General features: G+C 41.2%; 1 protein-coding gene and 1 long non-coding RNA gene across 2 annotated transcripts; one reads left to right on the forward strand and one right to left on the reverse strand.

Moving 5' to 3' along the window:
* Positions 1-43,073: 43,073 nt before the first annotated feature.
* Positions 43,074-65,355, reverse strand: LOC139076614 (uncharacterized). The gene is made up of 4 exons (XR_011528368.1): positions 65,205-65,355; positions 62,712-62,783; positions 62,046-62,119; positions 43,074-59,167 (listed from the first exon to the last, which is right to left on the reverse strand). It is a non-coding gene; the product is annotated as an uncharacterized lncRNA (long non-coding RNA).
* Positions 65,356-71,713: 6,358 nt separating this feature from the next.
* On the forward strand, positions 71,714-98,850 carry UPP2 (uridine phosphorylase 2). Its single transcript, XM_008522285.2, is given in 11 exon segments — positions 71,714-71,918; positions 73,087-73,098; positions 78,153-78,203; positions 78,206-78,285; positions 80,979-81,087; positions 81,302-81,311; positions 84,296-84,422; positions 84,425-84,503; positions 86,942-86,986; positions 86,989-87,087; positions 98,657-98,850. Coding segments are annotated over 11 exon segments (1,011 nt in total).
* Positions 98,851-117,007: the final 18,157 nt, after the last annotated feature.

Consider the following 117,007-nt stretch of genomic DNA (forward strand, 5'->3'; position numbering starts at 1 on the left):
AGAGGGTAAACCAAGAATCCTGTTTTTTCTCTACTTGACTCAGTAAATACCTTCTTTATCCTTTGCGTATTTTCTTCTCCTCAGTTCTGGCTTTGGTGTCATGCCCACTTTCCTGGCCACCGCCGTATTCCTTGCTGCATAGAAAGAATAATAAAAAATAACATACATGAGGAAGTTTCAAAGGTTCAATAATGTTACTGAATTGTTTCCCTTTCAAGAAATTTGAGAGATGCACACAATCAAAAGGAACTTTTTCCCCATGCCATTATTTTGATTTTATTTAAATACTGAAGCAACATAGGTTGCTAATATAATTTAAGTCCACTTTTGCTTTTCTCTGTAACATTTCACTTTGAGCATTTTGTTTTCTTAGATTTTGAAAATATGATCTTGAGTCTTCATGATATTTCATTGCATTTTTCCATATCTAGGTAACTATTACCCTGTTCTTAGAATTTTAATTTATATTTTTTCTTTAAAATTTATGTTTTTGTTTATATTTAGAATAACATTGTGATGAATTCCCTTGTGATCTCTAACCACATCTTTGACTTTCCTTAAAAGAGATTCTTGAAAATAGGACTATCATATTAAAGCATATGAATATTTTTTATCATAAATTTATTCCATTTTCCCTTATTGCAACATTTTTTAAAATACTAAAAATACACAGAAGAAAAGAAATCTAATTCATGATAAGCTCACTATAGGAAGATAGTAACTATTATAATTTTGTTGGGTATTTTTCTTTTTATATATACATGTACTTTAAACAAAAGAGTAACTACAAGACACTTTAATAATCTTTATTCACTTAACAATAATTCTCATTTTTCTATATTATTAACTATTTTTAATGGCCAATAGTTATTCTATTATATAGATGGATACTATAATTAATGAAAATGACCCATTGTTGAACATTTAGATTGTTTCCAATTTATGCTATTTTAAATAATTCTTAGACATAAATCTTGGTGGATATATCTGATGCAGGCATGAGATGCTCATGTTTAAGGGTACACTATAACTTGTAAATATTTAGACACATGCTATGTGGGCCTTAGGTTGAGTTCTTGCCTAGGCCCCCACAGATGTTATGGGTGAGTCCAGCTGAGAAGGATCAGATATTCAGTCCCAGATGTGGAAAGGCCTGGGGCAGAGGGGATTAGTGAGGTGAGAAGACAGCACACCATTTGTGACTTTCACTCTCTTAGTCTAGTAGAATGAAAACAGAAGCATAACCTCAGATTGGGAACCAGCAGGGTGATTTTGGGCAACTCACTTGGAATAGATGTATTTGGTGAGGAGGAGATGAGATGATGGGTGCAGAGTCCCTGGATGGAACAGGCACTCAATAACATAGCTCTTTTTTCTGGAAGAAGGGTGCTTACCCATCAGTCTTCTAGGCATCTTTATGTGTCTGGACAAAAACACCTTTGCGGAGCGGTGAAACCTACAGGGAGAACAGCAAACTAGCACATGCATGTGAAGAAAGTTTTGTATTGCTTGTTTGTACAAAAGATAAGCCCAGGGGTTTTGTTTTATGTTGTTTACGTAGGAAAATCACAGACAGGGACTTCCCAAGAGACTGTCTTCTGTAGCCACTGTCTGCTCCTAACAGTTCCAAGAGCTGTCTCTGACTCCCACAGCCGGCGGAAGCGTGCTTCTGCAGGGGCCCTGATGGGGAAGAACTGAGCTGTTTAGGAATGAACTGCCCACCTACTGTTAAGTAATGTTCTGTCTCTAACACAGTTTTTCCACGTAGGAAAATGTGCTGTGCACTTGGCTGCAGCCTTTACCACGCGTCTGCTTGACAAGCCTGAACTGCAGCTCTGAGGCCCAGCTCCGAACTGGCAAGTGGTCTCTGAAGACTTTGCCAGCGTTAGGAGCAGACTGCATTTGGGCTGGGGTGGGGGAACAGACTCATCTGCTAGGAGGATCTGGTGGAATCAATTAGGAAAGTTAAGCAGGGAGCCCATCAGTGGATGATTGCCTCTCGTAGAACAGTGCCGTCTAGCAGTGCTCCCCAGAGTCACTCGAGCAGCGGTGGGCTCTGCAGAACGGGCCTTGCTGCAGTATTTAGCTGGAAGGTAGTAAAATTTTGTTATGGGCTTCCCAGAATCCACGCTAAAGCCACTGTTTCCTTAACAGTTTTCTAATAGCACTCCATCTCTTATTAAAAGTACAGTTAATTTGGACTTTTTCCCCCCTTAATATCAGAAAAGAAATGTGTTTCTGATAATAAATGCTTCCTTTGCTGCACAGCTATATTTCATCAGGACTGTGGTTAGCAAATTGCTGCTGCACAGCATAAAACTAAGCAATGAAACAGAAGACATGTGCCTTGTATAATTTGCTACTGATGGATATGGTTATTCACTATTATCAAAAACACAAAAGCAGCCCCCTGAAAAGAGTTGCACCAAATCCCTCTGGATCTCTCACTGCAACCCAACAAAACAGCCAAACCACTGAGTTTCCTGGGGAAATTTGGTTTCCCGGTAACTGTTGGGTCACAAATTCTTTTGAAAATAATGCTTATAGTCCAAAACAATCCTTAGGTTCTATGGTGAAAGAGTATTTCAGAATCCTTAGCCAAGTTGATTTGTAGGAGGCAGAAAACTTGGTGTAGCAACAGTATGGATAATAAAATCACCTGCATTTCTACCCCATAAGAAATCTTCTGAGTGTCATGTAATTCATCTTGATTATGGTCATTAAAAAAAAACAATTTTTTTTTAAATGACAGATCTCTTTTTTTTAATGTCCATTGAGAAAAGATTTTTATCAGCCATTTCTATTAAGACCCTCTTTTAGTGTCCTTGGTATTTATTGAGTACCTTATGGGGATCGAGCTGTCTCTTAAAGGCTTCACCTTGTGCAGAAGTTGATGGGCAATTTAAGTTAGCAAAAACAGTTTTTGTGAACTAGATAGTGCTGTGGAGTTCTACGCTGTTAGTGTGCTTCTGCCATTTTGTTCTTTTAAACTGACTTGGATAAACAAACGCTGTGGGTGTAGGTCTGGATTCCCCAAGCTTACCTCCTCTTCCTGTGGAATTTGAACGTGAGATTAGCTCAGGCAACCTTGATGATTGCTAGCATTCATCTCTAACCCTGAAGGGAGACCAAGAATTTCTCAACAGTGAAGTGATGGGATGGTCCCCTTCTCTCCTCACCTCGCAAGCTGAATCAGATGGTTGATGTTTCAGCCATAAGACCATTCCTCTTCAATTTTTCCCTCTGCACAAAAGGGAAGGCCAAGGAAGAAAGAGTGACTAGACTTTATAACTGCTCATTACAGGGCCATTCATTACACTTTTTAGTATGCAGTATGTTAATAAGCCAAGATATTATGGCAGAGGGTCCATAACTAATCTACTGTAATAAATAAGAGTAATGCAATAGGACCAGTATATTCTATGGGTATAATGTGCTGCTGGCAAAGTGTGACATTTTAAATAAACTTTATTCTTGAGGTATTTAAAAAAGCATAAAGGCAGTAATGAAATATAGAGCACAACGTTAGTTGACACAGCAATTCTTGCCTCCCAAGACCCTGCTAAATAACCAGAGTTTAAATCTTCATCAGGAAATAGACAGCTCTTCTATGATTTTAAGTGAGTTGTAAAACTTTTATGGATCGTGCCCTAACTTTGTTTAAAAAATATTCTCCATTTTTATAGTGAAGGTGACCCAGAAGTACCTTGTGAATAATAGGACAACTTATTTAAGCTATGGAATGCCCCTCTCCAGACAATGCATGAGCCGTCCTGGCACTTACATCCCTCCTGGGTGGAAGCGGCAACAGGGAAGAATCTGGAATTGACCATTTGCCCCAAACATGCTGATTTTAACTGCAGAAGTGACTGAATTGTATTTTAAAGGGGCAAACAAATTTTCTGTCACCAAGTTGGAACAAAGATTCGAAAGCTAAGGCCGCTTATGTTGGAAACTTAGAGAAAGGCAAATATTTGTATATCTGAGTGTTGAAATTGTGAAAAGTTCATACCCGCAGCACCTGGTTTACAGTTGTTGTTTTTGGACGTACAAAAGCTGATTAGTTCTCCAAAAGAGGAGAACTAAATTTAAGTCCAAAAACTAATTAAGATATTAAGATACTCAAATGCTTTCAATTTATTGCCGGTTTCATCACTGAGTTGCAGTTCTCTGATTACGTCAAGCTCCTGTACATTTCTCAGGGAAGCCCAAACAATTCATTTTCTACCTTTCTTTGTTTCTTCTTTTTAAGCTACATTCTTTGAGAAGGTTTGTAGTCTATTAAATATATATACTACATGCATATTTAAACACATACATATAGGTATACACACAGTATGGCCTTCAGCTTAATACAGTATGTGCAGCCCCATTTAGCTATAATGACAATAGTGTCTAAAAAATAAGAATACGACTCATCTATTTATTTCTTCTGTTTCCGACTGTAGTCACATACAATAACTAGACTGTATCACAACCAACGAAAAGCATTTAGTGAACAGTTTCTTTTATGTCGTGCCATATTTAGCATTATCCAAAGGACATTAGTTTTACTGATTGACTGAAAGTTCTATTTTCTGTGAACTCCCATGAAATATCTGCTTCCAAAAATATTTAGTAAGAATGCAATTGTTTACAGAATTCAAGGGTCTTGCTAAGACCATTTGGTGGACACCAACATCCTCTGTTTCAATATTTATAGAGGGCAGGGAACATGGCATGGTGTCATTTTTTCCCAGCAGGAATCCATCGTGTGAGCATTAGCTTCGTTTTTATCTGTCCTCAATTTCTTCTTTCTCTCTTCTCTCTCAACTCCCAGCCTTAGTTTCTTTCTAAGGGAAGAGACTTGGCCAACTGAGTTTAGAAGAGCGGGCTGCAAGGCTGGAAGGCTGGGTGCAGTTGTTTCCCACGTGTCTGGGGGAAGTGTGCTGCTTAGTTCTCTGGCTGGAAAGCAGGTGGGCAGTGCAGACAGATGCCCTTTATTTCAGGGAATGCTGTAATGTTAGGTGAACAGTAAGTCTGTCCAGGGTGAAGTTTTAGGGGGAGGGAAAAAGGAAATCTTTTCTGTTTTGTCAATAGATTTTTCCATTCCTATCTTACTCACCAGAGCAGTAGGAGATGGAAAGATGAGAGAAGAGCGGCAAAAAGAAGGTAAGAAAGAAGCAAGGAGATAGGATATGCAGGAGGGAGGTGTGAGAGGCAGCGGAAGAAGCTAGAGAGAGGCTAGGGTCCAATGCTAGGGAGGGAGTCTGGGAGTGTGGGGGGCTCAGGAGGTGGGGAGGGTGGGACCCCACTGGGTGGTGGCAAGGGGAGAAGGCAGAGAGGCCTTGTTTCTTTAGGCATCTTTCTTTAGGCATCATCCATTGTCCGCAGTACTTCTCTAATGTCTTCTGTCACAATCTGAAAATAATCAAACCATCATTTTGCCTTAAAAAATTACTGAAGAAGATCTTTAACAAGGGCCTGTGTGGGTTATTTCTCAACAATTTTTAAATCCTCCAAAGTGGAAATCAAATCTTCTAAGACACACACACACACACACACACACACTGAAATTCTGTCTTGCAAACAAAAATGCATACTTTATTTTACAAATATTCCCGTAGCTTTCAATTTATGTGTACACCAGGGTAATTATTTTAAAAACTATTTCAAAGGGCTAGCATTAAGGAGCTTTTCTGAGTGATGTATCTGTATCCTAAAGGTGGTTACACAAATCTACACATATGTTAAAATTCATAGAACTATATATCAAACGAAAAAAAGTTAATTTCACTGTATTATAATTTTGAAAAGTGAAATAAAATATGACATTTTACTGCCACAAGGAAAAAAAAAAAGCCCGGCTCCCTCATAAGTTCCAAGTTCTCTGCCTCTCTCTCTCTCTCTCTCCGTAATTAGCACAAAGGCTAAGGTGGCTGCTGCAGAGAGACCAGACTTACTTGAGAGGTCCAGACTTGCTCTATTAAAACGTAACTGCCTCCAATTAAACAACACTTGTTAAGTGCTTGCTGTGGAGTTCCCCAAAAGTCACCTTTCTTGAAGAGTGGGTGTTTTGTTTTTCCCTCAGGGTGTTCGAACAGATTAAAACTCAGGAGGTCTGTACTCTCCTTCTGACCTGGCTTCTCCCTTTCCTTGAACTTCAGGGCTTCTCCTTTGCAAAGTGGGGTTAACGCCTTTCCTTTCCTTGGAAGGGCTGGTATGAGGATCCTCTCAGGTGAGGTCCAAGGGGAGAGCTGTATAAACTGCATCTGGCAATGCAAGTATGGGTATTGTTGGGACCAGCTGTGTGGACCCTCGAGTCCAAAGACTGGACAGCAGGGTCGAAGTGCCATCTCTGCTCCTTTGCTGAAAAGGAGAACTAGAAAAGAAGTTGGTCTTCTCTTAGTTTCCCAGGATACTGTGAGCATTGACACTTCCAAACATGCTCTAAACAGCCCCCTACTCAAAGACTCTGATATCCTGGGAAGAAGGGAGGATGCAGCAGAGAATAATGTGCGGAGAGCTAGAGAAGCCCATTGGAGCAGAGATGAAAAAGACTCCAGGCGCAGGGCTGAAGTTCAGATGGCATGCATCGGAATTGTCTGTTTAAAGTTGGCAACCATTCTGATTGGTTGGTGGCCATGCTCCACCAATGTTCAATGATGTTGAACAGAACCCCTGGGGGCAGACACCTTAAGGCAGTGTAAATAAGTGGGACAGGTTAGGTAAGAATTCCAAGACTCTCTTGATTCATTTCTTTTTTCCCAACGTTTGAAAGACACGTGATTACAGGGAAATATTTCATGACTCTAGGAAAAACGTCACTGCAGTGGAAAATAGAAATGGATGCATAGCCTCAGAGCAATTAAAGAATGATGAGAATTATGGTCAATTATGGGGAAAGGGGAGAGTGCTACTTGGTTATAGACTAGGGTCCTTAATCTCTATTCGCCCATGGGCCCTGCTGCAGTGTGGTGAATCCTCTGGATCCCTTCTCAGGATGAAGTTTTAAATGAAATAAAATACATGGGATTACAAAGGAAACTAATTATGTCAAAGTGCAAGGATCCCAGAGATCCACATTAAGAGCAGGTGTCCCTGTGCAGCAATATGGGCCTTGTCATGCCAAATATCTTGATTTTCTAAGAGAAGCCAAGTTCCAAATTTTTAAATGAAGCTTTCTGATTTTTAAGTGTCAGCATAATGATTTTTTAAACACTGAGCCAGTCTACCTAAGCACATGCCTGGGTTAGGTTTGGCGGCTGGTCACCCCTTTGAAACCTCCATATTAGAGATTATAGGAGATGCTCTGTAAACAAGGAAGAGCGATGGTCCCATATATGTCAACAGACAAGACTGGGGACAGTGTCATGGACAAACTAGAGGAAGCCTAACAAATGGCCATTTGTCCAATAGAAGAGGACAAAACATGGCAGAGAGAATACATTTCTCCTACGTGCTTGGGTTCAAGATCATGACAAGGTCAGTCATTATTTTCCTCCCTTTGTGATTTTAAAGATTTTTTTATTTTTCCTTCTTTTCCCCAAAGCCCCCCAGTACATAGTTGCCTATTTTAGTTATGGGTCCTTCTAGCTGTGGCACATGGGACGATGCCTCAGCATGGCCTGATGAGCAGCACCATGTCTGTGCCCAGGATCCAAACCAGCGAAACCCCGGGCCACTGCAGCGAAGCGTGTGAACTCAACCACTTGGCCATGGGGCCGGCCCCTGTGATTTTAATTTTAGCATCTCAATTTCCGCTGTGATTCCCCAACGAGATGTTCAGATAGCTTTTTTAAAGTTTGGCTTTGGAACTTAAGGTTTCTATTTGCTTTCATCACTTCTTTCTACTAATTCTTAGAAAATAGATTTTTCACCCTGATGGGAAAGTGAGGAGAGCTAGTGTCATGCTAGCATCATAGAAAGGCAATACATGGGTAGAGACCAAAGGAAAAACAGAGGGGAAGTCCCTATTTCAATGAAAATTTCTCACCATAATAATCTCTACAAAAGATTTTTCCTGTTCTGAGCATAACTGAAGTTGAGTAAGATCAGATAGTTATGTCATATAATTAGAAAATATATTGATATCTCAAAAGAGTCATGGTATCCATATACATTTACTTACAAATGGGTCACCACATGTCAATAAATGGAAGCCATACCATAAGGCCAGTAAGTTATTTTTTTCAAACGGAGTCAATGAAGTGCATATGGATGAGATTTCCTAGATCAGTGGCTTCTAAGTTTTTTGACCACTGTGTGTAGAAGAGACAGATATTTTTGCGTCATGATATACATATATACATGACACAATGTACACACATATGTTTATAAAAACAAAAGTTCCATGAAATAGTACTTGGTCTAAGAGACATGTTTTCTAATTTATTCTATTCTGTTCTATTTCATTTTAAAATGTTGGTCTGAACCCACCAAATTGATTTATGGCCCTCTAATGTTCTGTGACTTGCACTTTGACAGGCAGTGTAATGATAAGTCACCATATTTCCCCACGCGGAGTCTGACATTCCCAGCTTCTGCCCAGAACACTCCAGGGCCCATGGAGTCTGGACCTGGTCCTTCTTTCTTCATCCAGCCTTGTGTGAAAAACAGATGTAAAGGTTCTGAATGGTAACCAGTCTCTATCCTCTTAATTCTTTAATTTATTCATTCATTCATTTTTTCATTCATTCAATGAAATATTTATTGAATATTCACTATGTGGTAGACACAGGTCTTACAACTAGGGCTACAGGAACACACATAGATGATTATAATGTCATATGCTAAGAACTGAGCTGGGTATGGCCAGGTAGTGATGGAGTCACAGAAGGGTGGCGCCTGGTGGCAGTGACTTTGAAAGGATAAGAAAGATGGGCCGGGTGAAGTCTCTGACTAGACAGTCTCGTGTAGGCATCTCAGTGCCCTCCAAAATAAGCTCACGGGTAGGAAGTAGGTCCATAGACCAGAGGCCTGGGGGTGGTGGGCAGGGAAGGGAGTCTGTGATGACAGGGCGAGCTGAAGTCTTTGGAGAATACTGGGAGGAGGGGAGAGGCAGCAATGAGGTCATGGGGTTGCGGGGAAATTTTGAGGGCTCTCAGCCCATTGCTCAGTTTTTCTCCCACAGAGAAGTGACATTGCAAAAGTATGTTATTTTCATGTTGACAGAGGATTTTGTCAATCATTTTGACACTTTCTAACAACTAATTCCTGAAAAGACTTAGCCTTGAGCTTGGAACAAATGTAGGACTCCCAAGATCACTCCTCATGAAGAGCATCTTCTTCATGAAAGCTCTCTGAAAGCTCAGAATTACGAAATCACAGAATGTTAATGCTGGGCAGAAATTCAGTACTGGTCATCCAACGGCTTCCATTTCACAGATAAGGACAACTGAAGTGAGCTGCCCAAGTCCCCAGGGCTGGTCAGTGGGAGAGCCAGGCCTGGAAGCTGGTCTCTTGCCTCATGCCTGGGTGCCGCCCCATGACTACAAGAAGAGGAGCTTCTGGAGGGGATAGGCACGGTGAACATGGGTAGCCTCTCCTTTGTCTCATTGTCTTTCACTGCTTCCTATGTAGGCCAGAAGGAGGCGTCCTACACAAGTGGGTTACCCTATTGGTAGATGATGGCTTCTTGTTTAGAGGGTCCAGCTGAAGTCAACAGGTCACTGAGGTCAGTAATGGAGAATATTTTGCTCAAGAAGCAAAACTTCGGGTTGGCAGGAGCTTCTGAATCTTGCCACATTGGTCTCTTGAGCTCTCTCCAGCCCCATCCCCTCCCTCCCAGTGCCTGGGGGAGACTCTTTAGGGTCAAACCCATTTAATTTGTTAGGCTTCTGTCTAATGTCTTCCTTTGGTAGATTAAAATGTGGCATTGTCAGAAATTCAGTGTGCATAAGAATCTCCCAAGGGACTTGTTAAAAATGCAAATCCCAGAACCCATATGTAGACATTCCAATTCGGAGGTCTTGGGGTAGGGGGGGCCCAGAAATCTGCGTTTTTAATATCTTCCTCAAGGATGCTGATACATGTGTCTTCTTGGAGTACATTTTGAAAAAATATAGGAGTAAGAGCATATAGGGTTTGAATAAAATAAAGACCCGGGCTCTGCAGAGGTTGTTTCTTCTCCTGACAAAAACGAACTTTAAGGACTGAAAAGGCTTCCTTCAGTTAAACTGCTAACACCACTTAGAATAGCCTCCTTTCCTCAAACTGCCAGGAAATCTCCACAAGTTGACCTGCGAAGGAGCGGCATTGGGCTGTGAACTGCATGGGAAAAGATCATATTAGAAGTCCTTTCATTTAGTTAGCAATAGGGCCCCAAACCCTGGGAAAAACCAGCAAAAGTCTAAGTGGCAGATTCCACAGTGGCCACAAGGTGGCGATCTTCTGCATCTATTTGAAACGCTCTACGAGCTATCCTGAGGTTTAACATTTTCAATATTAAATACATCATTAGTTTTAAAAGTGTGCATTAATTTTAAAAGGATGCAAAGAGAAATGGTTTAACAGGCGAGGCTTCAAACTCGCATTTCAATGAAATACTGACATGCTGTAGATGGAGGAATTTAGTGAGATTTCCACATCAGATCCCAGAAAAAAGATACAAATCTTTAAGAAAAGGCTGTGGTCTTTGCAAAATGAAAAATGTCACTCAAAGAAAGTGTCTTAAAAGCTTTCTGAGAAGTTGGTTTTCTGGAGAACTAGCAGGTGGAATTTGGTCATTAAAAAATAGAAAATCATCATCCAGTAAAATTTCCTTTTTATTGGTCTATAGTCAGGATCAGAAAATGAAAGAGAGAGAGAGAGGGGAAAAAAGCTCTGGATGAGCATAATAACACCAGGGCAGTTCTGAACTCAAAATGACAGCGGAGCAGCGGCTCTGCTGGTGTGGACCTGAGCCTTTCTCCCCTCGGAGGGGCAGCTGCAGGTGAGGAAGCCAGTGGGCTGAGAGCAGAGAAGGGAGGCCTCGAGGGCTCACAACAGCACAATTTTGAGCCAAGCGGCACAGCCTCAGACCACCGGAAGGCCGAGAATTGGCAAGGTCACTGCGGGGTGTGGGACCTCAGGGACAGAGATGCCAGTGGTTGGGGTTTACAATGAGGCCAAGGCACCATTCCCGAGGGATAGGCTGCAAAAGACAACAAGGGTCTCAGGCCAGCAGAGAGTGTGGGGGACAGCATTGCTGGTCACTTAGTGGGCTTTGGGTCATACGTGTACACATCTGTGCACACTTAGTGCAGGGAGCGGTGCCTGGCCAGGGAGGGCCTCACAGTAAGCACCTCCCTGACACATTTGAATGCAAGAAAAATGTGTCTAGGGAAGTCAGTAGGAGGGGGATGTGGAGGGGTCAAAATCACCTCCTCACTTTCCATGAACACTTGGGAAAGTTGGCCTCACATCCTACCCTCTCATTCCAGCTTCATCTGGAAAAAGAAACCCTGGAAGGCAGGAGGACATCACTCAAGGAGGCACAAAGGGCCTCCAGGATAAAAAAGGTTGTGAGGAAGTAGAACAGGCCTCCACAGCTCTCTTACTTTTCCTTGTTTCTCCCATCATGCTCTTGATCAGGATAGGAAATGGCAGGAGGGAGAAAACTCTTATCAAGAAGAAAGAGCTGAGGGGGCCATTTTCTTAGGAATTTGGAGACAGCAGGAGAGAAGAAATGTTCTCTTCCTTTCTCTTCCCTCTTATCCTCACAGTGTGGGGCCAGGGCAAAGGCCTGGAGGGCCTGGTTGTGTTGAGGGACAGCCATCTTTGTTCAGGCCCACTCGCTGCAGGGAAAATCAGAGGAGAGCTCTGGCAGAGAGGCTAGAAGTTCTCTCCAGAGAGCAAGTGTGTCTCCAGGACTGTATCCCATGAGAACCTTCCCTGTGCTGCAGGGCAGCTGGAGAAGATGCTTATATGGCTGAGGAGAGAGGATACCTAAGAGACATCCCCCTTAGCAAGACCCCTTTTCCGTTGCATTATCCATGGATCCAGGGAGATGGGCTGCCCAAAGCTGAACACACAAAAAGAGCTCAAATCTTGCCAACTCTCATGAGCCTCCTGGGCCATGTTTCACATAAAATACAGTAAGTGCTATAAAGGCAAGCAGTTGATTCAATGACCCTCTAAATAAAACCCATATCCTACACCCAGTGTGATAAATGCCTTCTGTCTGGGGTATATGTCTCACTGACTTGGGCTGATTTACTTAAACACAGGTGTCAACTCTTAGAGGCGGGAGCAGAGAAATGTAAAGGAGGTTAGTTCTAAGAGGCAACTTTTTGAGTTTGTTTGCTGGTTTTCACCTTGCATGGCAGACTTCATGTTTGAAGATGAGGTTTCTGATGCCCAGTGAGGAGAGTTGGTGCTCAGAGTGGTTTTCTGATGAGTGGGAGTGGATTTGCATGGATTTGTCCACATTCTTCTCTTTGGTCTCTGCATAACCGTCAGTACTGTCCAGACAGTCAGGCCGACTCAAAGAAAGCAAAGAAAGCTCGTGGGCTTGCACAGGGGTTGGCATTCTGACGTGGGCCTCATGCACCCTGAGCTCTCAGCAGCTGCTCTGCCTGCTCCCACAGCCCTTGTTACACACAACACACTCACTTGCAAGATAGTCGCTTGGAAGTGAATTTGGCCTTAAATGAAATACTTTTGTAAGTATGAATGGTTAAACCATAAAATAAGAAATAAAGACAATTTCCCCCCAAATATTTAGAAATATTAAACTAAATATTTAGTTTAAACTAATAATGAGCTAAATCCACTGTTCTCAGATCAAAGCTGTCCTTCTTAACTAATTGAGTTTCTTGTAATTAGACTTTTTTTAAAGAATTATTTAAAAAAAAATAATGTTTCCTTTGGAAGCAGATGTTGTGTTGACTGTTAGTGAAATTACCAGGATCTTAGACATTTTAATATCACTTTCGATAATTAGCTGCATTACTTTAATTTCCAACTACTGTGCCTCTGAGTTGCGTCTGGCAGCTGCATAGACATTAGTCTCACAGGAAACTCGCAGAACAGCCAATGTGTTGAATGCCTTGGCAAGGCCACAGAATTACAATATATAGTCTACTCCTTGCTATAAGAACAGTAACTATATAATTTATTGTCCAGACTAGGACCTCCTTACTTATAGGGCAAAGTTTTCTTCTTCAAAGTTATTTCACAGGCAGGAGGGAGATGCAGATATAAATAAAAATATTATTCAAGTTCTCATGAAGTTTCTCACATTCTAGGTCACTTCAAATTCCTCTCTTTTTTTTAGCTACAAAATGCTATTTGGTAAGACATCCTGAAATGGTTCAATCATCGCAAGTTTTGTATTTTTATAGAGGTCGGCTATGGAAATGAGTTCTAAAAAGGAGGCATAGAAATTTCACACAGATTTAGTCATTATTCCTGGGGGTGGTCCCTCAAAATTTTAGTCATTGGATTTTGCAAACACTTAAAAAAGCAGAATGGGAAGTGGTTGTGCTATCAACCTATAGGATGGATGGAAACTCTTTTTGTTATGAAAGCTTATGGCTTGGAAGAAATTTTTCAGCAACATCCTCATATACAGTTTTTCAAAGTGCTATATGTCGAACAGCTGGGGCATGAAGACATGTGCTCTGGACAACTCAGTAGCAGATTAAAAAAAATGGCCATTGTGATGAAAGAGACAATGAAGATGGAAAATATATGTGGAGACTGAATATGAGAGTGGAAAAAATTCTAAATTAAGCATTTTTTAATGTAATACATGATTTTTAATATCAATACATAACTTAATTAACAAATTAAATATTATAAGCAGACACTTGAATATTTCATCCATGTTCCTAAAAGTTTTTATATTCAAATTGGCCAAAAACTTTCCTTTGGACCTTCTTATGGGGAATCACCTCGTGTTTGGGGTCAGCTTATGTCCAGGCATATGTTGTAATCACCATATGGGTTTCTGTTCTCTGTAGGTTTGCAGTGACAGGCTCCTGGGATTAAGGCTGGGAGAATAAGGGGACCCCTTGACTTCTTGTCTGGGCAGAAAATGCATCAGGACTCCAGGTGATAGAGCAAAACATTGCACCTGTGAGTTACATCTTCTTTATCCTAAGCCCAGCTGCTGTCTTCCAAAATGCCACTGTGCATGGGGTAAGAGATCATGAGTAGGAGTAGATCCTAAAGGTTAGTAGATGACTACCAAGGTCTCTGCAACGGGAAGCCTCTCAGGGCTACACTGAATGGCCCAGTGGCAGTTCCTTTCCATCACGTGTTTCTAAGAAGCCTCAATCATAGACCCAAACCCTAACCTAGTTTGGTCTTAAGGTGGCCTGGGGTACATTTATCAAAAGCCAGCCACTGGGTGGATCTGGAAAGAAGGATGTGTCAGCCTGGTCTCTTGGAAGCTTTGTATCTAGTTGGGGTGGATAAGGCATGCTCTTGTACTAACCAGCTCTCCAACTGAGGCAAATCCCTTCAACTTTCTGAGGGAGTTACATGAGTTTGCTTCCAGGGTTGACTATTTCTTTTATCTTATGAAAATAGAAGGACAGTGAAAGAGGAACATAAACGGTACAGAAAATGGACATCTCAGAAGCAAAAGGAGACAAAAGGTCACCGTGGGCTGGAGCGATGAGGGAAATCCTCTGGCTTCTTAGGCTTCCATGACAAAAGGGAACTAGGCTTCCCTGCTACGTTAGCTGTGGACACTTAGTTTCATAGATTTTGGAGTAGGAAGGAAACGGAGGGTCAGGGAGCAGAATTCACTTCCCTAAGGCCATACAGATGCATACAAGGCCCTCAAGAACTAAAGAAAATGATCTGGCCTCCCAAACTCTAAAGTCAGGCGTTACTTGGTATGTTGAGTGGCTTGGGAAAAAAGAAATCCTGTGTTCCCGGGGCCTTCCTCTTACATTTGATGACTCCATTTTCTTGATTTGGTCCTTTAAAGGAACTGTAGAGATTTTGAGGTGCTAGGAGCAGGCTTATGGATGGGTGAGGTGTGCGGCGATGGGGCCTGGGGGAGTAGGAGCACCTCCAGGAGGCCGAGGGCACTTGGCTGACCAGCTGCCTTCTAACAAGGACCCGCAGAGCGAGCCAGGGTCAGCTTGGCAGGCTTAGAGCTTTGGCACCCTTCACACTCCAACTTGCTCTAGCGACCTTTCTGGTTAGTAACACTTACAGCTGGATGACCATTTACCTGAACTTCTTTGTAGAACTCACACAAACCACAACTCTGCCATCAGAAGGCTATGAGATAAATTGGAGAAAATAGATTCCACGTCTGCCACAAGCCAGGTGATTCTAATTTCTACACTTTTGGTTTTCTTTAAAACCAGAAATGCTTGGTTGGGTAAAACATTTGCTCTTTCTTTAAAAAGCGTTCCCTCCTGTTTTAAGTAAAGACTGTTGGAATCCAGTCAGATCACGGTCATCATAATTATCATCAAAAACCCCCTCGTGTGCCTCCTGCCTGGTGCATTGTGCTCATCACTCAGAGTGCACACCTTCAACAGCTGAATGCTGCGTTCACTTCTGGGCAGCACATTTCATGAGGGCTGTTGGAAACCAGAAAGTTCCCAGGAGAGAGTTGCCAGGATGACACTGGATGTGGAAACCATGATAAATGATGAACAGGTGAAAGAACTGAGGATCTCTAGTCTGGAGAAGAGAATGCTAAGCTAAAAATTGAGAGCTTGGGGCCAGGCCCATGGCCGAGTGGTTGGGTTCGCGGGCTCTGCTTCGGTAGCCCAGGGTTTGGCCGGTTCGGATCCTGGGCACAGACATGGCACCGCTTGTCAAGCCATGCTGAGGTGGCATCCCACATGCCACAACTAGAAGGACCCACAACTAAAAATACACAACTATGTGCCAGGGGGCTTTGGGGAGAAAAAGGAAAAATAAAATCTTGAAAAAAACAATTGAGAGCTAGCAGCTGTCCGTAATGCAGAATTGGGACCAGATAGTGCTCATTTTGGCTTTGTTGAAAGAAGAACTTAATAAAACTTAAAGCTATTGTATTGGAATAAAGCTTAAGTATTAGAATGGGCTGGGATGAATTCATGAGCATTTTGTCACCAGAAACGTTCATGGAGAGATGGGATGAGCATCTTTCAGGGATGCCGTATCAGGGCTCCTCCCAGGGTAACTTGCAGTGAAAGAGTTTGAGTGTGAACTGGAGGTACAAATAGATGTATGACAAAGCACATACCTTCGTGAGGTCTACTGTCTTCCAGAAGAAAAGATGCCTAAGTAAACATGTAAGTAACAATGCAGAAAGCACATGGCACAGACTAGGGGCGACATTGAGAGCTGCAGATGGGGAGGGACATGGTGGGTGGGGAAGGCTTCATCAGGAGGTGGGCTGTGGGGTGGGTGCTGAAACAAGACTGGGACTCAGATAAGTCGTGGGGGAGATTCCAGGGGTGTAGCAGGGGCCACAGTGAACATTGTGAACAAAGGATTGTGCTAGAACAATAAGTATGCCTAGGGTAGAGACGAGGGCTTGTGAAGAGTGGGCTCATAGAGAAAATTAGAGATCTCTATAGAGGCCAGATTCTGGAAATCCTTGAATTCTAGGTTGTTGCAGTAAATCTTTCACTTGTCCTTGAAGTGACAAATAGCAATGCCTTTCATATTTGACAAGGCAGTGCTGGCTTCTTTATGTAGTGTCTCAGAGAGGCCAAATGTTAGGGTAGAAGGCAAGGAATGTCATGGCATTTTCCTGACCCCTTTCATCACTGGAGGCTCTAGCCCTAACAGGCTTTTAAGGGAAATAGTACATTCTTTTGGCATTTGCCAGTATCGGCCTACCCACCCCTAAACCCTCAAAGCCCACTGTATAATTACCCCCAGGAGGCCAGAGGTCATTTAGAACAGCAAGTGTAGGCAACACCCAGCTATTAGAACTCAAATTTCAAGAGCTCTCCCTAAATTCTGGCCTGAAGCATTTTGGAGATGGGAGGGGGCCCAAAGGTGGGGGTCCTTTGAGGTTGGCATTTCCTGCCTGAAATGAAGGCGTGTGGTTTCTGAGGTTGGCCTGGGCAGGCTGAGTTCCAGTAGGGAGGGGTGTAGCTCCACTCCCAGGGAGGCCACCCTCTCCTCAGCACCAGCAGCAGGTCTGCTCCTGGCCTCTCCGCCTCCGTGGAGGCACATAGTCGCCTGTTCTCCCTCTTTCTGCGTTTAGCTGGGCTCCTTGGGAGGGAAGCTCAGATGAGACTCAGGGCTGCTCCTGTGACCCGCTACCCTAAGTGGGAGGGAGGGTTCAGACAGGGAGTGCTGAAGGTCAGTCTTTTTAGAAGGGATCTTCCAGCGAGCCTGTGAGCAGCCAGCCCACCAGCCAGCACACACTTCTGTCTCCCGAGAGGAGGGGAGGAAGCTGGGAAGTGGGAAGTCCAGCAGTCAGGGTCTACGCAGGGTGATTCCTTGGCAAGGATGGCAGCAATAACCACCCTGCTCTGTACACGAGCTGCTTGCAGACAGCTGCCCAATGTATTCTAATTTGAGGGACTCTGGAAGCCCCTCAATAGTGTCCACATTAGCCCACTTTAAGGTTAAAAATGCTACCATTATGATGCATTTACTGCATTTTAGCATAATCTCACCCGGTGGTTCTCTGTAAAAATGTAGTTTCACCAGGATGCAATAAATTATTCTATTGGCTCATTCCTCCCTGATAAGAGGAGTGCACTGCCCTGAAAGCATTAGGAGTTGGAGAAGCAGCCAAAGACAACTAAATGTTTTGAATTGAGAGAACAGAGAGCATTTACTTCCTTTAGCATTTACAGGGCCAACACAGACCCAGTCAAGCAGCATCTCCTGGCTCTGGGGACCCAGAGGCCAGGATAAAGCCGATGCCTTGAAATGGGTGTTTTTGATGCCCAGATTTATATTCAGTCTTTCCAGGAGGGAAAAACATAGGAATCCAGAGTGTGACCATGATCACCAATTCTACCCTTTCACCCTTGACCTGTTCTGCCTGGTGTTCTTGCATTCGTTTTTACCATCAGGGTCTTTGTCTTTGAAGTTGGCTGGAGATTCTCAAGTCTGTTCTCTGTGGGGGAGAGGCACGTTTTCACTGAGCAGACACAGCACTCAGCAGGGCATGGAAATTTCTCCATTCCTGTCCCAGTTCTAGAAGCCAACGTCCTAGGACCATCACACAGAGAGCAAAGGCTTCTGCTCAGATGCTTTCTAGAGAGAGAGAAACTGTCCAGCAGGTGTCAGTAAGTTCTAAGATGTGAGGTGAGCCTGGCTTGACAATCAAGTGTGTTCTTTTCCAAAGCAGCTTAGCGTTCAAAGACCTCAGAGGGAAGGTGACTGACGGGAGGACCTTGAGTAGTGGAGCTTCTGAAGAGGAGAGCAGGGAGGGGAAATGGAAGCCCACTTTCTTGCAGAGAAGAGCAGAGATTTGTTGCATGTCTGAGGATTCTGGGAAGTCTGTGCTATAGAGCCCAGACTGAGAAATGCATGATGATTGACAAGGCAGAGATTGCGAGGCACCAGATAGCAATTCATGCTGTCTATTTCACTGCCACAGAGCAAGTTCAGTTCTCGCCTTACCTAGAGGAAGCATGTTAAACCAGTCTTAGGTTTCTCATTCAACCTGAATGAGGCCTTAACTGAGGTAACTGTGAAAGCCCAGGCAGTCCAGCCTAGTGGGCTCCATTCTACACCAAGGTGACCCTCCACCACAAAAAACTGTGCAAATCAGAAGCCTTGGAGCCGTGATACCTTGGATTGGAGTCCTGTTTCTGGCTTGGTATAAGATCAGGTTCTAGAAGAGGTGAGGCAGAGGTATGGAGACGAGCTCTTTACCTCATTACATCCTCTTTGTTTGATCAGAATTTATTGAAAGACTGCTATTTTCAAGTGCAGTGCTGGAAACTGTGGGAGATACATTGAGATATAATTTTGGGTGCCTGAGTTTGAGGGGATCAGGATCTTGAAGTGGCCTTGTATTCACAGTTGTTGATCAGCATACTATCCCATCCCTATTGTGCTGGTTCCATTCAGAGGAACCCCTCCCCCATTTTATAGGATCTTGATGGGGTTATCAGTGGAGCACCACACCCCACTACCACAGGGAGGGGATTGTAACCTAGGCTGGCTAATGAGAGTCTACACTGGCATCAGTATATGGATGTTCTCTGTTTCTTACAGCCAAAGGAGTGAAACTAATCCATAGATTGATGATATTTGATCTGCCAACATACTTAACACTATATAAAAACCAGCATGAAATTCCCCAGGGAAAGGATTGACTGATCCAGAGATGTTCTTATTATACACGGGATGCTGTTGTTCAAAGGCACAGGCATTGAAACTAGTTTTTCTTGATAAGTAGCTATTATCATTACAAGCTACTTAGATAGGGGATGTCTAGAAAGTTGATATTCACATTAAGCCTAGATTAATGAGTTCTGAAGGACAAGGATTGTGTGAAATAGTTGGCCAATAGTTTCCAAGCACTTGGAGATGCTGTAGCTGCTCTGACATGTGAGTTACTTAGGCAGGAGGAGAAGGATCCTGAACATGGACCCTGAAAGAAACCAGGCTCACAAGCTTGGAAAGTAAAAATGATCGTCAAAAAACCAAAATACCAACTTTACTTCTTTAGTCTGAGATATTAGATACATTATCATTAGAGAAAGGTTAGGAAAAGTGCATGCCAAGTTTCTTAAGCCATTCTCCAAGATTCATAGTGTCACATATTCTGTTATTAAAGTTATATTTTGTGTTCTGCAATTTTCTTTTCAGGGTCTAACCTAAGTCTTTCCACTTGAGCTTGAAGAGCAGGGCAGCACTCAGCCCATTCACCACTGCTGTACCTCCATATGCTAAGCATAGACATCACGTGTTCCTGCTGAGTCTGGGGGTGGTCTCATAACCGACCTCAATACAAAGCTCTTGGCCTTGGCATTCATTACCAGTCCATTACTGTTGGCCTACTGTGTGCTATGCAAGATGAAAGCTGTTTTCCAGCATAAACTATTACCATTGGTTCACATTTATGTAAAGACTCTGAGAAGAAATTTTGATAGCTCTTATCTGTTCACAAGCTGGTGTAAGGCTCAGAGAAACACACAACTTCCAAATCAATCAACTATAGATTGTGACACTGATGCTGTGAATATAAATGTTTATGGAAAGGCAAATGAAGATAAGACCAGTTACTTCTAAGTACTCAGCATGTCAGTTTCCTGTCCCTGTGGGCAGAAGATAAATATTCATTGACTGAATCAAAGAATGGTGATCAGTTGAAAGGAGTGCAGTCCAAATTTCACATTTCCAAATGCGTTTTGCTTCACACTGACAGATCCCAGACAGACAGTCAGGAGACCCAAGGGTCATCCGTATGTTCTTTAAAAAAAAGTGACACAAATCTGACAAAATACTGGTTCAGTCCAAAGCCTGTATCGGGCTGGGAAAGTTTCCTATCTTCAAGCTCATTTATTTCCTAGAATTTCAGATTCATTCTTACCTCAGAGGGTCAACCAGGGTCTAATCTGACATAGAGGATGGAAATATAACAATCCTTAGAAGAGGGATATATTAGTATCCTCAAGCTGTTATAATAAAGTACCACAAACTGGGTGACTTAAAGCAATAGAAATTTATTCGCACAGTTCTGAAGGTTATAAGTCCAAAATCAAGGTGTCAGCAGGGTTGGTTCCATCTGAGGGCTCTGAGAGAGAATCCCTCTCTCCTAGCTTCTAGTGACATTCAGGAACTGATGGTCAGCAATCCTGGGCTTTCCTTAACTTGTAGGTACATCACTCCAATCTCTGCCTCCATCTTCACATGGTGTTCTCTGTCTGTGTTTGTCTTCACATGGCCATCTTTTTATAAGGATGCCAGTAATATTGGATTAAGGGCCCATCCTACTCCAGTATGACCTCGTCTTAATTAATTACATCTGCAATGACCCTATTTCCAAATAAGCTCATATTCTGAGGTACTGCGGGTTGGGACTTTGACATTTTTTGTGTGTGATGGGACACAATCCAACCCATAATAGGGAATGAGAAATTATCCGACCCCATCAAATAATGAAGGTTAACAAAGTAAGTAAGCTAACATCTTAGGTTTGATTTGTGGTGGCAGGTTCATGGGGACTTTGAAAGAAACTAAGACATCCAATAATGTATCCACAATGCATAGAAGTGTTTCTGTCCCATTATTTTTCCAACTCATCTCTGATTAGAGTGTCAACAGTCCCCTAAAATACAAAGGCTCAAATATTCCACAGAGGTTAAAAGTGATGTGAGGCTGATTTGTTAAAAGGGTTATGTCTTTAGGATAAGTGGATATTAAAATAGTCGATTTCAAAGAGCTAGATTGATAACCCATTTTGAATTCACCAATAATGAGGACAACCAAAGTGATGATACCTTGTCGCATGCATTTGCTAGTGTGTTTGCAATTTTTCACTGGATTAGATACTGGAATGATATATTTTGTATTATGCAGCAACACTAGACAGACAGCTAATATTTTTTTCCAGTTCAGTTATTCATATCTCAGCACTGCTGTAGAAAGAAGTCATTTCTTTCCTTTTACTGCAGAAAAATGAAAGAGTTTGTGCTACTCTTCACCATTGAGCTGGAACAGCCTATGGCTAATGCCCATTTGCAAAACCACATTGGGAGAGAATTTCTTACTCTCTCTGCTTTCTGACTTCCCCAAAGACATCACTGTCAAGTGTGGGCCTTAAGAACTCTATTGAGAGTTTATAAAGATGGCAGGGAAGAAGAGAGGACTGTATGTGCCCAACATTTGGACTAGATTTAACTTTATCCCTGGGGACCAGGTCACCAAGACTCATATTATGCATAGTCTATAACTTAGTTTCCACTGGGGCATCCGTAATTTTCCCCAGAGGGAAAATACCTTCTCCCTTGAGAGCTGCAGGGTTCCGCATATTGCAATAAGGAGATCTAATCCATTTTGGCGGGTTGCACTGAGATACTCTCTGTTCCCAATTAAATCAATTATCTGGGTAATCTTCATAATTAACAGCAGAAGACTTGAGCTGTCAGGACTGGCTGTAGCAAAAATATTTGGGCGTGTGGGTTAAGCCACAGTCGCTCTGTGGGTGTCTGAGGCTGGGCAGGGAAGGGGGCTGGGCACGCGTCGGGGCCAGCTTTCTCAGTTAGCAGTGGGCTCTAACTAAATGGCAGAAAGGGCTTTTGCCTAGAAGTCAGGAGATAGTGTTCCCGCTGGACCTCTGGCGCTAGCAAGCTGTGTCACACTGAGCAAGATTCTTCATCTCAGAATGACTTATCTTTATATCTGCAAATGAAGGAGTGAAGTCAGATGATTTTAGTTAGATTTACAAAGCAAAGTAACTTGCCCGAGGTCCTGTAGCTAGTAATTTTCAAAGATCAGAGGATCTCTAAGCTCCCTCCCCACCGTAGTTTTAATGGCCATTGCTGAGAGTCAAGTGGAAGACTCTGCCCCAACTAAGTTTAGGATAATCTTGATTCTTACTACTCAAAGTCCATGGACCAACAGCATGGGCATCACCAGCAATCTTTTCGGAAATTCAGAATCTCAGATTTCACTCCAAATTTATTCATGAGAACCCGTATTTTTAACCAGGTACCAAGGTGATTCACGTGCCTATTGAATTTTGAGAGGCACTGATTCAAGGCTGGCCCAAGGCCAGTCAAATTGGAACCACTGCAAGGGATTTCTGTTTCTGTCCCCTCTGATAAGCTCTGAAGGTTCTAGACTGAGGTCCCAGAAGAGGTGCTCTGCCTTCTAAGCCATTTGCCTGCGCAAGGATCTACATTTCATCTTTTAATTTCTTACCCAAGTCATACACTCCTGACTCTGCTCCACTTCCAAAAGGAAGCTTCCACTGACATTCAATAATGTACACCTGAAACTTACACGTTATAAGCCAATATGACCTCAATAAGATAAAAATTTAAAAAGTACCAAATTAACCTGTTGTTCACCTTAAATTTACACAATTATATGTATATGTCAAACTATGTATTATAGTTATATGTCAAATATATTCAATTTTTTTAAAAAAACGATCAAATCCTAAAAAAAGGGAAGTTTCCAGTAGCCGGAAGAGATCTTTGTGGGCTGACTGCATGGGGGTTGGGGGGAGGGGGGATCATGAATGAATTAATGCATGTGCAGGATGAAATTCTCCAATGTCCTTTTGCAGGCAGGAGAAATTCCTGTTCTTTCTCACTGGCTTCCCTCCCTTATTTAACAATGATTCTGCACAAAAGCTTTCTATGGAAAGATAATTGGATTTCTAACTATATTTGTTCAAAACTCACTTAACATTATAATGGCCCTAGTTATATTGTTTGTATCAACTCATCAGTAGAAAGTACCAATTTATGAATAAATATCTAGATTTCTGTACATACATCTAGCATTACCAAAGCAGGAAGGGAGAAAGAAGCCAGAAATAGAAATCCATTAATAAAAACAGATACCACATATGCTTGCCGCACTAGGCTTAATGTGCTGGATAAGTTTAGGTTTTCAACATCTGAGTGCTATTTTTATCTTACCTATGTGTGTATTTGCTTAGTGTTTAATCACTGTGGTACTTTGGGCAAATGGGTCACTGAAGAAGAAGAATATAGCCTGCTGTATTCACGACTGAAGTGCCAATTTAACTCAATCTAAAATGAATTAAACATATACTTTATCCGACAGCGAATATCCCTCCCTCGCAATGGAGGTTGCAACAGAGCCCTGCTTCCTGAATATGCTGGAGATTCCCCTGTGACATTGTTAGTGCAGAAGTTGACACGCTCGTATGTGTGTTTATTTCTAGGGATTTTTGTGCTTCCATTATGTGTGTTGGATAAAAATTTCTTTTTCACCTTTTCAGACGGGATAACAATGGCTTTTTCGTGTTTTTCCCTCTCTGCTCTTTCCCTTGGACAAGGAAGAGACCACTACTCACTATCTGAAACAAAGAAAGGAACGCATTATTTGCTAAGTAAGGGACAACTGTGTTCGTAAGACGATGTTTTTGGAGAACCAGACGGCTGCTCTCCTCTGGGGTGTGGGGGAGCACCGCTCGGAGAGGCGGCCTCTCAGAAGAGGGAGAGCTCAGGGGTTGGCTGACCTGCTGCCATGGAAAGCTGGTACTCGGGCGTGGCTGTTGTTGATTGGCTGGCTTTCGGAAGCGTGGTTACCAATCAGAGTCGTCATTAACTGACTGGGATCAGTTCCTGTGATCAAAAGGCAGTGGTTCTTTCTTGAATTTGGAGTTTTGACGCTTTTTATGTCCTCGTCACGTCCGTCGTGTCGTCCTCCCGCCGTCTCTGGCAGCCTGTGCTCTCACTGTGGTGTGAAATAAGAGGGGATATAATCTTTATGAATTCACTGAATCTTCAAGTGCCCGTTCCCCGGCCCTCTACCCTAGGGTAAGATGGGAAATACGTGGCCCCGTGTGGGCCACTTCTTTGTTCAAAGCTTACAGAGCGCAGGTTAGACTTTAGGCTGCATTCTAGCAACTTCTACCATCAAGGGGGTTTGCCATCTGACATGGTGGAAGCGTATTTGCCCTCCATGTTCTTGAACAACTAACTCAGTACAACTTAACTGTCCTGTGCCTCGTTCTTTCCGGCTTCTCCTTTCCAGTAAACCAGCTGAGGAAGGAGAGTCGTAGGGCAATATTCCCCAGAACATATAATGTATTATACACTAAGGGCATGACTATAACTGTTAAGGGCAAAGATCCTGAGCTTCACTCTGTGGAATAGATGTATTCCTGAGGAGGTACACAGTAATGTGTCAAAGAGTGCAAAGACAGACTTGGATTCTAATTCTAGCTGACATCATTTACCAGCTGTGTAACACTGGGCAATTCACTTAACCTCTCTGTGCCTCAGTTCTCTCATTTATGCATTAGAAATAAAGCACAGTACTTTTCTCAGGATTATTGTAAGAATTAGATGAGATGTATATATAAGACACTTAGGATGGTACCTGGTAGATAGTAAGTGCTCAAAATGCTAGTTATATCATGATTTGCTATTTTTATCTGTAAAGAGATCTGGTGGTACAATAAGATAAGGCCTTATCTGGGAGTCAGAAGGCATGGATTCGAATGTGACTAATATTACTAGCCACGTGGCCAACGGTTAGTCATTAAACCTCTTAGGGACATAATTTTCTTATGTACAAAATAAGAATACTTGCACTGCCTATGTAATTGAAGCTAATATTTACTATACTGTGCTATTCAAATCACCCTCCCAGGGCCTCAATTTTCTTTCCTGTAAAATGGTGCTAATAGCTGCTCAGTCTAACAGATAGGATGGCTCTGAGTATTAAATGAAATATACATGAAATGGTAAAGAACCACAGGCGGTCCTCATTACTTGAGGATATTTGATGTTTAAAAAATTAAAGGAGAAATCGCTTAAAACAACTACCAAAATCTCACCATCAATGGTGTTTTTTAAAGTATTGATTGAATTTTATTGTTAAAAATGAAACATAAAAATAAGTTAGTATTTGACATATTTACTAGAATCTTATCTTATAATTATTTGCTAAGTTTTGGAATCAAAAAAATGAATCAAGTGTTGATTCTTTTAGCTTAACTTGACTGACAAAATTTTAGGACCTTCACATTTGACTTTGGCCACACAATTATTGAATGGGTCTTTTTTTTGCAAAAGTATTAAAGGACTTCACTCACTCTCCCAAGGGCCTTTTTTAATTCTCTGATATTTAAATAACTCTCTTTTGAAGCTCAAATTGTGTCCTCACCCAAGTTGGATGAAAACCTGCATCTTTTGCAGGATATGCAATTTTACTTTGTTGTGATCAATTTGCATTTGATTTGCATTGTATTATTGACCACGTGGGGGTGTCCAACAAAGATCTTGATGCTATGTGTCAGGATAGACACCCAGTAAAACGGGAAGTTATGATTAAATGGGAAATAATTATAAAAGTGGTCAGTTAATTAGTGAATCTTTTTCTGTCTTGAGAATTTTTGCTTTCCCACCCAATCTTGTAACCTCATAGCTGTAGCTAATGAATCCCTCTACTCCCATTAAAACCATACACAATCCAATTCCCAAGAATTTGATTTGGGAAAAAATTGTTAAGAATCAGATCATATTTCAAACACTCTTCAATGGGAGATCCTATTTATTTTTTTAAACTTTTTATTAAGATTATGATAGTTTATAACCTTGGGAAATTTCAGTTGTACATTATTGTTAGTCATGTTGTAGGTGCACCACTTCACCCTTTGTGCCCTACCCCCCCCCCTTTCCCCTGGTAATCACCAATCAGTTCTCTTTGTCTATCTGTTTAACTTCCACCTGTGAGTGGAGTCATACAGAGTTCGTCTTTCTCTATCTGGCTTATTTCACTTAACAAAATACCCTCAAGGTCCATCCATGTTGTTGTGAATGGGACGATTTTATCCTTTTTTATGGCTGAGTAGTATTCTATTGTGTATATATACTGTATTTTCTTTATCCAATCATTAGTTGATGGGCACTTAGGTTGCTTCCACATCTTGGCTATTCTAAGTAATGCTGTGATGAACATAGGGGTGCATGGGACTTTTGGAATTGCTGATTTCAAGTTCTTTGGATAGATACCAAGTAGTGGGATGGCTGGGTCATAAGGTATTTCTATTTTTTATTTTTTGAGAAATCTCCATACTGTTTTCCATATTGGCTGCACCAGTTTGCATTCCCACCAACAGTGTATGAGGGTTCCTTTTTCTCCACAGCCTCTCCAACAATTTGTCACTTTTTGTTTTGGATATTTTTGCTGTTCTAACAGGTGTAAGGTGATATCTTAGTGTAGTTTTGATTTGCATTTCCCTGATGATTAGTGATGATGAGCATCTTTTCATGTGTCTATTGGCCATCCGTATATCTTCTTTGGAGAAATGTCCGTTCATGTTCCCTGCCCATTTTTTGATTGGGTTGTTTAATTTTTTGTTGTTGAGTTGTATGAGTTCTTTATATATTATGGAGATTAACCCTTTGTAGGATAAATAACTTGTAAATATTTTTTCCCAACTAGTGGGTTGTTTTTTTGTTTCAATCCTGTTTTCCCTTGCCTTGAAGAAGCTCTTTAGTCTGATGAAGTCCAATTTGTTTACTCTTTCTATAGTTTCCCTTGTCTGAGGAGTTACGGTGTCTGAAAAGTTTCTTTTGATACTGATGTCAAAGAGTGTACTGCCTATATTCTCTTCTAGAAGACTTATTGTTTCAAGTCTAATCTTTAGGCCTTTGATCCATTTTGAGTTTATTTTTGTGAATGGTGAAAAAGAATGATCAATTTTCATTCTTTTACACAAGGCTGTCCAGTTTTCCCAGCACCATTTGTTGAAGAGACATTCTTTTCTCCATTGTAGGCCCTCAGCTCCTTTGTCGAAGACTAGCTGTCCATAGATGTGTGGTTTTATTTCTGGGCTTTCAATTCTGTTCCATTGATCTGTGCACCTGTTTTTGTACCAGTACCATGCTGTTTTGATACTGTAGCTTTGTAGTATGCTTTGAAGTCAGGGATTGTGATGCCTCGGGAGATCCTATTTTAAGGTATCCTTCGATGTTCCTCAAGTAAAATGAAAAACCTACCTAATCTCTGACTTAACCTCAATTTCATAAATCTGGGTTTCCAGGAGCCACATACCCTTAGAGCAAGATGTGTCCAAGTTTCTTTGATGAGTGGAGGGTCAAGTGATGTTGCCTCACTTTTCCCTCTGCAGGCAAGGAGCCAGGTCCAAGACCATTTTGAAGTAGGCTCCTGTGGGGCAGGCACCGCAATAAGTTCTCCACGTGCAGGGAAAGCGTCAGTCCAGGAAGAGCGCCTCTCCCTCTCCCTGCCCTCGAATATAGGCCTGTGGAGTTCTTTCCTCTCAGGCCTCCGCCCGCAAGAAGAGTTGATGATTAAAGACATAAGCAGGCCAGGAAAGAGCGGCCCCTTCTTTTCCTGAGCACCTCCCAAAACCCATATCACCCCTGACATGTTTGGAAGGGGAAGTGCCTGATGTTTGTCATGATCACAAAAGCCACCCTTCCTCCCTCTTGAAACAAGCTCCACTTTTCCAGCCTGTGGGATTAGCAGTGAATACGGCAAACAGGATTTCATGGTGCTTTTGTTACATTTCCTAAACAGGCAGCTGTGGGCAGAAATTTAGACAAACAATAGGCCTTTTAAGGGGATCCTTAATGATCTGGTCGTGTCGTCGTTGACCAGGTTGCTCCCAGTTTCCACAGTCAGACCTTAGGATGACAGGAGGTTTGTGCTCTGAGAAATTGGGTAGATCTTTTAGAATGTGCTTTGTTCTCTTCTTCCTCCAGAAGAGGACAGTGTGTGGGAAGAGGAAGCAGAGAGAGAAAGAGAGAGAGAGAGAAAAAGAGAGAGTGGCTCTGGAGAGACTGCTATGCTGGCTGGAGAGGAAGGAGGCGCCATACTGTTTTTAGGGAAGATGCTTTTTGAGAAAGTGAGTGATTGCTACCCTGAAGTCCTCTTACAACAAAGTGGCCCCTGCTGAACCTTCTCCTGTCAGGCCCAGACCTGCAAATCTCCTGCATACCGTCCACAAAGACCCACGCCAAACGTTGACAGTCTCAAAGCCTCGTTTCACCACAATTTAAGGCAGTCCTGAATGCTCGTGGCTTCTCATTGAGGAAAGGGAAGAGAAATCCCCTTGGGAAAATCCCCTTTGAAGGTCTAAGCTCTAATGTTCAAAATCTGTTAGCAAACCACATATTTCTCCGCTCTTGCTGGGGCAGCTGGTTTCTCTCCAAATAAATCACAGAGCTGCTGAGTGTTTCAAGGAGAGATCTTTGGGGTCTCCTTTAAACACTATTCAAAAAGCCCAGCCTCAGGGGAGCTGGTCTGAGACGGCCTTCTGCAGGCTACAGTCCTGTTTATCAAATCCTTTGGGGCTGGTGTGCCTGGAAGGTAGGTTTAGGAACATTATGCAGCTCTGGCATTGCAGAGGGCATCAGGTAGTGGCCAGGGTCCTGTGACACTAGAAGTCAAGCCTGGAGGATGGACAGAGAGAGGGAAGTGGAACCTCCAAGAGGTCATCAGATGCCTCCTACCTTTGATAGTTGGTACCTTAGCCATGCAGGGGCTCACAGAGCATTCATGGGAAGAAACAGGAGAAACGCAGCACAGAATCTCAGCAGAGTCTGAGTAAACCTCAAGTGCAATGGGCATCTTGCTCTATATCTGAAAAATGATGGTTCAGTGGGAAAGGCCAGTCAGAGGGAGATAAGAAGTATCATTCAGGGGTCTATTATGTGCTTGCTTAGGAGGACCCAGAAAGCACAGACGTCATGATCCTGCCTGTATAGACTATAGTCTAGTGGAAGAGAAAAGATGAAGACACTTTAAGTTCGAAGGAACGATTCTCTGGAGACAGTATGCCATAAAAACCGAAAGCTTAGCCTCTGGAATCTGATTTCTTGGCACAAATATTGCCTCCATCAATTTACCATCAATAACCTTACGAAAGCTTCTGAACTGCCAGGAGGCTGTTTCCTCATCTTCAAATGTGCCTATTATGGTGCCCACCTCTCTGGGATGGAGTGAAGATCGGATGAGCTATCCCCATGAAGCACTTTAGCCCCTAAAAGGTGCTCAACAGATATTGGCTGTTGATGTCATCTATTATTCAAAGATGGAATATCAATAAGCTCTGAAGTGCTGTGGGATGACCTAGAGTACCAACAGTTTGGAGAAACAGAAAACAAATTGGATTTGAGATGGGCTTGGAAAAATGGGTTGGACTTAAATTAGCAGTGGAGAGGGGCAAAAATCATCTGCAGACATGTAAAAACTGTGAGAGCAGGCACGGTCAGCAGTGTTCCCACTCCCGGGCCAGTCTGGACATCAGCCAGCCGAGAGGAGAGGAATGGTGAGCAGAGAGAGAATTTGGATTAATTTACGAGGGCAGAGCCTGCAGACTGGACTGAGGCAAATCCAACTTGATATGACAGGGAGGTGTCAGTCTCTGAGCGGGAGAGGATGTGGTGAAGGTAGAATTTCAGGGAGACTAACAGGGTGAGAATTGCAAAATAATAGAGAGTAGAGAGTCTGGGGGCAGGCTGGCCCGCTAGTGAGATGGTGGTGATGGGGGGGTGGGGGGTGTTGGCCGCAAGTGGGATCTGGAGTTGAGTGGGGGCATGGATTAGAAAAACATTTACAGGAAACATGAAATAAGACTTGGTGACACTCACGCTCGTAATGTATACATTGTGGAATATCAAAGCCTTAACTGAAAGCTTTTGTTCTTTCGGATATTTTGACTTTAAGAACAGAAATGCACTCAAGTTAAATGGAGTAATTAAAGATTTATACACAAGCATGGGAACTCAGGAAGAGCTAAAGAAACAAACAAAAGGAGGCCTCAGAGAGCTGGTAACTAGAGAGTCTTCCTTAACCCAAAGGGCTCTAGTAAGATGTTTGTGTGTTTCATGTTGGCGCTCCACCAAAACGGGCTCCATTTTGTTCCATGTCTGCATCTCAGTTTTTCTCACTTCTGACCAACTCCCTCACTCTTTACAAATATATTTTCTATTCTCTATAGTATAATGAGGATAATATTTGCAAAATGTTAAACTAATGTATTTTATTTTCCCTCTTAACTTATATTCTTTGTAGTTTTCCACCTCTGAAGCTCAGGCATGAAATCCCTTGTCTTATGAGAAAATAACAGATTTGAAAACCAGGCTTGGATGAGAGAGAGGATTTTCTAAATCCCTGTAGATTTTCAAGAACTAACCTGGATGAGTCAGATCATAGAATTCCTCTCACGGTATGGAGATGATACTTTTTCCATCTAGTATGGCCACGTCCTAAGGCTTGACTAGGAATGGAGGAAGGATGATATGCTGCAGGGGAAGTGATGGAAACCCTGCTGTTTCTAGCCTGAAGGACTGTGGGAAAAAGGAGAGAGGTGGAAGTGAAAGAAAGACACTTATTTTTCTTTTCCTCTTATCTCTTACCACCACCTCAAAGCCAAACTTCAAGGACAGTGGGTAGCTTGAGGAACACCTAGGTAATTTGGGGTACTTCAACAGCATGAGGATCCTGCTCAATTCTACACCGGGGACTCTGCAAGGGAATCGCTTCCCATGTTGCCCTCTGCAGCTCTCTGGGACAGCTTTGTCAAAGTAAACTTGGTGATGTCGTGTGGCAGAAGAGATGAACTTCCTGATGTTTTAGCGTTTCTGGTCTACCTTTGGTGCTCCAGGGATGTGGGTTCAACGTAGAGGAAACTGAGAGTTTGGGGAGCTCTGTTTCTTAGCAAGAATGTTGTAATGCTGCAGCAGATGAATGGGAGTCTTAGGAGGGGTCATTAGCATCCGTGAGAGTAGAGTGAGGCCACGTGAGCCAGGGAGGGCCACCAGCCACTGTCCAAGATGCAAGAGATCAGATCATAAGTGATACCACCTGCCAGTGGCAGCTGTGAGTGACCAGGTGTTGGCTGGGTCAAGGGTCATGTCTGTGGAGACTAGAGGAGATAAAGGATATTGAGTGGCTTTTAGGTCTCTTTCCCTTCAGAGCCACAAAGTCACTCAAGCCCCACTTGTTCCATAGACTCAGACACCATATTGAAATAGAGAGGGGAAACAAATAAAATTCTAAAAACTGAGCAATACCTAAAGGAATGTCAACATTTTTACTTCAAGCTAAGAACTGGACTAAAGTGTTTTATTTTGCTTTGTTCCTTTTGTTACCCGGTGGATGGGGGCTCATGAAGAAGATTAAAGGAGTTAGAAATCAAATGAAGAAGCTGTATTTTCTCTGCACAGTGGAACTGTAGTTTAAATAAATTTATATCCCTACCACAAGAGTGTCTGCTTGCTCATAATTTCCACTCCCTCAAAACCTCACTTGAAAATGGTCCATCATGATTTCCCAGCCAAGTTCCCAATTGCTCTCTAAATCATTACCTACAATTTCATTTCTCACTAAGTGTCTGATTTGCACACAATATGTTAGTTCAAGAACTCCACCAGTCAGAATCTACTTGGCCCAGATCATCTTTTTGAGCCAGGTTGTATGGACTGAGATCTGACCTTTGGCTTAGGACGTAGGAAACAGGGTCTTACTCAGGAGAAGTTCCAGGAAAGCATCTGAGGTTGATAAATTAATAGAATACTCAATTCTTTACTATTTCACCTATGCTTAAAGTCATGACCAAAGGAGAACTTGGAACAGTGCCCTGTAATGATATAAAAATGTTCTATCTTGAGAACATGTTCATTCCTCTGTGTCTCTCCAAAAGACTTACGTAATTGTGGTTGAGTTTCTCCACTACCAGAAATAAAGCTTGGGGAGTTCTATAAATTTCACCTCCTGTTTCCATATGGGAATCAGGGGTCAGTCAATTCTTTCTTATGTAGAATTTGATTTATATATTCTAGTTGCTCAGATATTACGGTTAATAAAATGTGGGCATTATATATTATAAGAGGAATAGGATTTTTCAAAGAATTCAAATATATTGAAACAGACAAACTAAAATCACACTACACAATATTCTTGTTGGAAGATTCAGAAGACAGTTCAGTATTTTGCAGTCTCTCTGGGTTGTAATTATGAAAATCAGTTATCATTGTTCCTTATACTGCATCCGAGAGAGTTTTGGTTAATAGTCTAAGTCAGTTTATAATTCTATCTGATGTCACATTTATTCCAAGTTTCATTCCATCCAAGAGCAACTTTGAGGGGTCCTGTGACATATTTCCTACCTCATAAACATCTTTGTCAGGAACTCCACATGCACACGCAGCAGGTATGCTGAGGGTCATTGAAGGGGAACCAATCATCCAGCCCATTCCAGGCGATCCACACTTTAGCTTGAGCGTGGGGCTGGTGAACCAATGGGAAAACCACATGATGACCTGAGGGTGTTTGGAAATACAGGTGGCTGCTGGTTTACTCATTCATCCAACTTCAGCATAAGTTTAAACCTGCTCTTGTCTTAAGTTTGCATGTCAGTGGCAAGAGGAACATGCTGATGTGAGGATTTGGTAGCGGACGTCAGTTTTAAACCTGGGTGTTATTATCTACTCAGAGGCATCACATGGGCTTGCCCAAGGCCAAATCAAGAGATCAGTGGAAATGTGAAAGCACAGAAAGGCTCTTTTTTCCTAATTCAGTGCCACTCCTTATTGTCATATGTGAAAATAACATTCACTTCAATATCAGCTGTTATTTTTGAAAAATAGATCAAGATAGAGCCAAATTATAAACAAATATACCTTCAATTACACATGCAGGTAGGAGACAGCATATCTTCCTTATCCTATGGCCCTGTGGCTCATCCAGTAAATTTTTTTTTTTTTTTTTTTTTTTGAGGAAGATTAGCCCTGAGCTAACATCTGCTGCCAATCCTCCTCTTTTTGCTGAGGAAGACTGGCCCTGAGCTACATCCTAGCCCATCTTCCTCTACTTTATACGTGGGATGACTGCCACAGCATGGCTTCCCAAGCAGTGCCATGTCCGCACCCGGGATCCGAACAGGTGAACCCCGGGCTGCTGAGAAGCCGAACGTGCGCACTTAACTACTGCACCATCCAGCCGGCCCCTCCAGTAAATTATTTTTATTCAACAAGTATTTAGTGAACATTTACTATGTGCCAGGCTCTTTGTAAATTGCTGAGACACAAATCTTCTTGGCTGGCTTTTCTGCCACCTCAGCCCTGATGTATTAGGGGATTTGCTTGTTTTGTGGGATTTTTACTCCCAGGACAGGTCAAAATCTGAAGAGAGAAGAGGTATGTAGGGTGAACAGTCTTGAGCAGCATTCAGTTGAGGGTAGATGAAAGGGTGGGAGCCTCTCAGAATCCACAGCCAGCTGTTCCACCAGGGACGGGTTAAGGAGTGAGGTTGCTAGACTTCTCCCCCCAGGCTCCTAATCGAGAAGGGGCAGTAAGCGTTACTGGACATGAAATAAGAAAGAACACAGGTTTTGCAAGAACTTTTCTCATAGATTGCGCTCAATGTAGTTGGAAGGAATACTTGGACAAGACGGGTGGGCTGGGGCCGGGGCACTGTGAGACCGCCCATTGGGCAGGCTTTGGTAACAGTGAAGGTTAAAGTGTAGTTTTGTTTGGCTGCTGCTCCACGTGGTGGAAGCCAGAGCTGAGCTGCTCAGGAAAGTAAAAGAAACTGAGGGCTCCCCACGTATCTTCCCTCTCACTTTTCCTTGATGTAGCACATAGTGTCTCCTCTGAGTCAAACAAGTATTTAAAGAATATTGGCTTAAAGAGTTGCAAATTATTAGCTATCCAAAATTCTTGGTTCCATGTTTAACCATATTCTTTTTGTTTCTTTAGGACCTACCATTTGAGTGGCTTAAAAAGGAGGAAATCAGAAAGCCACATGAGACCTGAGGGGTGTTTGGAAATAGAGATGAACCCCCATCCCATTTCTACCCGTCCTCCTCTCCCAGCTAAGCAGAGCAGGCTCTTTAAAGATGCGATGTGAGTGGACGTGTCCTAGGCCATTTCTCCTTTGTCCACTGCAACACCTCCCCTCCTCCAGGCACCAGTGTTGTTGGGGTGAGCCCTGACAATTTAGGTCTTCCTGGTGTGGTTCCAGACTTTCTGCTCGCCCACCCCCATCACAATTTAATTGTTATGTGTTTAATGCACTTAGGGCCTCATTAGGTAACTTTTACTAAGGTACCATTTTTGGAAATAATGGTTGACCATGGATCCATGTCTAAGTTCTTTCCCATAGGAAGACATAGAGATTACAAGCAAAGCACGAGAGATGATAGTTTGTTTCAAAGGCAGGCATCTGTCACAGTAGGCTCTGGGACAGATGGAGAGTGGTTTGGGGGAATTGTGTGTCAGACAATATCACCCCCAAACCCACAGCTCCAGGGGTATAAAAACTTCCCCATCCATGCCGCCACCCTTGTCTCTTTTTTAGCCTCATTAAGTTCCAAGTTGTTTCTGGGTGCAATGCAAACCAGAAGACATTGGGTCTTATGTGCTCTTTCCCCCATTTTCCTTTTCAAATTTCCTCATCTGTTTGTGGCCCAGCATTTCTTAGCAGCAGAAAATGACTTTCATCCTCTTTTTAGTTTAGGTGGTGATACATTAGTGAGTCTTTTTCCTACCGTGAATAACAGGCGCAGGGAAATCGTCATCAGAGAACGGGCTGTGGCAGTCAGACTTTCATCTACTCTGCAGGAAGCAGAAGCACCGGGCACTTCACTGACTCATGCTTTTGGGATCTAAGACCATTTCAAAGATCTTAGTCTGTAGTAGAATTGTCATCCGCTTTCATTTCATCAGATTCTAAAGTGATCTGGAGAATATTACCTGGGGAGAAGAAGTTTGTAAATGTTTTCCATTAATTTCTTATGATCATATATTAGGATTCAAACATATTGTTTTAAGGCTTAAATCCTGTGGACAGTTTTCACTTGGAAGAAACTTGAGCAAAACAGCTGTCATGTGATATTATTTACTTGGACCAAAAAGCCCCATTGCAATGTGAAATAAAAATCCCCTTGGCTCTAGGGTTCTTCATTCACAGTGGTGATTCATTTTTTTATTTCTAATAGTAAATCTTCTTGATTTCCTCAATTTTACTTTCCTTTCATTTTTTTCCGAGTGGAGAAGTGGAAGTGTTAAGAATAACGGGGAACAACAGAGAGTGGAGGGTTTTATGCTTTGTTCCTGACACAGGAATTTAGCAGAGAGTGTTTGACTGAAGAGATTCATGAGAAATAAGTTAATGCCTTTATGGACTGAAGTTTTCCATGATCATATTCCAACATGGGCCATCTCCTGGAGACACGTAACAGAGTGTTTTTTCTATTTTGCATTTTCGAGAAACTGTGAGAGCTGTTAGGAACTATTTGCTGGAAAGCATGGAGGCAAAGACTCTAAGTGAAGACTAAGCAGTAAACAATTTGGCTCCAATTTGTCTACATGGATTACTTGCCTTTGTTTCTTTTCTTCCCTTTTTTTTATGTATTACTTTATCCTGTCTTTGTTCCCTGCTAAGGTAAGAGATGAAAAACTGCATTAACTCCGACTATGAAATTCCAGTCTCTAAACGAGACCTTAGAATAAGAAGGATCTAGCATTTACTGAGTGAACAAAGAGAATGAAAATTCCATTATTTGAGAAATTTTTAGAAATGAGTTTTTATTTGCTGCCATCAAATGTGAATATGGAATTTGAAACAGGGTGGCACTCAGAAGCAGGTAATATAACTGATCATGAGCTATTAAAATTCATTGAAGGAAACGCTAAGGAATATATGCATGGAATATCCTTCATTTTATAGCGACCTAATTTGTTGAATTAAAATTTCTTTCCTACGGAATTTATAAACTAGGGGAGGATATTGTAGACTTCATGATTAAATCAGTTTTAGTGATTGTTGAAATTCCTCAGTCAGATGCTGGGAAAGAAAGGGGTTCGGGGCATGGAATCCAACAGCCCTGTGCTGAGGGCATATTGAGGAACATCTATTTTTCAGAATCAAAACTATCAAAGGGAATAACCAAAATGAATTAACAAATTTTACTTGGAGAGAAGACAACACTTACCCTTTACCAAGCACAGTGCTATTCACACACAGCATTTCATTGAGTCCTCACAAAACCCAGAGAGTAGGGCAGCACCATTCCCATTTCATGGGGGTGAAATATAGCTACCTTGAAATGTGGGTGTGTTGCCCAGCTGTCCCGGCACGCACATCTCCTAACAGCAAATCATGCGCTCTTTTTTCCTCACCCACAAGACCTTCCAGGTAAATGCCCTGCCACTCCTCAGTGGATAATTCATCTTCTAGCTACAAAAATATTGGGATGGGGTTAAAGTTGTCAGATTCGGTAAATAAAAAGGCAAGACACCTTGTATATGTCCAAAACACTCCATGGGACATACTTACACTAGAAAACTATTCATTATTTATGTGAAATTCAAATTTAACTGGTGTCCTGTATTTTATCTGGCAACTCTAGGTGGGGGACTATGGGCACTTGTTGAAAGAGAGGAAGCTAAAGTAAAAAGCAAGTAAAAAATTAGTATCCAACAATGAGTCTAGGGTCCAATGAACAGTGAGGAATCTTCCTAAGGAAAAAAGGATTTACCTAACTTTCTCTATTTTCACATGAAGCTGCAGGAGAAAGTGTGAAGATAGAGATACCAAGATGAGGGTAAACTTGGAAGAAGTACATTTGTGGTAAACGTTCAATAAACAATGACAGCATTAAGAGTTACTATTATCTAGAATGGACTCAGTTATCATTACCTAGAATAAGGTGTACCATGATATCCCTAATGGCTAATGCCCTGGACACCAATAGTAGGCACTCATTAGTTTATAGGTATTGATTAACTGAATTAAGAGCACAAACTTTGGAGTGATGTTAGCTGCCGTGTATTAGCTCTGTCACTTTGATCAGATTACGTAATGTCTCTGGGCTTCAATGCCTTTATTTGTATAATAGAAATCATATTACTCTCTTTAAGAGTTATTTTACTCTTATTTTTTCCCTCCTTGTTCTCATCATCATAATCTAGATTAAGAATTAGTAAGCATTTTCTGTAAATCCCCAGATAGTAAACATTTTAGGTTTGATGGGCCATAATGTCTCCACAGCAACTACTCAACTCTGCCATTGTAGTGAGAAAGCAGCCACAAGCAACATACAGGAATGGCTGTGGGTGTGTTCCAATAAAACTTTATTTATAAAAACAAGTGTTGGGTCAGATTTGGACTAAGGGCTGTAGTATGCCAATCCCTGATTTAAAACAGGGCTCCCCAATCTCTTCCCAAGTCTCATCATCATGGGGAAAGGATGGGGAAAGAAGGAAGGAAATACTTCTGCAGCCAGAGGATAAGCAGAAATTTCTCTCTGACAAGGTGTCAACCATATGTGATGAATGGCAATAGCTTTTTTTTTTTAAGACTTTTTATTTTTTTAGGGCAGTTTTGGGTTCACAGCAAAATTGAGAGGAAGGTGCAGAGATTTCCCATATACGTCCTGCACCCACATATGCATAGCTTTGTCCAGTATCAACATCTCCCACCAAAATGGCACATGTGTTACAACTGATGAAACTTCATTGACGTATCATAATAGCAGAGTCACCCAAAGTCTATAGTTTACATTACAGTTCACTCTTGGTGTTATACATTCTGTGGGTTTGGACAAAAGCATAATGACATATATCCATCATTATAATATCATACAGAGTATTTTACTGTCCTAAAAATCCTCTGTTCTCTGCCTATTCATATTATTCCCCATGTCCACTGTCAATCACTGATGTTTTTACTGTCTCCATAGTTTTGCCTTTTCCAGAATGTCATATAGTTGGAATCAGACAGTATATTGCTTTTTCAGATTGGCTCCTTTCACTTAGTAACATGCCTTTAAGTTTCCTCCGTGTCTTTTCATGGCTTGATAGCTCATTTCTTGTTAGTGCTGAAGAACATTCCGCTGTCTAGATCTACCACAGTTCACTTATCCATTCACCTACAGAAGGAAAATTAGTTGCTTCCAAATTTCGGCAATTATGGATAAAGCTGCTATAAGCATCTGTGCACAGATTTTTGTGTGGATATAAGTTTTCAACACCTTTGTGTAAATACCAAGGAGCACGATTACTGGATTGTATGATAAGAGTATGTTTAGCTTCGTAAGAAACTGCCAAACTGTTTTCCAAAGTGGCCACACCATTTTGCATTCTAACTGGCAATAAATGAGTGTGCCTCTTGCTCCACATCCTCACCAGCATTTGGTGCTGTCATTGCTCTGGATTTTTGCCATTCTAATAGTTACATACTGGTGTCTTGTTGGTGTTTTAATTTGCATTTCCCTGACGTGGAACATCTTTTCTTACACTTACTTGCCATCTGTATATCTTCTTTGATGAGGTGTCTGTTGAGGTCTTTGGTCCATTTCTTAATCGGGTTGTTTGTCTTCTTCTTGTTGAGTTTTAAGAGTTCTTTGTATATTTTGGATAACAGTCCTTTATCAGATGTGCCTTTTGCAAATATTTTCTCCCAGTGCACCTGCCTTTTGAGACGCCCTGACCTAGAAGAATATGTAAGAAAGATGTAGACTCTATATCAAAACCCTGAAGGCAAGGGCTGGATTTTATGTATGTTTATAATAATGTCTAACATACGCTGGGTGCTTATTTTGTGCTGGCCACCATGAGAAGCATTTTATATACCTTATCTCATTTAGTACAGCTCGAACTCTCAAAGAACAGGTACTATACTATCCCCACTTGGCAGAGAGGAAACTGAGATTTGGAACAACTCACATGATCTCACGGTTACCCAGAGTTCAAATTCAAGCAGACTGACTGCAGCGTGTCCATGCTTGACTCCTGTACCATATCGCCTGCGCTGCGAACAGGGCCTGTTTCGGTGTCAGTCTATAACCATTTGTACAATGAACAAACACATGAATGAATAATTTTTTTAGATAAATTGTTATCCATACAGCAGATATTGAAACTTCAGGAGAATTGTTTGTATTATTAATGGGCAATCCTAAGAAGCTATAGATCACGGTTTTTTCCGGGGAATTTGAAGCCCTTTACCCACAGTTTGTTGAACGCATTACCATAACTTAGCTGAAGGCTGAGGGGTTTATCTTCTGTACTTTAAATGTGGAGAGTTGGGCAAAGACAGATTACAGGTCTTCTTAACCAGAGGTGGAGATAGGTAGTGAAGAACATAATGGAGCATTATTCCAAAGAAGGTGTTCTGTTTATCAGGTTTGATGGGACAGTGCATCTGTCGCAGGCATTCGCACAACTTCACTCTGCCTTACAGCAGAATAGTAGTAGCTGTGTTGAGTAAAGATCTGTATATGTGGGAATGTAAAAGGGGAAAATGCAGATTTGTAAATGATTGATGAAGTCCCGGTATACTTTTTCATGGTTTTGTTTATTTGTTTTGTTTTCTTGAGGAAGGAAATCCTTCCACTGTGTGGGGGAAAAATAGTGTGAAAGAAACTCAATATTCTACTTCTCTGTGTGCTTTGGAGAATCATGGCCTTTTCATATTGAAGGTTGTGTCCTTCTGATAATAAGAGATTGTGCTGAAATCGCTGTAGTGGAACACGGAGAAGAATGAGGCAGATGGAAAGTATGAAAACCACCCCAAACCCAGTGACTTGTGGGAGTCTAGTGTATGCTAGAGGCTCTTTGGGGGACGGGTTTGCAGCTTTATCACGGCCTTCTCCAGAAACATCTGCCACTAGTATTTTAATGGATTGCTTTCATCCCCATAAGCAGTCAATGAATTTTACATTACTTTGGGGTAATCATTTTTTTGTATTAAAAATTATTTTAACTATGGTAAAAAAAAATGTAACATAAAACTTACCATCTTAATAGTTTTCAAGTGTACAGTTCAGTGGCTATTAAGTACATTCACAGTGTTATGCAACCATCACCACCATCCATCTCCAGAAATTTTTTCCTCTTGCAAAATTGAATCTTGGTACCCACTAGACAGTAACTCTCCATTCCCACCTCCCTCCACTTCTGGCAACCACCATTCCACTTTCTGTCTCTATGAGTCTGACTACTCCAAGTATCTCACATAAGTAGAATCATACTGTATTTGTCCTTTTGTGTCTGGCTTATTTTACTTGGCCTAATGTCCTCAAGGTTCATCCATGTTGTAGCATATGTCAGAATTTCATTCTTTTTTTAAGGCTGAATAATATTCCATTGTATGTATAAACCACATTTTGTTTATCATTCATCCCTCAAAGTACATTTGAGTAGCTTCTATTTTTTGACTATTGTGAATAATGCTGCTATGAATATGAGTTGAGCTAATGAATTTTACATGGCACTCTGCTAAGCTGAGCACAGAGGAAACACAGAGGCAGCTCTCTAGGAGTTTCTATTTTAAAGTAACATCACATCTAGCCAGCAAATATGGCACAACAGCCAACACCTAATTCACTCATTTATTTGACATTTATTGAAAGCCTGCTATGTACTTCACAATGTGTAGAAAAGAATTTGGCCTTATCCAGAGAAGTTCTGGACTTTACCTTTGACTTCTGGGAGGTCATCTCTGGGACTCTGTTAAGTTATGCCTGATAGGAGTGTCTTTGTTTGCTTGGGGGCTTTGAGTCATACAGGATGGTCTAACAATGTGATTTATGGTGCAGGCTGGCCATATTCCTGTAGTCCTAGGGTGGCAGATGGCCACACACATATAAATCTTAGAATAGAGCTGGCCAGTCCAGAAAGATAAACAATGTGTCTTAGGGTCAGGAGATATCAGTTGACCTAGAGACTGAGATTAATCATGTGGACAATCAATCAATCAAATCTTTTTGGTGGAGCCCCAATAAAAACTCTGAACACCAAGGCTTGGGAAAGTTTCCCTGGTTGGCAATACACAATACATATTGTGCTGAGAGAGTAACATGTCCTGACTCCACTGGGAGAGAACAGAAGCTCTGCATTTGGTACTTCTGCTGAACTCTGCCCTATAAGCTTCTTCCCTTGTCTGATTTTAATCTGTATCATTTCCTTATAATAAACTATAAGAGCTTTCACTGAGTTCAATGCTTTCTTCTTGAGAATTTTCAAAACTGGGGGTGGTTTTGAGAACCCTCTGAAATTTCAGTTGGTGTCAGAAGTGAGGGCAATCTTGGGACTGTATCTTCTAAATTTTTAGTCATCATAGCTTCTCGCACCTAGGTATTGTGTTGGGCAGTGAGCATATGCTATTAAATACAACACAGCTCCCTAAAAGCAAGGAAATGGAGAAGTCAGATTTCCAAGTGCTAAGGACAGAATGTTGGAAGGCACTGGGGCATGAAATAGCACAGTGCATTTCTGAAATGGTAAGGAGTTTGGCATAGCTGGTTTTATTCTAGGCTTCTCATGTTTCTCTATCTCATTGAATGACATTTGCATCCATCTAGTTGGTCAAGCCAGCAATCTAGAAGTCATTCTTGACTTTTTTCTTTTCCTTAGCTTCTTTACCTATCCATCATCAAATCCCATTAATTTTACCTTCCCTATCTTTCAAGTCTATCTATGCCTCCCCATCTCCTCCACCACTGGCACCACCCTGGTCCGGGGTACCATCAGTCTCCACCTGCATCACAGCGATAGCTGTGTAACTAGTACACCAGGTTCACCCCATCCCTGTCAATCCACTCTCCACCCTGCAGCCAGAGTGATCTATCAAAAATACAAATCTGATGATGATGTCACTTCTTCCTCCCCACAAACCCTTCCCATTGCCATTAGAGAAAAGCAAAATCCTTGGCCTGGCTTCAAAGTCCTATGGGGTCTTGTCCCCGCTGTTTCCCTCTGCCCACACCATACTCACCTCCCTCACTCTGTTCCAGTCACACTAATGGTTCAGTCTCTTGTACTCCACATGTTCCTTCCCACCATTAAGCCTTGGCACCTACTCTTCCCTCTACTCAGGATCCCATCTCCCTCATTCTTTGCCAGTTAACACACATTCTTCATATCTCAGCTCAGGTTTTAAGCCCTTGGAGCTGTCTTCCTTGACTAAGTGATGTCCCTCTAAAAGTGCTCTAACGGCATGATGAACTTCTCTTTTCAGAGCTAGTAAGTGAAAGAGAGCAGCAAGTTCAGGCATAACCAACTCCAGAGGCTCTAGCAATGTCCCAGGACCTCTCTCTCCGCTGTCCCTTATGTTAGCTTCTTTCTCAGCTAAGCTCTCTGCTCATGGCAAAGATTACGTTGTCCTCACAGCCAGTGATCCCAGTTTAAAAGCTCACAGGGCAATTTGACATTTATTTGTGTGATTATGTTTCTAACGTCTGTCTCTTTCCTGGATGGCAGGGGCACTTTGTACCCTGTGTACCTGGTGCATGTCCTGGCACAGAATGAACGAATGGATAGATGACGAGACCTCAAAGATGAGGGGGCAGGGTGGCAGAAGAGAGGAGAGGAAGGAGACAAGACCAAATGGGGAGCAATGATGCCTTTGGGACAACTTTCTGTGGATCCATCTCTGATTCTTTAAAATTAAGATGCAGTTAATATAAACAACATAGAAGCAGATGTCTCAAAATCAAAGTTTGGAGGAATTAAGAGGCCTTATTTCAACAATTACTATAATATGAAAACGTTTTTAAAAAACATGCTTTATTTTTTAGGACAGTTTTACATTGTTACAAAACAACTGTTAAAAATTGAGATGATAGGTCAGAGTGCCCATATATCCACACCCAGTATTTCCCGTTAGTAACTTCATACATTAGTTTGGTACATTTGTTACAATTAATGAACCGATATTGATACATTATTATTAGCTATAATTCACAGTTTACTCAGATTTCCTTAGTTTTTTCCTACTGTCTTTTTTTCTGTTACAAGATCTTATATTAGCTTTCTATGGCTGCCATAAAAAATTTCAAACTGGGTGGCTTAAAACATTAGAAATTTACTGTCTCACGGTTCTGGAGGCTAGAAGCCTGAAATGAAGGTGTTGGTAGAGCTGTGCTCCCACTAAAACCCATAAGGGAATCCTTTCTTGCTTCTTCCTAGCTTCTGGCAGTTTGCCGGCCTCTTTGGTATTCCTAGGCTTGCAGCTGCACAACTCCAATCCTTGCCTTTGTCATCAAATGGCATTCTCCATGTGTCTCTGTCTTCACATGGCCATCTTCTTATAACGACACCAGCAGTATTGGATTCGGACCTACCCTACTCCAGTATGGTCTCATCTTAACTAATTACATTGCAATTACCCTATTTCCAAATACAGTCCCATTCTAAGCTACTGGGGATTAAGACTCCAACATATCTTTTTTTGGGGACACACAATTCAATCCATAGCAGATCTCACCCAAGATCTCACATTACATTTAGTTGTCATGTCTCCTTAGGCTCCTCTTGGCTGTGACAGTTCCTCAGACTTTATTTTTTTTTCCAGTAATTTTATTGAGATCATAATGGTTTATAACTTTGTGTAAGACTTTCCTTATTTGGGATGACCTTGACAGTTTTGAGGAATATTTGTCAGATATCTTGTCAGATGTCCCACTGTTGGAATTTATCTGATGTTTTTTGCATGATAAGACCAGGGCTATGTGTTACTGGGAGAGGACCACAGAGATAAAGTGATATCATCATCACGTTATATCAAGGCTGCATACTATCAACATGACTTATCGCTGTTGGTGTTGACCTTGATCACCTGGCTGAGGCAGTGTTTGTCAGGGTCTCCACTGTAAAGTAGCTCTTTTCCCCTCTTTCCACACTGTCCATTTGGGAAGGAAGCCACTATGCACAGCCCACACCTGAAGAGTGGGGAGTGACGATGCTCCTGCACCTTTAGTGTGGCATATCTACAGACATTATTTGTGAAATTTATCTGCATGGAAATTTGTCCCGTTTATTAATTTATTCAATCACTTATTTATATCAGCACTGACTCATGGATATTTATTTATACTTCAGGTTATAATCCAATACTACTTTATTTATTTTCTTGCTCAAATTGTTCCAGCTTGGCCAGTGGGAGCTCTTTCACTTGGCTCCTGTGTCCCTTTGACGTAATCCTAATCAAATTCTTTTGAGCACTTCCTTATTTTCTGGCTAAAATGTGCTCCAGGCTCATCTTGTAGATTTTCTTCTCCAGTATCAGCCATTTCTCCAAGGAGCCCTGGTTTCTTTTATTGGAGAATGATACTGGAAACCAAGATCTGGGCAATGAAAAGTGTTTTGGATAAAGTGAGTGAATGGCTCAGGAAGCTGAGAGGAAGAAGACAGTTATAGGCATACTACTCATGAAAAAGGGAGGAAGGGACTTGCTCAGGCCAAGCAAAGATTTCTTGATTAGAGGTCAGAGAGGTTAAATAGGAGAGAGAGGAGTGAAGGAATGTACATGAAGAGGACAGGTACAGAGGGGCCCAGAGTCAACCAGTCAGAGGTATCAAAGCAAATGGCTCTGTTATCAGCTGAGCCTGTTACTGCTGAGGAGGTCTCAATAATTGGTTAAAGATATCAACATTCCATTCCCTGCCCTGCCCCCCAAAACAACTCTCTAGTTGGTTGTAACACTTCAGGGTCTTGTGAGATCACAGATCCTTTCAAAAAGTCTAAGCAAGATGGGAAAACACGTGGTAGGGAATCTCTGCACTTACAGACTTTGTAGCCTAGTTCTAGCCGTTTAGTGAACTGACCATCAGGTAACCAAGCTGGTGCTCTCAGCCAGCTTTGTATTGGACATGAATGTCTATCAGCATTTCAATTATGAGGCTATTTGAATTGATGGTAAGGATGACTGGTCGTTCATCCATTCTGTCATTGAACTGAACGGTTGAACTCGTTGAGCTTCTCCTGACTGTCAGCCCATGTAAAGTCATATTTTAACATGTGCCGTATTCGTATCTTGATGGCAAGTTATGACCAACCTTGAGCACCTGCCTGGCACAAAGATAGGTTTTCATGGCAGACTTTGGCTCTGTTGGGCAAAGGCAAATAAACCTGTCCTAGGGGGGCTGTATAGAGAGCAGACTTTTTTAGTTCAAATGTTGGCTATCTGCGAGGTACATAACTTTAGTTATGTTTTTAATATCTCTAGGATTCAATAGCTGAAGAATGGGAATAATAAAACCTACTTCAAAAGATTATTCTGTGGGGAAAGAGATAATACGTTTGTAATGTCCTCAGTGCAGTGTCTGGCACACAGAGCTCTGGAGAGGCACACCTTGTTTCCTGGACTCCTCTCCCAAGTATGGCTTCCTTTTTATCCCCCACCTTTTTCCTCCTCTCAAGCACTTAAGCCTTTGTCTCCTACCCTAGTTGTTCGTGGCTCCTAAATTCAGCCTTCTATTCAGGCCTCTCGTCCCTCAAATGGCGCGATCCAAAATGGCTTCTAGCTCTTCACCACTCACCAAAACTCCCATTTCCTGAAATTCTGATCTCAGCCAGATGTTAAGAGAGAGCACTTTGCTTAGTTGGCTAAGGAATTCCATCATAAAGCGTAAAAAGCTTACAGGAGTTAATATATTAATTAATACATTTTATTGATACATTAACACATATTATTTTGTTCAAGCTCATCTTGTGTGTGTGTGAGTGCACGTGTGTTCAGGGACTCTCCCCATGACTTGTGTCCAACCTGAGAGGCTGTAGAGCATGGTGATCAGGAATGCAGACTCTGGAATTAGTCTGCTGGTGTTCATATCCAGATCCAGTCCCATGTTAGCTCTGTGGCCTTATGCAGGTTATCTGGGCTTTCCCACTATGAGTGTCCTCTTCTCTACAATAAGTCTAATAATGTTGTTATAGGGTGAAATGAGATAATTCATGTACAGCATTTCAAAGAGTGCCTGGCACATGGTAAGTTGCCCAGTAAATGTTAGCTATCATCATAGTTGATAATCAATGTAGTCATTCCCCATCCTACCTCTGCTTTGAATCTCAGAAAAGGTGGGGCACAATTTCATACTTCTTCCTCAAAAGTTTCCTACTGATGAGAAAAGCATCTCCTCTTGTTTTGTCCATGACCAACGAATAAAAGTCCAAGAACTCAGCATCTAAGCAGAAAGTAATTTGAAGGTTCGTGCTAGGGACTGAATTGTGTCCCCTCCCCCACCTCCAGATTGATATGTTGAAGCCCTCACCTTCCATGGGATGGTATTTGGACCTGGGGCCCTTGGGAGGTAAGCACGTTTAGGTGGGGTTATGAGAGTGGGATCTCATAATGTCAGTGCCCTTATAGGAAGAGATATCGGAGAGTTCACTCTCTCTCTCTCTGCCATGTGATGGCACAGCAAGAAGGGAGCCGTCTGCAACCAGGAAGAGGGTCCTCATCAGAAACTGACCATGCGGGCACCCTGATCTCAGACTCCTGGCTTCCAGAACTGTGAGAAAATAAATATCTGCTTGTTAAGCCCCCCAGTCTATGGCGCTTTGTTATGGAAGCCCAAGGAGACTGATACAGTTTTAGTGATAAGATGACGTTACAACCATTTAAGTATCAAATGTCTTTTCAGTGAACCAGTAAATCTTACAAATAAACTTTATTCATTGACATGTGATCTGGTTCACTTTGTCAATTATAGTCACAGGCTACAAGCCCAGTCAGATGTCTTTTAGATGAATCACAACATTGTTCTCTGAGCTCAATAAGAGCGTGGGAGTCCTTTGAATCACCTTCCCTAGCCTAGAGTGGTTAAGAGGTTTAGCAGAAGCCGCATAGCTGGAGGCCAGGTTCTCCCCTCCAAGGCCAGTGTTCTCTCTTCTCTCAGGTCTCAGTGCGTATCATCAGTCTCAAGGAGGCCCTGGTGGGCCCGTGGGGATGACTTAACTCAAACCAGAGCTCCTAGGAAGAGTACAAAGATTTCCTTTCCTAAGCTATCTTTATGTGCATGTGAGAAAACATCACAGCATTGACCTTTAATTTGCACTCTAACTCAGAGATGTAAAGAAATTGTGGCTTATTTGTCTTCCATAATGGATCTAAACTTCCTCCTGAGTTCCACTCCACCTCCAGTGTGGGGAGTGGGGGTCCAGGGAGTGGGAAGCTAGGACAATGGGTGGTGACACCTACATTTGCCAGTGAACAGGATCAGTGTCTCTTCCATTTAAACAGTCGAGAATATTTACTATCTGGCTCTTCAGAGAAAGTTTGCTGACTACTGCTCTAGACCAGTGCTGTCCAATAGATCTTCCTGCAATGAGAGAAATATTTCATATCTTCACTTTCAGTACAGTAGCCATTAGCCACATATAGTTATTGAGCACTTGAAATATGGCTAGTGGGACTAAGGAACCAAATTTTCAATTTTATTTAATTTAGATAACTTTACATTTTAATTTAAATAGTCTTATGTATCTAATGGCTACTGTATTGGACACTGCAGCTGTAGACACCCTGAACAGACCTTGGGGAGCCAGGAGTTCTGCCTCAAGATCTTCTCTGGCCACTTCCCTTGGCTTCTGCATTATCGCTCCTGGGACGTGTCACCAAGGTTTGTAACCAGGGGTGTGGTTTTTAACCAGGAGTTTGCAGCTTTCCTCAGGCAGTGAAGAGGAAGATGCTATTAATTCCTGATGTTCCAGATGCTTCCATAGCTATCGGATGTTTACTATCCAGTACCACCCATCCAGGCCCCAGGTTTTGACTCAGGGATAGGCTGCAAAGAGGAAACTATGTAACTTTCTTCTTCCACAGTCCAGCTGGGTCTGGGAGGGTGGGTGTGCCTTCCTTTCTCATGTGGCTGGGACCTCCCACAAGAAGCTACATCCTCCTCCTTCCTGAGATCACATGCATTCTTTTCCCTTCCCAGAACCACCAGATGGATGAGCTGCAGAGACAGAAACTGGCTTAACTCTAAGGGAGATTCATCATACGGACATTCTAAAATACCGTGCTTGATAGGGCTGCTACCCTAACTTGATTTATATGAGGTTAGAAGCTTGACGATGCTCATATGCAACACACATTTGCTCAGTACCGAATGTTTCAAGGCTTCAATCCATTGCTAGAAAGTTCCCAATCTGCTTCTCTCTTTTTCCTCTCTCCCACACCCAAGCTGACAAACACAGTTTCACAGTCATCCCTTTGAATCTGCTTCCGCAGTTTTAGAGAGAGTACCTACAATATAACCATAGCCTTTTCTTGAATAATTTACATTTTTCTCAACTGTTACCTTTTCTGGAGGGCCTTTCCTGATCCCCTCACTTAGAAACATATCACTGGCCTGCCTGTGGCTGCACCTCCAGGCTCCTTCCTTGCTTGTTATTCTCTGTAGCACTTATCACCTGTCAAACTCTGATTACCTGATTCACTAATTCCCCGTCTCCCGCTTTAGAATATAGGCTGCATGAGAGCAGAATTCTCTGGTTCACTGCTGTATTCCCAGGGCACAGATTACTGCCCGACAGAAGATAACTACTCAAATGTTTTTGAATAAATAAAAACCTCAAGATTATACCTCACAGTATAACTTTCATGTTTAAAAACAAACAAAACTCCTTCTCTGCCAGGGGTGATGATGGAGAAGCCAAAGGAGAGAAAGGCTATAGAGAAACCCTCTTCCTGCCTCTGTGGGGCTAGAGAGGGGCAGAAGCTGTAAAGGAACATGGAGTCCCACCTGCATCATGGATTAAGAAACCAAAACTTTGAGAAGTGAAATGATGACACATTACTGGCAAGAAGATATACAAACCCACATGCCCTGTTTCCCAAATTCCAAGTTTTCACCATACCCATTCTTTACTTGATTATAAATACTGCAACCCACATTAATTTCTGAAACTCATTTATTTGCCTAAAATTTCAACAGTTATCAACTTTTGAAGGTGTCTTTTATTTTTTAATAAAGTAACTAGGTTGGGGGATTATTTAAGTTTCTGTTTCAAATTAACTGGAATGTTTTCTTTTCTTTTTTTTCTTGAGGAAGATTAGCCCTGAGCTAACATCTGCCGCCAATCCTCATCTTCTTGCTGAGGAAGACTGGCCCTGAGCTAACATCTGTGCCCATCTTCCTCTACTTTATCTATGGGATGCCTGCCACAGCATGGCTTGCCAAGTGGTGCCATGTCTGCACCCGGGATCCGAACCATCGACCCCCAGGCCACCAAGAAGCAGAACGTGTGCACTTAACCACTGTGCCATCAGGTGGCCCCTTGGAATGTTTTCTTAATTATATTTTACCTTAGCATCTTTAAGCTGCAATGTATCTTTAAATTAGGCTTTTTTCTTAGGAAATAAAAGGGTTCTGGCAAACAAAATTTCAGAAGATTTATTTCAAATGAAATAATGTATAGAAAAGCATATCTTAAACCATGAAGTATTCTGCATTAGGAAGACATTTGGCAGCAGCAGCAGTTTTAAGAAAACTTTGAAATAAAGTTTTTTTTTCCTCACCATGCAGAGTATGAAATGATTTAAGACTTGGAAATTGCCTAACATTTAGTTACTTAATAAAAGTAGCATAGATTTCCCCTTCTGGTCAAGTGACGGGAATCTCTACAACTTCATCAGAGGGAAAGCAATGGCTGTGAAAATATAGGAGAAGGGATAAAATGGGAATCAATGGAATTGTTTTTGAGGAAGTAATTATAGATCGTGAAGTGCTGATTTGGTTTTAAGAGATTTTGAATGGGATTTTGCATGATGGTACACTTAATTGTCAGGGTAGTTGACCCAAGGAAGGACAAATCTTGATGACCTCCTGGCTATTTTCTTGCCACAGAGAATTATCCTAACACATTTCTCCCAAGTCTTCTGATTTTATGTCAATGAGCAAAGTGTATGCAATACAAACAGCCCAACTTCAGTGCAAATATTTGAGACAAATCAGCATTAAAGATAGGTTTATTTATTACCTCCAGTCTGTATCTTGTTTGAATATGACAGAGATGGGCGTAGGGGCAGAAGTAGCTCGTTTAAGCATACCCTTTCATTTCTCTGAGCCTCAGTTTCCTCATCTGTAAAATGAGGCAGACAGATGGTGAAGGATCACAAACTCAAATGATCACAGGGCCGTGATGGAGGAGTATGCCATCAGTGATTTGAAGTCTGTTTGATGTAAACAAATGGAGCTGGTTGTAATTATTGGCATATATTTGTGTGAAGCCTGCTGCTGGGCTTAAGATTATATTATTATTGGGGGCCGGCCTGGTGGTGTAGTGGTTAAGTTCACATGCTCTGCTTTGGCAGCCCAGAGTTTGCAGGTTTGGATACTGGGTGTGGACCTATGCAATGTTCATCAAGCCATGTTGTGGTGGCATACTACATACAAAGTGAAGGAAGATTGGCACAGATGTTAGCTCAGGGCCACTCTTCCTCAGGCAAAAAGAGGAAGATTGGCTACAGATGTTGGCTCAGGGCCAATCTTCCTCACCACCCCCACCCCCCCCCGCCAAAAAAGATTATATTATTATTATGATGGAGTTACTAAGGACTGTGGTAAACCAGAACATGTATGGCTTTTCTTAAAGCACTCACGTACAAAATTGTAAAACTCTTTGCTGTCCGTAGGGCCTGGGTTTGATCGGAGGGCCTCCAGCTGGCTGCATCTGCGGCAAATGTTTGCTAAGGTACAAGAAATCACAATAAATGAAGCCATATCTTTTCTTTTAGGAAATTGCTTTTGACACCCATCTGTGCAAGTTATTATTGCTTCTCAGCTCCAACTTTGTCCTTTTTGCTTGTTGTGTGAAGACTGAGCTGAGCCCTTTAAGCAGCTTTCCTATACCGGCTGCACAAGGTTAAGCTATGTCAGTATGTGGTGCTGGAGAGACATTGCAGGAGAAGGAGGTTTACTTCCTGATATCAATGAGCTCTCTTGGGGGGGCTTCTGCAGTGGGGGCAGCTTCCCCCATGCCCAGCTCGTGCAGGCGCACGGCTTCTCCAGCACCTGTCTCCTGTAGTGCCAGTGACTTGTCAAGCATTTGGCTCCTGCACTGCATACAGCTTCTCCAGTGTCCGCTACTGCAGAGCAGCAACTCCTTTAGTGCCCAGTCTGCACTGTGGGTGATTTCTCAAGCACCTGGCTCCTGCAGCCCGGCAGCTTCTCCAGTGTCCAGTTCCTGCAGAGTGTGAAGCTTCTCCAGCACCCGGCTGCTACACAGTGGGTGATTTCTTAAGCCTCTCTCTACTGCAGTGCACACAGCTTCTCTAGTGCCTGGCTTCTGCAGTGCACTGTGGCCTGCAGCTTCCCCGGGAGGCATTTGGGCACTTTTGTAGCAGGCAGGATACCTCTGACAAGATACTTCCCTTTGGACAGCTTTCTCTGACATCCTAGAGGGAGGGTTTCCAGCAAGTTCCACTGGTGTGGCATCAGAGTGACTTCTTTGGCATTCTGTGAGCCACAGCCATGCCCTCCAGCGAGGTCAGGACCTCAGTCTTGGGTGGAGCGGCTCTTTCCTGGGTGCTCTATCTTAGCCCTAAGGGTAGTGGCTTATTTTTACAACTGCTATTTCTATATTCTTTAGAGTTCTCTTCACTTCTTCCTAGCTAATCCTTTGGTACTCTAATCTCTTCTCATAGTTAACAGTTCTTTATATTGAACTGTCCCTTGTTCAAATTACTGTGTGGTTTCTGTCACATGATTGGACCCAAATTGAACTACCCTGGGTCTCTCAGAAGCTCTTCTATTTAGGTTGGTGTCCTATAGATAGGCTGTCCCTACCCATTCCAGATAAGACACCTCTACCTATCCCCTCCTGGAAATCAGACGTGCCTTACAATATATGCTCGTCTCTTGACTTGAGAGAAGAATTCTACCCCATTTTATAGATGAGATGCCTGAGAACAAGAAAAGTTATATGATTTTCTTATGATCACACAGCCAGTTAATTATGGAACTGGGAATAGAACCCTAGTATCCTGACTCCCAATCTGGTGCTCTTTCCTCTCTGCCACATGGACATTATTCACCAAAAATATTAATTAAGCAGCTATTTGCAGGTGGCCCTATAAAATACTCAAATTACAAAAATTTGATCTTAGATGTGCTTCTCAGGTGGAGTGAGTAGGAGTTGGGGAAAAAGTGTGGAATTTAGGATCTGAGAGACATGGACTATTTTACCACCTGAGGGTCCTGGGGCAAAAGGACTAAGATTGTTGTAAAATAGAAATATCCACATTATGAAGTTGTTCTGAAGAGGAGACAAGATCACACACGTGGAGCACCTATATTAGACACATTTAGGGGAACCAGACAAATAAAAAGGCGATTAAATCATGCAGAATTCATTCCATTTCACTTAATTATTTTCCCCACTTGCATATCTTTCCCAAGTGTATTTTATTTTATTTTTTAAAAATTATGAAAAGTCATGATTTTATTTACACTGACACAGTTATATGATTTTACACTAAGACAAAATGAGAGATAATACACACGTCCTCAAGAAAGAGGGCACTTGTTGGTACAGGTTTATAAGACTGCATTCTTTCTTCCCCTCTAGCTTTATTGAGGTGTAATTGACAAATGAAAACTGCCTGTATTTAATGTGTATAACCTGATGTTTTAATATACATATACATTGTGGAATAATCATCATAATCAAGCTAATTAACATATTCATCACCTCATATAATTACCATTTTCTTTCTTTCTTTCTTTTTTTTTCTTCCTTCCTTCTTTCCCACCTTCCTTCCTTCCTTCCTGTGGTGAGAACACAAGATTTACCCTCTCAGCAAATTTCAAGTGTACAATTCAGTATTGTTAACTATAGTCACATCGCTGTACACTTGATCTCCAGAGCTTATTCATCTTGTATAACTGAAACTTTGTAACCCTTGACCAGCATGTCCCCATTTTGAACCCTCTCTTCCCCTCCCTTGGCAACCACCATTCAACTCTGCTTTGATGAGCTTGATTATTTTATATTCCACATGTGAATGAGATCTGTTGGCATTTGTCTTTCTGTGCCTGGCTTCTTTCACTTAGCTTAATGTCCTTAAGTTTCATCTATGTTGTTGCAAATGACAGAATTTTCTTCTTTTTTAAGGCTGAATAATATTCCATTGCATGTATATACCACATGTTCTTTATCCATTCATCTTTCACCAGACATGTACGTTGTTTTCATATCCTGGCTGTTGTGAATAATGCTGCAACGAACATAGGAGTACGGATATCTCTTCCAGATCCTGATTTTATTTCCCTTGGATGTATATCCAGAATTCCACATTTATTTTAAGAAAAAAAGAGTTTAAAAAAAGGTTGTCTTTGCTCTCCAATAGCGAGTGTGCATGTAGTAGAGAAAGGCCAAATGAGTCAGTCACTGCGAAAGGGTGAGCTCCATGCTGCCTGATTCATTGTTCCTTCACATAATCAGTGTGGATAAATGGAAAGCTAACTGCATTCAGTGAAACATTTCAGGGGAATCACTTTCCTGTATGTCAGGCGCTATTTGCACAGAGACATCCAGGCTGTTTAGTGTAATCACCTTCTGTGTTTGAAGTCTGACTCTCTGAGGCAGGGCCTTGCTTAGATGCAATACAGCCAGGTAAAGATGCTTGGCCCTAGCTCCGCAGCTCTCCTGGACTCTCCCCTTCAAAGCCTTCTTATTTGACTAAGAGATTCGATTTCATTTCATATTTCTTTATTTGCATGTTCCATAATTTTTTTTAAAAAGAGTGTGTTAATAAGATGATAAATGGTATTAGGATAATAATTGCCATCCTTTACTATGTGCTTATAAACCAAGTATTTAATATATATTTTCTCACTTTATCTTCCCAACACTCCTATGTGGTAATTACTATTATTTCCACTTTACAAGGAAAAAAAACCCCAAAAACTAAAGTTTGGAAAGAATGTGAGCTTGCCCAATGATAAATGGATCCATTTGGCTTAAAAAAAATTATCTTTTCAGTACACCATATTGCTTCTGTGGGTACAGTTTGTTAGTCTACCATTTTGAAACAGAACAGCATCCATACTCTGTGATAGAAATGTGCTTACTGTTTCCAGAGTCAAGAGTACGGCTTTTCTCTGAATACAATGACTCGACATTTGTCCACACACTGATTATACTCGAGGACAATGCATCATTTGGTATATCGTTGGTCTATTTTGATAAATCTCGATGCTCTACTCTCTTCAAGCTTTAGTAAAGCCACAGTGCTCTTTCCTGTCGAGCTCAACTCAAATCAAAATTTACCAAACTTCGCAAATGATTTTTTTTTCTACTTTGAAACAGAATCGTGACACTTTTCTCAAAATCCCAGCCTCTGCATTTTGTTCACCAGACTATGCTTTCTTTGATGTGGGAATGAAGATGCGATTAAGGCAAAGAAGTAGAGGATTGGAGTTTAGAGGGAACATCTCTGCTCCCTGTTTTCCTGACCCTTCCCTCACTTCCACAAAGGAGGAAGAGTCAGGCTCTGATGAGAGGAGAAGGAAGACTTCCAGTGTCCTGGGTTATTTGTTAGAAAGCCACATATTGCAACACTTTAAAAGTATTCATTTAAAGTCATTTACTTTAAAATATTTTCAAACAAAATTTAGTGTTAAAAATGTAGTGTGCTATGCCTGTGTCCTATTCTAAAGTTGATTTGCAGTGTTGCTACACTTCGAATGTGTTAGAGACATAAAAATCAAGCATTACCAGGAAAATAAAAGAATACATACGTTCTCATAAAGTAAATTACAGAAAATACCAGAATTGTGTGAAATGCCGATATTGGAAAAACATGATCATAAGTCCAAAAACTGCTTTTGCCAATTCTTTAGTGCTCAACAGAGAGAGATGCTATTTTTAGTGCCTAACAAAAATCAAGTCTATTTTAAAGAAAAACTTATGTCCTAAACCATATTCTTTGTATTGGACTATGTTTTTCTTTTGCCTGAGGACCAAGTTAGTTAAAAAATCCTTCCTAATTTTTACAGTGTTGTCTTTGCTTATTAAACAGAGCATGTGCAAGCAACAGGGAGTACCGAGCTACATGGACATCTTCTAAAATGAAACAAAAAGAGTATTGTGTAACAGTTAACATGGGTGAGCTTTAAGGAATGAAAGAACTAACCCTAAGTTTCAGAAATGAAGAATGTCAGCTCACAAGCTGCTGCCTTCGTGGCCCAGCGAGGATCACCCCTGGAACAGACCCTCATGGCGAGGTGCTGGTGTTTGGAGGACGCAGACTCATGGTCCTGGCCTGCAAGAGGTGGGAGTTGGGCCTGAAACCCTGCATTAAGCTGGCACCTTGCAAATTCTGTACCTTCAGTAAAGGAGAATTAAACATGCCAATGACGTGTCTTGAAATGCAAAGGGAGTTTGTCTCTGTCAGGAAATGTGGACAGAAAAACTGTTTCTAGTGAGAAACGGAAACAAAGTATGGCGTGGGATTGTAGAACAATTTTTGCTAGCTACATGGTGCAGAAATCCTCAGGAGAAGACGCTAATGTAAATCTGGTCCTAGACTGGGAATGCCCTTGGAGCTCCTGGCAGAAGCAAATACAAAACCACTCCCTAGGGAAACTTTCATAAACCAATGTGCCAGACATGCACAGAAAAAACAAATATGGGCCCCAAAATAAAAATTATAGATAACATGAGGAAACAATTCCTTATGAGAGAAATCAGCAGACACACCAACAGGAAGATGAGCACTGTAAGAACTTGAGATAATTAAACAATCTGAAAGAAGTTACAAAATAGCTATGTTTAAATGACTAAGTAGACAAAAGATGGAATAGAAATAATAGGACACAATTTAAAAAGAATAGGCAAATTTGAAAAATTAACAATTAGAATATCTACAAATAGAAAAACACTCATTGAGAAAAAAAATCTCAGTGGATGGTGTATCAGTTCTCTGTTGTCGCAATAATGCTATTGCCTAGGACCTGAGACCATACAACAAGTGCTTATTGCTCACGTGCCTGGGGTCAGCTGGGGCTGGCAAGGTGGCTCTGCTGTCCTTGGCTGGGCTTGCTCACTTATGGCTGGGTCAGGTGGCTGTTGGCTGAGCTAGGATGGCCTCAGTGGGGGTGACCCGGCTCTGTTCTTTGTGCTCCTCACCCTCCAGCAACTAGCCTGCGTATGTTCTTATGACAATGATAGGAGTGCAAGGGCATGAACAACTGGCACACGGTCACTTCTGCCCTATTTTCACGATCAAAATAGTGACATGGCCAAGTCCAGAGTCAAGAGGTAGGGCAGGTCACCCTATTTATGGTGAGAGGGCATTGCACTGCACAGTCGTATGGAATAAGTTGTGGATACAGGGAGAAATGAAGAATTGAGGATGTTACCGCAATAGATTGCTGATAGGAGAAACAGCTGGCTAAACACACCCAAGCAGAGAATGAGTAAAGAAGAAAGACCTGAGAAAATCCCTCCATCTACAGCAGAGAAGTAGAGAGGGAGAACCTATGAAACAGTTAGATGTTAGGACAGACTGAGATGGCCTAACGTACATCTAACAGAAGTGCCAGAGGAGACTTATATTCAAGAGAGAAATTGTGAGAATTTTCCAGAGTTTTTAACAGGCATGCTTTCTTATCATTTGGAAGCACAATAAGCCCTGAGAAGAACTTATTTTTTAAAAAGTCACACCTAAACACACTTTAGTAAAACTTCAAAATATAAAGAGAAAATCTAAAAGCCACCAGGAAGAATAGACGGGTTACTTATGAAGAGACAACAAATAAATGAACGCAAACTTTTCATCAGCAACAATAGGTACCAGAAGACAATGAGCTAATATTCTATGAGTGCTGAGGGCAAATAACCACCTATCCAGAATTCTATAACATACTAAATAATTAGTGAAAACTGAGGGCAAAATGAAGACATTTTTCAGACAAAAGCCCATGCTGAAGAACTGTTACCTAACATGCTTTAGAAAGAAAGATCTGAGAAGCAACGGTAATCAAAGACATTGGTAGAAGTGGATAATTTAAGTTATTATTAACTGGAAATAAAACAGTAACCATAATAAGGACTAATGCGGAGGAGGCATGAAAACAGAGTAGATTAAGTTACTTCACATGGAAAATGAGAAGTTGCAACTAAAGTTAATGTTCCAAGTTCTTCGTGTTATTCAGGAGAAGAATAGAAATACTAGTAAACCATAAACTTTAAGTCAAGTGTGCTTGTTAAGATGTAAGAGTAACTATTGAAAGAACAGGAATAGAATATATATATTTAATGTATATTTATATCTATAATTCGAAGCACACAATGAGATAGAAGAAATGAATAAAAATATATCAGTAATCGTAATATTTGTAAATGTATTAAACCAGATAAAAAATGCTTAACCTCGCTAATAATCAGGGAAATGTAAGATGAAGCAAAGAGATAGCATTTTCTAACCATTGCATTGGCAAAAGAATTATATGGCTAATAACACCAGATTTATTGCCAAAGATAGGGGAAAATGGGACACATTATACACAGGAGGCATAAGTTTAACTTGGTATAACTACTTTGTAGGGCAGTGTACTACTACGTAGTAAAATTGAATACATGCAAACATATGACCAGATCTTAGAGAAACTGTCATGTGCATACTCAAGTGATATACCTAAGGAGGTTCACAGGGGAAAATTGGAAGCAACCTAAAAAATATGTTATAAAGCAACCTAAAAACAGTAAGTTGTAAAAAATATATAGTACACACTCTCTCTCTCTTTATATATATATATATATATATATATATATATATAAATACACACACATACACACGCACACACGAGCAGGTTTAAAGTTGTATATATATAACCTGCTTATGTAGTTATAAGTACATACTCACAAGTAAAAGTTTCAAAATGTGCCCCAAAGGATCCACTAACTTTAGGGCAGTGGTTACCTCTGGGAAGAAAGCAAAAGGAATCTAAAGTTAACAAAGGTGAAGAAGGCTTCAATGGATTCTTTTTTTAAAAAAAAAAAAATCTATGTTATATATGGCAAGATGTTAGCAATTGTTAAATTTGTGTGGCAACTACACAGCCATCTGTTACAGCTGCACATTTCTATATGTTTGAAATACTTCATAAGTAAAAATTTAAAGAACACTGACTAACGTAAAATAGTCAGAGAAACACCAGCAGTCATCAGAACAGAAGATGAAATGCAAAGCCACGGTGAAGTGTTCAAAAGACTCACACTTTCGAAAAGTCATGACATTCCCAAGGTGAGGCATTAACAGAAATGTGAACGTGACCATGATTGTGTACTGGAGATTTTCTACTTCTTTAGAAAAAAATTAATGTTTAACTCAATGTATTGCACTCAGCAGTGTTAGGAGAGTCCCATAAAACATGCTGTTCTCTGTCACTCAGCAAAACCCAAATTAGAATCAGTCAGCTTTGAAATTTCATGACTTTCTGGGCCCGGAGTTCACCACCTCCACCATGTATTAGCATTATTTTCCCATCTAAGTCTTCTTGGGCAGCAGCAGTAATAACCTTGGATTTTTGTTAGGACTGGTTAGGTCAGGACTGAACCTTCCTTGGGTTTCAAGGAAAATAGTACCCACTCTCACTTCTGGGTGGGGTTTGTCAGACTCACAGAGCTCCTGTCCAGCTGCAAGTCTGATTTTCCAGTGTGGTTCGCTTCCCAGTTGGAGCACATTCGTCTGATGCTGAACATAAACACAGGCTTTAATCTTCCAGTCACTGGAATGGGCGAGCCACAGGCAATCAGGAGACCCTCAGCCTCGGGTCTTTTAATTCCCTTTTCAGGGACTGCTCACAAGCAGACAGCACTTGCTTCAGATAGTGTTGAATTGGATCCAGCTTTTGGGGTAAAATCATAAGGAAAGAGTAAGCCTGAGGTAAACTGTAAATTAGTGTGTGTGAGGCACATTTTAAAGATCAATTTAAATTTTGGCAATGAGATGATTTTAAAATCAGCATTAGGACTGGACTATCATTTTAATGGGGCATCCACATAACAGCCCCCTCCCACTATGGCTTAGCTATGCACCAATTTCCCGTAAGTGAGGGAAATCAACAACCATTATGACCAGCAGGGTAAGATGTTGCAGAGAGATGCTCCTCACAATCCTACTTCACCTTTAAGACCCAGACCAAATTCCCTTCTCTTTTTTTAAAAAAAATATATTTATTGACTTAGCAGATTTCTTTCTTTCTTTCTTTCTTTGTGAGGAAGATTGGCCATGAGCTGTGCCACATAACATCTGTGCCAATCTTCCTCTATTTTGTATACAGGATGCCGCCACAGCATGGTTTGATGAGTGGCATGTAGATCTGTGCCCAGGATCCAAACCTGTGAACCCCAGGCCGCCAAAGCGGAGTGTGAAAACTTAACCACTATGCCACTGGGCCGGCCCCCAAATTCCCCTCTCTTGTTGATGTCACTCTCCTTGGACTCTCGTCTGCCTTAAAAGACTCCAACATTTAGAAACAGTGGTGAAATAGAAAGAGTTCCCTTGGCTTTGTAGCCGGGTAGACGTAGGTCTGAATTCCAGTCTCAGTTTACTCACTGTACGATCTCAGTCACCTCGTTTAACCTCTCTGGACTCCATTTCCTCATCTGAAAATTGGGGAAATAATAATACTCATCTCGAGATGTTGTTGGGAGGGTAAAGGAGATAGTTCACAGCCTGGCCAGGGGGAATGTTGAATTAATCACTGTTGTTACAAACATTCTTCATCTTATTGTTCTTTCAATTATTTTTCCTTATCCTTCAGATTTCCATTCCAAGTCCCATTTTGAACTTAGAGAAAAGCTTTGTAATTTTATTTCTGACTGCTATTGATTTGAAATATCATGCTTCATTTCCAATAAATTAGCTTTTCTTGAACTTTTGTTTGATATCCTGTGCCTCACGTTTCCTTTTCTCAAACATGATTAAGAACAGAAACATTCTAAAAATTGAAGTCAATCATATGCAGAAGTCAAGTGTTTTCAGTCTTAAGTGCCTCTGTTGACCAAGCCACTTGAGGTGCTACTGACCTTCACTGGCTTCTTAGAGTGGTCTGTTGGTTCATTGGTCAACAGTGACCTGGCCACTTGAGGCACTGGTGTTGGTTAAGGTCAGCCATTGGGGAACAGAAAATTTCAGCTTTGGTCGCATTGTGGAAGTCATATTCCCAGTAAGAAAGGCCACCAAAGCAGCCAGGGTAGTTGTAAGTTAAATCATTTTCATTTGGAGATTGCCAGAAGAATGAGCCTGAGAACAAGGATCATTCTTTTATATCATTATGCAACTTCAAGCATGATCAAACTTCAGCATATAGCACATGCTTAATAGTCACTTACTGTGTGGTAAGTATGACCCCTCCCATGTGGAGTCTTCATTGACTCTGAAACAGAATATTATGAACTAAATGTGTCCCCCCGAAATTCATATGCTGAAATCCTAACCCAAGGTGATGGTATTATAAGGCGGGGCCTTTGGGAGGTGATTAGGTCATGAGGGTGGAGTCCTCATGGATGGGCTTAGTGCTCTTATGAAAGGGACCCCAGAGAACTCTCTTGTCCTTTTTCTGCCATGTGAGGACACAGGGAGAAGGCAGCAGTCTGTGAACCAGGAAGCATCTCTCACCAGACACTGAATCTGCTGGCACCTTGATCTTGGACTTCCCAGCCTCCAGAACTGTGAGAAATAAATGTTATTTAAGCTGCCCAGTCTGTAGTATTTAGTTGTTGCAGCTCAAATAGACTAAGAAACAGACTCTATCTCGAATGGTTGACAGTAGTCAAGTCCTCCCCTTGTCCCACAAAAGCCCTGTAAGCAAACGTCTTTATGACCTGAAACTTGTTCTTTTATTTATTATTTTTAATCTTATCCAAAGAGAAGCACCTGGTTATACATACTTTAAATATTAGGAAATGTAATTCTGGAAGGAAAACCAAATCAATGAAGTTTTGTATATCAAGAGGAGTTATTTTCCTAAAGCAAATTTCAACTTTGTAAAGATTTCAGATGTTAGTGCTCTGTGGGTTCAGGAAAATGTGTCATTGTCTTGTATTTTTAATTTTGTACACAATTACTGAACTTTTAAAACATAACCACAGGGACTCCAGCATCCCCTGGGACTGCAAACGGGAGGCTTCAGTGCTATGCACAGTCTGGGGAGGCTGTCATCCTCCCCAGGGTCTCAGAATGGGTCCCCTTCCAACTAGTGGACGCTTCAAGGGACCCTGCTCATGACAAAGTCTCTTTCTGCCCACCCTCTGCATGGCCCTGCCTAGAAGAGTGTCATATATACCGAGTACCGCATTTTAACAGAATCAAGAGCTCTAAAGAAGAACAATAGAAATACTGTGGTGCTCCTGGCATTTCTCCTAGGGAGTCAATTCTTATTGCTTATAATTGTAATGGAGCTAGCACTTTTGAAACACATTGCTAAGCTCTCTTTTCCTTTCTGTGTACATGACCATTTTCATAGTCCACACCCCCCTATCTGCTGGAGGATGGGAGCTAGAGGAGGCAATTGGGATTCTTTGAATAGGAATTTTGAGTCCTTAGTGAGGCAGTATGAGGAAAAATAAGGATTTTAAAAATGCTTATGTTTCCATTAACATATCAAAAGCTAGGCCTGGTGTACTTGAACATGGAGAGTGCTAGAAGCCAGGGAGAATTCACAATATGATATAAGAGTATTTCACATCAGACAGATAGGAAAGGTAGAAAGAGGTCCTCACCTTCTAGTTATGAGTGAGAGGGCAGGAGAAGTAGAGCAAGAAGGTCAGAGAAAGGTCCTTGGTCACCATTCATCCTGGCAGATGAAATTCAAGGAAGAGAGTATTATATAAATATCCAACTAGGCATAGGTCAGCCTGCGAACACTGGAGCCAGTGGAAGCTCCATATTCGGCTCGGGGCCACATGCAACATGGTGTGAGGGAATTAGTGCAGCTACGGTGGAGAGAGAAATCGGCACAGACAGCCAGAGACACCACCAGAGGCTCCCCAAAGCCTAAGTTTGGCCTGCAGTGGCCTGAAAGTTTCCAAGTGCTGTCATGAGAGAAGCAGAGGTTCTTGGATGTCAGAGGCCAGGGGACTAAACAAAGGGGCCACAGGGAAGGGAACTTTGAGGCTGGAGACACACAATAGAGGCCACAGATTTCAGAGACGGGTGCCAGCCTGATGTTCTATTAGCGCTAGATGGGATCAGCTGCATCTCAGTGGCCCCATTAAGGGACTCAGACCAACCCAAGTAGCCATGGATTCCTCACAAGGGCACAGTGGACAACACCTGACCTGCCACCTCACAGTGGAGCAAAAGGACAGTGAGAGGAACTGAGCACGTGGATCTGGGAGCCTCCTCTCCTCGCTGCCAAGAAATCAAGTAAGCCCCTTCTCACGTACGCAATCGGGTAGATGTCCTCTCAAAGAGGAGCAGTGAGCAGAGACGGGAAATGGAGGAGACATGGCGTGTATCTGAAAGAGAACAAGTCATCTAAGTAAGACTATTTAAACCAAAGGCATGAAGATGCTATTGACTGGCAAATTTCAAATCACTACCCTCCACCCCACCTTCAGGACACTGGGCAGAGTGTGAAAGACTGGATGCCTAGTAGGAAAGAAGGTATATTTTCTTTGCACCTATGCGCAAAAATGGTAAGATGCACCAAAAAGAAAACAGTTGTGTATCTTTTAATAGCCTCTTCTTCATAAAAGGATTTGAGGCAACTACGATCTATGTAGTATTGGAAAATAAACACTTAAGGAAAGGATCCAAAGATTCAGTAAGTTTTAGTTATTGGGCATGAAGAATAAATGAGGACAATACACTTAATACAGGCGTTTCAACATATAGAATGTTAGTAGGAGAGATGTGGTAACTTGTGTCTTCTCTGTTCAACATTTTTGTGGAAGAAATCAGAGAAGCAAGAAATGTCTTAGTCATACCTGTGTCGCTGGCACTTTCTAGACTTCCTGGAGCATAGTGTATGCTCAGCAAATATTTGTTCATGAATAAATGAAAAAATAAACTGCTTAGCACCAGAATGGATAACTTAAGACATTTTTGAGCTCTTCCAAGCCCTTGATAGTGCTATGGGCTAAATAGTGGAGTGGGGGGATCTTGTGTGGCACAAGGTAGGGGCTCTTTGGTACCTCATCCCCACTCCGAGAGACCTGCCACAGAAAGAGGGAAAAAGGAAGGAGTGGATACGAAGACTTTGCTGTGTATCCCACCCCTATCTCCCACAGGCTGTGAGGCTGGTTTTAGGGAGGGGTGTGTGTGTATCTGTATGTGTGTGATTATTTCCTGGGTAGGGGTGATCACGGCTGCATCCTTAGGTGAACTGATATGACCTTCGGCGGGTACCTCATGGAGAGGCATTCTAGAGCAGAGACTCTGGGTCCAGAGCAGAAGGGCTCGGTCTGGGAGGAAGGAAGGGAGCACCCAGGCATGACCTCAGGGAGGCAGGCCCAGCCGAGTGGGCCCAGGGGACCATTTTGTCTAAAATTAGACTTTATATACATATCTACATAAACTCACGGAATGTACTGAAAGGAGAAGAACATAATATACCTTTAAACTTGTGTTCCATTAAACTAACAATGTGTGATGGATTGACATATTTTTTAATAAGCCCTGTAATGTCTTTGTGAACAGCACCAAGAGAGTTAAGATGCCAATTCATTAAATGTAAACATTTGAAGTATATTATTACTAGTATAATCCTGTTTTGGCCTTTATTTTTTAAAACACCAGCAATCTCAAAAACTAAAACCACCAAGGCCCCATTTGAGACATTCTGGTGCAAATATGAGGAAGTAACACCACATAGTGCTACTGGTAGTTCTCTAAATGTGATGCTTTTTCTGTCCCTTCTGTGCATTTTACACACTGTTCCCTGGACTGGGAGCACAGACTTCTCGTGTTCACCCAGCCTCATCCTCAGCAATATGTTGGGGGCTACATCTTTCCTCAAGACTCAACCCAGGTATCACGTCCCCCCAGAAGCCCCCTGGACCCCCTAGTCTGAGTTTGAGACCTTTCCTCTGAGATTTATAGCACCTGTCCTGTTCTTTGCCACTCATCTCTCTTCCCCATGGAGTGTAGATCCCTTTAGGGCAGACACCATGCATCTCATCCTCTTTGTGCTCTCAGAATTTAGCACAGTGTCTGGCATGAGGCAGATGCCCAGCTCTTACAGCAAGATTCTGGGAGCCTCACATTCCTGGCTACGCCCCTCCCCAGAGTGACAAGAGCACTGTTTTAGTGGGAGGGTATGGTTCTAAGTCAACATGTGTGAATCTCACCCATTCAGCAGAAAGCGTGCCAAGTGGAGAGAGACCCAAATGCCACCCAGTTGTGCATCAGGACTCTACTTTCTTTTGTCCACCATTAGAGGTTCAGGGGCAAAATTATCCAGAGAGAAAATTGTCATGGGAGAGAGAATATGAAAATGCTAGCATGGTACAGGAAGACAGTGGGAAGTGAAATGTTCTGTCTGAGGCAGACACTGTGGAGCATGGACTTGGCGGAGCTGAGGCAGCCCCTACTGATGGCAAGGCTGTGCTGAGCCATGGGGCTCTGCCTGGCACATGGCCTTCGTTCCCCTAACGCCCAGTGATGGCCTGAGTTTGCTTTCTGTAGTCCCACACGCAGGCTTTCTGAATACAAAAAACTTTTTCCATTCCCATTCAGGTGACTTGCCTTTTGCAATATAGTCAACAATAGCAGCAAAATCATTGAGGAACAACTTACCATAAGAGTAGGATCGAGTCTTGAAAAGATTGAAAACAAGGGGAAATAATTTAGGACTACCCAGAAGATATTAATTATTACTCTACTTTCATGGAGTCTTCAAGACTACTCTACACTTCACCCAAGTGATGACCACTTGCCTTAATGTCCTGGGGAGTTGTTAGATGGAGGCCATAAATATTTCTGGCATTTCCTGGCACTGTTCATGATCAAGATCCTTGGCTGACAGAATGTGCACTGGAAACAGACATATTAATTAGTCTAACTAATTCATTGGAGTAATTAATTATCTAACACTTACCTAATTAGCTCACACTTCCACCTGTCAGAGCCAGAGGTAAACGCCAGACTGGAATTCGGTGGTCCTCCTCATTATACCCTAAAAATAAATTGAGGGAGACAGCACGGAACGCCAAATAAAAGTGTGAAGTCCCTAAAAGTGGTAAGTGGGCATGCTGAGTCTCAAAACTGCCATTGGTTGTTGGGAAAGAGCAGCAGGTAGAACCAATTTGAGGTGAGTTATGAGATAAGAGACTTAGGTATTACTATAGACTACCAACACTAACTTCTGTCCCCAGTTACAAAAGCAGCACACATGTTCAGGCTTATTTTTCCTCAAAGTTGTCATTATCTTCACCAAGATCAGTTTTTTCAGGGATTTTTGGATACCTTGGGCAAAATGACAAATGTCTATTGGGTGGTAGCAGTGGCAAGATTTAGGCTGCTACGTTGGTTCCCTATCTCCTTTCCTTTTCATTCTGTAATCTTTGCTAGCTGGCTGAGATGGACTGAAGGAGGCCAGCATGGAATTCAAGCAGTTTGTCCAGGGTGACTGTCACCAGGAAGAAGAGTGTCTTCCAACATGGAGATCCCAGTTGAGATATGGGCATTTGATTCTTCACTGCTATGCACCTTCTTAAAGAGAAATCCATGCACGTTATGAAATGCCTTGTATCTGCTGCTGTTTGGGCATTTATCAGTATTTTAGGCTCTGATTTGCTTGAAAGTCATGAGACTATTGTTCTGGAAACTCTCACCAGCATAGAACTTCAGCTGATTGCTGTGGAAGCTTAGGTCAAAAAGGAACAGGATGAAGTTTCTCTAAAATCTTAGATTTTCCATCCCCAAAGCGTTATGTGAGAAGCAGCCGCAAAAGTAGTGAATTCATGGGTTTCTTAACAGAGACACTGTGTTTTCTGAAAATCTTAAGCTGTATTTTCTTCTTCTACCTGGTTTGACCTCCCACATCTGGTTCATTGGATTTTATAGGCAGCCTGGGGTTTAGCTTAGTGAAGCCCTGGGAAATAGGTTTTGTTTAATTGTCAGACCTTCTTTGCGAATTTGAATGGGCAAAGTTCAGATGACAGGGCATTCTGAGGTCCTGCCTTTGATGTTTTTCTCATTTGTGATCACAAAGAATGAAAACAAGTTGGTGAGGGGTAGGAAGGGGTGGAAAAATGAAATGTTTGGTCACCGAAAGTTCTCATGTGTACTGGACACATTTTTGAGACAACCTGGTGGAGTTGTTATGGAAACCAGTTGAGGGCTTGCATCTATATACAGCTGTCCGAAAGTAGACAAGTCTGTGTGCTACCCTAGACCCATGCTGGGACCAAGGCCAGATGTAAGGCACAGGCACGCTGGTCAACAGTTAACAAGCTAACCAACCTAGTCAAGGAGATAGGATGCCACACCTTCAAAGGCAGCCTATCTTCTTGGGGAAGTGTTGGTCTGAGAGCTGGGCTGTAGTATAACATGTCATGTCAGGAAGGATATTTTTGAATTGATAAGGAAGTTTAGAATGCTAAAGGAAAATTCCCATTAGCAATTTTAAAAAAAACAAGTTTTAAGGAAGGGTGTCATTCTAACTGGAAGCTGAACTATTATGATTCGTTCTATAATTTAATAGCAAATCACAGTTTTTTTCTTTCCTGACATCAACTTAAGAGTGACTATCCACATGGTATAAAAGATGGTTTCGATTTTACTGCTTCCAATAAAGCCATGATCTGACAGTAATACATACATTGAGGGAGTAATTTTGATTTTTCGTTTGTTTTGATCAGATGGATATTCTTTGGGTTTTGTATTAAATGTTCAGAAGACGGACCTCTATAGTTACGTAAATTTCTTAAGTTTAGAGATGATATAGTTGGAACGCAGCTCACAATACAAAACAAAATAAAAATAATACAAATTTTCTTTCCAATGGTATTTTCATTCCTTGGTTCTTGGGGACAGGGGTTGGCTCAACTAACAAAGTGGGGCAATATGTCAATTACATCGCAACAACAAAAACAGAAAATGGGGTAAAGGAAGTCACAAGAAATATGCAAAAGTCTAACTAACCTGCATGAGCGAACAAATTCAAAGTCCAGCCTGGAATTCAGCTTGGAGTTCAGCCTTTAATTCCAGGACCGTGGCCTGTGTCTGAGAAATAATTAAAGGGGCCTCCCAGTGCCTAAGGGAGATTTCACTGTGTTGCAGCATATTATGAAGTGATCTCATATGCTTTGTGATGGACTTTTCATAGAATTCACTTTTAGAATACCGTGTATGTTATTCGTCTCAGGGGTAGACATAAATCTGCCAAAGCTGTCTGCAAATTTAGCTCCAATTCTTGCCCCAGGTTCACAGAACATAATAGAGCATTAATCTTCATGAGGCTTAAGGAATTTTTGTGAATTCCTTCTGATTCACTGAGAGTTGTATGAAATGTCTGGCTTAGAGCCTCCATTATGTCAGCGTTTCAGAAAATGCTCCACTTACCCATCCTAAGCAGAAGTAGCCTCCTACCAGGATCATTTCTTCAGGGAAGCTAAGGAGAGAGAAAAAGAAAAATTATGAAGATGAAGGTAATGGTAAAATGGAAATCCTTCCTCTCAACCAGCACTTTTCTTTGGTTACCAATATTTAACACTGGCTATGCTGTGTAACTTGTCATGGTTTGCTAAAAGACTTTATTCCCAACCCCACCTTTGACGCATGTTTTAGGAAAAGAAAAGAAAATGCAAAACAAGGCTGAGGAGGAAAGAATACACGCAAGTCTATTTAGTAAAAATTATATATTTTGGAAAGGTTGAAGTATTGCAATTGCCAGATTCATGCTGGGTTGAATTTGGCCTGATACCTCAAATTAGTCTTTCCTTTGGCCATTGATACAGTGATCATCTTAGAAGTGCTTCTTGATGAGTCTAATAGGATAAAAATCTTTGACAGACATGCCCCCCAATTTTTTGACCAAGGAATCATGAGACGTTGGGACAGACATCAAGAAAAACTAAAGAATATCTGCTAATGAATTAACAGGAGTACCATAATTGATAGAAGAGAATATAGTTAATGGTTATACTGGTTTGAAAATTTCTTCTTGGAGATAGGAAAAGTGGAGTAGATCAGTGACTTTAAAAATGTCAAGGTCCAGATCTCATTGACAAATTGAATCAGAATTTCTAGGGCTGGGGTCCAGGTATGAGCACTTTTTAGAGTGCTGCAGGTGATTCTGGTAAGTAGTTAGAGTTTAGCATCACTGCAGTCAATGAATGACACTCTTTCGTAGAGAAATGATTCATGGATTCAGTTGAGAATCCAAAGGAAAATCTCCAGATAGTGAGAGATTGACAGTTTTGGCAGAGTACAACAGAAAGCATGAGAGAAGTTGGAAGAAAAAGTGGATGGCAGCATTTCTCCAACTTTAATGTGCACAGGAACCACATAAGAGTTAGTTAAAATGCAAATTTTGATTCAGTAGGTCCAGAGTAGAGCCTGAGACTTTGCATTTCTAACAAGCTTCCCAGATGATACTGCCAATACTTCTGGTTCCTTGACGACACTTTGTCTAACACAGGACCATGGATAAACGTCCTCTTACCTCTCCCAAGAGAAGGGAGATGTCCTTTTGCTCTGAGGCTTAAAGTCTTATTCTGAAGTGGTAGAGTGTACTAATATCATGAAATGTTTTATTTTTGAATACAGCGTGATCCACTAACTAATTAAAAATCTCTTACTCTAAATGTTTTTGAGGAGAAAATTAATAGTATTTCTGTTCCACTTCCTGAACAGTTAAATTTAATTCAACAAATAGAATTTCTTGAGACTTAGGGATTAAAAAAAGATATATGAGACAGCTTGCATGAGGGAATTCACAATCTTTCTGGAAAGACAGAAAATTAACATGTGAAATGCTATCTATCAGCTTAGTGTGAAAAAAATGCTTTAGGAGCACAGTGCTGGGCAGGAATTCATAGTGACTAAGGAGGAAAGATGCTTGGAAAAGCCTTTGTGGAAGAAGTGAGATTTGAATTTGACCTTGAAGAATGAGCAGGATTTTGAAACATAAAAATAGAGGGGAATGAGAAGGATGTTTCAGGAACAAAGGCCTAAAGAGGGTCCTCAGCTTTGCTCATCAATCATATGGGAAGATTTTAAAAATACTTTCAGAGTCTAAATTCGTTGGGGCCTGGGCGCCCGTGCTTTTTAAAAAGCTTTCTGATGATTTTAACAGTCAAGGATCACTAGATTTATATGAAGATACAAGGTTTTTGTTGAGATATTTAGAAGCAGTTAGCGGGAAATGGGAAGAATGTTGTGCAAAGAAGTCTCAGATGTTTCTTGGCAAAGGTGGCTTGACCTGTTGTGGCATGGGGTGGATAATTTATCACTCATAATAAAGCAATATATAATTGTTATTGAAATAACCAAAGGCTGTGGGTGATGTGTTTCATAAATATGAATGAGATTGAATTAAGGTCATTCCTACAGCAGCAGTCAGCTCACTGTCTTGCATTCCATGACTTGCATTACTTTACCGAGAGTGAGGAAGGATTGGTGGCCCAGCCATCATTGCTGTGATGGGGGCCTGGGTTTGGACAGTGGCCACTGGGGTGGAAAGGAGATGGTATATTCAGCACAGTTGCTGGAGTCCTTAATGGAGGTGTTACTCAAAGTGTGGTCTTCGGACCAGCAACATCAGCACCAATGAGGAGCTTGTTAGAAATGCAAATTCTGACACACACATACCCAACCTGCTGAATCAGAATTTCTGGAAGAGGAGTCCATGAAGTGTCCAGTGATTCTTATGCATGCGAAACTTTGAGAAGCACTGGTCTATGGAGCTAAAAGAGACTATAGGACCCATAGATTACATACATACATGCAGTCAGACACAGACATACACAAAACCTCCTGGAAAGCCGAGAAGGAGGCAAAGACATGTGCAGAGAAATAGAGATAGCAGTGAAAACGGCAGGAAGGGCATGTGGAAGGATCCCCATGGGACCATAAGGCTGTCTGTAAGTCTTTACTAAAATTAGGTCTTTCACTTTATCCCTCCCCCCTTCTGCAAGCTCTTTAGCCTTACTTTTTTTCCTTCATGCCTTTTCTTGAGCGTTCCTTTTCTTGATAAGCTCTCAATCCTGTTTCTCCAAAACTATGTCCCCATTCGTTCATTCTTTGCTCCTATTCTACCCAAATTGAGACTCTCCAGGTTCCTACTCAGCTCTCTGCTTCCACTCCATCATCCTGCTTCATTTGTTTCTCATTTAAATCTTCGAATGGGAGAAAGATCCTTTCCAAGTACTTTGACCAAACTAAGAACCTCTCATGATCATGTAGGCTACTCCTGTTTAAAATATCAGTGCCTTCTTGCTCAATCCAAAACAGGTCGTTAGCATAAAGAAGCGAGTATATGCCACACAGCCATTCAGGGATCCAGAACTTTCTACCTAGTGGCTCCACCATCTCCTGCATTTGGCCAAAAGACAAGGAGAGAGAGCGTGGGAGAAAGAATCAGATTTGAGTGAGTTACTGTTTTTTAGGAGCCAGGCCTAGAAGCAGATGTGTCACTCCCATCCACATTCCATTGGCCAGAAGTCGATCAGACGACCTCACCTTACTGCAAAGAAAGCTGAGAATATAGTTTAGCAATGTGCCCAGGAGAAAAAAGAAAAGGGATTTGGTGAATACACGGTATTCTTTGCCACACTCTACTTTTTCTTGTCAGTCTCACTAAAGCTAGTACATTTCAGGTTCTCAATGTTGGGAGGCGTAATAGTGAGAGCTGGTTATTCTGTGTTTACTGCATATCAGAGGTGTTACAAATATTATCTCATTTAGGCCTTAGGGCAATCTTACAAAGTAGTTATTATCTTCACCATTCCCATTTTATAGATGGAAAATAAAGAACAAAGATAAAATAACTTACCCAAGGTTGCACAATTAATATATATATGGTTGAACTGGTAGTGGAACCCGGGCAATCTGACTGTAGTAGTCCAGTAGTGTACATTACACAGCTTCCCACGCAAAGAAAGAAGATGACCGTTAGGGCCAGATAGAACTGGATAGAAATGACTGTTCTGTAATTTACTGGTGGTACAATCTTGCAACGAGTTTCTCAATTTCTGTATGCCTCAGTTTCTTTGTTTGTAAATTGGATTATTAATATTACATACCTAATAGAAGGGTTATTGGATTAAATGAGGTAATGTATTTATTATATGTAGTTTTCATGCCATTGTGCAATTTTCATACTTAGTGCTATGCCTGGCACATGGTAAGTACACAGCAAATATTAGCTATTATTGTTATCATTATTATACCATATTGCTTCCTGACAAGTCCTTTCATCTTAACTGAAGGTTTGTATCCAATGTTTGGGCTAGCAGTAATCATAGGTGTATCCTTCCTCGTTTGTGTGCTTTCTCTCCAAATTCCTTTACGTGTTTTTCATATTACTTTTTTCCGGAAAAAGATTTTTCATGTTAAAAATCCTTATGTGTATTCTATGGATGAAGACATTCTCTATCATACGGATTTAGGAACAAAAACACAATCTACTAGCAAAGTTTGGGGATGTAATGGTAAAAGTATTTCTAACTTTAGGAAAAATGATTGAATTTCGTTTGCTAATATTTCTTCTTACTTTCCCAACATAAACTTTATACATTTGGCTAGAGAAATGTTAGAGGGCCCAAAAGGAAGCGAAACCACACTCATTTTCTGAAACAGTTTAGAATGTGTACATCATGAAGAATTATTTCCACCCCAACAAGACACAAACGTTCCCAAACTAAATCTAATACAAACATGATTATTTGGCTGCTCTGGGCCCTGGAGATAAATATAATTTTATTGACAATACTGCTGAGTGTTCAGAATTCATTATGATTCAGGTCACTGTTTACCATCTACATTTATAGCTGTACCTCACTAATTCTCATTGTATTAAATCATAAAGTGACAACACTATATTATTCCACTTCTTGAGAATAACCATCATCCAATATTTTGCATTATTAAGATTTTTGTTTTTTCATAAGAAGTATTTCATGAGAAAATTGTTTATAAAATACTGCTAGGATCGTTGTACTTTTGAATTATGTATTTTATCTTAAATATATTTTAATTATGAAAGTGGTTTGTGTTCATTATTTAAAACTAAGAAAATATAAGAAAGAACAATGATTTTTTAAAACAGACCTAAAAAAACCTATTTCTTTTCTTCCAAACCTTTTTAATGAGTAGACTTAAAAATAGTTGGAATTACGTAACTTTGCATCTTACATTTTTCACTTCACTGTACATCATTAACATGTTTCCACATTATTACATTTTCTTTGAAAAACATTGTTTATGGATGTCAAGTGGCTGTGCCATATTTATATAGTTTATCATTGACTTTTATATTACAGTATTTTTCATTAACAAATTGAACTCAAATCGATATTCTTGTCCCTAAAGAAGTTTCACATTTAAGTCTATTTGCTTAGGATGATTCACAGAAATAATCAAAGGGGATAAACTTTTAAAAGAATTTTTGTTTTCCAGAAGACCTACACCTATTCACAGTCCCACCAGTAGAGAATTGGGCAGTTTTCATTTGACTTTTATTCACTTTGCAATTACAAGAACAGAAATAAAAGCTCTCACCTCCACTATTTTGATAAATCTTTCACCTTAGCTCTTTTACGTGGGTTTAGCAGAATTCATTTCCTCCATAAAATGAGGAAATTGAGTGCACAGCAGTTAAAGGAGGTTAAAGTTACATCAAACACTGACAAAGCTAAGACTTGGACCAAGGACTTGGTTCTTCCAAGTCCAGTTTCCAGGGTTCTTGCCCGCTGCACTGGGTGGACTCTTTGAGTCATAGTAACTGAGAATAGTCCATTAATTGGGAAGGGGAGTTAAAGAAAAGGGAGGAAGAAGATGAAGAGGTTAGCAAGAAGAAGAAGAAAAAGAAAGGGAGGGAGGCAATAAGGAGGGAGGAATGAGCGGGACGGAAGGAGGGAGGGAGGAAGGGAAGAAGGGAGAAAGAAAATAAGTAGATCTAGGATGTTCATTAACACTGGGTGCTACATTGCTTCCTGCCCCTCCCATCTCGTCTAGGGTACCACGATGTGTGAGCGTGTGGGATGATTTCCTGGCAGCAACATGACCCGCCCCTTTCCCCTCTCCTTTCCAGTCTGCTGCTATTTGCCTTTCAGTGGCCTCCCTCTATCTTTTGCTTCATCTTCTCAATGTAATCTCTCTCCCTGCTTCTGTTTCTGATGTTTATGTTCCAAAGAGTCATTGAGCAAGGCTGCCTTTGATAGTCACTGACCAGACTTTACCTGGATTCAAGTGTTAGTTTTGAAGTTCATGCTTCACAATGATTTTCCCTGGACCCTTATCTGGGGATAACTCTGATTAATTAAAAGACTTGTCATAATTAGTAAAGTAAGGTGTACATCTAATTAGCAAACTCAAAAGCCTTAGAATATGTTTTTGAGACAGAAAGTGATCTATTGTCTACATATCTGGGTCTCTGTCTTTCTCTACCATTGGTGGAGTGCTTTCCATGTATCAGACTCAGTATTAGGGATATGCATATGCTATATCATCCAATCCTCATGACAATAAGGCAGTTAGTTATTATCCCCATTTGACACATGAGAGGCTGAGGCTCAAACACGTATGTAGTGTTATAATATAAATGTATGTACATATGTATGTACACATGTATATATATGTTATAACAAATATATCTGTATATATGTCTAAACATATATCTATAACACTACACCAATAGGTATCTATACATATATCTCCACAGATGTATGTCTGTGAGAGGTATAACACAGCTGGTAAGTGAAACACCTGGGATTAAACCTTAGGTTTCTCTCATGAAGAAAGTAAAATGGCTTTTTCTCTATTTGAAAGAAAAAAGAACTACATTTTGGTACTTTAAGTGCTAGTTTCTGGGAAATCATTGGGAGGGACAGCTTTGTTTTAGACATGAAAATAAGGGGACTCACATACACACAATCACACACACAGAGTTGTTTCATCTCTGTTACAATCCTAGGCGTCAGGCCTTTACCTCTCTGCTTGACTAGATTTCATCAGTACTTATTCTCACGCTCAGTCTGTCATAACTCATAACCACTATCCAACCTTATAAGATCACCATCCACCTGGTTGTGGATCCCTTCAACAGATGCTTTTTTGGATAGAAAGACATGCTCTGGTTTAGAGTTTTGTCCCACTCTATTCACAGAATAGAGAACAATTCTATTCACAGGGCCATTTTGATGGCTAGGAGGCTGTGTGTGTGTGTGTGTGTGTGTGTGTGTGTGTGTTTGTGTGTGTGTGTTGGGGAGCAGGTAATATCATTCCAAATGATTGGAACTGGCTGTTCAACCTATACCAGGATTCTTCAGAGGCAGCAGGTAAAGTCTAATTGATATTTATGGATGCTTTTCTCAGAAACTTGCCTTCTTCCAGCCATATTTTTATCTTTGAATGGGAAGGTTCAATTTCTTGACTCCCTTAAATCCTAAGGCAGCAACCCTAGCCAAGAAGAGAGGACATAATCCATCAGTACCGGAAAACTCAGCCTTGTCTTCACAGAGGTGATAATCATTGTTAATAGCATTATCTTCAGAGGAAAGGAGAACTCTGGGTGTGTAAAATTTAAACCTTAAAGATTCTAACAATCACTCCTATTTCCTTCATTTCCTTACTTACTATATTTTAAAAGGTATTGTCAGCTGCTATTGCAAAATATCAGTGGCTTAAAGCAAGGTAAGTTTATTTCTCACTCACATTGAGTACAAAGTGGGTGTTCCTGGCTGATGAGAGGCTTTCCTTCAGCTGGTGATCCAGGGACCCAGGCTCCTTCCATCTTGTTGCTCTGTCATCTTTAAGGACTGGCTTTCAAAGTTTCCCTGGGTGTCAAAATCCATCCAGCAGATGGAAGAAGACAATTGTACGATCACCAGTGGGAGATTCCTATAGGCTAGGATTGGAAGTTGCATCCATTACTTCTGCCCACATTCTAGTGGCTGGAACTCAGGAATATGGTCTCATCTAACTGGAGATGAGGTTGGGAAGTTGAGTTTAGTTGTGCATCCAGAAACAAGGGGAAACAGCTTTGGTGGACAGCTAATCAGTCCCTGCTATACCAACTGGAATGACCAAACAATTGAAAAATATAGTAGAGGATTTTTAGAGGTTAATTCAAACTAAGCATCCAAATACGTCTTTTATAATGTCTTTTATAAAATCATTAGCTGGTACTCTCCAATCTCTCTTTAGAAATTTCAAGTAACATGGAAAAGCATTACCTTGTAACACTCTGTCGTATGCATTTTAAAAGTATTTATATTTCTTTGCTAACATACAAAATACATAAACCGCAGTAGGACCTGATTAATACAACATGGCAAAGTTAAGTCTTTTAAGACACTAGACATATTTGAAAGTGAGTTCATTCTGGCAGTCATTAGGCAAACTCCTTATCATATTCTCATAATACTTCAGTCTCTTTCCTAGTACATTCCTATCTTTGATAAAAACAGAACAAATGATAATCTTGTTTGGGATGTAAATCACAGAAAGTGTCACTTAAGGTCAATGTTGGTTGGTGGTCTCCAGTCATATTTCACTTCTCATTAAAACAGCCAGACTGAAAATTGTGTCTAGAGGTGATGTTTAGTAAGTCTGACTTAGGAGGAAGGATTCAAGAATGAAAATGCTTCTGTCTATGCATATCATCTTTATGTCTCCAGAAACATTCAGAAATTCCTGTTGATTACAGCAATATCTACAGTTCAAAGAAGAATTCAAACCGCAAGCTATTCTAACATCTGTTTCGGTTTTATGGTCAATCTGAATAGTTGTAATTTACATTCACTGGCACCACACAATGAGGTTATTTTCAAACTACTGTGTTTTGTAAAAAGAAAACAAAAAACAAAAAAAAGACCTCCTTGTACTAAGATCTTGAGCCAAGTCTTAACTAGCCCTGTGAACAGAGGGAAAAATTGTACGAGTAATCAATAATAATTTAAGAACTAATCTTAGACCGTGGTCTTACCCTCTTTGCTGCTCAGCCTTATGGCTAACTCAGCCTTATAGCCTCAATGCAGTTCACTATCAACTTTAGGCCCCATCAGAGAAACTCATAAGAAGATACAGAAAAGACAATAATGAGGGTAGAAGAGAAGCAGAGGGCCTGGATAAAAGGATAATTACATCCCATAATTGAGAATGAGTGTGGCACAAGAATTATCGCTAAATGGAAACAGAATGCATCATGTAATCAGACCACCCAATAGGCATGGTAGATCATTTGTGAATGGAGGCGCCTGCTCTACAGCCCCAGTTAGGTATTTCCTTAGACAGATCTTCTTTAACCCTGTGAGGGACCTCACCAGCAAGCCTCTGATCCTCTGCCTAATGCTGCCCACATCAGTCAGGCACCACCGACTGCCTTTCCTTACTGGATTTGAACCAGCTTCATTTATACTAAGTTCTACAAATACGGAAACAATAAGCAACCTTAAAAGCAGGGCCAGGAAATTGCTACGTGATATGAAAAAGAGTAGTTGATCACTCAGAAGGTGCCTGGCTTTGTGCAATGTCCTCGACCATATTCAGTCCCATTTTATCCTCACAAAACCCTCTGAAGAGTATTGTGTTTTCCCATTTTGGAGATGACAATCTGAGGTACATAGAGATTATATGCATAACAGTGAGCAAGTTACTTAATCAGTGACAGGTTTGGGATGCAAAGCCAGATTTATCTCACTTTAAACAGCAAGTGTTTAACCACTGTTGAGTTATCTTTCTGATTCAGAGCTTCTTCAGACTGTGTGCACCTCACTGCTTAGCGGAGATTCTCGAATGGCTTTGAGCCTGGCACCCTTCTGTCGACTGTACTGCCTCTGGTCTCTGACATCTGCTGTTGATCCTCCTCCTCCACTACTGACCTCTGGTACTCACCCGGCTGGCTGCTTATCTACCTGCTGTCAGGCCACTCCAGTCCTCTCTCTGGCATCCTCCTTTCCCATCCCTGGGGTGATGTACACGGAACAGGCTATCACACAAGCAACCAGCAGACAATTGTATTACCACATTTTATTAGATTTGACACCCTTGACTTGCAGCACTTATTGTAATTTCAGAGATGTTAAAGGTGAATAAAACAAAACCAAAACCAAATCATTGGAATTGGTGAAATACTGAATGAGATTTGCAGTCTACAATGATAAGGCTTCTTCCATGAGAATTTCTTCTAAATGAGAAGTTGGAAAGTCTCGAGGTGATTTCTTTAAAGCCCTAAGTTAACATAATACATTTCATAATAAAAATTTATGATAGGGGATGTGGAATCAGACAACATACCTAGAACTTGTGGTTTTCCTTTTGTTCTCTTGTTACTTCATTCCACGTCCTTGGCACTCACACACCAAGCACACAGCCTGCTAAAGCCCCACAGCAGGATGTCTCTTATCAACATAAGATGCTGGTTGAAGTTCACTGTAAACAAAAACACCAGGAAACCCTTACTTGAACAAAATCAACACCTACTTTGATTTTGTGATTATCTTTTTCTTTACTAATTAAGTATATCAAACTTTGTGTCTGGTTGCCTTATTTACAGGTTAGTGATGCAAAATTAGTTAACTCGTGAACACAACCCACGACATCTACACATACTCTTAAGTAAATTACTGAAAAATAAAATAAAAAGATTAGAGTGAAAAGCTGACCCTTGGTTCTTATCCCAGTTACCAAGGCAGGTAATTGTTTATTTTTATTAACAGTTTGTTGGAGCCCCAAGAGCATGGAAGCGTTTGCCCTGTTTCTGCACAAGGAGCAGCAGAGGAAAGTGTAGAGGATATAAAGTGCTGAGACAGGGATTGTAGGTACAAAACTGGTCCTGTGCTCTCCATCAGTGTAAGTACTCAGGGGTTGCGCTTCAGGTAGTCCTCACAAGCTGGAGAGAAAAAGTGGGGACTTCCGAACGTAGCAGTTCTTTCCCCCCACTGCTTTGCATTCTCAACAATTAAATTAAGTGTCCAGGTGTGACATTCATTATTGGAAAAAGTCCTAGGGGCAGAACACAGCATTCAGTGTCACCTTAGTTTAGTTTATTAGTCACTACTTAGCTATTTGAGTTAGGGAAAAAACTCTCAAAGCACACCTCTTCTCTCTTTAGTTTACAACTGATTAAGCCAAGAGCAATTTTCTCCCTTCTATTCCTTATCCAGCTTTGGGAATGTTGAGCTTTTAGTACACCGGGGCCAATTTTCAGAATTGCAAAAGCGGTGCCATTTAACACTATAATAAGCCCACTGAAAAGCTGCGAATGCATTTCCACAGAGCTCTTATGAATTACTCCCGTGTATTTAGAATACGTTAACAGCTCTGGACCCACACCGTGTTCTAACACAAAATAAAAGTGAAATGATTTGCAATATTAGGGAACTCATAGACCATATGCCCCTTGGACTCAGGGTTGCATACAGTTATGAGAGTGTGTATGTGTGGGCACTCAGCTTGCCTAAGTTTGTCTCTCCACACAGGGTTGTATTCTGAAATGATAGCTCTGAATTTGTCACATATCTGGATACTGCAGCCCTCATAAGAGGCACAGCCAGGCATGCCAGGGGACAGGGAAGGGCCTATCGCAGAGAGGCGACATTTGCAAGGAGCTGAATTATAAGTGGTTCCTGCACCAGGGAATAGCCACCATCCATCGATCCCTCTATAGTCCCTGGTGATGGAAGGATGGATGATCGTAGCCAGAAGGCTGGAGTAAAGAAGGGAGAATTATGTGGTGTCAGTGGGTAAGCTAAGTTGATCTCCCCTCTGGGCCAAGAGTGCCTGAAATCTTCTTTGGGCTCAAATGGGAGAATCCATTCGTTTATTCACCTGTTCATTCAACAAACATGTAGAATATCTACGCTAGAAGGAAATTGAATATCCTCTGATCTTGGCAAATTTTGTCTTACTAAATTTTGCTTGACTTTTAGTCTTTTTTTGCACATAAGTGGGTAAGGACAAAAAAGCACCATTTATAAAAATGTGAAACTATCATAAATAAGCATTAAAACTTCAGAGTAAGATACAAAAACAGCAGTAGACTGATCCTGCTGTCCTGTCAGTGAAAAAGAGCTGAAATGTGTATCACGACCAGAGGTCAGCCAATTAGAAATGGGCCTCACTAGGCAGAGGATTTCCAACTGGGACCCCTTCTTTGAAAATTCCTCCTTTCCAGCAGCTGCTGAGATGTATGTGTGTGTATGTGTGTGTGACAGAGAGAGACTTTAGCAGAAACACACAAGCACATTTGTCATTTGATCACCATGTCGCATAAGAAGTGATAATCATAAACCTGTCAAATATCTGATTTAAAAGGAACATAATACATCAAATAATGGTTCTTTCTCCTAATTTACAATTGAGGAAAATGAGATTTAGAGAGTTTACTCATTAGTGGCAGAGTCAATGCCAAAGCCCAGACTTGTTCATCTTGGACACGCAAATTAATATCGGTTTGATTCATGTCTCCAGAGACTTAAAATGCATTTGGAGGTCAGGGCATGTTCAATGGGAACAAAAAATGGGGAACCCAGAGGTGCAAAGTTTCCACAGTTCAATATTCTTGGTGGGAGAGGGAGGGAACTCAGGAGAAAGCCTCATGGTCATGGCTGTAATGGTTTTCCAGATTTGTTAATGACAGAACTAGTGACAGACATCACCTAATTGCCAAGATGCCCCTGGTGTTTTCTTGCACACAGAGTCTTTGTGCCCAAGAGCAGAATACATTTAGGAGCACACTGGACTCTCTGATGTTATGTTAGGAGTGAAGTCACCATTGATTCTAAACTCAGCTCCAGCTACTACAAATTCCAGCATGGAGGATCTTTCTGGAGCGTTATTAGAACACACTGTAACCACCAGGAGTCCCTAAATCCTGTAATCTGTATTGACCTCTATTATGGTGACATTGATTCTACTGTTCCAAATGCTGAAGAATACTGGGGTTATGGTCATGATCTACAGCAACTTAACCTCCCCTACACATTCAGCATATGCTCCAAATTGTTAGTTATGGATGTAACCTACATCTCTACCCTCGTACTTTTCAGAGCTCACACAGAATTAACACCAAATGAATGAGGCCATAGGAAAGCAATGAAATGGATTTATTATTCATTTAGTCTGGTGGAAAAGGACTAATTACCTGGTAGTCAAATTTATATTTCCTTGAAATCAAGTCAATCTTGCAAAAAGCTCTTTTTCAAAGGCTCACTATAAAAAGCCCAGTGGGGAGATGAGAAATGACACTGCCCAGACACACCAGGACACCATGCCTCCCCACCTTCTGCTCTTGATGATGGGGGCCGAACTCAGTTTAACTGGCAGGGAGGTGCCTCTCTCTGATCCTCACAGATGGACACATCTATCAGCATGTCACGTAGGCGTCAGTTAGACCTGAGTTACGTTTTCCTCAGCTTTGGCACAGTCATAATGACTATGCAAATTTATCTGAGGGCTGTTCACTTGTAATGAAGGAAGAAAATATGTCCTGTGTGTATATCGGTTTGCAAGATGTATAATGACTTTCTCTTTTCTCTCAACAGCATGGCATGGGCCTCCCCTCCGTTTCTATTATGCTTCATGAACTCATCAAATTACTGCACCTTGACAGGAGCTACAACGTTACTATGATCGGGAGAATAGATGAGAGGGGTTGATTTCTACTTTTAAATCTAGGTGATAGTTCCATACAGGGCAGCTGCCAAAAGATACCAGCAAACTCAGACCCCGGCGGAAACCCAGATGGGCTAAAAAGTGTTGGGAGGCTTGGCTTGAGGAAATTTAAATTTAATGAAATAGTTCCTTTTAGCCTTCTTTTTTTCTCCATGGAAACCTGGAGTGAGAGGTCCCACTGCCTGTGGCCCAGATGGACTCAGGTATTCTTAAGGGAAAAAGTGGAAGAATTGCTGGGAAATATGTTTTGAGGATAAGAGTAAGTTTTGAGGGTTAAATATTGAGGCTTAGGAACTTTATAAGTGACAGAAATAAGCACTTTCAAGTAAAAAAATAATCACTAGGATTTGCCTTGTTTGTCAGCTAGATAAGCAGACTTATTTGATAAGATAGCTCTTAGGAAAACATTGCTCACGTCAGTGACTATGTCCCTTCTCTTGGCTGGGTCTTTTCCTCATCAACACACCAGAAAAGATTAGGTTGGGCTTTTAAGGAAGGGCCCGTGATGCTTCCTAAGGTTTTCCCAGAACCTCCCCTCCTCCCGTCTTCCTTGGCTGGTCAGGCAGCTGGTCAAAGACCTTGTTTATGCTCCCACATTGGGTTGAGGTAAAGTTCTGAGGAAACCTCCTTCTTTTTCAACCTTTTATTCAGGAGCAGATCTTATGATGGGGTGGATTTTACTATGTCACAAAATGCAAATACAGACAGGACATTGTAACTAGAAAGGTTTGGCTGGCAGAGCGACAGAACTGAGTGGGAATTATTAAAAAATCTGAGATTTTGTGAGGGAAAGGGCATTAGAATTGTATACTTTTGGACCAAGAAAGGACCTCAGAAATCCTGACACAAAGAACTAGAGAGGTGACTTGTCCAATATCACAGAGCTACAGGTGGTTGAGCCATGCTTCTCTAGAAAGAGACATGTTCAAAGAGACAGTGCCCTTCCCACAGCTGTGGTACAGGAATGAAGGTCCAGCCAAGGGCCTCACAATGAGATTGAGAAGGACACCTGTGGAGGTTGATCCAGAAAGAGAAGGAGAATGTTAGCAATCAGTGTTGGATCAGTCATCCTTCTGGACTGTAGTTTATTCAATGTTACCCCAAATAGTCAACAGTAGGGAACAATGCATTTGGGGATAAAATGGATGACATTGTTATTAAGTTTGCTTATAATTCTCGGGTAGTGGAATACAAGGATCTGCCTCTATAGCCCATGCCCACGCAATGTACCATCCTGATTGTTGCAGTTGCCGCTTGATATTAACAAGTGTCTAGCATGTGCAAGGCACTCTGCTGACCATCCTGCTTGTGATCTTGGAATTCTAGGTCTTTTGGTTAATGGCAACATGATACATACAGCCCATAGGCAGTACCAGTATCACAATGAAGACCTACGAATCGTGGCCAATTAAAGCACTATGCTGTTGTGGATACCTTCATTTTGGAGTTTATCCTTTTTAAGAACTCTTAGCTTATAAATAAGATGAATAAGATGTATTTGTTTGTTCTGTTTTAAGCAGCATTGCACTTGGAGATGAAGGAGGCACAGCTTATTCCTCTGCTGATATTACCACTCCTTAGATGGGCCAACAAAACTTGGTGAGGATAAAGTATTCAATTAAACAGTATTTTGGCCTTTGAGAGATTTTAACCATGATGTAAATGTCCTAATGCATCTAAATATTAGGATGGCATGTGAATAACATCATTTTTAATGCACACATTTTCAACTTCATTCCCAATCACTTTCCTATTCTTAAGACGTTGTGAATAATTCAAGGAGTCACCTGTTTACTTACTTAAAAAGTATCTGAGCCACCAAGCCTCTATCATCAGAGCTCACTTTGGATCTCTAGCTGGATCTTCCGAAGTTTCCTGTAATTACTCTATGTTGATTAATATTGGAATTTATAAAAACCCAGAAGGATATGGCTGTGCTCTATGGCAGGTCTTGGTAAACTTTTTCTGTAAAGGGCCAGATACTAAATATTCTAGGCTTTACAGGCCAAATGGTTTCTGTTGTAACTTCTCAACTCTGCTGTTGCAGTGTGGAAGAAACCATTGACAATATATAAATGAATGAATATGGCTGTGTTTCAATAAAACTTTATTTACAAAGTCAGGCTAGAATTGGCCCATGGATTGTAGTTTGCAGATCTCTGCTTTATGGCATCTCTATGGATGCATTCACTCATTCAACAGATTTTTATCGAGTAGCTATAATGTAATAGGCATAATGCTATACCTGGGAGACAACAGTGAACACATGTTGCTCTTGCCTTTGTAGAGTTAATGTTTTATTAGGGAAATTCACAAGCAAATGAGTAATTACAAAAGTGTGATGACAGTTAGAACAGAGAGAGTCTAGGATGCTCTCAATATATATGCAGGCTCTAAACAGAAATCAAATGGGTCATAAACTGGGTCAAAAACTGGGCCTGGGGAAACTGAATGTAACCTATCTGTGTTGCCTTTAAATTTTTATTCGCCTTCCATGGATTCAGACCGTTTGAAGGAAGTGGTTTAAGCTGACACCTGAAGAATGAGTTGGTGTGAGTCTGATGAAGGGATGTGGGGGGAAGAGAATAGAGCAGTCCAGGCAGGGAAAATAGTAGTTGGCAGAAAATGGTTTCTTAAGTAAGCTTGAGTCCTATAAGCAAGGCCGATTTTATGGCATTGGAAGTTCAGCCAAGAGGCCTAATTTACATGGGGTCTGAGAGGGGAGGAGGGAATGGATGTGACAAGAATCAGAAGGAAGAGAGGCTAGAGATGCAAAGAAACTGTAGTAATCAAGGAGTTGCAGAGAAGATGAAACATCAAGTAGTCACATCAGTTGGTGAAAGCTACTTGCTGGCAGGTTCATTTAGTTTATTCCTGACCTAATTTATTCAAATTTGTGCCCGAAGGCCGGTACTAATTTGCATGTCCAAGAGTCATGTTTGTCTTGAAATCTAAACCCCATCACATTGTAAATGTGAATCTGGGAAGACAGCAAATGTAAATGCCTGTTCTGAATGTTATTATTTAATTGCATTTGGAAAAGAAAAAAATTTTAAAAATGAAAATAGGGAGAATCATTAGCAACTAGCATTAATTAATGTTGGCAGAATAGATTACATATTATGCGTCAAAAGCAAACTCTAAATGACATTCTTCTGTAATCACTTATTCATTCCCATGTTTCCAGGATTGCACAGGCATCTGTGGTAATAATGGATACAATCATAGACTCTTTCTTTAAGCCCCGTTTGAACAGGTAACTTGGTAACTTCGTCCTCCGAAGTACTGAACTTGACAAGCAACTGTAGGAGGAACTATTTTCAACTGTAGCAAAGAAATTCCTGACTTCCCAACCCTCATTGGACATACACCGTGTACTTATGATTTTTATAAAGGTGAGAATAACTAATAAACTGTGAAAACAACAGAAAATTGCCAGCAACTCTTTGTTATTCAAACCCATGATTTATATTAAAAGCTCCACTTTAGAAAATTAATACTTGGGGATTAAAAAAGGAACTGAAATAGCCTTTTTAACTTACTAAAGCATAGAAATGTGAGTACATAATAAGCAGCAGAGAAACACCCATAATGAATTTATATTGAGAGTGGGTTTAATCCTCCGAGAACAAATTAAACACTAAAATGCAATTAGTGATGTTAGCAAAATCCTATCTCTGTTTATGCCTTTAATTTAAATTGGTGACTCTAGGAGAAGAGGACTATTCTGATTCTATATTTATGCCGATCTGATACCCAGGAAAGAATAAGGACCAGGAAAGGGGGAGAAATGTTTGCCGGAGGAAATCCCAAAGGAATGGGGTGGTCTCAGAGAGGTTCTTTTATTTCTTGGCCATGACCAAAGGGTCCTCAAGTCAAGTTTAGGGACAAATTGAAGGTGACCACCAAGCAGCAGCTCTTGCTACAAGGGGAGAGGGGTCAGGAGAAAACACCCTCAAGGACAGGCTCTGCTTATTCCAGAAGAAAGAATCTAACCAAGGTTGGTAACATTCCTGGGAGGGCATTCTAGAAATCTTGAAGTGTAGTTGTGTTTGAGTACATCATCAAACTACTTATTACTTCATTTTAATTATTTTTATTTTTCCCTTTGGATCAAACTTAGGGTAGCATATTAAATTTTTAAAAATTATATATGAAGACAGGCTATATTATCTACAAATTTTACTTCAGGTTAGTAAAGGTGCTGCCACTATATATGCATTACAAAATAGGAGAGATGTTGGCTCTTACAGAGTTGAGACCCTCTCTTGTAAGCCACTGGCTCCTTCATCAGGAGAGCCACCGATGAGTTTAAGCCAGAGCTTGCAAAGGACAGCCTGTTAGAGTTGATGTTCACACTCTTTTTAAAACGTGAATTAGAGCCTGCCCTGATGGCCTAGTGCTTAAAGTTCGGTGCTCAGCACTTGGGCAGCCTGGGTTCGTTTCCTGGTCGCAGAACCACACCACCTGTCTGTCAGTTGCCATGCTGTGGCAGCAGTTCACATAGCAGAACTAGAATGACTTACAACTAGGATAGATAGCCATGCACTGGGGCTTTGGGGAGGAAAATAAAAAGAGGAAGATTGGCAACAGATGTTAGCTCAGGGCAAATCTTTCTCTGCAAAAAAGAGAAAGTGAATTATTTTGCCGACATTTATAATTTCTGGAGATTTCATGCGAAAATCCAGATTTTCAGCTTCTTGAAATAACATACATGACATAAAAAATATAAAATAATATATGCATGGTAGTGCTGGCAAACCCTGGTCCACATCCAGGGCTACATTCGCTGAAGCTGAGGTGAGGCTGCTCCCCTCAGACCAGGCAGACCTCATTGACATTACCTGCTAGTTCTGGGACAGCTGAGTTTGAAATGATTTAAATAACACTGCATTAGAGGTGCTGTCAGGCAGCCCTGAGGAGGAGGGAACAAGGAGAAGCAGACAGCCAGGATGGAAGTGGAATGAAAGAGATGGAGGAAAGGGAGAAAAAGAGAGGAAAGGGAGCCAAAAGAGGATCGCGCAAATAATGGATGGTGACAGAGTGCTGTTGGCTCACCTACTTCCATCAGGCCATCCTTGTGAGTGGGGAGTGGAGAGGTCTGTTCCTGTACACGCAGGGTGGAGAGTAACAGCACCAGGATTTTCTTCACCTCCTAGTGTCCCCACTAGTCAATACAGGTGAAATTAAGTGATAGATGAACACTGAGAACAGCCTAGAAGGGAAAAAGTGATTACAAAAGGCTAGCATACAGCCAAAGAGGTGGAATAGCAGGCAAAAAGGTAGACAAATCGATTGTCTGTATCTAGCTACAGACTACTGTATATGTCTGTATTTGGCTACTACTACCGTCATGACGGCATATGAAAAGCTGCAATGTCCAAAGCATCGTCCTGATTCTCAAGTAGCGTATGAGCATCACAGAGTCTTGAAGCCCTTTCTTCTCCTGCAGCACTCGTCCCTGGGGCATCCCCCAGTCACAGAAGCAAACTAGGATTTTCCTCATAGGGTAGAACTCTCAGCGGCCCTCTAGTTCATACTGGCCCTGACAGTGCTGGCTGCTGCAGACACTCAGTGGTTACTTGCCCAGGAGCTGGGGCACTCAGTGCCATGGAGATTCTCCTCTCTGTAATATGAGACTCTTGAGCTGGGCACAGCCTTCTTCCAGGTCCTCTGATGGGAAGATTCAGATGGCTGGGTTTATCCTACATTGGGAGCAGGCCCAAGAGTTAGAGACAGCCCAGAGCACTGAGGCTGACAGCAAGCCTCTTAGTGACGCCACTACCACCATGGTAGGAAACCAAGTCGCTGAATGTTTTCCATTCTCTTTCAGGCCAGGGTCGACTAGATGGAGCACTGGGCTCCTTTTCCAGAGAAAAAAGTTAGATTAATTGAAGAGAGCATACAAAGCCAGTGTCAGGAATATTAAAATGGAATCTACAGTGTTTGTGGGTATGTGTAGACTTTGTGGTCTAAAATGTAAGCTGTTCATGAATACCTAGGGTCAAATTCTCCTCTTTCATAAAGATATTTTCACTCTGCAGGAGAAGAAAAAGGAATCCAGCCATATATTACTTTAGGTTGAATGCATACCTTATAATTGTTTATAACATGCATTGTCTCTTAAGGCCTCTTGAGTGGGCAAGGCATTATCCCCATTATGCAAATGAGGAAACCAAGTCTCAAGGGTCAAAAATGAGTAGCCTAAGGTCACCAGCTAGTGGGTTATGTAGCCAGGACTTGACAGCAAGTTCTGCTTTCTTCATCCTGGTAGTGGCTGCTATTTTCTATTACAATTGAAAATACAATTTATTGAGACATGATGCAAACAAAATATTCCTAAAATAGTCCATCAAAGGACAAAACATCAGTGAAGTAATGTGGTTTTAAAGTTAGTTTGCATGCATTTTTGCTTTTCCCAACTTTTTATTTTGAAAAATTTCAATAATACAGAAAAACTGAAAGAATAGTATAATAAATACCTGTATACCCTTTATCAAGATGCCACAATTTTTTTTTTCCTTGGGGAGGAAGATTTGCCCTGAACTAACATCTGTGCCAATCTTCCTCTATTTTGTAAGTGGGTCACCACCACAGCATGGCTGACGAGTGATGTAGGTCCATGCCTGGGATCCAAACCCGCAAACCTGGGCTACTGAAGCAGAGAGCAACAAACTTAACCACTAGGCCACAGGGCCAGCCCCAAGATTCAACAATTTTTAATATTTTGCCACATTTGTGCATACTTCCTAAATATATATATTCACACATATATGTATGTGTACATATATATGTGTGCATATATATACACACACCCCTATTTGCTTTTTTCCTAAATCATTAGTAAATGAATTGCAAACATCATGCCAGTTAACTCCTGTACCTCTGCATCATTTCTTAAGAATGATATTCTCCTGATGACCACAATACCACTATCAAACTGAAATAAAGCTAAGAAAAGTAAAAATAGTTTCATGACATCATTTAACATCCATTCCATATTTAAATTTCCCTAAAAATATTTTTTATAGATTTTCTTCTTATCCAATATTGACTTAACTTCATACACTGTATTACTTGGTTGTTATAGCTCTGTACTTTTTACATCTAGAATAGTCCCGCTATTTTTCTTTTTGCCCATGACAACAGATTTTTTGAAGAGTCAAGACTGTTATCTTGTAGACTATCCCATGCTCTAGATTTGTCTGTGTCTTTCCTGAGGGGGTTTCACTTGTTCATCTACAATGCATCTTTCCTGTAAAGTGGAAGTGAAGTCTAATGGCTTGATTAGACTCAGCTGTGTGGCAAGAACGCTTCATAGCAATGTGAACTTTCCATCGCACTGCATGAGGGAAATGTAATGTGAAGATTATCCCCTATGAGTCATTTCGAGTTGGATCACTGGATTCAAGTGGTAACTGCCACCTTTCTCCAATGAAAAGTTAAAGTTTTCTCTTTGTAAATGGCTAGTAATCTATGGGTGATAATTTGGCACTGCATGAACATCCTGTAACCCAACCGTCTTCTGCCCAATGATTTTAGTATGGGTTGCAAAATGATAATTTTTTAATTCCATCATTCCTCCTACGTTTATTAGCTACCATTCTTTTTTAAGAAGAGCTTTTCTTATTCATCCTCCTCCCCCCCTCCAATCTCTTGTTTTTTCTTTTTGGTTGAGGGCAGTCATTATTATAGATTTTGTCCAAATCAGTGTGTTATAAACAGTTTCTGTCATTATTCTTTTTGATACTCAATTATCCCAAATTTGGCCAGGAAGAGTCCCTTCTAGCACACTCTTTTGTCCTTTTGACATAATCCTATTAGTTCTTGAAGAATTTTCTTGCTTTCAGGCACAACATGATTCTCAGGGACAACTCGCACTTTCCTTGCCTCAGGTCTGGAACCAGCCATTTCTCCAAGAAGCTCTGGTTCCTTTCAGTGGGGAACAGTATTTATAAACAAAATATGGATGTGGCATGCATTTTTATTTTTGGTTAAATTATTCCAATAAAATCACAAACCTTTCACCAGCACCAGGGAAAACTATAGAAGAAAACATATTTTTTATTAGAACTAATCAGAATAACTATTCTTTGTGATTTTAAATTATTTTCATAGTCATCCTCTAGGTAAAAAATTGTAAATGTTATTGATGGAAGAGAGTAAAGCTGCAAAGTGAATAAAATATTCTTTATTGAATTGACTATGAAAGCTTCAGATCTAAAGTAGAATAGCATCATCTAAAATAATGTTTTGAGTGGGAAACCGTCCCCAGATATTAACAATGGTGTCCAAGAAAACATTGGAGCAACTTTTTTCAGACTTCATGGTTTTGCATTTCACACAGAAATTATCTTTTTTTCAGAAAAATTCCGTAAGATATGTCATTAATTCAAATGTATTTTATAGCGTGCCTACTGAGTGAATGGCACACTACTAAGAAGCCTAGTTTTTAAATTAGATCTTTGGTTGATAAGATTTATCTCAATCATTATCTTTCTAAAGAAAGAAGGACTTTCTCCTGTGTATCAAGTAGTGGCCTGTGTACCCAGGCAATGGGGATACAGCAGCAGACAACACAGACAAAATCTCTGCCTTTATGAAGTCTAGTGAGGGAGACAAATAACAACAATAAAGAATAATGTATAATAACAGTAATATGTTAGATGCTGAAGAGTGCTAAGGTGAAAAATAAGGTAGGAAAAGGGAACAGGGATGACTGAGGTACGAAACCATAATTCAAAATAGCATGGTTGGAAAGAGTGTATTGAGAGGGTGCCATTTAGGGTGCCATATGGATATCTGGGGGAAGAGCAGTCTGGAAATGCCCAATCTAAGGTCACCAGGCAGAAGCATACAGAGTGTGTTGGAGGAACGAGGAGACCCGTGTGGCTGGAGGAGAGTGACAGCAATGGAGAATGGTAGGAGATGGCAGGAGTGCAGATTTTGTGGTCACTATGAGGACAGTGACTTTCACTCTAAGCAAAATGGGAAGCCATTAGAGGGCTTTGAATAGGGAAGTGACTGGATCTGACTTGTGTTTTAACAGGATCATACCGGCTACTGAGATGGGAAGAGACTACTGGGGGTCAAGGGCAAAAGCAGGGAGAGGACTAAGAGGGCTAATGCAGTAGAGATGATGGACCAGGGTGACAGCAGCAGAGGTATTGAGAAGTAGTTAGACTCTAGATACATTTTGAAGACAAATCCAATAAGATTTGTTGACAATTTCATGCAAATTTTGAGAGAAATACAAGAGTTACGAATGACTCCCAGGTTTTTGCCCTGAACAACCAAAAGGATGGAGTTATCATAATTGGGATAGAAAAAAACTGGGTGGAGATTTAGGGGGAGTGGATATCAAATGGAGGCCAGGTAAAGAGGTGGATTTATGAATCTGAAGTTTAAGCAAGAAGTTTGGACTGGAGAGGTAAAAGTGTAAGTTGACAGCATATGGATGGCATTTAAAGCCATGCAACGGATGAGATGACACAGAAAATTAGCATAGAAACAGATAAGAAAATGTCCTTGGTTAGACATTAACAGTTAGGGGAGAGGAGGGAGACCCAGCAAAGGAGACAAAGGAGGAGTAGCTGGTGAAATTGGCAGTACACCTGGAGAGTGTAGCATCCTGGCATCCGGAGAAGAAACCTTCAAAGAAGAAGTAAAGAATTATAGCATGACAATGCTTCGTTTTATCACAAGTGGAATTTTAATTCCAATATTTGTCCTTATAGTCAATCAATTTTAATATACAAAAGGTTTGTGTCAACATTTCTAAAAATACATTTTAAAGTTCTATTTCATAAGAAGAGATTATTTGTAGAACCACTATCCTTAACGACGCCCATCTTTCAGGCTGAAGAACAGCAAATGCATCCTCGTCCTCTTTAGAAGGTCATTGCTAATACACTCTTTCAGAGAAACGATAGCATCTGCTTTTCTCTGCATCAGTTAGTGAGGGGGGAGCTCCAGCTGGGGGCAGCTTGACTTTGCCTGAGCAGCAATTCAATCAGCACACAGTCTGCAAGAATACGTGGATTCAGATATTTCTGCTCCAGGAAATGCCTCCTCCCATTTCTTTATTTTAGAAACAAGTGGTCACTTGAGTCATGTCTCCACATAATTTGTAAATGGAGCAGAATTTCTTAACCAGTTTAGTTAAACATAAAATGCTTACTTACAAACATGCTGCCCTGATGTAAGTTTGGTGATGACCACAGTTCTTTCTTACAAGGCACCGATTGGCAGTCAGGGAGAGTTCTAGGTTTGTGAACCCTGGACCCGTGTACTTCTCTCTTTAAGGATGTTTCCAAAACCTCAGAGAAGTCATTCTTTTATGGGGGATTTTCTGTCCTTGCACAAATCCTTGTGACCTTGCTCTCTCTGCCACCTGCAAGTGCCTTCCTGGACTCTTTCCTCTCTAGCGTGTTGTATTTCCTGCCCCCTGCTGCATTTTCCTTTTTCAATGGCTGCTGAAACTGCTGGTAGCTGATTTCAGCCTGCCAATAGCTCTCTTCCAGGCCACTGCTGCAGGCTTCTTGTTCAGCTGACCCCTTCTTGGCTGCCAACATTCACACAAAAGATTGCGTCTGTAATTTTGTAATTGTGTAGTTCTTGTCCTTCTGTAGTTCTTGGAGTACTTCTGTCCAATTTCTTCAGAGTGACAAGGACATTTTATCTCCCTCAGATATCACTGTTTTAAAAGGTGAATTCCTGGTACGGTGCCCCTGGAAGATCAAGCACCAAGGACATGGACAAAACCCCATACACATGATGCTACCATGTTCATCTTTCATCACCACTTCATAACATCCTTCCCCCATGGCAGTGAAGCTTGGAAGCTGCGACATGGCACCTTGTGATTGCAACTCACTTACAACCCACTCTGTGTGGGCTAGGAAAGCTAGCTTTGGGGAAGGGCTGAGAGAACCTTCACAAGCAACTGTGGAAACATAGAGGAAGCGAGGGAGGATATACCAACGGTAAGCAACACGAGAAAGTAGGTTTCAGGCGACACCAAGGGCACAGGGCCCACAGGCTGCAGCCAGCCCCCGAGGCCTGTCCTCCCTCTCCCCTCCATCCTAACCCTGCTGTTAGTAACAGCCCACTGCACCCTGTCTTTCCAGGCAGCCTTCTCTAATGGCCATTTCTATCTCTTTAATACTGCCAGATGACTGGATAACCAATCTGACTTCATACTAAGGTGATGATGGCTAATGGTTTGAGCTTATAAATAACAAGTTTTTATTTAAACAAGGGTCTTCTAGAGACCCACTGTTCTAACTCAGAGGAGTTACTCACTGGGTTTGGACTGGTCTAGAAACAAAGCTTTCTGCATCCACCTGGCACAAGGAGGTCATGGGTCCATGTGGATTACTGCTTCTTATCTTTATAATTAATATTAGATCTCACCATAAGTCTCACCTCCTCAGAGAAGCCTTGCATGACTACCTGAACTAAACTCACCCACATTCATTCTACTCACTAACTCACTCACTCATTCTACTTCATTTCTCTGCGTCACATTTACCACTATAGACTATATTTCTGGTTTCTTTATTTATTAATTTACATATTATTTTACATATATCAATGCTTGAAGGTATGTGTTTAGTATCTCTCTCCATTAGTATGTAAGCGCCATGAGAACAGGGACCTTGTTTGTCATTTTCTTGCCATATCCGCAGCACTTAGAATAATGTCTGCTATATGGGGGCATTCAATATATATTTGCTAAATGAACGAACAAATGAACAAGTGAACAAATGAATAAACAAATGAAATGAATGGCTACTGGAATCCTATCTATGATGGAAAGTCACTGTAGCAACTCAACTTGTTCTTTCATTCTCCAGCCACATAAGTGGCTTGGAATTGTCTAAACAGCTCCAGAATGCCTCCTAATTGTCCAAATGGGAAGAGGCAAAGCCTTAATGTTAAGCCCCTCCTTGCCGTAAGTTCCGTGCAAACACTCCTGCCATGTCCGTAGCCGCTGGATCTCTTGATATTTGATAGGTGGACAAACTGCTTAAAATGGGCCCACAGACACCCGTAAATCACTGTTGCTATCCTGATCTCGTCATCCTGGAAAAGAGTCGTGGGAATCCAATGTTGCTTTAACAAAGATTCAGGTGAAGAGAAATAGTGACATTCATAAAATTATTCTGCACTGAAAGGTTAAACCTTCAGAATAATGTAAAACCACCATACAATGCTGCATAAATGCGCTCATCTATGATTTTATAATATGCATACATCTCTCCCCCTCTTAAAGCAAAATCTACTTTAATTAAACCCCTAACATTCTGATTAAAGATGATAATCCTTTTGCACTGTGAACTTGTGATAAGTGTGTTCAATTTGTATCCGTTTTTAAAAGACAGCACTGACTTTTGACACTCACCTGCTTGCATGGCCATATACGAAACCTAATATTTATCTAAGATTAGCTTCTGCCTAAATCCTCTTCTGTGTCTTTAGTCGTTTGCAGTGCTCACATTCACACATTCTTTAGGGTAAAGGAAGAATTCAGTGTTATTTCTTTTGAGAGATACTGGTAACTCTGGGGATATGTTCAGTCTTCATAATATTACTTTATTACAGTTCACCGAAAGGGAGCAGAATCTTGACTTTAATTCCACTTTTATATTCTTATGCTGGTCCCAGCAACAAAGGAGATTGGGCTCTGGGAACTCCACAGTGATCACAGGTAAAGTGAAGAAGATATTACGACAGGATTAAAGATCACACTCAGTCTGGAGCTGGAACATTTCTTAACTCTAAAATGGAGAAAAATCAGGGTTTTGAAAAATTCTTACACAAGGGCAAGAGGCAACCAATTGCAGCTCTCTTCACCCTCACAGCGGACAAAGAAACTGTGGCTGAGAGGCCAGATAACTTTCCCCGGTTCTCACGGTTAATAAGTAGCTGAGCTGGAATTTGAACCCGGCTCTGTCTGACTCGAGGCCCCTTTGCACCATGCTCTGCTGCTTCTCCCAGCAGCCTCCCACGGATGCACAAGGTTCATAGTCCCTGTTCAGAAGAACCAAAAAAACCCCCAGATTTTTCTATTTTAAAAGTTGTGAGCAGATCATTGTGCTACTTCAGCAAGCAAACCCTAAGCACTAGGCATATATCGAGATGGTTAGGGTTGGAATCCAATCAATCATTGAGTTGACTTATTCAGTAGCATGCAAGCCATTATTTCACAACAAAACCAGTCAATGTATCTGGGGAATCAGGCATAAATGGTAAGTAATCTATTTATTACTTTTAGAAAGAGGATTTTTTAAAACATTCTTCCTTCTCACTTCATCATTTTTCACCCATTTTTAATCAAGTTTAGTGTGTATATACATATATATATATATATATATAATTTTTTTTGTTATTTTTCTCTTAAGGAAGATTAGTCCTGAGCTAACATCCACCACAAATCCTCCTCTTTTTGCTGAGGAAGATTGGCCCTGAGCTAACATCCGTGCTCATCTTCCTCTACTTTATATGTGGGACGCCTGCCACAGCATGGCTTGATAAGCCATGCATAGGTCCACACCTGGGATCTGGGCTGGCGAACCCTGGGCTGCCAAAGTGTAGCTCCCAAACTTAACTGCTGTGCTGCCGGGCTGGCCCCTATAGTTTTGTTGTGTTTTGATTCATTGTAATTCTATTCTCCTACCCTCTCTCCCACTCCTCCCTCCCCCACTGTCAACACACTCACACATTACAGAACCATTTAGGGCCATGGATTTGACCCTTTGTGTGATTGGCATTACCTGTGACCCCCTTCTCTGACCCCACTGAGGCTTCCTGGGTTCCCCTTGCCTGAGCCTCCACCCTCAGCATGTGAGACTCCATCCTCTGCCCACCCTGACTCATCTCTGGTTGGGGATCCAGCATCCTGCAGAAGCTCAAGTCCCCAAGGTTGCAGCTGGAGCTCCTGGAGATGACGGCATGGTCCTCACATGGACAAGATGATGTGAGGCCCATAAGCTGAGGGTGTGGACTTGGGAGAGACCTCTGAGATCCAACCCACTCCCTCCTCAGAGAATGAAATGACATCTAGACGGTGTAGGGGGCCTGCCTAGGAAACACAGCTAGACCGTAACAAAGATGGACCAGAACTGAGATCTCCTGTTCCTGACCCTGCTCCCTTCACTATTCCATAAGGTGTAGAAAAGTCACGTGTTTATCTACTGACAGATTATTTGTACTCTCCCCTCTTTTGAAAAGGCATTAGCAACAATTTTCAATAAAAGATGGATGTATTATATCACTCAAGCAAAGGTAAAGAGAACAACAGGCATATATTCAAGGGAGTGGATGGGGAGTTCTCAGTCAGTATCAAAAAGGATACCTGGGAGTGCAATACTAAATCTAAATACTTAGATTTAGTTCTGAGTTTCCTGGAGGCCAAGCTGAAAATAGAAATACTTTGAGTTACACAACTCTCATTATCTAATAAAAGAAAGCATTTGAGGTTTGTCATAAAAACTTTATGTCTTTATGTCATAAACTTTTATGTCATAAAAACTTTGTCTTGAATAACACTTTATAAAAGATATGGGATAATTATTGATAGAATGTAATGCTAAATCTTGGTTCTGTCTGATTCATCATTTCTTTGGGAAGCTAAAATACTAGGGTCCAGGTATGCACATTTGCTGTAACTTGATTTAACTGGGAAGGGGTTTATTTTTAAAATGCAGATTCCCTGCCCTCCCATACCCCCACCCCTAATTCTGTATGTCCAGGATAGAGCTTAAGAATCTGCATTATTAACAAGCTCTGGCTCTGATGCGGGTGGCCAGTGGAGCACATTTTAAGAAACACGAATCTACAGGAACAAATTATTGCTATGCCCCTTAGCTTTGATCAGCTCCTTTGAATATAAATTTTCTCTACTTTTTTGGTAAGCAGCCAACAGCCTGAGATTGATGTCTCAAGGGAGACTAGGAGGTCAAAGACTCTGGATTGCCAAGATTCCTATGCTTATATACCAGGCGTACGAGGAGGAAGGTGGAGTCTGTTTAATAAACTCAAACCTTGAGGAGTGAAGGGAGCCATGAAAAGGGTCAGGGAGAGGTGGCAGAGGAGCAGTTATAAGGGACAGGCTGGGAACTCCAAAGTTGACCTTTGCTGTCTTGCCATTTTCCGAGGCCCAGCCCTGTTTGGGTTCTGCTGTGCACAGGGGAGTTTGTGCCTAGCCCCACTATCTTTGCCTACAGTTTATGGGAAAAACTTCCAGGAAGTCCATTCTGAATCAGAGAGCTGGGGTTAAAGCGTGGTCCATGGGGTCCACTAATTCCTGAGGATTCATGAGGGAGCTGCCGTGGCCTCTGAACCCCCTGAAATTATTTATGCATGAATAGTTTGTAGATATATGCCTATATGTATTTTTGTGAAAAGGGGTTCTAATTACAACTTCCATCAGATTCTCAAAGGGGCCATAAATGACCCCAAAGAGGGGTGAGCCATGGGGAGTTCCTAGCGTAGCTGAGTTTCATGTTCATGCTGGTGTGTTCCCATCACATTACAGCCTGAGGTCAGTTAGCTGACAACCGCCTTGGTGACAGCTAGGTCACTAAGTGTCCCTCCACAGGAACCATCCTCCCTGCCCAACGGAGGATTATGGTAGCAAAGCTGTCAGGCTTAATTTTGACAAACTGTTTTGGGTAATTAGTCCCTTTTAGTTACTCTTACAAATGGTAATTTTAGGTGACAAGATTATTATACGCTGCTTGTTAATGGGGCCTTCAGGGTCAAGAAAACACCACTGAGATTGCTCTGACCTGTTCTTTTCCATCTTTGGCATTACCCTTGAAACAGCCAGAAAAGACGTTTAATCAAGTCAGCTCCTACTCTGCGAAACGTACAGAACACGGGTTTCCTTTCATCCTTCTGCCAAGTGAGGGATTAGAGAGGGCTCTCAACTTTCCCCGCTACTGCCAGCCCATGTCAGGCTTCACGGACTTGCTGATCATTAACTTGAAAAGCTGGGGAAGTTTCTAGCCCTTCCATTTTCTTGTTTACCTGTTCAGCCAAGTTGCTTTACAACCAAATGAGTTTGGAATAAATAGGGTCTTGGGCGATGAAGTATTTGACTTAGCTCAAGTTGAATATTTTCATTGCTTTTCACTTCACTGAACAGAAAGGTCAGTTTGCCCAATAGGTCAGGGCAGGTCTGCCTAATGGTTCACCATAGGCCAGCTCAGGAGAAGAATGGATGGAAGGCAAACTCTTCTCAGCACTTTAGGAAGCTGGGAATTGATTGGCTGTTGACTAGCTGTGTCACACGGGCCATCTGTTGGACCTCCCTAAGTCCTCATTTCATTATCTGTCAAAGGGGATAAAAATAATATCCAGCTCACAGTACAGCTGTAAGGATTAAATGACATTATAAATGCCTAGAGTATAGCAAGAACTAAACTAAACAAAAAGATAGCATCCATCATAATTACAGCACAATTCTCCTTCCCAAATCCAGATTTTATAAAGAAGCCTGAAATAGTGGAGAGGTCAAAGAAATAAATATTACACGCATGCCCAACTTCATCTCCATGCCCAACTTTATCACCATGCCCCCAAGGCTTGTTAATGTGGCCACATCTAATCCCATATACACTGAAATCCTTTAAAAAACAATGCAGATGGAGATTATTACACTGCTATCAATTCAAAGTGGTTGCCACTGATTTCAATGTGCGTAACCACATTGCTTGAAATCAGAGATATCGTGTGAAACTGAAAATAAAAAATTTGTAGGCAATGCAGTTTTTCCCTCTGGTTCTTCTTGATGGACCAAACCAATGATGCTGCCTTCATGGTGACTTTTCAAAAATGAGAGTTTCACTTTTTTTAACAAAAAGATGTTTGTTCTTTTACCATAGTTTCATAGCTATCATAAGATTTTATTCCCATGCTTTAGAAACTAAATGCAAATAAATTTGCTCCTTCATGGAGTTGCTTCTTATATTTAAGTATTTCATTTCCTATTTTTCTTCTCAAATTTCAAAAGAGTCAGTACTCACCTTTATGGGTATTTCCTGGCATCAGCGTTCCATATCTTCTCTCTATTTACTTTACTCTTCAGCAACGGTTGCAGCAGGCAAATTCAAACACGGCACCAAGGAGTCAAATATCATCTCAGGAACAATGGCTAGCTGTCCTGTTAGATCCTCAAGTAAGAATAACCTTCTCGAAGAACTGGAAACAGGATAAAAGCTGAAGGCTTGTGTGTCTTAGGTGGCAAAGATCTCTCCCTGTTCTTATCCTGAACACAACGCTTTCCCGAGCTTTAATCTAGCTAATTGTAGGGGAAAGGAGAAGGGAGAGTACTTAAAATTATTTCAGTTCACTTATGTAGATAGAGTGTTTGGTGGGAGTCCACAGAAATATGAATTATAAAGGAGGCTAGAGGGTTCTGCGGGTTGCATCTACATGAAAATAATGCAAAGTACACGTGCAAAGGAGATGGGGATGTTGGCTAATGTTTCTATACGAGATAAACCCATTTGTTCAGTAACGGTGTTACTTGCTCTTCTAGCTGCTGTAGTTGTTGTGACACTTCTCAACAGACTTGAATGTGACCAGATCAATGTGGTCCCTGATGTTCTGGTGGAGTACCAGCAACAGCCTCAGTTCCTAATCTCCTATTTCATCAGACAATGGCTTGGACTTCATGACCAGACATCACAACTGGGCAGCCCAATCTTTCCCGGCAAGTTTGTAGTTGAATAGTCGCATATTATTTGCGGCATTTTCATATATGGTCATGTGCCGCAGGATGACGTTTAGGTCAACAACAGACGGTTTATACAACAGTGATCCCACAAGATTAGTATCACACAGCCAGGGTGTGCAGTAAGCCATACCATCTGGGTTTGTGTGAGTACACTCTATGATGTTTGCACAATGACGAAATTGTCTAACAATGTGTTTCTCAGAATGCGTCTCTGTTGTTAAGTGACACATGACTAGTTCTCATCCACAGGCTAAAATCATAATCATAATAGAGTGATTTTATAAAACCCTTTTCTCTTAAAAAATGAAGTTATTATAAAAGAATTTAGTACTCCCATTAAATTAAATTGTAATTTCATTTTAGAATAAGTTAACTAAGTCAGTCTAATAGTTAAAATTTTAAAACTCTTGGATTGTGACATTTGGAGTTTCATAGGCAGCATTAATTAAGCTCACATCAGAACAGATCAGCCACTTGTAGATAGTTACCAGTCACTCTGTTTCTGAAACCAATCCAGAAATTCATGTTAGAATGTTGTCAGGCACTTCCAGGTGTTAGACAAGTGACAGAAATTGATCACACACATTCAAAATATTTACAGAAAAAAGTGTGAGTGTAATGTAGGTCTGTATGAGAAAGCTACCCTTCGGGAAATATGACCAGACTTCTTTGTGGCCCCCGCAGGATGTCAGCGCACCACAGCGTGGGATCAGAGGCTTCTGTTTGCCTATGTTTGTGATTTTATCATGGAATATGACAACTCTAGATCACACATTTATTTTCAAATGAAAACTCTTGGGAATGCAAAGAAAGATCCTCATTTTTCTTCAGAAATCACAAATGATTAAATTGCCTCCTAGCAATTTTTTTTTCTTTTAAGGAAATGCATTTTAAGGAGGCTGTATTTTTCATTTCATTTCAAAATTAACTTACTAGGCTAAGGAATCAGTAACAACTGAATTTAGACTTGAGTTTAAGATGTTCAAGCCATCCTTTTGTGTGACTCTGGAGCAGGTCTTGCCCACACCTTGTCTACACCTGTATTCAGTTCGACCCTCTGGGAGGCGCGGTGTCACTTAGAGGCCATACCACGCTCTCTGTGAGTTGATGCTGCCTGGGGAGTTCTTCAAAAGCTGACACACTTAGGAGTTGGGAAGCATGGATATGGGCTGGGTGGAGGATGGCTTACAATCCTGTGTGTATGCAAGTAATGCTGTGTACATATATTTATAAGGTTGTGGCTCAAATAAAGTTTAACTCCAATCGTGACAGAGATGTGTATCCTTTTAATCAATGACAGTAAACAATCTCCCGAGAGTTTGGGAACTTCTTTTGGCAATAGATATACTTGGAGTGCAATTTTTAAGGTATCTCAATAACTGACCATCAAATATAAAGAGCAGAGCTAAAAGAAAAGTAGAATAACATTGCAGTCATTAGTAGGATTTTCGCTGTTTCATATTTTTTTATGAAAGTACTTCAGAGTAGTCTCCATAAGCCTTCAGTTTGAACTTTTATCCGTCTGCTCTTGGAAAACCTTCCTTATTTTCCTTTTTATTGAGAGAAGAGGAGGTCATGAAAGAGAGGTAAGAATGAACTAATTACAGTTAATTGTCCTCTCAACTCCTGACTACGAGTGTGTGTGTGTGTGAGTGTGAGCGTGTGCGTGCCCACATATGTTTGTGTATGTGTTTCTCCACTGGTATTTCCTAGCTCAGTGAATGGTACCACCTGCACCAGCCAGAAACCTAGGAAACCTCTCTGATGATTCTGTCTCCTCCATTCCCACATCCAATCAATTGCCAAGCCTTATTAATCGATTCTCCTAAATATTTCTCTAGTTTGTCCACTGATGGGAAGCCTTCCTGGTCCTCAAACCAGATCCCTCCCAGCCTCATCCATGGCTTCCTACAGTGCCCCCTACTGTCTCTTTAAAGTACTCATCACAGCTTGTCATTATGTCATGCCTTGGGTCAGTATTTATGTCTAATGCCTAGATGATAAGGTTCATGACGGAAAGACTATACTTGCTTTATTTACTGCTGTACCCCAGGCACCCAAAACAGTGCCTGTCACATACAAGATGCTCAATAAATATTTGTTAAATGAAGAATGAATCCTCTTCACAGTGTTTCCTTCATAAAACTCACTAAACTGCCCTGAGTCTTTGCAAAACTCCTCCTTTCCTCGTTCAGTTCCTTGTCAGCACAGCTCTCCCTGGATGTCCCTCCCACTACGTCTCACTTCATGGGAAGGGAAATCCTCTTTCCTCAGTGTACCATCAGTGTAGACTTGTGGCGATTTCCAGAACCTCTTTTTTTCTCATAGAGCACATGGCTTTCCCTGCTCAAAACCAAGCCCCAAATTCACGTCCTGCAGGAAGGCCTCCCAATTTCTCCCTCAGCCCATCAGACCTTCCTGTCTTGTTCCTTTATAACTAGGGTTGTGCTAGGAAGATATCGATTTGTTCTCATTCATATGTGATGTTGAGAACATTCATCATTCTTCATGAACCTGGGTTACGACTGCCCAGCTTGTGTTCATTTGGAAGCCCATGTCTCCTCTGTACCCTTAGACGGCCATGGAGTTCATCCTCTCTAGGCATTCACTGACTATCCCTCTATGCCTTCCTGAAGCCGGGGCACTGCCTTTCCACTTCACCTCTCACCCCGCCTTCACTGCCCGTTCAGTCTTGTCCTCCCTGAACAACCTTCAGGAAACAGACAGGCTTGCAAAAACTCTCTTCTGGTTATTTCTATCCATGGCATTTGTGTGCATTTTTTGTATGTTTTTTCCTTTGTTCATTCGTTGATTATAAATACCTATCCCTCCTTCCTTCCCAAAAGAATGAGAGACAGTTTGCAAGGATAAATAAAAGCACATCAAGATAGTAGAATAAGTGGGGGGAAAAAAGGAAAAGCGAAGGGAAGGGGTTTCATTGACACAAGCCTGAAGCTAATACCGAAATGCATTCCATATAGTGTACGCATGGGCAGTTGGCAGGTCCTGGACTAGCTCTGGGTTGACTAGGGGTTATTTCATGAAGAGGAAAAAATTTACAGTGTCTTTGAAATCAAATGAGAACTAATGCTCAGGAGAAGAACAGCTAGTCCTGATTCTAAGAGGCTACGATGTAGTGAGGCTGTGTGCGTGTGTCACTGTGTTACTCCAGGACACTGCCCTGCAGCTCTCCACACTGATACACAGTAGGATCTCAAGAGATGCCTTCCAAAAAACACCATTTGGGGCCTCACCTCAGACCAACTAAATAAGAATCGCTGGGAGTGGGACGGGGAAGCCCTATTTTAAAATTTCCCCCGATGATATGCAGCCTGGGTTGAGAGCCACTGATTTAGAAGAATGAACAGTCTGTGAACCTGGCAGGCACTTCTCCAGCTGAACTTCTAAAAGTCTATAGATGGAGTCTCCACTGAAATAATTGTGTAGAGATCAAGCTCTTTCACTTGACTCTTATTCCTCAACATCAGGAACAGTATACCTAAATATTTTTAGTTGAGGTATAATTGACAAATAAAATTGTGTGTATTTAAAGTGTACAGCATAATTTGATATGTGCATACATTGTGAAACGATTACCACAATCAAGTTAATTAACACACCCATCACATCAAAGAGTTACCTTTTTCACAATAGCCAAGACATGGAAACAACCTAAGGGTCCATTGACAGATGAATGGATAAAGAAAACATGGTATATATACATACATAATGAAATATTATTCAGTCATAAAAAAGCAGGAAATCCTGTCACTTGTGACAATATGGATGAAACTGGAAGGCATCATGCTAAGTGAAATAAGTCAGACAAAGAAAGACAAATACTATATAGTATCACTTATATGTGGAAGCTAAAAAAAAAGTCAAACTTCTAGAAACAGAGAGTAGAATGGTGGTTGCCAAGGGCTGGGGGGTAGGGGAAATGATGAGATATTGGTCAAATTGGTCAAACAGTACAAACTTTTAGTTATAAGATGAATAAGTTCTTGGGATCTAATGTGCAGCATGGTGTTTGTAGTTCATAATGTTGCATTGTATACCTGAAATTTGCTAAGAGAGTAAATCTTAAGCACTCTCACCAAATAAAACATAAAAGGAACAGTATCTTAATCAGTGTTTTATATCCCAAGCAACTTGCACAGTACTTGGCACATAATAAAAGTGAGAGAATTATACATGCTATATAGGTATTTAACATAATTCATTTATATATATTGTTATAGACTGAATCTTTGTGTGCCTCAGTGTGGCAGGATTTGGAGATGGGACCTATAAGGAAGTAATTATGATTAAGTGAGGTCATAGAGTGGGGCCCAGATCCAATAGGATTAGTGTCCTTATATACCAGAGAGCTCACGCTCTTTCTGTCTCTGCACACATACATCTAGGAAAGGCCATGTGAGGTCACAGTGAGAAGGTGGCCATCTGAAAGCCAGGAAGAGGGCTCTCATCAGCTACTGAACCCACTGGAACCTTGGTCTCGGACTTTTAGCCACCCAGTCTATGGTATTTTGTTATGGTAGCATAAGCTGACTAAGACATGTATTATATATATATGAATTAGATATGACTGATATATATAATATATTATATAATTCACTATAATTCATACAATTCATTTCCATTTACTATGTGCTAGGTACTGTGCAAGTATATATATATATATATATAGTGTATAAAATGATACATATACAAAAATAAATAACAAATAAACAAAACTACAAAAAATAAACAAAAACCAAATACGTAGCTGACTGCCTATCAGGTTAATTTTATCCACAATAATTCACACAATTCATTTGCATTTACTATGTGCTAGGCACTGTGCAAGTATATATATATTGTGTATAAAATGATACATATACAAAAATAAACAACAAATAAACAAAACTACAAAAAATAAATAAATAAAAGCCAAATACATAGCTGACTGCCTATCAGGTTAGTTTTATCCATGTTACCACTTGACCAACCTTTCAGAGTAATACATGTGTATTAGTCAATGCAATTTGCTATGTGAGCTCATTAAGAGCCATGACCAGCTCTTCTGTTCCATGTTTCACTCCCAAACATCAACACAATAACAGTTACACACTGAACAATTACTTAGTAAAACTCAATCTTTGGTCCAAAATATACTAAATAACTTCTCCTGGTTTATTTTTATCCAGTCATAGAATGTTGTTTAGTGCTTTGTACCCTGTAGGTGCTTAACCAGGGCTGTAAACCATCAACTTCAAGAATATAACAAAGTGAATTTGAATTTTATTTCCTTCTAAAAATATAGCTCTTAGCATTTGGGGCTCACTTTGGAGACCACTGATAAAAATCTATGTATCTACTCTGCAAGAAAAGGAACATTCACATGTATACCCCTGAATTTGCTTATAATTTCACGGGTTTGCACAGGCTGGGGCATGGCAGAATACCCGCGTCCTCTACCGTGGGCCACAGCTCCTCTCGGTGGCTCTTGCCACACCACTGTCCTCTCTAGGTTCTGTTCATTGCTCCCCGCCTGCCCCCTCACATCAGGGCTGGTAACAGCTGTTCCCAGCTGCACTATCCTTTGTTGCTCCCTAAATCCTGCCCACTCCTTTGTAAATAGTCCCTGCAGTAAGTTCTCTCAGTTTCCCACTTTAATTGTGCCATCTGGTTCCTGCTGGGACCCAGTTATGCAGCCTCCAAAATACATCTGGGGACCCAAAACCATTTTGAAACTTGAGAAACTGAGGTCATTCTATATGAAGAGTTTTCAATTACAATCTTTTACTGCAAACCAAAAGTTAGGTTTTTTCCTTTTAACTGATAGAATGCTTTAAAAAAGATAATCTTCTATATAAGAATGTATTCCTGTATTTGAACATTTTCATGGAACTCTCCAGGGTTTGCAGCTTGAGAAACACAACGTTTGACTTATTTTCCTAGCTGGCTGCTGGGCATCACATGGATGAGAGAATTGAAAGCTTGAGTAAAAGACAGATAAATGGCCTCTATTGCTTGCCTCCAAGCTACATGTGCTGTCATCCTGTCAAGGAAGGAAATTAAAATTGTCTGACACATATTGAGTTGCATAAAGCCACACTGTTCCTCTAAGGATCCTGTGTGCCTCTAGATGTCTATACCACAAGTAGATTTTTTGAGGATTTGATCTACAACCTTATTCGCAGGATTAGAGCTAAGTAAATTAATCTTTAGTTATTAGGGTCTCTCTTTGTGTCTTTTAAAAAATAAATGAACTATATAAATATTTCTTTCTCTAGTCTTCCAGGACTTTCTCAATCTTCTGAGAATCGTAAAATAATACCCAGTGGCCCTGCAATCCAATTGTCTAAGACGAATAACTGAAAATACTTATAATTTGCAACCTCCTTCATTAATCACTCCTCAATGGTTTTCCCCATTTCTGATTTGCTTTTTGACTCCTCCCAAATGGGTGTCACTCAATCTAGACTCAATGTGACGTTTATTCTTTCTAAAACTTGACCATAGCAATTTTCACAAGAACAAAAGACATTTCCCCCCCAAAAGCTTAAACTTGTTTTAAATATTTTTATAAGTATAACATAGTTTTAAAAATCATCAGGTAAACAACCTAGAAACCAATATCATATACTTTGTAGAGGATTAGTCAAAAATTATGCTACCAAAAGGTAGTAATTTAGGATTGTGTCTATTTTTTCTAAATTTCTTGGAGAATCTGTTACTCTCTACAGTAGATTAAATGTTAACATCATGAAGCACCATGGATATTCCAAAGTTACAGAAATCATCTGAGTAACCTGATTTTGCCCCATCCCCTGTTAGACCAGAAAGAGCAGAGTTTTAAAACCTGGATTCTTCTTTACATTTCCATGTCACTTTATTTTTTTCATCTGAGTTTAAGGTCTTTTGCACTTACATTTCCTCCCAACACTGCAACCAAGAAAAACTAATGGTGAGGCAAGAAAAGTGTCACCCATGTCCCACTTACACTGGGTAAATAATTGGCAGAAGACTCTAGTTCACCCTGAGAGCTGTTCCCTACACCTGGTGGTCCTACTTCCTCCCTCCTTCCACTGGGACTCCAGAGGTCTCCCCTGTTATAATGCTGGTTCCATGATTGATTTAAGGTTGCAATGCCATGGACCAGCTCTAAGGAAGTAAGCCAACGATATAAAAAATATATTTATAAAGGATCTACTTTGTGCAGGTCACAATGCTAGGTGTTATGGGAGAGCAAGACATGGCCATTTCCTTTACACAATTTAAAGCCCACTAAGTTTGGGGCACTAAGACAAATGTGTGGTTAACTATAATTCAAAGGATAATCTGATAGACTCCAAAAGAGAGGTAGAAATAAAAGGGTTTTGAGGAATCTACAAAAGGATGATCCTATGGAGCTGGAAGGATCTTAAAGTGTTCCTTGGACAAGGTGGATATTTGAGATGAGCTTTATTTAAGGGCCATAGTTTTGAAAGAGACTCTGGGGGGCGTGTTGCCATCAAAGGGAAAAGCATAAAATAAGACAAAAGAGGAAACTATAGAACATATGACCAGAATAATGAAGAATTCTGTTTTGCTGGATCTGGAAAGGTAACTTGTGTTCTATTATGTGGGGTCCTAAAAGTCAGGTTAAGGAGATTGGACCTTATTCCTATGCAAAGGGAAGTGGCTAAAAGGCATAGAGCAGGACTGATCAGAAGTCTGTTGGGGGCAAGCGGGAGGAGGGGGAATAAGGTAGAGACAAGTATCAGTAACAAGAAACTGCGCCTGCGTGTGGATGACCGAGACTTGACTGGCTACCTTTCACAACATCCCAGGGTTAGGTGGAGGGCAGAGGTGGATTAAAGATAAGCTGAGGTGGCCAAAGACCTCATTTTCTTGTGAGACTAGTCAGTTCCTCCAATTGTGAAGGTCAGTGCCTTCAAATTTTCACCTAATAAGTTAAGCAGCTTACGTATTTCAGAATAAAAATGTCTTTTCATGTGAAGATGATGTGTTCCCAAAGTCTTGCTTTTGCTAAAAGGCTATGTAAAGTTCAAATATGATAGATGCAGAGCAGGAGCTGTGGGAGAGAATGGTATTTAAAGAGCTGATGAGTGAGAGATGTCATGATGATCTCAGTATCTATGCAGATAAAATGCTTTATGGCTTTATGGCTAATAAAAAATTATCTTTCCCAAAAAGGGTACATGTATAAAATTCAATACATTAAAAAATAAAGGCTCGATGAAATTCTGACACATGCCACAATATGGATAAACCTTGAGGACATCATGCTGAGTGAAATAAGCCAGACACAAAAGGACAAATACTGTATGATTCCATCTATGTGAGGTACCTCGAAGAGTCAAATTCTTACAGAAAGAAAGTAGAACAGTGGTTACCAGGGACTGAGGGATTGAAGAAGAGGGAATTACTGTTTAATGGCGACAGAGTTTCAGCTGAGATGATGAAAAAATTCTGGAGATGGATAATGGTGATGGTTGCACAATAACATGAATGTACCTAATGCCACTGAACCGTACACTCAAAAAAGGTTAAAACGTTAAAGTGTTACAATATGTATGTTTTACCACAAGGAAAAAAAATGCCGAATGAGATCTGTATTGTGGTTTTTATAATACTAAATTCTAATTTACTAATTTTTAGAGAGAAAGTTCACACTATGTGGCCTGATAGAATTAAGCCCGCCGGTTGGCATTTCTACACGGACTTCTCTGTTCTACAAGAGGAGTCAAGTGGCTCTAAGAATCAGAGCAAAGGAGTTGGGTATGGTAATGGCTACCAGTAGAGAGATTGGTTTGTCTATGCTCTCATCTTCAATATAGGAATATATCTGTCATGGAGGTCTGAATCTTTGCATCAGCCAATCTGGGCACTCTTCCTCAAGACAGTGTAGTTGATCAAGGTTATTTTTCAAAGCACAGTTCATTAGAGTCAGGAATGCAGTGAGAAAATATAGCTAACATATCAATAGCTATCAGAAAGAATGATTAAATCTAAAATACTCCTTAGAGAAAAGAGAAGAAGAGTCACACCAGGGAATATTTCTACAGGATCAAAATCTGTGCTTTTAAAATGAAATGTTCCTGCATCAACCCAGTATGCATTGCCCTTCCTATAAATGCTTCGGTGTCTCAGTGACAGTAGAAGACCAATTAATAAGACTATTTGTCTTTTCGGGTTGACATAGCACATATGGAACTCTGTAGGATCAAAGCATGCTATCAGAGAAAGAAAGTAACTGGTAGGAAGTGGAGGAAGATAATAAGAAAAAAATGAATAGAAATATTGAGAGGGAAGGAAGACTAGAAAGGAAGGAAGATGTTGCAAAATGACCTTACGAGAAGGAAGACGCCTACTGGGGGTTCTGCAAGCTGGAGAGCTAACAAATCCTAAAGCACTGGAAACATCTACAAAAGCTGCATGAAATATTTTTGAAAGAGAATCAAAACATGCTAATAAAAAAGAGGAAACTTAAAGCCAAAGTAACGACCTGAGTGGATACCTGATAACCTGGCGGCTTGGATTCAAAGTTCGTGTAGACACGAGGCATTGTTTTGAGTGAGGTGAGGTGTGGGGACTAAGACTCAAGAGAAAAAAAATCTGACCACCTGCACGGGAGACCCTAGTCAATCTCGTCTGTCTCTGCCTAGGCAACCAGTGGGGGAAAAACATGGAATTCCCTGAGAAAGCCAAACTCCAGGCCTGGATTTAAAATTTTTATTACATTTCAGGAAACCTCATTTTAAGATATAAACAGAAATTTGATTATGGAACAAAGATGCCCCTGGCACTCTTGGTATAAGTAAATGCAAAACCATGTGGGGGAACACAGACACAGCTGGGTGGCAGGGGATTCTCACAAAATAACTAGCCTTGCTGAAGATGAGGTCATGACACAAAGTCACAGAATAAGCAAGGAACAAATTTTTTGTGTGTGTGTGAGGCACAGTCAGTGGACACAGGATACAAGAGGACAAGTCCCAAGAACTTGAATTACCAGAATGTGACATAGAAAGTGATGACCAAAGAAAATACCTCTAAAATGATTAAAGCTACAACAGAAGTAACTAAAACACAGGAATGAGAAATGCAAAAAGATCAGGCTACTGGGGCTGGCCCGGTGGCATAGCGGTTAAGTTTGTGCACTCCACTTCTGCAGTCAGTTCACCAGTGTGGATCCCGGGTGTGGACCTACACACCACTTATCAAGCCATGCCATGGGAGGCATCCCACATATAAAATAGAGGAAGATGGGCATAGATGTTAGCTCAGGGCCAATCTTCCTCAGCCAAAGGAGGAGGATTGGCAGCAGATGTTAGCTCAGGGCTAATATTCCTCAAAAAGAAAAGAAAAAGAAAAAGATCAGGCTACCTTGGTTGATGTTGATGATAATAATAGTAGCACAGCACTGACCACTTGCTAGGCACTTTTCTAAATGCTTGGCAAATGTTAACTCATTTAATCCTCACAACAACACTATTATTATTGTATTATGAGGTATTACTGTTTTTTCATTTTATATATGAGAAAACCATGGCACAGAGAAGTTAAGTAACTTGCTCCAGGCCACAGATCTAATTAGTGACAGAGTTGAAATTTGCACAAGGACATTCTTTATCCAAATGTCTTAGTCCGTTTGGGCTGCTGTAACAAATGCTATAGACTGGGTGGAGCGTAAACAACAGAAATTTATTTCTCACAGTTCTGGAGGCTGGGAAGACCAAGTTCGGTGCTGGCAGATTTAGTGTCTGGTGAGAATCCATTTCCTGGTTCATAGGTGTTCACCTTCTCATTGTCACTTCACATGGCAAGAAGAGGCAAGAGAGCAATCTGGAGCCTCTTTTACAAGGGCACTAACCCCATTTATTTAGCCTCTACCTTCATGACCTAATCACCTCCCCAAAGCCCCATCTCTTAATACCATCACATTGGGGATTAGGATTTCAACACATGAATTGTGGGGGGCGGGGGGGGCGGGCAGGTCACAAACTCTCAATCTATAGCACCAGAGTATAGGGACTTAATCACTACACTGAATCAAGAGCCAAATTTTATTTCTAAATAAAATTTCAAATTTCAAAAAATTTGAAAATTATAAAAATGAAAAATTTGCAATTGTAAATAAAACTTGGTGAACGAATTAAATAGCAGATTAGGCACAGCTGAAGAAAGAATTAGTGAACTGTAAAATAGAACTAAAAAAAGAAAAAAAGTGAGAATACAGCACAGAAAGAAGAAAGAGATGAAAAATATAAAAGCAGGAGTCTGAGACATAGAGAATAAAATGAGATCCAACATATTTCTAAAAGAAGTTCCAGAAGTACAGAATAAAGGGAACAGTAAAGAGGGAATACTAAAAGATGTAACGACTAAGAAATTTCCAGAATTGGTAAATGGCATGAATTTTCAAGAAGCACCGAGTAAATAAAGGTAAATCACACATAAGAATATTGTAGTGGAACTAATCTAAGAAAACTAAGAGAAAATGTTAAAAGTAAGCAAACAAAGAAAGAGGGATCCCTACAATGAACAATTAGATTGATAGCACATGTCTCAATAGCAGCCATAGAGTCTGAAGATTCTAGATTATCTAGAGGATACTATCTTCAGAGTCCTGAGGAAAATTATTGTCAACGTAGAATTTTATATCCAGGTAGAATATCATTCAGGCATGAGGACAAAAAAAGTTTTTTAAACAAAGGTGGAGAGAGTTTCCTATACTTAGATTCTTGCTGAAAGAAGAAATTATTGAAGGATGTACTTCAGGGGAATAAAAGCTGAACTCAGAAGGATGATCAGGATGCAAGAAGCAATGGTGAGCAGAGAAACGGTAAACACTGACCGAAAAATCAGTTTGAGGGATTAAAAACTGGTACTAGATAAGGTTAAAATAAAAAACTGAAGCGTGATCAGTTGAAGGGTCCTGAAGGTCCCTCATCGCTGGAGAGGAGAGGAGAGGTTTGGGACGACCTTAGGCTTTATTAAGTTCCTTGTGTGTGTTAAAATACTAAGGGCTACCATCCAAAGAATTGCAATTGAATGCTGAATTTCGAGATAATTAGAGGGAGGAAAATAAAATACAGGAAAACATGACTGAAGTTGTAGAAGCAAGAAAGGGGAAGAATGAGAAAGAACAGAAATAGCGTGGCAAACATGGAAGAGACTATAAGATGATAGAAACAGATCTAAATGTACCAGTAATCATAGTAAGTGTAAATTGACTTAACTCATCACTTAAAATGCAGAGACCATCAGATTAAAAAGTAAAACAAGGTCCAGCTATGTTTTGTTTGTGGGAGAACTTCTAAAACATGACGCAGAAGGCTGACATTAAAGAGATAGAAAAAAATATACCAGACTTATCTCCAACTCGAAGGAGAACTAGGTATTACAAAAGGCCCTCTGTCACCCCAAAACACCCAGATCTGGATAAAGTACACAAAGGTACTTTAAAATGTCTTATTAACCTCACAAGAAATTAGAGAAATTCCTAAGAGAAAGAAAAACGAAGGGGAAGCCCAAACCTCAGAGGTAGATGAACATAAACATAGAAAGGGGTGCTGTTCTAGATTGAGGTCAGCTAACTACAGCCTGGGAGCCAAATCCAGCCCATCTTCTGTTTCTATAAAGTTTTATCAGAACCCAGCCAGGCCCAGCGTTTACGTATTGTCTCTGGCTCCTTCTGAGGTGCAACAGCAGCGTTGAGCACTGCGGTTATGACAGACATGGTATGACGTGCAGAGGTGAAAATACTATCTAGCTCATAGAAAAAGTTTGCTGACCCCTACTCCAGGGGCCCAGAGATATGGGGGTGAATGGCTGCTGGAGTGGCATGGGGTGAGGAGTAGAAACAGAAGCCCGGGCCTTCAGTTCTGTGCACAATGAGGGAGATGAAATGGAGACTTCCCCAAAATAGTTAGGACACCTGAAACTACTCTGCTCTCTGTGAAACGATGGGGTTGCAGGAAAATCTGACTCTTTGCAAAGGGTGCAGGTGAGGAAACCTGTCAGCCTGTGACTCAGCTGTAGATGGGGTTTGTCTGAGTCTGGCAGCCATTGCTGGGATTCACACTGCCTCCAACACCACCGTGAAAACAGCCCTGCCGGCGTGGAAGTCCACATCCATGGGCATGTTCTCAGCACTTTCCAGCTGTGCTCTAAATACGGTGTCAAGAGCATTTTCCCTCTATTGTTTCTGTGCAGTTTTTCATTCACTGTACTAGACTCCTGTGTGGTCCAGGTTAACTCCCAGGTAACAATTGTTGTTGCCATTTATGTTCTGGATACAAAGTTGCACATGCTTGGACTGATCTGTCCCTCACCCCAGCTTACTTGCTTGCTTTTTTCTGTAACTTTTAATGCACAATATTACAGTGTACACGGTTTATATACATATATATCTATATACACATATATCTATATACACACACACCCCTGTTCTTTTTGGAAGGACTGAATGCAGTGGAAACACCCACATTCAGATGCTTTGGATTGAAATATTGTTTCATTTGGTTATATGTTTGTGTCTATTTTTTAGCAGAATGATAACCCTAAGAACGAATTTTTTTTTCTAAATCTATGGTAGGCTGCTGTAGGCCTGAAACTTGTCCCTGTTCCTGAGAGCTCTATGTGTTCTTGCCCAGGCATTTGCTTACAAGAGATTTGGGGCAGGGACTGAACCACCCTAGATGCTGGAGAAGAGACTGAAAAATAACAGATTGGGTTTAGCACAGTGAATTCTTGGGTACCCAACTGGGTGTTGCTTGATAATGAATATTCTTTGAAGAAGGGACTGATTGCTGGCTTCTGACGGGTACTTGGTGGGCACTCAGGGCAAATCAATCCCATCGGGAGGGGATGGATTTTTCATTTTTTCCCTGGACTCCCCCCACCCCTCCCCCAATAGTCCTGGGAAGACTCTGAAGGGGAGGAATAGTTTCATCCCTTGGGGGCCTGAGAGAGTTGGAGCCCAGCCTCCAGGCAGAAGGGGCACATGGGTTCTCTCTTGCATACAGGCTGGCTGCCACTACCACTTCCTGGCAGGCGAGGCTAAGGAGCATGTTGGCTAGTGGGAGACCTCCTATGGAAGAGTTGGCCTGTGATTACAGGTAGTGTGTTTGTTCTTTATTTCTCTGACCCTAGTCCCCTTTTAGTCTCTAAGCCGTCAATAAATCTTGTGAATTGCTACAGGCTGATCATGGCTATTAGTGTGTGGAATTAAGGAATTCCCTGTTTCCATGCTTGGAGCAAAGTTCAGAGGGAGAACAGCACCTGCCTGAGTGAGCTCAAATATGAGACAGAGAAAGATGATCTTCAGAGCAGAGGAGCTGTGATCAGAGCCGTGAGGCTGCCTAAGATAAGAAGCTTCAACCAGGAAACATTTGTGTAGCATGTAGCCATTTCCAGAAGTATATATAGAGAAGAAACAGGTTAAAAATACAAGATGGTGGTTATGGCAAAACCATATAAAAAGGAAGTGAGACTTCATTTTATAGTCACTAGTGGGGATGGTATTTGGTGCATGCATAGATCTTGGGAAAGAAGGTTCTGTAGAATAGACCTTGCAAACAATGGCTCAAGGTAATAGCCCTCCCGGAGGTCACACTTTCATAGTGCTTCACTATTGAAAGAAATTTAGCATCTATCCAGATAATGGCAGAGAGTTGAGGGGTAGGGAGATTGCTAGGAGACTTTCTCAGCACTTCTTAAATCACACCGTTATGACACATTTGATTCCATATCCAGGTAAAAACCCAAAGAAGAGTCACCGTATCTGATCTTTGGCTATGTCCCGTCATTTTCTGTAGATGCCCAACATAGTTCTAGATATTCATGACCAGCGAAGGATGGACAGACTGACAAATCCTGAGACCAGGAGGCAGTGGAGTTCAGGACTTAGAAGCCAGGTTACACGGCTTTAAATGTAGGTTCTTATGAGTTGTGTAATATTGGACAAGGGAAACCACCTTCCTGTGCCTTTGTTTCCCCAATTTTACAATGCAGGTAATAATAGTGCCTATCTTGTAGGGTCATTGTGCAGATCAAATTCCTTTATATATGCAGAACACCTAGAATGTAGTTAGTGCGCAATAAATGTTGCCTGTTCCTATTAGGAGTTCAGGCAAAGGACTGCACATAGTCAAGGATCTGTTGGTTGAGAGTTTTGATTCAGATATTTGCTTCTTCACAACAAACCACCTTAAAATAATAATTTATCACTCATAAATTATTTCTCATAATTCCATGAGTTGACTGGGCTCAGATGAGGGGTTTTTCGCTGGTCTCAGTGGGGGTCTCTCACACAGTTGCCATCATATGGTGGCTGGGGCTGGAGTCATTTGGAGGCTGACTGTCCTAGAATGCCCTTGATGACTTCTTCCCTCCTGTATCTGGTGCTTTAATGTTCCACCACATGGCCTCTCTTTCTACAGAGCTTCTCATCTTCCAGGGCTCTCCACGTGGGCTTTCTTCCAGCAGGGTAGTCAGACTTCTTGAATGGCAACTGGCTTTTGAGAACACAAAAGCAGAAGCTGCCAGGCCTTTTCTTATGTTTAGGCCCCATTCTGTTGCTTAAAGAAGCCACAAGGTCATCTAGACTCAACATGGAGGTGGGGGAGTACAGGAGGACATGCCTACTGGGAGGCATGGCTCACTGGGGGTGGTCTTTGGTGACAACTACCACAGCTGGCATGTGGAGATAAGTATTGAGAGTATGCTACACTCAAAACGAAGGACAGATAAGGTGTGAGTACCAATAATTGAAGTGAACAGAGACCAAGACCCTGTGGTGTAGAGAGATCCAAGCCGGGGTGGGACCGGGACTTGACAGATGATTGGCAGAACTCAGTGCAGGTGGTTGGTAACAGGAGATAAGTGAAGGTAGGTATCACAGGAGCTGTAGTTTTTGGTCACAGAATGCAACCCCCGGCTCCTGGAGTACACCAGGCAGAAAAACCATCACCAAGGAACTACAAAGAAGTAACTACAGACAGGATATGGTGCAGCAGATCAGGCCCCGGGCACCGGGGTGACATGCTGGCAACAGCAGCAGCAGCCCCAGGGGCTTGATGCAGAGTGAGAGGGGCTTCCTATCACACCGTGCTTGAGATTGGGATTGGTCAGAGATTCTGGAAGAGCATTAAGTGTCCTGTTTGGGATTCAGAAATATTCCACTTGGACAAGAGGAAAGGAAAAGCTAGAGCCAGGCCAGTCGCACTTTGAGGCTCAGGAGAGTTATGCATATTTTTATTTGCATATTCACTTGCCCTGGGCTTCCTTTCTAGGCGGACCCTCTCCCCCATCCCTCTAAAGGAACTTTGCAACAGGGTAATGAATGAATTCGGAGTTCAGTTTTCCACCTAAAGTGATAAGGATCAGAGACTCCAGTGATCCCCACCTACATATCACCTCATACCTGGTTTATTCTACCTAATCGTAAATGGCTCCCCCAATCCCATCTTCTCCCCACTTCCATCCAATTTATACCCTGCTCTCATATTAACCTTCCAGAATCAGGGTTTTTGTTTCTTGCCCAATAAGACTTTAACTATTTTGTACTGTCTACATTATAAAGTTCAAACATCTTAGACTCTTATTCAAGACCCATAGGCCTGTGTCTGAGAAGAATGGGTTTAGGTTGGAGGATGACAAGTGAAACTCGCAGATACTAATAGGTACTGCTTTCTAGCTTTATCAAGCCTCAAAGGGTACACAAGCAGCACTAGGAAACATCCGAGTGGTGTACCATTTTTTTCATCATGGTGACAGACCAAGGAGGTGACAATGGTCAACAGCCTGCAGGGATGCAAAATCTGCCAGGTCTGAACCAAAGTGCTCCAAGAAATTTATTATCTTCCCTAGTGGTAGAGTCCCATTATCACCCAGAAGAAGACTTCTGCTACCTTGTAAAGCCAACTCAACAAGCCACATCACTTAGAAGAGTCATCCACGCCTAATGTCTGACTTCTGGGTCCTAATATTCTTGCCGTATAATATTCTACAACCTTCTTTTCAGTGCTTACACCACAGGTTATGTAATTTCCTTTATCTACACCTGTGTAGAAGACTAAGAGATTTTCCATTTCTCCATGGGGAGGTTTTCTGAGGGTAGTACTGGTCATGGTCATGGTCAACTGCAGAAATGCTCAGCCGTGGGATCTCAGTTTCACTTTTCTGTGCATGTGAGGAAGATTGGCCCTGAGCTAATATGTGTTGCCAATCTTCCTCTTTTTGCTTGAAGAAGACTGTCGCTGAGCTAACATCCATGCTCATTTCCTCTACTTTGTATGTGGGATGCTACCACAGCATGGCTTGCCAAGTGGTGCTAGGTCCACACCCAGGATCTGAACCTGTGAACCCTGTGCTGCTGGAGCACAGCATGCAAACTTAACCACTATGCCTCCATGCCAGCCCCCTCAATTTCACATTTTAATTTGAGACTTATTTATACGCCATGCAATAATAGGTCTACTGTAAAACTCCCTCTACCCCTTGACACAAACCTTTGCATCCATCCAAACTGGTCTACCCTCTCTGTACCCTTCACTTCCTAGTTCTTTCTTATCTCTATGTCTAAGCTGGAAGGGGATGGCAGGGAAGGAATGAAGGAGACATGAGCTGTTCTGGTGTCCTAAGAGGCTGAGGAGTTGGGTCAAAAGCTGTCAGGGAAGCAAGTGGGACAAGAGGAGGTTTGCTCTGTAGTCCTCTCATATCTACTGCCTTCTACTTGTAAGTATTTTTTCTTAAATATGTGAGATGATTTATCTCCTCAGTCAAATTCTGAGCATGTTTTAGGAAGAGAAGGGATTTATATTAAACTGTGTCTTTATCCTCATTCGGAGTAGCCATAGATGATTATTTGTTGTCTGAGTGTCCCATAAAAGGCAACATGCAAACACTTCATCCATCCATCCATCCATCCATCCAACCAACCATGCATTCACAGAGCCAAAAAATCTTTTATTGCCTGATATCTCTCCACTTCGAACTCCTGCTGAGTGCTGTCCACCATGGAGGATGGTTTATGCAGGTTCTGGAACTCTTAGATTCCCCACCATCTGATATATAGCACTCTATAAAATATTTAGATTTAAAAATCATTATTATAAAAGTAATACAGGCCCATAGTACACATTAAAACAGTAAAGA

This window comes from Equus przewalskii, chromosome 17 (genome assembly GCF_037783145.1).
Source record: "Equus przewalskii isolate Varuska chromosome 17, EquPr2, whole genome shotgun sequence".
Taxonomy (NCBI): Eukaryota; Metazoa; Chordata; class Mammalia; order Perissodactyla; family Equidae; genus Equus; species Equus przewalskii.